At 40.8% G+C, this 144,179-nt stretch overlaps 3 protein-coding genes across 11 annotated transcripts; 2 read left to right on the top strand and 1 right to left on the bottom strand.

The window, feature by feature from the left end:
- The first annotated feature begins 3,550 nt into the window (after positions 1 to 3,550).
- FAM124A (family with sequence similarity 124 member A) lies at positions 3,551 to 52,459 on the top strand. Of its 5 annotated transcripts, none has more exons than XR_010470418.1 (5): positions 3,552 to 4,250; positions 15,516 to 15,547; positions 34,237 to 34,976; positions 48,662 to 50,073; positions 51,655 to 52,459. XR_010470418.1 is itself a non-coding variant. In XM_065053049.1 (4 exons), the coding sequence occupies exons 1-4, from the start codon at positions 4,192 to 4,194 to the stop codon at positions 49,262 to 49,264; spliced, it is 1,437 nt and encodes a 478-aa protein (XP_064909121.1). In that variant the 5' UTR covers positions 3,551 to 4,191; the 3' UTR covers positions 49,265 to 52,459. The 5 variants fall into 5 exon arrangements, 3 of the variants coding, with proteins under 3 accessions (XP_064909121.1, XP_064909128.1, XP_064909110.1); XR_010470412.1 differs by having other exon boundaries at positions 3,563 to 4,250; positions 48,461 to 50,073; XM_065053049.1 differs by having other exon boundaries at positions 3,551 to 4,250; positions 48,659 to 52,459.
- Positions 52,460 to 75,318: 22,859 nt separating this feature from the next.
- SERPINE3 (serpin family E member 3) lies at positions 75,319 to 98,251 on the top strand. 4 transcript variants are annotated; one of them, XM_021286837.2, is made up of 9 exons: positions 75,319 to 75,575; positions 76,384 to 76,681; positions 80,956 to 81,189; positions 82,474 to 82,671; positions 87,841 to 88,039; positions 89,582 to 89,682; positions 93,004 to 93,090; positions 95,678 to 95,761; positions 98,187 to 98,251. In XM_021286837.2, the coding sequence occupies exons 1-9, from the start codon at positions 75,450 to 75,452 to the stop codon at positions 98,225 to 98,227; spliced, it is 1,368 nt and encodes a 455-aa protein (XP_021142512.2). In that variant the 5' UTR covers positions 75,319 to 75,449; the 3' UTR covers positions 98,228 to 98,251. The 4 variants fall into 4 exon arrangements, with proteins under 4 accessions (XP_021142512.2, XP_064909098.1, XP_021142511.2 ...); XM_065053026.1 differs by lacking the exon at positions 82,474 to 82,671; XM_021286836.2 differs by lacking the exon at positions 98,187 to 98,251 and having other exon boundaries at positions 95,678 to 95,944.
- Positions 98,252 to 99,544: 1,293 nt separating this feature from the next.
- On the bottom strand, positions 99,545 to 143,876 carry INTS6 (integrator complex subunit 6). Of its 2 annotated transcripts, XM_065052995.1 has the most exons (18): positions 143,310 to 143,876; positions 142,998 to 143,075; positions 142,051 to 142,200; positions 123,580 to 123,669; positions 118,080 to 118,263; positions 116,989 to 117,114; positions 115,976 to 116,130; positions 113,030 to 113,182; positions 112,766 to 112,898; positions 112,155 to 112,249; positions 111,622 to 111,732; positions 109,762 to 109,977; positions 109,527 to 109,653; positions 108,170 to 108,312; positions 106,647 to 106,881; positions 105,541 to 105,912; positions 104,988 to 105,081; positions 99,545 to 100,124 (listed from the first exon to the last, which is right to left on the bottom strand). In XM_065052995.1, the coding sequence occupies exons 1-18, from the start codon at positions 143,418 to 143,420 to the stop codon at positions 100,031 to 100,033; spliced, it is 2,667 nt and encodes an 888-aa protein (XP_064909067.1). In that variant the 5' UTR covers positions 143,421 to 143,876; the 3' UTR covers positions 99,545 to 100,030. The 2 variants fall into 2 exon arrangements, with proteins under 2 accessions (XP_064909067.1, XP_064909076.1); XM_065053004.1 differs by lacking the exon at positions 109,762 to 109,977 and having other exon boundaries at positions 143,310 to 143,865.
- Between the last annotated feature and the right edge of the window lie 303 nt (positions 143,877 to 144,179).

Raw genomic sequence — 144,179 nt, 5'->3', positions numbered from 1 at the left:
AGAAACATAGGGGAGAAGGTAGAAATATCCCATAAGTGATACCAGAGTCGGTAGAATATTCACACGGGAAATGAAGAAAACAGCCACTTCTTTTTGCTCACTTCTCTTTGGGCTGGAGAGCCAGACTCACACTCTTCTGCTTGCTCTCCATCCTCACAGTGGGAGCAGGAAAGCTGATATCCCAGCAGGCAGAACTCAGGGAGCATAAAGGAGTTTGAAATCTCAATCCAGGTGTGGATTCATCAGGGAAATTGATGCTTTTGCTTCCTCTTCTGGTTTAGCACGCATATGATCTGATGCAGTTCATCTTTCAGCTTTCCACTCTGCCTTTCTTCAGCTCGAGGCTGCAGCTCTCGTTCTCCTACACCATGTTCTCAGTTACTAAGACCATTATATGAGGGATGAGGAGGAGGAGGTTCTGCTGCCTGTGTTTGCTTCTGTGAGGACAGAGGTAAGAGCAGCTGGAGGTTGTAGTTAAGTGATGCTTAACTTTGCTGATATGAGCTGAAACAGTTAACCATGTACAGTCTAGACATACAGCACCAGCCACATGGAAAGTTTCCTTTGGAAGGCAGATACCTCCTAATTATCCACTGTATAGGACTTATTATGACAACAGATTTGAACACAGTCATAAAAATTCATTTTACATCCTTCTTTAAGTACCTTGAGTCCTATTTTAGATCTGGCCCTAGGCAACTAGAAGTAAGAGAACATTCTGCAGAACTAGCATTAATTTTACACCCTCAGTGTTTGGTTTTGACAATATACTGCTTTACTTTTTTGCATATTTGAAGATGTTTCCTGATACTTTTGTATCTGAGTTTTTGTGACCACTGCTATTAAATGCCATTTATTGAAAGGCTTGAAAATTGAGGAAATTTAACCTAGGAATATTTTTACTGTTATCCTTATTTTTAAACTGATATCACAGCCTCATAAGAAAGTAATTAAAACTTTTCTCTTTTCAACAAACCCTACAGAGAAGATAATGTGAAGCATAGGTAACAGAGAAAATCTAAGTAAAGGCCTGGACTTAACACCTCATTCATTAAAATCCCTGAAATGCTTGGAATTTAATGCAGAGAAGTCTCCTTTTCACCATAATTATGTGAAAGACCAGAATAAAACAGAGTTAAATGAGGCAAATATATAAATAAGAGAGCCTAGATTTTGCGGTAGCTTTACTTACTGTCTTAATTATATATTTCCTTCATATGTTTCTTTTTTCCTTTGCTGGGACAGATGGAATAAATTAATCTTAAATGCAGCATAAAATCTATTCCAGATCCTCTCATATGCCAGTGCTTAAACATAACTAACTAGAATAATAAAAGTCAGAGATGGAAAAGATCTATTAGCTGACCACCTAAAATTTTACATACAGAAATGTATCAACTTAACTAAACCTATTTCTAAATATTTAAGGAGGTTTGGTTACATCTTAAATCAGTTCAACAGTGGCTAGAGTCAATTTATTTCACTTCGAAATCACACTGAAAAGCAAATGGAAGTGACCTGCTCTTGAGCGCAGTTGCACTAACTAAACAAATGCACATGTGTAGACTAAGAATCGGAGGGCCAGCAAGGCCTGTCCAATTCTGGTAACACAGACGACTGAAACCTCCTTTGTGAGGCTCAGAGTCCTCCACTGCCATTGCAACTGATGAAGAATAAATATTTACCCATTCCCAAAACAGAGCCTGAAGCTGGGAATCAAGATATACTGAATTTATGTCTCAGGTTTTCCACTCTCTGGACTTGGATGAATCTCTCACATTGTGTCTGAAAACATGTTAATGTCTCTTACCAGAATATGATAATTCAAATATGAGCAAGCTGAGAACCTGCTTATGCCACTGTTACTTTCATAGCCAGGAACAGCATTTTGGTCCTGGTCCTAAAAGAAATCATATGCATTTAATTTAGTGAGTAAACTGGTTTAGATGGCAGTTTACCAGTCACAAGAGACAGAAAATTTTGTTTCCATACATTCTGAACTACTGTGTAGGTACCTGTACAGGACTGTTCTGTATGAGCAATTTCTATAGCATTCTGTCCAAACTACCGTTTAGCGACTTGCTGGGGAAACGATGGAAGAGGGATTGTAATTAAAGGGGCCTATTCCGTATCTAAAGCCTTATATTTATGGGAATATCTATGTGAAATCCTTCACATAAACTGAAAAATTTATACTGCTTTCAAAACAACATGCATGCAAACCTAGCCAGATATTCAAAACAGATTAAAGATCAGCTTTCCTATAGAATGATTTTTTTCGAACTCTTGATGAATAGTAGAGGTTGAAAGTTTCTTCTAAAGATCATTGGAGACACACAGCGGACTGAATTCCTGTGATGCTAAGAGGCCACATGACTGTGCACAAGCCCAGTGTCTCTCTCCATGACAGAGCAGATGGAACTCACCAGTTTCATAACAAGCATTTCTGGGTTTGGTGCCTGCTCACTGTTCCTACACTATGCTATGACCACCTTGACAGCTTTTCTCAAGCTGTTCTCCTTTCCATTGATTTTACAAGCATCCTACACACACCTAGATTAGAGAACCAGGGTCATACACTATTAGAGACAACAGTGGCATGAACTACACCCAGCATGAGCCTGTTAAACAATGCTAGATGTTACTATTAATTTGTGTTACTTTATACAGCCTGATTGACCACTGGCAAGTGTAATTAATCTTGAAATGAAGGACATCAATACCACGCAATGTAGACATAACTAAAAAAGTACTGGTGACAAACGAAACCAGTTCAGCGCTTCTTCAGCCAATGTAAGATTGTCTTGTGTAGAATATTTTTACATTTTGGTCCATTTTATTTTTCAAATACTGAGTTTTTCCACCTTTTTTTTATTTTTTATTTTTTTTACTTCTGATCGCTTTCTTCAAGTGGCCATCTCCTGCAGCTGATAGTAATTTGGTAGGTGGAACAATTTGAAGAGAAAATCTGAATTCATCAAACCTGATATTTTTTCCACAAAACATTAATAGAAGATGTTTGCCAGCTCCGGAGTAGATTTATTTTTTTCAGTTGTCTCACAATTTGTATCTAGATTGTGGGGAACACCGACCACCACCTCCCAGTTCCATATTTTAACTTGATCCAGAAGAGACACAAGTGCTGGTCTTCCAGTTTGGAGACACAAGCTGACAAATCAGTTCTGTCCCCTTCTCTTGTTTTCTGCTACAGTCTGAATAACTGAGGAGATTAAGGAAAGGCTGATTTTTTTTTTTGGCTGAGTGAGCTCTTGGTTCACACTTATATGGGTCAACACTTGTATTTGTGTGATGGAGAAACAGAGAGGTGTTCACCTCTGAAAACAAAACAGGCAGGTTCACATGACATGCACAGAATACAGGAGCTCACCCACAACTTTTCCCTGTACTCTCAGGTTGTTGAACACAACTGCCCTGCTACTGGTAGGCTTTCCTCCATCAGCATTTCTCCACAGGGAGCATTCAAAATGCGCCTTTTGCATCACATCATTTTTTTGCCATCATTACAGAAATTCTCATGGGCTTGGAAAACCATCCTCTGCCCACTTATCTGTGTAATTTCAAAATTATTGTATTGGATGTAATGAGCAAGTGCTGGGCAGCACTAAGGGAGATTGGAGAAAGCTCAGCACAGCAAAAGACTTCAAATAAAAGGCTGTAGACAGGATATACTCCAAAGACGGATAGTGATGACATCCATCCAACAGGCTCTCTTAACTTTCACTGGAAACGGGGTGTCGCACCTTTTAGCCCTTCTCCCAACTGGAAAAACAAAATGAAGGTGCTGAAGTAGTTTCTAAACTACAAGCCACCTAAACACAGTGGGCTGTCGGCAAGCGTGGATGGAAGGTTTCCTCTGCGGGACGGGAGCACTTGCAGAGACCCGGGCAAGGCGAGCAGTCCCCTTCCCTCCGCCCGGGCTCCCCCGCGGCAGGAGGGCGGTGGGAGAGGGGAAGGGGGGCTCGGCGCCCGCCACGGGCGGTGAGAAGGAGGCCGGGCCGGAGGAGCGGCTCCGAGCCCGGGGCAGGCGGGCCGGGGCGGGCCGGGCGGCGGAGCCGCTGCCTGTCGCACACGGCGGAGCGGCGGCGGCCGAGGCGGGTCGCGGCAGAGGCAGGTGGCGGCAGCGGCCGCTCCCCCGCGGGAGCGCGGGCGTGGAGCCCCACCGCCGCCGCCATGGAGAAGCAGCCCGGCGGCGAGGACGACTGCGTGGACTCGGGAGCCGAGACGGGCGGGTGAGTGGCGGGGGCCGGGCAGGGGGCTCTAACCTTTTTCCCCCGGGCCGTGGCTGGAGGGAGCTCCCTCCCGGGCCGCAGCGCCCGCCCGGCGGCTGCACTTGTTGCCGGCGGCCGCCGCCGAGCGCGTCCCGGCAGCGGCGGGGCTGGGACTGGGGCGGCGGGTGCGGCTGTGTCTCGAGCTGAGCCTTCTTCCCACAGATGGGACCGCACTCCGCCCAGACCAATAGTTCCTTCCCCCCGACTACCCCGGGGCCGGGGATCCTGTGCGATCCCCTGGGGAAACAGGGAACGCCTCTGCCGCGGGGCATCACCGTACTTGGAAAGCCCCAGGGAATTTACCTTCTCCTTCGGTTGAGTTGGGGAAAGCTCCCCATCATCATCCTTCTACACGTGGGGAGGAAGATACTAAGAGGTCGTGGCCATGGGCTTTAAGTTCAAGCCCCAAAGCACATGGTGCTGCCTCAGCAGTGGGGCCCAGCACAGTGCTTTATGGGCTGTAGACACATTGGTGAGGGCTTGGTGCTGCACCATCCCCATATGCCAGGATAACTTGTGTTGAGGATAGTCTGGAAGCATGCCCAGCTACCTGTGCTGTCCTTGTGGCAGTGACACCTGGACAACATCAAGCAGACAGAGCTGACTCCTTAGAAGGACCATCAGAGAGCCACAAAAGCAGGTTAGATTTGTAGGCATCCTGAAACCAGCTTGCTGTTGTCATGATACTCATTGTACCATTCTGTGAAGTGCTTTAATCTTTGCCAGTAGTTGTCCAACCTGTGTCATATCAGAGGCAAGGAGAATTACTTTTTTTCCTGACTTCGTGACCCAGCTGCCAGAGGTGTGCTGTGTTTGTTAACTGGATGACTTCTCCTGAAATCATGGAGCTGCAAGGGTGCTCCGTGGGATCCCCCATTCAGCTCCCACATTCAGCCCATCTCGTTGGGAGAGACTGGGAAGTGCTTTCCAGCCTGTCCCACATGCTGCTGCCATGTCATCTTGTCAGGAACAACACTGAGCCTTTGCTCCTTTTCTGATGCTGGAAGGACAAAAGGAGGTTGCCCACTCCTGTTAACACTGTTCTCTCCTAGGTGTTCCTCCTCCTCCATTCTTGTTTTCCCAACTGTATTTCTCCCCGCTCCTTGTCTGGCATGTCTCCTTTGGTCTCTAGTCTGGCTGCTGCGTGAGCATGAAGGTGTACACATACACAGATACTTCCCTTGGCAACAAGGTCAAACAGTGTTCCTGTTCTTTCTTTGACTTTTCCTTCCTACTGTGGCAGCACATGCTGAGGTTCAGGGAGAAAGGCGATACCTAAACTCAAACTGATACTGGTGAATAAGGGCACCTGCTGTTGCATCAGGGCACCACACCAGTGTATTGGACTGTGAGCATAACAAAACTGTAAACACAAAATTGTAAAGAGTTTTTTTTTTCTAAAAAACAGGTGGAAATGGAATATGGTGATATTTTTACACACCCAACTATTAATTAAATAATTTTAAAATCTCTTCTGTGGTCTGGGAAGTTAAGGACTTTTTCCATCACCTTATATAGTTTATATAGTTGTAGTATTGTGGACACACCTAATGGGGTGAGTTTTAAAGTGGTTTATGTGACATGAGCTTAAAGGAAAAAAATTCAGGCCTCTTTCCAGAAAATGGGATAACAGGGTGTTAATTCATTTTGGGGGAATGTGGGGAAAACAAAACAAAAACAACAACAAAACAACAACAACAAAAACCAGTGAATTCATGGCTGGTTCAAAGCTCAAAAAATCTTTGGTGAGTCAACTCACTCTTAGTTTGCGGTGTTTATCTGGACTAGAAAAGCTGGGGTTTCCTTGGGAGTGGCTCTTGGAAGGATGTGACCCAGCTGGTGACATTAGCTTTTAGACCGCAGTGACCAGCAGGACAGCTGCTTGTGTCTGGTGTTGAGGAGGTGCTAAAACTGATGATTTTATGAAGCATCCCTGTCCCAGGCTCAGCACTGGAAGGGGTAGGTTAGCAGAAGAGTCTGTCTGAGGAATTTGAACAATGACATATGGCAATTAATAACTGCAGTGCTTTGCACTGAAGTTTATTTTGAAAAGCAATGGATCTCTGCATTTCAATTATTATTTTTAGTTCTGTTTAGCAGCTATTTTAGTCTGATAAACATGTTGCGTATGTCTCTTTCACAATGTTTATATTTCAGCTTTCTCACCAAACCAACTGTTCACAGCACTTGCTTTTCCCTTTTACTAGATCTGCTTTTTGCTTTGTTTCAGTCCCATCATAGCTAGTGCTAAACTGAGCTGTTTCCCTTTTTCTCCAATTATTCAATGGTAAAAAAACAAACCAAACCAAAAAAAAAATAACAAACAACACAACAACAACAAAACCCAACCTATTTTGAAGTTCAGCCATGATCCTCTGAAAGTACAAGGAGAGACAACTGTCAGCATAATTAGGTAACAGTTCTACATGAAGTGGTCCCTTTCTGTCACTCCAGGAACAATAGTGGAAAGTGACTGTAGTAAATCCAGGGCTGCAAGCCCTTGTCATGTTGATGATCATATGTAATGATGTGTGAGCTCTTACGCGGAGCCCATACCTCTGAAGCTGCTTATAGCAGCTAACCAATCTAATACATCAAGTATTCCATGGGACATATGTTCCTTAAGGTTTTGCTGTGGCTTCCAGCTACAAGAGCAGGCAAAACTCTGTGCTACAGGCAAGCCTGGTTACAGTTTGAAGCCTTCATTTTCCTAATCTGTTGGAAAATACCTTCCTCTTACTGCATTTGCCTCGATAAATGGGTTTGGCAAAGAGGCTGCTGAACAAAAGTAGTGTATTATGCGTTCCTGAATCCAATAAGAATGGATTGAGCTGGTGTTGTCAAGTACCTAAATAAAGGGAGTAAAACATATAAGCCAATTAGTTTATATTGGCTGTTTATTAATGAGATTTGAAAGAGTTTGACCATCCTTGATCTTAAAGATTTTGCCTGTACAAACTGTGGCTTTTCGGGTATTGTGTTCTTGGGCTTTTTAGTCTAAAAACCTTACTTTATCTGCTACTGAAATATTTTAGCCCAGAAGAATGTGAGACAGAGAGCTTTCTATGGTAATAATTTTAGTAGTGGATTTGTACTATAAAACCTGACATTTTAGGAAGAAGTAAATGGTCTTTCTTTGGTCTTTGATTAGAAAGCAAACAGGGAAAAACAAGTGGAAGAAAGGAATTGAAGGGAGGATAAATATGTATATTTAAAGAATGGTAGATAAATTGTAAAGAAAAACAAAACAAAGCAAAACAAAGGCTAGAAAAAATAATACCAAGTTACCTAAAATGAGTTGTAGAAATATTCAAATTTTCTTGGTTATACAACCCATGCAAATGCCATTATTTCACTGTTCTTTACTCTGAATAGTAAAGTTTTTTGAGTCTGAAACTCCAAAGATAACAAACTAAAACAATTTTAGGAATCGTTAGGTATGTAATTTTGAAGCAATGAGAGAGATTCTTGCTATCACTAATGTCAAGGGCAAAGCATCAGCTGAATTCATTGTGTTCAGGACTGATAGCCCGAGTAACACATAGTGAATGTGGAAAATGCGGAGTTTCTCAGACCTAAAGTCTTAAATTTTTGATTCCTAAACTTTTATTTGGTCCTGTTAGCTGTGTTCAAGGACTACTTCTATAGGAATGCTCCCTCCTATTTATCGAGCGTGTATGCCTTAACTGAGCATAACACTTCAGTGAGATAATTGACATTAATGAAAATTTGAGTATATGTGACAATTCCCAGCAGAACTTCACTTGTTCCTTTAAACAGCTGTGAGAGCCTGTCTTAAAGGGTTCACACTTTAATCATTAGCTTACTAATAGTATCAAGGTTTGCCTAAACCCTTCATTTTCTCCTTGTTAGGAGTAATTTAAACTTTCAAGGAGTTTTAACTTTTTACTTAAATTATTTGAACTCGCAACATTTCCATTTATGTTTCAAATAATTTATTATGTTTTTAGAGAAAGTGGGAAGACATTATTGAAGTACAAGGGGTTTTGTTTGTTATTTTGTTTTGTTTTCTGTACAGTTAATTTAAAACCTAAATATTGATGATGCAAACTGAATTTGTCAGTAGTTAATTGCTGAGTATTTGATGAATTTTAAGAAGAAGGAAAATTATACTTGATATACCTTGATAGCAGGCAATGGCCAAGGAACAGTTCAATGAAATATAGAGAAGCCTATTGCAAAACAAACAAAAGATGCTTGAAGCTTAGAGCGCTGTACCATGCAGCAGATATTTTTATAATTTGCTTAGCAAAATCCATTACTGTTTGATTACAGTCATATTGACGGGGGGTGTTCCCTCCTTATCATTTTCTCCTGTGGTTCTATCCCTCAAATTAATTTTGCAGAGATTATGTTCATTTTTTTACTGTGCCATACTTGTTTATTGGTTTTCCTTGTAGCTGCATGTGTGACCCTGGGCAAATCACAAATTATTTGAGCCTCTGTTATCTGTTAGGTAGAGCGAATTTTTTTCTTTTTTGGTTGCAGTTCTGTAAAATGCATGAGACTTTAAAGCAGAAAATACAATTGCTAATAGGAGACAAGGCAGCCTATAAAAAAGGTGGTGTACCACACTTAAAATAGAAAGTATTGAGAAACTGTAATTCATGTGTGTCCTCAGAATGGGTTGCTTAAATTAACAAATGAGTAGTTGAGTGGTTTATTGGAGTGAGAGGTTGTTTTCATGTGACATGTTTCTAGCTTAAAGAGATTCAACATTTATGACTTTGTCATTTGTACGGTAGTCCTTCAATATGACATGTCAGTCTTTTGTCACATATTTAATCCATTTATGAGAAACTCTCAGGAATTTAAATCACTGCTGCTGAAATCTATTTTAAGGCCTGTTTTTACCTTGGAGTTTCTTCTTTTTTATTTTTTCTGAGGCTTTCACTTCCTATATATCCATCATTCCAGACATGCCAAGGTTAGACAACCTGTCTCTGATTTGGCATTTGAATACTATAAAGTTGAGCTATTTGTTGCAAATTGGTGGTGAGGCACTATTTCTAACCAGATCTAATCGGTGGAGCAAAGCTGTTTGGTTTAACCGCAGGGCAGGCAGATCTGCTAGCATGTGGCACTGGGACTAGGCACCAAAAGTGATGCTGAGACAGAGTTTAAATCATATTCTGGTGGCTAGGAGGTCTAGGCTGACACTGGTGATGGCTGGGTCCCAGCAGGCAGCGAGGTTCACCTCAGCTACCTGTTGCTGTGCAAATGTTAGGTGTTTGGTGTAAGGCTGCTTCTGTTGTTAGTTAAGAGTGATAGGACCCTGGGAGGGTGACACATCTGCTGGCTTTGGAAAGGCAGGTACGTGACACCTCAGTCCTGATGCTCACTAAAGTACAGTATGGTCCTGCCCCATCAGATGCGTCTTGAAAGATTACTCATTATATTATGATTATGATGATGTCTCTCACGTAGGGCCTCATGCACTGTTTTTTGTTAATAAGCTCCTGAGTGTGGTAGTTACAGCTGAGGGATGGGAACCCATCTTCTGACTTTACCCCTCGACTAGAAATCCAGAGCAGGGTGTTTTAAGACAAGATGCTCTGAGTTATTCCATTGCAGTTGTCTTGATTACAGAAGTAGAAATATCACAGAATCACAGAATCGCAGAATGTTAGGGATTGGAAGGGACCTCGAAAGTCCAATCCCCCTGCCAGAGGAGGATCACCTAGATGAGGCTACACAGGAAAGCATCCAGGTGGGTTTTGAATGTCTCCAGAGTAGGAGACTCCACAACTGACCTGGGCAGCCTGTCCCAGTGTTCTGTTACCCTCACCATGAAGAAGTTTCTTCTCAAATTTAAATGGAACCTCCTGTGTCCCAGTTTATACCCATTGCCCCTTGTCCTATCATTGGTTGTCACCGAGAAGAGCCTGGCTCTATCCTTGTGACACTCACCCTTTATATATTTATAAACATTAATGAGGTCACCCCTCAGTCTCCTCTTCTCCAAGCTAAAGAGACCCAGCTCCCTCAGCCTTTCTTCATAAGGGAAAGCAGTTCCCTGTCCTTCTTGACCTGAGGGGCCCAGAACTGGACACAATATTCCAGATGTGATAGATGTATGGTGAAGGTAACGGATTTGCATTGGACTGATATTAGTGGAGCAGATTGTAGTGTGACAGACAGGAATTTGGTGAGAAGAAATCCAAGACAGAGCTACAAAGCTAAATCTTCCGACTCACACATTGTGATTTAGCTGATATAAAATCTTCCCATGTGCCCTGTGGAGCACTTTATGAGGCAAAGAAGCTGTTAAATACAGCTCTTAATATGAAACAGTAAAATCTGAAGCAATGCTAGGTAGAAAAGGCAAAGGAAATGGGAATCCAGCACATGCTGTTGCATCAGTCCCACGTAAGTAAAGGGTGGAGACAGCAGAAGAGCTGGTAAACTTTCCACAGTTTCATTTTTTAGGTGGATTAAGGAGTCCTGGCACTTGAGACCTTGGGCATATCATGGTGTAGTACTGCATTAAAATAACCTGAGAGATGTGTGTTTTACACAGCGGACTGCCTTGTGGAGGTGCTGCCTGGCTGGGAAATGTAGTTACAGCCATGCCAGTGCATTAAACAGCATATGGGGGTGTCCCTGAGCACTGGACAGAGTTTTCCATATTGTTGAATACTTAAAATGATTGATGGCCTCAGTTTGGATTGGACCATCTAGCTCTCCCCCATGTGATTTTTGAGTGTGTTTTACTGTGGGCCAGGGACTTGTTTTATCACGTTCCCATGTCCCAGGGACTGTTCCTGGCAGACCACTTGCCAGTCTGTTTTGGAAGGCAAGAGGTTTTAATGGTACAGGTGCAGAGTGTTTCATGGAAGTTGGCCTCAGTCCCAGATGGTTCTCTTGAGCACGTTTGTTTATTAGAGTAGATGTCACCGCTGTAGCTGTGTTAAGGTGATGCTGTGCCATGGCTGGTCAGCATGCCAAAGTAACCCAAGCACAGTGTAGTGCTGGTGTATTTACATTGCTTGTGTGATGCAGAGATGGAACGCAATTGTGCTTCTTACCCAAAGAGTATTTTTGTATACCATACTCAGTAACTGCAAGTTGTGCTAGCAACTACTTACTTATTTCCCTTTCTTGGGTGTTTTGAGGCTCTGTATTACTAATCAACAATGATGAGTGCCCCCTGATCTCAGAGGATTGCTCAGGACCGACCATTTGTGCTCACATTTGTATCTTACACTCTCCGATAATGTACAGTCCTGATCCTTCAATGGCGCTAACGGGAATCGAGGTCCCACATTTATCTCAAGCTTCTACATTCCTGTTTTAATGTCTCTTGACATGTTCACAGCTCCTATTTGCTGGTGGCCTGGCTGTTGAGCTCAAATTCTTTACAGACTGATGTGTCTTTTGACTGAGCGATGAGCCCTCCTTTTCAGCACCTCCCACTGCTTCAGTACTCTTTTTGATCATTTTTTTTCCTCATTATGTGCCTATAAAGGGAACAGTCCTCCATTTGTTCAGCCTCTGTCCTGAATGTCTCTCTCCTTTTATCTATAATATCTATCAGAGGAAGTAGCTTGCTGCAAGACCATGTAATTGGCCTGGAACCTCTGAGGCCCAGTATGGCCCCAGTCTGTCACAATTAAAACCCATGAGTGCTTTACTCTTGAGGTATCCTAATGGGAAAATCCTCTTCCAGGGGAACTGATAGAAACTGATACTTGGGGTGTTTAAAACAGGGATGGAAAGAATAGGAAGGAACAAAGTTGCTTGATGTCCAGAGACTCTATATGACCAAGGAGATTTTTATCTTGTTACTTAATTTTTCTAATACATGATCTTGTCAAAGGGAATATTTACTGTGTATAGTAGTCTAAAAAGATTAAAAGACTTACAGAAACTTCAGAATTTAGTATCCTAAATAGCTGAGTATAAGAAAAAAAAATGTATTTTGTAAGCCACTTACCAATGCACATCATGAATCTGAATGGTTTGTGCCAATGTTTGAAATTATTATGGATATTACTAACACTGTTATTTTTGTTCTTAAGGACTAGATTTAAGACAAATAAATTCTAGGACAGAAAGAAGTTGAAGAGAGGACAAAAGGAATTCGGTTTGGCCCTGAGAGCACACAGAGAGACTCATAGTCATCCCATTTAGTTTTAGGCATGTAGCCGAGGGTCCTGCATTAGGGAAGTGGTTTCTGTAGGCTTCGTCTCTAGACAACATCCAGGGAGAGACACACTTCACACCTCCACTTTATTGACTATAGAGGGAGCTTAGGGAGGGTACAATCCTCATTTCAGCATCTGAGGTTGACATAAGCCTTTGAGCTTAATTACCCTTTTTCTTTAATTCTGTGTATGTCAGTTATGCAACAAACATGAATTAAATATTAGCTTGAACCATATTAGAATTACAAAAAAACCCCAATACAATTCTAAAGCCGATTAAAATGTGTCTGTGCAATTAGTCTCCAAGCACACTGTTGTCTCTTCCTTTCTCACTCCCCATCTTTTTATTTTTCCTCTTGTCTCATTTTTCATGTCCTGCCTGTATGCAAACTGCCACTTCCTCGATTCAGGACTCGTTAATTCTCCATGTCCTATAATATGCCTGCAGCACTTTGGGATAATAAAATAACAGTGTGAAGTAATAGAAAGCTGCTTCTACTTGCAGTAAGCAAAAGGCAAAATGTTGTTTCCCTTCTATCCGAAACACAAGCAGTGCAGATTCATATTGAATTAGCCACCAACTGCTGAATACATATACATTGATGGACAGCCGCGGGCTGTTTTCATACAGAAGTGCAGACTAAATGAATCCTTGCTTGGGGTGCTTGGAGGCAACTGGATGTATATTGCTTGCCTCTGGGCTTGTGAAGAGTGACATGTTACACAGTTTTCAAACCCTTCCAAATATACATGCTGCCAAATGATACCAACGTGACTTGCTGCTGAAAAATACCATGCAGCTTTATGGCCCTCACAGCACTACTTAGCCAGCCCCAAGGATCAACCCCTGCTGGCCCCCACCCAGAGCCAGACCAGTGGTGTGTGCGTGGCCCAGCAACAGGAAGAAGAAGGTCTCCTTCTCTGCTAATGTCATTCCTGCCTTTGCCTTTCCCAGCTACACAAAGGTCCTGTGGGAGGTTGGCTGAGGGGTAGCATTCTGTTTGTGGAGGAGATGCTATATAGCAGGTGTATATGGGGCAACTGAGAGGGGCTACTAAAGACCATTAGGGGGGAAGCTGTATGAGGAGCAGCTGAAGTGACTTTGTTTGTTCAGCCTGGGGGAGGCTGAGGGGAGACCTCATGGCAGCTACAGCTTCCTCACAAGGGGAGGAGGAGGAGCAGGCGCTGATCTCTTCTCTTTAGTGACAGCCTGAGGGAATGGCAGGAAGATGTGCCAGGGGAGGTTCAGTTTGGATATTAGGAAAAGGTTCTTCACCCAGAGGATGGTGGAGCACTGGAACAGGCTCCCCAGGGAGGTGTCACGGCCCCAAACCTGACAGTGTTCAAGAAGAGACTGAACAATGCCCTCAGACACATGGTGTGAACTGTGGGGTTGTCCTGTGCAGGGACAGGATTTTGACTGGATGATCCTTGTGGGTCCCTTCCAATTCAGGACATTCTATGATTCTATGGCCTGGAGTCTCTGCCATATGTGACAAAGATGTTTCCTTGCTCTCTGGCATTATCAAAGTGGCTGGGAGTGCAGGATTTAGCAAAGGAGAGAGAGTGAGCAAGAGCTGCAAGCCCCCATCATCAGCTCTCTACCCAGCATTACACAGACCTTTTTCAAAAGCTACAATAATTTGATGGTATTGGTGGATTTTCTTTTCATTAATATTGTGAAAATTCAGATTGTGTCATCTTTCAGCAATCCAGCAGGACTGGGAAGAAGAGTCTAGGGTAGTTCTTCATGGTCTTTCTCATCTAAACTGCAGTCTTTGGATCTGATCTGCCAAATAATGAGTGCTAAGCATGGGGCTAGGAAACAGGGGCTGTAATTGCTTCATTTCTTCTGCAGAGATATGTCCATATTAAAGCAGCCACTATAGTTATATGAGACTGATGTTCTTTATTCCCTTGGATGTCTGAGAGCATAGAGTATGAAGGTATCCTGAGAACATGCTTAGATAGTATCTATTTCCAGGCAAATATCTTAGGAGTCAAGGCTCACACGTTTTTTTAATTTAAAGCAATATTGCAAACTTGTTGCAATTATTTGTATAAAACAAGCATTTAGGTTTGAATCCAAGAACTGTGTTAGGGCTCCCCAAACACTTTGCCTGTTATGTTCAGGGCACTGCAGGGCATGTGAGCAATATGTTAGTTGTGGCAGAGAGCTCTGGTGAGTGGGGTCTGTTTTGGGGACCCAGAGACGAGGGTAGTGGAAGCTGTGTGATTGTGAACTCCAAAACTAAGCACTCAGAAGCCATAAGTAGGAATTCAGAAGTGGAATATGATTTTTGTTTTTAATACCCAGTGATGGTATATTTGTTTTACCTGAGTATTTCTGAATCTTTAGGACATAAATGGGCCATGTTTTGATCAGCCCAGAATGGGTTTTTGAGGAGTCTGGGCTTATATGCAGCCGCAGATTTAATTGCATTTTTCCTCTAAATACTCAACTACTCTGACTTTCTCATGGGTAAGCTGTATGCACTGAAGTAGAACCAATGGATGTATGGTTTTACTGGTCTTAAAGAGGAAAAGGGTTTCCTGAAGCAAAAAGCTTTTTCATCTAAATGTTTATATTTTGGTACTCATTTTGTGTCTTTCCTGCCAGTTGTGACCAAATAACAATAAAAATTTTGCTCTTTGAATCGAATTATTTTTAAAAAAGAAAAAAATCTGCAAAGCAGCATTTAGAGGATATAAAGTGGGGAAGATGAGGAGCAGAGTCAAAGTCTAGTAGACTGTCTGAAGCAGCCTATTTTTTCCTTATAGAGAGCCTTCTGAGCTTTAATTTTTATGCCTAAAATTAGGTAGCGTGAATAGCCCCTAGATAAATCCCTAGTTGCTTTACACACTCCACATACGTGATTTCTAAATACATGTGGGATGCTAGTTTTTCTGAGGCCATGTTCAAAACCTGTTCCACAAAATATCACAAAAATAATGCTAAATGGGCATAAACTACTTTAATATGCAATGTGAGTTAGATTTGGTGCGTTTTTCATTATCTTTTTTAGATTTAATATGGTCTAAAATCTTTTTCTTGCAGGTCTGAATACAGCCGTATGTCATCTACCAGCAGTGAGTATAACTTTAAGAATTTTCTTGAAAAGGATTCTCATATTTTCTTTTTTCTGTTTACTAATATTTATTAACGTCAACCTAGTGTTATGATGGAGTTCACTTTGACAGAGTAAAGCCCCTGTGCCTTCTCTCCTTTGATCTGTGTCTAGAAACAGTATAGAAGTTTAAACTGATTGGATGTTTATGACCAAAATAGGAGCCATGTGTAAAGTCATAAATATTGGAGGTCACAAGAATGCAAGGCAAAATGAGAACAAAATCTATAGACACAGTGTGGCCAGTGCCAATGGGCCCTCCAGCCAAATGAGTCTGCAGTGATTAATGTCATTAGAGCTGGGGGATGCAGGAATAATTGAATGCTTATTGTAAGCTGATGCCAAGGAAGCATTTGAGAGCAAATTCTGTGAAGCATTTCTTTGATTTCAAAGATGATAGACACTCCAGTCAGTGTCACAGTCTTTCTATAGGTTTACAACAGTCAGTTGAATTTCGGGTTATCCAGCTGATAAAAGACGAATCCAGACGCTGCATTATTTTTTCTCTCTTTTTGACCAGTGCAAAATGGCATTATTTTAATGAACAAGGAACGCTTTTTCAGTCCTCTGTCTACCCACTCCAACCATTTTGTTAGTTGTAGTACATACGGTATTCACAGAACTTTGAAATGCAATAATGCTTATTCATGCACAGCTACTGGTATCTCTCTCTTGTCAAAGTGCAAGGTGATGCCTGTCTCTCCCATTCACACATAGACGTGAGCTTTATTTATGCCAAGCAAGCAGATAAAAAATTCACAGATGACAAATTGTGTTTTATAATCTGGATGTTTAAGCACCATGAAAATCAGAGGGGAAGAAAGCTGTCAGTTTTTTCTCATTCACACATTCTGGCTGCAGCGTGGAGAGGGTTATTTTCCATCTCCCGTGGTCTTCAGCAGAGGGCTTTTATTGATTTCAACACGAGCTGGATCAGACAATGTTTGTAATGTCTGGCTCCAGAGCTGATGTGACTAGAAGGGAGCTCGCTGTCTTTCCTCCATCTGCTCAGTGTGAGTGTGTGTGTGTCTGAGAGAGAATTTAGTGCAGCTTCTTCCTAAATTCTCTTGTTTAAATAGATTTCTGGATTTCCTCTATCCAACATAGTTTTTGAAATGATTGGGAGGCAAATTTCAGGCAATGAACTTTTCTGTGATAGTAAAAGCATATTGGATTTGACTGGTTACACAAGATGTGTGCCCCACCGCGTCCTCAGCTCACAATTTTGGGTGATGTCTTGGGGAATATGCTGCCATCTTCCTACACTTTTTGGGTGGTGACTCATAATTATTTGCCTCATAGAAGTGCTTATTTGGCAGACAAGTTCAGAAGACAAGGTGTAAGTAAAGTATTTCTCATCTAAAAATGTGGGTTTGATCCTTCACAACTTAGCATAATTGCTGCGTGTTCTACAAAAAAGGTAACAAATTACATTTGTAAGTCTTTGTTTTTATCAAATGAACTGTTTCTAATGGTAATTTTTGGTTGTGTGGCAGCTACAGTGTGACCTGTTAACTGTGGTCACCTCAGTGTCTTGCTGGCCACAACTGTCCAGAATATGTGGGCATTACAGTTGCATTTTAGCATCAGTAATTTGTCAGTACAAGGAGGTATTATCATTCCAGCAAAACCGCAAAAGCTCAGGAGGCAGGACAGTCTCTTTCTTTCTCTTTTCTGCTTCCAAGGCAAATTATATTGATACAGCTACACAAGTAGCAGTGTTTAACTTTGCATTTTGTGAGGTTTGTGTGGTCGGTTTGATGAGGCAGTGAAAGAGTAACAGGAACAGCTACATAAAAGAATTTCAATAAAATAGAAATGCTTTCATGTTGGAGGCTGGCAGTCAGGGGCTGCACAGTGCATTTGAAGAAAAGATTATTGGGGAAGAGATATTAGGAAAAAAGGTGATTTGGCCATTCTAATTTCTTTGGGGAAAAGATTCAGTAAGTGGTATCATTTGTAGTACAGAAAGCAGTCTAATCAATGATACTGTTAGGCCGTAATATAATACAAAGTAAGTAATTGTAAATTAAAAAGTGAAGAATCTCTATTAACTACAGCTGCTTCGCCTGGAGCTCCTGTTGTAATGAAGTGGAATTTATCTAAACCAGAAGGATTACAAGCTAATTTGGTTTTACAGGGGTCTTATTCAGTGGTACCAATGAGCGTCCAATTTCATTGTTTAATAAATGAATGGTCTTCTAAATTTCAGAATGAACTCCACTGGACAAAATTGTTCCACCAACATGCCAAGAAAAGGACAAGAAAGATTTAGCAGGTGAATTAACTCCAGCTGCCTATGTCACTTGCATCAGTGACAGCAGCTGAACAATCTGCAGAACTTTGCACCAATGCAGAAGTATACGGGAGCCCTAGACCCCCCACATCAGAAGTAAAATCTCATCAGCTGCTATCTGGCAAGGGAAGGATCATTCTGCACATGTGTTATTTCTAGAAGGTTTTTCCCTAAGCATATGGCAGCATTTATTGTGGATGACGTACTCCTGCAGCAGCTCAGAGCCCTGCCTGGTGGGTTGGTTGGACCGTGGGTCTTGTGCAGCATCTCAATTCTTTTCTCCTTTTCCCTTGTGTCCTGGCTTCGGGTAACCCCAGAATGCTTTTTACTGGCACCGTTCATCTAACATTTGTGGTTTTGTACAGCAAGTACTTTAGGGAAGATTACCAAAGTTTGCAGGGTGTGTTTATTTCTGCAGGAAAATGCAGCAGTTATCTGCCGTGCAGGCTCTGGCTGTTGTCAGGGTGACTGAGTGTCATTTTGCCTTTTCTCATTGAGCAGAGTAAATAGGCCATGCAAACCTGTCTGCTGGATGCTGGATTTTGAGGTATTACAGCTTTGAAAGGATCAGCAGTATGATTTGAAGAAAGAGATGTGCTAAATTAATTTTGGCCCTTTTTTTGTTTTTTTTTCCCTGAATTCTGGTGTGTATCCACTTTTCCCGTTGTTCTTTAGCAGGAGGTGTGCTTTGTCTTATTAGGATGTTTTTCCCATTGATATGCTCTTCATTAATCTAGAAAAAGTATTAAGCTTCTCTCTGCTCATATTTTCAATTACCTTTTCAATTACAGTTCTCAGTTACCATTAGGGATCCCTGATCATATATGAGAGGGAATTGTGCTAGGCAGTTTACACACACAGAAGAGATCTTTACCTAAAATACATAATACCAAAATATGAAGACCATAAGCGGCATATCAATACAGACAGTTGGAATAACAAAGAAATAATTAATTAGTGTTGGTCAACACAATAAGCAACGGTCTCTGCACATCACTGTTTTAATTATCTGCAAATTGCTTTGAGCTATGTGTTTCAGGGATGATTTTCGGCTAGGGAGGAGGAGTTTTGATGTGGGCTGCTTATTTCCTCCTCTGCATAATCTTTGCGTTTATGATAATGGCTCTTCAGAAAGACTCAAAGCAGAAGTGGGCATTTGGAGGCAAGACTTTTGTGATTTGTAATATTTGAAATATTCCATAACTAGCTAGCTCTGGAGCCAGTTTAACCAGGTTGTCTGAAAAATAATTGTGGAAGTGAGTGGTTTTTTTTCCCCTGACATTTTCAGCTAGGCAGTCAGTAGGGAGCTGCCTGGATGCATGTTTGTGCTCTTCGAGCTAAGTCGGTAAATGAAACATAAAACTGGCCCTATGGGATAAGATACAAGTTTGTGGCAGATTTTAGAGCATTTGTGATAGTAAAACTCTGTAGCATCTGGTGGTTCATGCTGTGCTTCTCAGTGAGGCAAAGGGCTTGTCGTTTGCTTTGTAGTTGAAAAGCTGGTAATTCACCTTCCCCTGCTCCCCCGCCCTTCATTTAGTAGCTGGGAAATGACTGAGTCCTTTTGGTGTGTTTTTAGGTTGTTCATATTCTTCCATGGTAAACCTCAGAGCTGGGATATTTAAATTTTATTTCTGTGTTGCACATACTTTCTAACCCATGGAATTTTACCTACTTGCTGGTTCTAAAAATTAAGCACAGGAGATTTTTGGCAGATTTACAAATAGGTGGGTTACTGAGCAGGTTTCCTTTCAGTAATTTTTTTTCTGTTTGTTATTCTGGTTTTATGCTAGTATAAATTCAGATCTTTGGTTTGGGATTTGGTCAATGTTTTGTCAGTGTTATCTGCATCAGCTCCCCAGGTTGATTTTGGACCTCGTTTTTTCTACAAGTGGCAAGAGTCCTCATGTGCAACACTTGCAGTCTTTATGGAGGGCTAGTAGGGGCAAAATTGCCCTTGTTCTTGATTTCAGAAGCAGGGTGAATTGCTAAGACTGTGTCTTACCTCCATGCACCAGCTGCGTATTGAAACAGGCTGTCCCAATGGCACTTTGGATAGTAGATTTTGTTTCCTGAGAAGTGTTTGCTCTTTGTGCTGAATCTGGCCATGGGGAATAGGAAATCACCAGCACTGCAGTACCTGCTATTTATGAAAAGCCCACTGAAACCTTGTGTTTGTGTATGCACCTTGAACTAGTCCAATGACATACCCTAATCAACATCCTTTTTCTTTCAGACTTATTCCCAGCCTTTTTTTAGACACCTAGCAATTCTCATTAAAGACAATTAGGATAGATGAATGGCATGTAGTCAAGTGACAATGTCCAAATAAGAGAAAAATGGTTGCCCAAAAGATAGTGCTGTCCTGAATTTGAGGTGAAAGTTTGTTTTTCCAAAGCTGCATTACCTTTCATTCCTGATTCGGTGCTGCATTTCTCTGCTCTTATTTGGAGTAACTGTTTACCTTGCAGCCAGCTGTGAAGCTAGGGCTTTGTTAGATGTAGAAATTACGTATTTGTATGCACTATCATTCTGATTTGTGCATTTGTGCATTTGATAGTGCATTTGTATGCACTATCATATCATCAAAAGCTACTCAGGTGCCTATGTAGTCCATCAGGTTGTAAGGGATCAGTGTTAGGGCACTTGTCCCATCCATGCTTGGAGCTTGCCAAGGCACCGTTACATGACAGTTTTCACGCTGCTTCCATACCATGTGTGTGTAACAATATGCTGCCTCTCTCTTTTGATCTTTGTCTTTTCTCTTCTCTCCCCCCTCCCCGTTTTTTTGTTTCGTCACAGCATCTCCTTCTTGATGTTACCTGGCAAGAACTTTCCTCTTCCCTTTCTCTTCAACTTGTTAGAACTTGTTAGAACACATAAGTGTTGCTGGAAGGAAATGTGAAGAGGAAAATGTATACATGAATAGCAGAAAGAGTCAGATCCAGCCTGAGCACTGGGGCCTTTATAGAGGAGAGAAAGTCAGTGTCTCCCGAAGTTCTCCCATTTCTCATTTTTAAGAATTTTTGTTACCAAACACTCCAGAGACCAAGGGTTCACATCTGTCAAAATGGGCACTAATGGAACTTTTGACAAAAATATGTAGCCTTCCTGGTTGCAGAGATAACAGGAGCTACAGGAACATGAGAATATGTAGTATTACGATGATAGTCCAGGTTTCAGCAGGGATAGAGTTGATTTTCTTCCTAGTACCTAGTATAGTACTGTGTTTTGGATATAGTATGAAAATAATGTTGATAACACACTGATGTTGTAGTTGTTGCTGAGCAGTCAAGGACTTTCCAGCTTCTCATACTGACCTGCCAATGAGAAGCTGGGGAGTGCACAAAGGTTGGGAGGGGACACAGCTGGGACAGCTGACTCCAACTGACCAAAGGGTTATGCCATGCCATATGACATCATGCTCAGCATATAAAGCTGGGGGAAGAAGAAGAAAGGAGGGGGTGGTTGGAGTGATGGCATTTGTCTTCCCAAGTCACCGTTATGTGTGATGGAGCCCAGCTTTCCTAGAGAAGGCTGAACACCTGCCTGCCCATGGGAAGTGGTGAAAGAATTCCTTGTTTCGCTTTGCTTGGAAAACGGCTTTTGCTTTACCTAGTAAACTGCCTTTATCTCAAATCATAAGTTCTCCAATTTTTTCCAATTCTCTCCCCCATCCCAGCAGGGGAAGTGAGTGAGCAGCTGTGTGGTGCTTGGTTACTGTCTGGGGTTAACCACGACACAGACGTGTAGGTACCTTGTGGCAATAGCATAGGGAGAAATGGCTTCCCATTACTTGTGTATCATTTCAAAATCTGGTTGCCTTCATTTAACTGTTAAAGGTGATGAAAACTAACCAGGAGCAAGAAGCATGCAGGGTTTGATTTGGGCTTTTAAAAATCTGTCACAAAGCTAAAATTTCGTAATATAGTTGCCTGCTTTAAGTTAGGTTAGTTAGAACCTATTGGTTCTGACACAGGTACTGGTGGACTGGGTGTCCCCTAAGTATATTTCTCCAAACAATGTAATTTAATAAGTGTAAGGATATAATTGTATTCTTTTAGTGCAACATGAAGATATACTGTAGCATATTGTTTCTTATTTCCATAGAGAACTGAGATGCTTTTACAATGGCTGGCAACGAGTTGTATTGAATACAATTGTAAAAACAATTTACAGTGGGCTTGCCAGCATCATGCTGCATTTCCAGAAGGTGGTATTACAAAAGGAAGACTAATTAAAGTATGAGGAAAAATGGAAGAGGAAATTGGACCCAAATCATGTAGAGCTCTTAGCCTGGAGCATCTGTCAATGTTGCATATTCAGGTGTTTTATATAGTAGTGAAATGCAAAGTGTCAGCTCCCGTGGAAAATATAGTAAGCATCTTCTGCATTTCTTACCCAGCCTGTGTTATGTTGCTAGAGGTAAAGAGCAGTGTTCTTTCCCACCGTGGGTGTGTGAAGAAGGTACATGTCACTGCTACATGACACCTAGCAGTCTTTGGCTATGCAAAACATGCTAATATAGCTGCTTGTCATCAAATTCCACCGCGGTGAAGAAGCAAATGCTTGTATACAGGATAGAAAAGTGTAGTACTGAACTACAGAATGCTGAGGTTGGAAGGCAGCTCTGGAGATCACCTAGTCCAGGCCCTTTGCTAAAACCAGGGGCAGTGAGAGCAAGTTGCTCAGGGCAATCCATTGTGTTTTGAATATTCCCCACAGCCCTTCTGGACAACCTCTTCCAATAAGTGGCCACCCTCACAGTAAAAAAGTTTTTTCTTATGTTTAAACAAAATTTCCTCTATCTCAGTTTGAATCATCAACCTGGAGCAACATCAGCAGGCCCTGTTGCTCCCCAGTCCCTGATTTTCCCTCTCAGTTGCATAATTTTAATAAACTTCTTCCTGTTTTATTATGGTATTTGATCACACAGCACCATGCCCCCTCCCAGCCCCACTGGCTTTCCTGTCTCATCCACAAGCATCCACAGATGATGCAACCTGATTTTCAGGAGCTGCTAATGGACCCTTGCCTGTGTCAGGAACGGCACAGAGTTATCACTGCTGCCAAGCACCATTGCCTAGAAACCGTGCTGGAAATGCTGATATTGAGTTAACATTGTTATTTGCACTTTTACCTTTCAAGAAATTGAGGTTAGGATGTTGTTCTAGCAAGGAAATAGCACACTGGGGTTTGTCTTAGTGCACATGGTTATTTAGAAGCGTAATGAGAGGGAATGTGTCCTTAAAGACATGACTAAAGACAGCCAGTGGCCAGAAAGAGGAAATAAAAAAGAAATGAGGCACAGTCATGTGTAAGGACACACACAAATGAACATTTGACTGTGCTTAAAATCAAATCTAGATTTGATTTTTGCAGGCCAAGTGTGGCATTTATCACAAGCATGCCCTTCCCTTTGTAAATACTGAAGTTCTTGTTTAAACGTATTTAGCTTAGAGTAACCCATGTATCTGTGTTCTTTGTCAAAATCAGAGTTTCACTCTTTGGGATCATTTAGCATACACCATACTGGCTTAGTGCCAGCTTGGGATTTCTCTGTCGAGGGGGTGTAAGTGCACCCTAAACAGTTACTGGACCAGAGCCATCAAAACTCTTGTTTTTGTTGTCTTCTACATTATTTTCTGACCACACCCAGTCAGGTTTTTTTTCTAGATACAGCAGATAAAAATTGTTATTAAAAAAAATAATAATTAATGTATGAATTACAATCTGAATGTTTTTCTAGCTCGTTTTTTATGCACACGTAGTCATATTCAAAACCCAATAGTGGCTCTTTTACCCCGAGCAATGGATTGCAGGAAAGATCTTGGCATTCCAAGTTCAGCTGGTACAGTGATGAGAATGATCTGGAAATTGTTGAGACATCTGTCTGAACTGTTAAAACCAAGAGGGAAGCTGAAAAAAATAAACATGTCCCATGGCAACTCCTGACTCAGAGGCACCAGTTGTGGTAGAACGGGAAAAGCCATCTGACTCACTGAGTCGAATGTCAAAGCACTTGTGAAGGCTGAAGCTATTAAGGCAGTTTCTACTAGATGTATGCTGTTTTGACAGTGCCAACAATTAGTTTCCTCATTTGATGGCTGCAGTACATTATCATGGTGTATTTTATTTAGTTTTAAAATAAATAAAATTTATTTATCCAAGCTGGATGGGGAACTGGAACATTTGGTAATTGGTGTGTGCAACATTCTAGAGCAGTAGATGTCCACTGTCTGCCTCATGTTTGCTGGCACCACATATTTGTTGATTAATAGTTTCAGAAAAAAATCTTGTATCTGTAATTTCTAAAAGATTCATGCAAAGTTGACCAGGTGACTCCTGGCTGCCACCATAATAGCATCAGTATGAAGCACCGATGACAAAGCATTCTTTCTATTACTGCTTCGCTTTTCCATCAGCTGGTCTGGGGTAGGCCTTTTGAATGGCACACTGCTGTCAGCTGAAAGGATTATGAGATTCAAAATAGTTTTCCACTACTGCCAAGTCCACATGGCTCCTTTGCTGCGATGCTAATGTTGTTGATTGTCTAGAGACACAAACGTGGCAGTGCTTGACCATGCCGCCCATCTGATCTGTCTCCTATGAGGACAGGCTGAGAGAGTTGTTTGGGCAGTGTTATTCAGCCTGGAGAAGAGAAGGTTCTGGGGAGACCTTATTGCAGCCTTTCAGTACTTAAAAGGGGCCTATAAGAAAGATGGAAACAGACTTTTTAGCAGGGCCTGTTATGACAGGACAAGGGGTAATGGACAAGGACAAGGACAGGACAAGAAGGGAGATTCAGGTTAGACATGAGGAAGAAATTTTTTGCAATGAGGATGGTAAAACACTGGCCCAGGTTGCCCAGAGAGGTGGTAGATGCCCCATCCCTGGAGACATCCCAGGGCCAGGCTGGACGGGGCTCTGAGCAACCTGATCTAGTTGAAGATGTCCCTGCTCATTGTGGGGGGTTGGACTAGGTGACCTTTGAAGGTACCTTCCAACCCAAAATGATTCTATGATTTCGTGATTCTACCATCACATATTTTCTCAAGTGTAGATGCTTTGTTGTGGGTTCTTCCTTCCCACTGGCTGGGTTTCCCTACTATTTCTTTGTGATACCAAGGGTTTGTAAAAAATTGCAAACTGATTAAAAGAAGAGGTCTTCCTGAAAATTATAATTTTTATCTAGATCAGTTCTCTGACAGCCACCAGAAGGCATAATCCTGGTTACTCCTTGTCTGAGGCCTTTTTAGTCTGTTCAACATTCTGCTTCAACTTGCACCTAGACCTGACACATGGGAAGCACTGGAAATGCTTAGCTGGGAATAGAAGGGGGAAGGCTGCCAGCAGTGAAGTCTTAAATTGTCTTAAGCCCATCATAAAATCACACTCTTTAACTAGAGTACATTGTGTGAGGTGTGGAGCTCATTGGTGGAGCAAATTTGTCAGCTGCTCAAATATACAGTGTTTCTTGGGTTTTTAAGGCAATGTTCTTTCTGCTCTTTTATGAAAGCCGTATTTTTGAGAGTCTCAGCTTTACATGTGAGTCAGATTTTGAGAAAATACAATGCTTGCACTCAAAGGGCTTTGAACAGTATGGTGTTCGATGCAGTTTGAATGTTGACATGCGTTGTACAGCTTTTGGTTTACTGGTGATTGCTGATAAGAGTTTTACTGAATTACTACTACAATTACAACTCTGTACAGAATCTAATATTAATACCAAAGATTTGTGACTGGGTTTTTGTGAAGTACAGCAATCCATATATTTCCCTAGGAAATGATTGGGAAGGACATGTAACTTTGCAAAGCTTAACTCTTCTAAAAGTGGGCATATGCAACCTCTTTGTTCCAGTTTCAGGCACTCTTCCCTTCCCTATACCCTTCCCCCCCCCCCAAAAAAAAAAATGATATTACTTTTTTTTTAATTCTACATACAATATAAAGTAACAATAAAACAAATTAATGTAATAGTTGAACACTAATAATTAATGCACCTTCCCTTTATTTCTCCACTGGACCGTATGTAGTGGCAATATAGGCTGTGACATAAAGTCCCATGTCTTACCCTGATGGCAGTAGCATCACCAAACTCACTGGGGCAAACCCTGCGAGCAGCAGCTCACCGTTGTGCTTCCGTTCCCCACACAGGGGTTTCTGATTGCTGTTTCTTCTTGTGTGTTCCTGAAAGACACAGAATGACAATTGCCATCTGTTTTCCACAGATTGGGAATACTTTTCAGGACATAAAAAAAAATCCTTACTGTTTCTCTTATGGGTGTTTGGGTATTGAGTCTCATGTGAGAATTAATCTCTGTGTGATGAAGTCAGTTGGGCTCCTAGATGCGCAAATTGAGATAGATTGTGGCTTTTGAGTGAAGACAGCTAAGACAGTGAAGACAGTTTAAAGCTGCCAAATCATGTGAATCTGTTTTGGGGCATGAACACATGCAGACTGAGACAGCAAGACAGCTCTAAAATTGTGGTGACCTTTGTGGAAGGAAAAAAGGGAAATAACAACAGTTGACACCCAGGAGAATATCCGGGAAGGTGTATGAGTATGCCAGCATTTTGGGGTTCTTGCTTTTCATCAAGTTAGTAGCTAAATCTGTAGTTGAGGACAGTATTGAAGTAAGAGTTTGGTGCTCTCCAGAGGATAAGTAGATGACAAGGATATTTTTTTTAATTGAAATTCTGATTATTTCTAACACTGCTGTTGCCAATGTAATGTATGGTGTCAGCAGCATATTTTGAGGGAGGAGAACACCAGGTTGCAAGAACACCATGCAGCAAGAGTAAGAAGGTTATGGAGAAGACCACAGCATTGGTGGAAAAATACTTAGCCTGAGGGGACTTTGTGAGGAATTGCCAAGCAGTTTGCTTGCTTGTAACTATGGTGTGAAAGCACTTACTGTGCATTCCTACAGTTTGTCTGCATGAAGATATGTGCCAAGAGAGGTTTAGGTTGGACATCAGGAATAGGTTCTTCACCCAGAGGATGGTGGAGCACTGGAACAGGCTCCCCAGGAACACGTCATGGCCCCATGCCTGGCACTGTTCAAGAAGAAACTGGACAATGCCCTTAGACACACAGTGTGAATTTTAGGGTTGTCTTATGCAGGAACAGGAGTTGGACTCAGTGATCCTTGTGGTTCTCTTCCAACTCAGGACATTCTGTGATTCTATGATTCTATTATCTTCATTAGAGAACATTTGTGTTGGGTTTGCATGGCAAGGGTTTGTTAGCAGGGGGTGCACAGGGGTGGCTTCTATGAGAAGCTGCTAGAATCTTTCCCTGTGTTAAATAGAGCCAACGCCAAACAGCTTCAAGATGGACCCATAGCTGGCCAAAGCCGAGCCCATCAGCAACAGGGGTAGCACCTCTGGGATAAGATATTAAAGAACAGGAAAAAGTTGCTGTGCAACAGGAACAACAGCCAGAGAGAAGAGTGAGAATATGTGAGAGAAACAACTCTGTAGACACACAGGCTGGTGAAGAAGGAGGTGCTCCAGGAACCGGAGCAGAGATTTCCTTGCAGCCCATGGTCAGGCAGGCTCTTCCCTTTCAGCCTATGAAGGTCCATATTGAAGCAAAGATCCACCTGCAGCCCATGGAGGACTCCACTCCAGAGCAGGTGGATGCCCAAAGAAGGCTCTGACCCTGTGGGAAGCCTGTGCTGGAACAGGCCCCTGGCAGGACCTATGGCCCCATGGAGAGAGGAGCCCACACTGTAGCAGGTTTGCTGGCAGGACTTGTGACCCCATGGGGAACACACTCTGTAACAGTCTGTTCCTGAAGGACTGCTCACACTCTTCTCATGCTCCAGCTCCTCATGTTCCTGAGGAGGAAGGAGTGGTAGAGACAATGTGTGATGAACTGACCACAACCCACATTCCCCGTCGTCTTGCACTGCTCAGGGGCAGTAGGCAGAGAATTTGGGAGTGAAGTCGAGCCCAGGAAGAAAGGAGGGCTGGAGGGAAGATGTTTAAAGTTTACTTTTTATTTCTCATTACCCTACTCTGATTTGATTGGTAATAAATTAAATTAATTTTCACCAAGTCCAGTCTGTTTTGCCCATTACAGTAATTGGTGAATGATCTCCCTGTCCTTATCTTGGCCCATGAGCCTTCTGTTATATTTTCTCTCACCTGTCCAGCTGAGGAGGGGAATGACAGAGCAGCTTGGGTGAGCACCTGACATCCAGCCACGGTCAACCCACCACAGCATCCAACTGCAGCTCCACAGGAAGACACTGCTTTGAAGGGAGTGTGAAAGAGGTTTCTCATCTTGTCACTGTGCTATGCAGAATATCCCCTTTCTTATGGCTTCTGAACAACCTTCATGAGTTTGAGGTGGTGTACGGAGCAGGGCATGCTGAGAAGCACATTATCCTGCAGCTCTGCATTTGTCGGATGCTATTAAACAGCGGGGAAAGAGAATGGAAGATCTGGTGAATCTGTCACATCCTGCTTGTTCAAAAGATTATTGATGCTGCATAATTCATCAAAGCATGACCTAGCAGTGGGTTCTGCTGCCAGAGGTGTCCAGTAATCACTTCTGTTGCAGCTGCCCGTAAACTGATGCTTCTTGTTTGTGAAAATAGCCTCTGTCTTTGTGTCTGCCCATGAGCCTTTTGATTAATATGCTTAAAAGGGTCAGTCTTGCCTTGGACTCATACAATATGAAGGTCCTGTTCAGTAAGAAATGCTGCCATTTCAGCATTTCTTTGTGTTTTGAAGTAGGACTGAAAGAGGAAAACACTGACATTTTCTGTGCAACAGAAATCTCTTGAGGTTTCAATTAGGAAACATTATAGTGGTTTTTTCTGACATTATTTGTGCAGTGATTTTTTTTTTTACATTCCCACAGTTGAAATATTTTGATTTGTTAACAATGAGTAAATATACTAATCTGTTGTGTTCAGGTTTGAATTATTTCATTACTTCCTGATGACAGCAATTATTTCCTGATAATGAAGTACTGCTCGATGGGAGCTGCAGTTCAGAAGCTTGGTATGTTCATTCTCATCCTCCCGATTTACATCTTCTGTAGTGCATCACACAGTTTGGTCAGAATGAAATGTGAGATCTTACTGCCTGATGTACCAATAAAGGAATCTAGTCTGTAATGTGTAAGAAAGGTTCAGGCTTTGGTTCCCAACAAGCAGCACAACACAACAGGAAAATATAATTTCATGTTCCAGTGTTCAGATTCTCAATGCAGCGTTGCAGGACAGCTCAAAAAATATTTTTGTCAAATATTTATAGGTTGAATACTTGCTCTGAGTTTCCTGGATAGAAGATTTATAATGTAGGTGCCTAGAAAATTGAAACTACCTGCCACAGTTTGTAAATGTACTTTCCCATGCACAAACTGGGGCTGGGATCCAGCCTACCTAAAATCTCTCTTTGCCATAGACTCCATCCTAGCTCATGTAGTTACCGGGTTTGCCTAACCCTGTAGGTAACTCCTCATTAAATATCTCCTGGTGAGACTGACTGACTGTCTGTAAGTCCATACCTTGATTCACCAACAGAGGGTTAGGAGAGATGTTTCAAGGGAGACGTGCTCACCTCTTTCCTAAGCTCTGCTATGGGCTGGGTTTAGGCAGGTGGTGGATTTCCAGCCACATCCACTGGAGAAGCCTGGAAAATCAGGTGCCATCAAGACTGCCAAACGTGGTGATTTGTGAAATAGAGAAACGGTTGGAGAACTACCCTGAGAAGGGACAGATCTTAGTGCAGGGCAGCTCTAAAGGAATGCAGCCTAGGCCTCTCTCAGTGTAAAAGAGGGACCAGACTGCCAGGTCATGGCCAGATAACCCAGTAAATATTCTACTGAAGCCAAGTGTGCAAAAGTCCTGTGGCCAAAAAGCAAATGCAAGAGGGAGACTTCTCTAACCCAGGGTTATTCAGCTGCCATGGGGGAAAACTCTGCTCATTTCTTCTAGGGACTTTTTGCCTCTTGTGTAGTTTAATGTAAAACGCGTACATGCTCCAGAGAGAAGGGGTTGTAGCTCCAGTTCCCTGTACCTCCAGCTGAGCCAAGCTTCTTCCCAGCTGCTGGGGTTGCTGACCTGAAGTTACACCCATTCATGCCTGCTTTGGGCCAGGAGCCCTGCCCTCCTGGCCAGCTGCAGCAAGGGTGGTGTTACCAGGTACCAGAGTCTTTATGGCACCTCTGAGGCTGTCCCCCACCCTCTGTCCCAAGGGAGCAGAGCACTTAGAGTCATAGAATTAGAGAGTGTCCTTAGTTGGAAGGGACCCACAAGGATCATTGAGTCCAACTCCTGTCCCTACACAGGACAACCCCAAAATTCACACCATGTGTCTGAGGGCATTGTCCAAATGCTTCTTGAACACTGTCAGGCTTGGGGCCGTGACACCTCCCTGGGGAGCCTGTTCCAGTGCTCCACCACCCTCTGGGTGAAGAACCTTTTCCTAATGTCCAGCCTGAACCTCCCCTGGCACATCTTCCTGCCATTCCCTCAGGTTGTGTCATTGGTCACCAGAGAGAAGAGATCAGCACCTGCTCCTCCTCCTCCTCTTGTGAGGAAGCTGTAGACTTAACCCATTGAGTCCCACTTCGCCCATGGATGTTTGTGTCACTAGATGACCACTGTTGTCATAGCCATCCCAAGAGGTAACTCTGGCCAGGGGAGGGCTGGGCAGCTCAGGATACCAGCAGGGTTGTCTTCTGCAGGTGCTGCTGTTCCCTACAGTGTACGGGATGTGAGAGAAATTAGGAAGGCAGGATCATCCTCCACAAGTTTTCCAGTGAATGTAGGCAACTGGGCTAGACAGACAGGTAGCTGTCCCCTCTGTCCCCAAGATGAGGCAGCTTGAATTTCAGTGAAGTCATATCAAAATGAGGCAGCTGGCACTGAGAGATGTGACAGCACCCACTGCTTTCTGTCAGATCATCTTTCTGATGAAGATTCTGGTTTCTGGGCAGGGAAAGGAAGGCAGAAGGAACCACAGGGCAAGGCTGCCGTTCTGCTTTGCAGGTCTTTCTTTTTCTCTGCTCAGCAAAACTGCATCAGCCACAAAATAAAAAATAATACGTAGAGAAGGACCCATCCAAAGCTCAATCATAAAATATCAAGCCACCTTCAGGTCCCAGCTTCAGGACATCAAGTGTGACAGTGCCTCAGCATTTTGGCTGACTGTTTGCTTTAACCTCTCATGGGTGTTTAATACTACCTAACAGAGGAGTAAAAAGTTTAGAATTGTAAAATGCTCTTTCAATCCTGGTAGTAATTACCTCTTAGCAATGTTAGTGCTTTGCCAACTCAAAGAGAACTAATCCCCTTCTGTCATAAGAGAGAAAAAAAAAATGTAGTAGCTGTGAGAACTGTGCAGCTTATTTTCAAATAGATGCCTCAGCAGTTTGATATTTTCTGTGGGATTAACTAGTAACACAGGAAGGCTAATACATATGCAGAGCTTTCATTTGCCTCTGTGACCATTTGCCGGGGGCAAAGTGAACTGTGACAGGAGAAATGGTGTCATGTCCCCCCCTTCCTTGTCAGTCGAAGCAAAAATACTTGTTAGTAACATAGAAATGATTTGCAACTTATCATCAGTTCAGATGAAGTTTCTCTTAGTTCCTTGCCTCATACTTCTGCGTTTCTTATGCTTTTCTTTTTTCTGACTAAAATAGAAAGAGCTGCCATTTTACAAGCACAGAAGCCACATAATGAAAGGTGTAAAAGTGTTGCAGTAAAAGCGTCTTTGCTACCATGCAATAGATACGGAAGGTCTTTCTGTACTGATTTGTTACACTTTTCCCCCTTCAGCATAGTTGCTTCCTGCTCAAAAAAAGATGATTTGCTCTGCTGTATGTATAACCCTAGCTCCTAATGATGGCTTTGTGCCATGCTTTGGAGCTCTTTGGAGGCTGGTTCTGTGAGCATCTGCTGCTGATGGGCACAGGCAGCGATGGCTGCAGAATACTAATGCTGAAACTGGCTCCCACAAGGCTCCACTTCTGAAAAATGCTTTAGCCATTCAGTGTCTGTGCACCATGCTGAGCAACAGGAGGGCAGAAAAGCCGTGCTCGGGGATTTTTTTTTTTCCAGTGCAGAGCAAGAAGCCAAGAGGGACAATGACTCTTTGCTTCACATTGTTGTGCCCAGGCTTCTTTCAGAGCTGCAGTCATTTATACAGATAAATATCAAGCTTGTCACTTATTGCAGGCCTTGATAGCATTTTTGTAACAAAGGAAACAGAGGGAGAAAAGAGCTGAATGTCTTCTATTCCAGTCTTCGAAAATGAATGACTGGGTAGCTATAGTGATTACTTTCTTTCTGGTTTTCTTATATCGCTGTTCTCTGAAATTTGTTTTCCTTGCTGTCCTGTGTGAAGGACCACGAGAGGACCTCCCCCCACAACTCGTTTGTCTTTTTCCCATACTGTGACTATCCACAGGGTATATCTCAAATAATTACCTACCAGTAACAATTGCCACAGCAAAGCCTCTTGCCATGTACTGACATATACTGCTTCAGCTTTTTTCATCCATTAACCAAAGTCACTTCGCATTACCCATTTCATTCATAGATGCAAGAACTCTGCTGTAATTGTATTTTTGATTATTTACTTGATTTCTTTATATCCCTGTGGGCAAAATGCATGCTTGCTATTTGCTCTGCATACCATATCTTTCTGCAGCTTCTACAATTGAGGCTGATGGTATACTTACCAATCACCTCTGGAAAGCTATGCAGTTGCATCTAGCTTTTCTCTAGGTATTGCAGCTATTCTGTATTCAAAGACAACTAAAATGCACTACTTGTATAATACTTCTTTTCCATTAAAACAATTGCTGAAGTATCACAGGAATGTTGTTCTGATGCCAGGAGGGTGGAGGGAGAGGTTCGTACTGATTGCCAATAGGAGGGGAAACAGCCTGTGAGACAATCCCCCTATTAAATGTGGTCTGCACAATGAAAAGCTTGGGAAGCTTTTCTAAGGCTTCACACATTTAGGCTTTGTGCCCAGGCTCAGGGTCTCAGACATGGAGGTGGTTTCAGAAAACAACACGGGGAGCCATTTCAGGAAAATGTCCAGATTGCCTGCATAATTTATTAAACTGTCTTGGATCTGCATTTGCATACACCTTTATTGGCTTGCAACTCCAGCAGGACAGAAGTGACAATTCCTCCCTTGCCGTCCAACCAGCCATTACTCTGCTTCTGAGCTATCAAAGATGTTTCAGGGGCAACAAAAGATAAAGCCCCTGTGAACATTCACGTGGATAACTAGAGGTTTCTTTTTTCCCCTAAGTGTAATTTTTTGTGCTTCTTACTTTTACCAGTCTTCCCTAATCTTATAAAAACCTTGAGGCAGTAGTATTATAGTCTTGATGGTCTGAAGATATAAACAGTGCCGGATTTGTAGGGACAAGTAATGTCTTTTCCTGAAGAAGGACTTGTGTGCCTGAAGGCTTGTCTGTTTTTTTTTTTCCCAACTATATTGGTTGGTCTAATAAAAGATATTACCTTTCCCTACAAACTTTACCTTACTTATTAAAACAGTTGCCTCCAGGACACAGAACACTCTTAACTGGGTGAAAAACTCCAACGTCAAGGTGATAGAGTGGAGTTCAGTGGTGTGATTTCCATGCCCCAAGCCAGCTGGCACAAATTAAAACAAGGTGGGATGAACACTGAGCACTGTCACACTGAACACTGTACCCTGCTAATTCTGCACATCATTAATGTCCCTTTCTCACCCACTCTATGTCAGTATTTTTGCCTTACCTACCTCTCAGCTATATGGGGCAGCTCTTTTCTCAGACAGAAATACACATCGGGTAATGTCTTTTGGATGCTACCTCAGTAGAATCAGCAAGTCTTACAGTATGCTTGATGAAACTTCTCTGTCTTCTGATTACTTTTTTGGTTGCTATATCTCTGTGCATTAGTTTATTGCAGGTGAGCTTGACAGAGATGAAAAAAAAGCCTAGTGTGTGACTGAGTAGACTGTTTCTCCTTTAAGGATCATAGAATCCTAGAATCATTTTGGTTGGAAGAGACCCTCAAGACCATCAAGTCCAACCATTAACCTGACACTGACACTAAACCGTGTCCCTAAGAACCTCATCTATGCATCTTTTAAACACCTCCAGGGATGGTGACTCAACCGCTTCCCTGGGCAGCCTGTTCCAATGCCTGACAACCCTTTCTATGAAAATTTTTTTCCTAATATCCAATCTAAACCTCCCCTGGCACAACTTGAGAGCATTTCCTTTCATCCTGTTGCTTGCTGTTTGGGAGAAGAGATTACCTACATGTTGTCAGCTTGATTACAAATTTTAAAGGATATTTTTCTTTTTATACTCTCAGGTGAACTTTCTGTGGAAGGCATACAAGACCCATTCCTTGTTAGTGTACATATTATCACAGACCCAGGTGAATCCAAGACTCTTCAGCAAGCCATCGATAAGCTTCTAGCCTGGATCCATCCAGACCTCCAGCTGTTTCGAGTCTCAGAAAGACGAGTGCCCAAGAAGCGCAGGAGGCCATGTAAGGCTGGTGTTTCTCAGCCAGCCCTGGCTGTCATTCTCTTTCTGCAGGAGGAATATGGAGAAGAACCAATCTTGCAGCTCCACGAAACCTTTCAGCGGCCACCTTGGCGTTACCACCACACAGAAAAAGTGCATGGGAAGTTCCTCCCTTACATGCCATGCAGCCAGGACTTCTACACTTTGGCTCCAGAGACTCCTCTGTGGGCCATTCGCCCAGTGCACTACGGGAAAGAAATTATCCGCTTCACTATATACTGCAGGAGTGAAAACTTTGTTGACATTTTGAAATTGTACGAGTTAATACTGAAAAGACCAGTGTGTCAGAAAAAAATGGACTTTTGTGTTTTTCCTGTCTATTCTAACATGGAAATAGACATTCAGTTTTCTTTAAAAAAACTTCCAAAGGGCCAGGTGCCAATACCGACAGAGTCAGCGGTGCTGGAGTTCAGAGTAAAAGATGTGGGGCAGCTTGTGCCTCTCTTGCCCAACCCTTGCAGCCCCATCAGTGAAGGCAGGTGGCAGACAGAAGACCACGATGGAAATAGAATCCTTTTGCAGGTAAGTACTTACACAGGTAAACAGAAGCACATTTCTTTGTTTGGTGCAAGAAGCTTAGCCTGCAATGGCAGCCAGAAAAGCAGAGGGGTTTTTTGCTCTGTCCTAGGAGAAAGAACCAAGACGGTACCACTAAAGAAAGAACTTGAAACCCCTTGCTGTGTGTGACTAAACAGTAAGGCAGCGGATGATACTATTCCAATATCAGTCAGCCTTAGTTTATGCAAAGAGTGATGTGAGATGAGGTAGCTGTTTAAAAGAAAGAGGAGGGAAGGAATTATGAGCCCGAGTGGAGAAATGATGGCTGATGGGTGTAGTTTTATAAGAAATACAGGCACAGAACTGACAGGGGGTTATAAAACAGCTTGCAGTTATGAGATTTTTATGGAAGACAAGCAGAATTCCTGATCGCACTCATTATTTTCTAGCATCATAGAGTAACAAACTGCATCTTCTTTTGCACAGTGGTTGTCAGGATGAGGAGAGAGGTGGTGAAGGAAAATAAATGCACTCTGAAGTGCATTTCTCTAAGAGAGACATTCCCACAGACCCTTTTTCAACTAATCTCAAGTGGTCGTAACCAAGTCCTGAAAGAGAATTTATTCATTAGGACATCTGTAGGCACCATATCTGGGCAATGTATCAGCATGCTCTGCTTCACGATGCCACATCCAAGGGAGATAAAGGGAATAACAAGCAGCAAGCTTTTAATAGCTCCCTGCCCTGCAGAGAGGGTGTCTGTGGCAATCCAGACCCCAGTTAACATGCATTCCTGCACTGCAGAGTTATTTATTGCTGCTTAGCATTTGGATCAAGGAGCACAGACCCTCACCTTTGGAAAAATGTTGTTCAGATTTTGAAGCAGGATTTTTCAGAGTGAATTGCGTTCATGAAGCTTGTCAAATTGTCTGACCTTGTTTCTGTGGAAGAGGCATTGTAGATACCATCCTTCCACTGTACGGACCTCCCAGCATGCAGAGAGGTGCAGACACCCTCCCTGCAGCATAGCACCCCTGGGTGCGTAGCTCCTGGGACTAAAAATCCAGATACTCGGGGCATCTGTGCTCTGGTGAGTCACATCCAGCTGGTGGTGACACCTTTCAATGCCTGCTGGCAGACGCTGCCCACAGAGACACCCCATGCCAGGGCCGAACAGCACATGTGTAGGGTTCAGGAGGCAATTCAGCTTTTGCCGGTCTGCTAAGACAATCACCAGTTTGTCAGGGTTACTGTTTTCACTGGAGGCGTATCTGTGTTGGGCTGAGATAACTTGTAAACTTAAGCTACCATGAGCCATCACAAAACTTTTACACAGCAACCACATGCACCTTTGTCCCCTTTTTCCTATTCTTTTTCAGGAGATTTCTGCTATGCGATATAATCTTGGTTTATGTGATCTTGCACTGGTTTCAAGTAAATTGAAAGGAAGGGGGAAAAAAACAACAGAGCTTCTAAATAAGGGTTTCAATTTCAGAAAAGCAAACTTTCAGAAATAACAGGCATCAGGCAGTACAGAGGTAAAGTGAGACTTGCCAAACAGCAGGCTGAGGTAAACCCTGCAAAGAAAATTAAAACAAGATTTTAACCATATGCTCCAAAAGAGAAGGGTGAAAGCCTGCTAAGCATGGCCTCCAAGTGCAATTAATTTTCATTTCTATTTTCAGTGAGGACGATGATGCTGAACAGGAGGGTAAAATGGCAAATGGGAATGAAGTTATAGAAATGGATATCACATTACAAGTGTGGTGAAGCAAAATGAGTTTAATATACATAAAATGAGCAGAAAAGAGAGACTTTGGGTCTAACTTACATGACTGTAAAGTCATGAGGTCTAGGTCCCAATGTGCAGGTTTTTAACAATTCTGTACAGTCAGAAGTGGAGCTCTATGACTAAACCCAAGGGAAAATGTCCTGTTTGTACTCAGGTGACTACAAGCCACCGGTACAACACAGCCATGGAAAGAGAAGTGCAGTCTCCAGTGTGTACCAGAGTTAGTGTCCCCTAAGTCTCCTTCTCTGGAGACATTCAAAACCCACCTGGACACAGTACTGTGCAATCTACTCTAGGTGTACCTGCTTTAGCATGTGGGTTGGACTAAATGATCTCCAGTGGTCCCTTCCAACTCTAACCATTCTGTGATTCTGTAAGGAGCGTGGGAAGTGCTTGTGCCATTGCATAAGGTCCCACGGGCCCCACCTGTATTCAGCCCTGGGCTCCTGAAAGGTGGCTACAGGTAGGTGCAGGTATGGGTAAGGGCTCTTACTCCATACAGAGGAGAGGAGATACTGTCTTACAAATGGAAACTGGAAGAGCAGGTTCACCTGAGCCTGGCCAGAATACATCTGAAGGCAGCTCTGAAAATATACCAGAGAGTGAATGGCAGGAATGGGAAAAGGCTGTTTCACTGGATGACTCTCCTAGCACAGGAACAAAACAATGTCAATAAATAGGTTTAAGTTGGCAGTTTTCAATATTGATGGCCAACTACATAACAGCCACCCAGCAGGTGCAAACAGATTTCTACCCTAATTCAAGACAGGGTGGCCAGTTAAGGAAAAGAGATTGTATGAGGGAGGACAAGTTATAGGAAACACAGGATTGGGTGATCCATGGACTCCTCATGTTCTTTTAACTCTTTCTGAGTTCAAAGAAAAATATCTACCTTTTAAAGTAACAGGGATACTTTTTGATTTCTCTTGGAGTGCTGCTGTTACAGTATTATCAATGCCACAGGATTGGTAATAACTTTCACTTCTTCCCAATTATGTGAACCCAAACAAGGGCATAGTGCTATTTTTCAGTCTGCACATCAGTTGGTACTTAGTAATCAATATATTTTTATTTCCTTCATATTGATACTGTACCTTTTTACAGACTAAAATTACCAGTTATACCCAAAATGACAAATTGACATCCCTGTTAACAACAAGCACTATTTAGTGTTTGAAGTTTGAATAAACCTCCATGATTAGACTAATAAGATGTGACCTCTGTGTTTTTCTCGGTGTGCTTACAGGGACTTGGATACTTGCCAGCCAGATTGATCCGTGCTCTTAACCCATTTTACAAATGCAATTACCAAAGGGCTTAAATAAAGTCAGTGCAAGAGAAAAACAAAACAAAATAAAACAAAACAAAACCAGAAACATTATTCATGGGCAACATGTTTAATACCACAGAAACTATTCCTTCATTTGTAAGGAAACCCTTCAGAATTACTTTGTCGCAGTTGCTTTTCCACATCGGCAAGTTAGCTCCAAGGGTACACCTAAATAGCAACTGACTCAAAGGATAAGCTTCAGTTGGCTTTAGCAGGAGCGTGGCTTAAAAGCATGTTTGCATCCTGTGGGAAGACACCCATGCTGCTTCCTCAGTGCTAAACCCAGAAGGAGGAGTTCTGGGGAGCTCTTGGCAGAGCAGTGAGAAGAATATGTAAATAATGTAGCTAAGAATATAGCATATATTGGTATACTGAACATACTGCCAGTTTTATAGGTCTTGTCCAAATTCCTGTCTGCCTCTGGGCATAATCTCTGCAGAGACAGCTGAAGTGTTAATGAACTTGAATGGCTGGCAGTGACACGTGGGAAGCAGGAAAGGTTAATAACTGATGGGCTGGCTTGGCCATGCATGTTTGGGAACCATAGATAGTGAGCAAAGAGAAGAAAGTGCAGAGAAGGCTTCTTTAAATGGCAAGAATGTCTTTGGATAGGATAGAAGGGTACATTAAACTTAGCATTTTGGCAGAATTTCCTATCTGCTTTGCATGAGGGGGGCATGCAGACACTCTTGTGAGGAAGGTGGGCGACAGCAAATGAGTATCTCAGCCGGGTAGTGACTCAGCACTTAAGTGTAAGATCTGCTGTTTTAACATGCCAAAGTGTACCCAAGACACCCTGAAGAGTTCTCCTGGCAGATTAGACTCAGGACCTACAGGAGGGCTGTGCCCCTCTGGAATTCCAGGCAGGCACCCTAAGAAATGCCAAAATGGAACATACACCTATGTTCAGGCACCAGATTCACCTTGTAATAATAAATTTCTCGCTGAAATTCCTCCCCCTCCACCATCTCTAGCACCAAGAAAGAAATGGATAACGTTGCCAGAGAGCCAAGATAAATAAAAATCCCAAGAAAAGTGTGGTTTATGACCAGTGTTTGCTAATCTTGCCTGAAACAAAGTAGTGAGATCTGGCATTTTAAGGCTCTTATGGCAATTATTGTGCTAATGACTCTATACTGTTTATGGGGTGGCTATTTTCTGCCTAGTGCTGCTTTACAGAATGTTTCTGAAATAATAGTGCAAATGTTAACTGATCACAGCTTTTAGTTAGAGATATTTTTCAGACTATTTGCTGACGTAATCAGGCAGGCTTCTTCTTACCTACACTGTGCAGCCACAATCTTGAGTTCAGAAGCAGAATAATCATATTTAGGAAGCATGGTTTATTACCTGCATCTTTGGTTGTGAGAAAAGATTGCCTGTAGACCCAACTGTTAAGTCTTGTTAACCTTCTGCTGTGCCACCTTAGAGATTCCTCCATCGCTTGGTGTACAAAATATGTACTCTAGATCTATGGTCAGGCAGTACTCATCCCCTAATGTTTTCATGAGGTCAGCTGCAGTCATTTACATACCAGATCACTATGTTACTGTTGAATATGTCCTTGGAGTTGCCAGAAGTCAATCTGGGAGCGCAGATGTCTGCCAGCTGCATGTATAAAGGAATTCTGTGCCAGGCATTTGCAGCACAAAATACTTGGTGATGGGAAGCAGCAGGAAGGTTACATGTCTACACAGACACAGGCAAATACGTTATACAGAAAAAAAATAGAATCAAAAGCTTATAGCTGAAAATCTCATTTTGTATTCAGTGTAGTATATACAGGTGTCTGTGAGACTCCTGAACTCATCTCTTCATCTCCTTTTGTCTGGGGCCAAGAGGAGAACAAAAGTGTCTTCATTTCCCTCAGTTTACTTACAACACGTGTGTATCTGCATGAAAAGTATGGGTGTAGTCAAACCTCACACTCAAGATAGCCGAATACAGAAATTAGATTGTTTTCCATGATGCACAGCTGATCCAATGTGTTTTAGGCTGAGAGGTGGGAGCAGAGACTATGCCTTCTTACAGAGTGCTGGAGATTGGCCATAACTGAAGCAAGGAACTGAGACAAAAGAGGCGTGGGAAATGCAGAAAGTAACCAGTCTAAGATATGTGGACAGCAGGGGTGGGTATTACTGACCTGCTGATGTCAAAATAATTACAAGGTCTGAGGTTAGGACACAACTTTTACTTTTTCTCTCCCAGTCCAAATAGAGACCAAGAGAAACATTCTACTCCCCTCTTCAGCACAAGGAATACTTTGTCTCTCAATCTTATCTTGGCCAAGGAGAGGTAAATCTTGGAGGCTCAGGGTCCACTCCCATTTCTGTTGAGAGGTTTAGGGCAGAGATCAGTGTGGTCATGGTTGCATTTACTTCAGCTGACCCACCAAACCCTGCCAGGAATTTCCTCTCTCCAACACGCTGCAGCCTTCCCTCTCCTTCCCCTGATTTCCAGTTTGGGTGCCTTGATAGTCATCCAACATTCATATGATCTTGATAAAACATGTAAATAGTCTAGGAGCATTAGTCAATCTGCTACCATTTTAGAGGCCTTGGAGTTTTTTGGCACCTCTGTCTTATGCCCCTGTGTGAAGCATACAGCAATGCACTCTCCTGTAAGCTGAAATGCTTTCATCTGCCTAAGGTGTCAGCAGGCTCAATAAAGAAATTGCTTAATGATTTATGAAATGATCAACACAAGGTCAGACTGGATGATATAATGTACCCCTGTAGTCTTAAACACAGTGAAACCATCTTATCCCTGTTTCTTAAACTATTACCAGCTACAAACTATGGGTGACAGCAGTCTTGAGTCACTACAGTTAAGCACAAGAGAGAAAGATGAGCAAGTGAACCAGGAAGCAGAGAAGGTAAAAAGGAAAGACAAAAACAGGTGAAGAGAGGGAACTTTTGCAGAGAACAGTTGGGTCTGTAAGAAGAAAAATGGAGGTGAGAAAAGAGTTTCAAGCTTGTTTGAATTAGTGGTGCGGCTAGTGCAGATCTGAACACAAAGAGGAAGAAAAGCAAGAAAAGCATCAAGGACAAGCAAGGATGTATAAATGTCACCTTTACAAAAATTGCCTTTACTTTCTGCTTAAAGTAGTGAAAATAACAGACATTTGGAGTAAAAATTGGCCCAGTTAAGGGAGGTGCCTTAAGCTGATTTAATTAATCTATAAGTCTATTAGTAGCCTCCTGTTTTATAAAATATTCCATCTATTTTTCCTTTCCTTTTAGTGCCTAAGGTGTTTAGTTTTTCTTAGTGCTAACAGTTGGCTTTGGGGGCGACACAGCTGAATCAGTCACTAAATCAAATAGGAGGTGATTTTTTACTTGTTTTTCTTAATCCCAAGGTACTTTGTATTGTCTGTAAATGCAGTTATCTTTTGTGGCATAGTAAAATCTCTGATGATAGTACATACAGCAAAAACTCCACAGAGTAAATATATTTAGCATTGCAAGACACCTACCTGTTCTAGTTTTACAAACACAGTATCTGCCACTTTTCAAATATATTCAACTCAATTTTAAACCTAATTTTTGTATTTTGCCTTTTAACATTGTGCCGTTCTGAATACAGTTTGCGTTTCAAGTAAGACTTATTGTGGTGATACCGAGGACTAATCTCTGCCACTTTATTCTCAAGCTGATTCTTTTTTATTATTATTTCTGGTTCAATCTCACTGGTTTTAATACAATTAAAGAAACACCATCACACTCCTTTTAAGCAAGGTGGGCAAAATCTGGGCTCGAGATGATGTCATTGCCATACTGGCTGTTTGGCTGGGTTCTGGCCTCAATGGAGCCCTGCGAGCAGTGCTTAATACAGATAATGTGTAATGAGATGGCTATCTGATTTTTTAAAAAGCAGGTAACTTTAAATAGACTTCAGGAGCACGTGTGGATTTTTTTGTGTTAGGTATAGGCAGCCCAACTAAAGTTGAAAGTACATTTCTGTGAGGTTTGCTCCAACTTGTTTATGGCATTCCCGGATATTTGTCATGAAATTCTTCTGCAGTCCATTGTAGTACACAAAGACTCTAAATCCCTCCAGGCTTCACAAAGATTTGTGCAGAGATTATAAATGAGCAGCAGATTAGCGCCACATGAAAAAAAAAAATCTGTTCTGCTAGAGAGCTAATCTGTTCAGTCAATGGCTGGTTTTGTTGTGCATCCTTATAGTGAAGTCTGATGCCTCTCTTTCCCTGTATTTGGAATTTCAGTCAAAATCAATGTGTCGGTTTGGATCAAGCCTTTGTCCTCTCCGACAGCAGTTTCCCTCTCCAGCATCTCTGCCACGCTTGTGCCTGACACAGGCAGCGTGACTGTACTGGGCAGGGCTCTGCTGGGCTGCAGCCAGGTATCAGGCGATGCAGAATACGAGCTGTGAGAGTGCTGAAGATAAGGACTTAAAAAGGAAAATAATTCAGAGAAATTTAAGCAGATGCAACAGCTTCAAAAGCCAAAGGAATTTTAGGGATGCAGGGGAAGGCTGTTCTGCTGCAGGGTAGCTGCCTGTGCATCACACTGTCTTCAAAACAGATCTTGATGTTCTCAGCTTCTCTCTCTCCTGCTTGCTTATTGTGGTTTCACAGAATCACAGAATGTCAGGGGTTGGAAGGGACCTCAAAAGATCATCTAGTCCAATCCCCCTGCCGGAGCAGGAACGCCCAGATGAGGTTACACAGGAAAGTGTCCAGGTGGGTTTGAATCTCTCCAGAGTAGAAGAGTCCACAACCCCCCTGGGCAGCCTGTTCCAGTGTTCTATCACCCTCACCATGAAGAAGTTTCTTCTCAAATTTAAATGGGACCTCCTGTGTCCCAGTTTATACCCATTGTCCCTTGTTCTATCATTGGTTGTCACTGAGAAGAGCCTGGCTTCATCCTTGTGTTTGTATTTACAAACATTAATGAGGTCACCCCTCAGTCTCCTCTTCTCCAAGCTCCAGAGCCCCAGCTCCCTCAGCCTTTCCTCATAAGGGAGATGCTCCACTCCCTTAATCATCTTCGTTGCCTTACGCTGGACCCTCTCCAGCAGTTCCCTGTCCTTCTGGAACTGAGGAGCCCAGAACTGGACACGATATTCCAGGTGTGGTCTCACCAGGGCAGAGTAGAGAGGAAGGAGGACCTCTCTCGACCTACTAACTACTCCCCTTCTAATACACCCCAGGATGCCATTGGCCTTCCTGGCCACAAGGGCACAGTGCTGGCTCATGGTCATCCTGTTGTCCACCAGGACCCCCAGGTCCCTTTCCCCTGCACTGCTCTCTAAGAGGTCATTCCACAACTTAAACTGGAACCTGGGGTTGTTCCTGCCCAGATGCAAGACTCTACACTTGCCCTCGTTACATTTCATTAAATTTTTCCCCACCCAACTCTCCAGCCTGTCCAGGTCCCTGGATGGCAGCACAGCCTTCTGGCATGTCAGCCACTCCTCCCAGCTTAGTGTCACCAGCAAACTTGCTGATAGTGCACTCTAGTCCCTGATCCAAGTCATTGATTAATATATTGAATAGTACTGGTCCCAGTAGTGACCCTTGAGGCACTCCACTAGATACAGGCCTCCAACTAGACTCTGTCGCATTGACCACAACTCTCTGGCTTACTTCCTTAAGCCAGTTCACAGCTTCCCCTGAGAGCAGTCACACCTGGAAATCCAGATTGAACTCTGTGGGACTGTCAGGCCCTGTAAGGTTTAAATGAAGAGGAGCAATCACGTGAACGCACAGGCTGCATGTAGTGCTCTGTGTGCCGTGTCAGGGTGGTACAGGGGAGCACCATCAATGGCCTTGGCACAGGAGTAGGAGCTAGTTTTGCCTGAGTTTTAATCTTGCCTAAATCATCGAATCTTCTGTGTGATCTCTGACAAGCTACAGAATGTAGATATAGAGGAGTCTTATTAGTCCATGTAATCCAGTTGTCTACAATACAGGATTAGCCTTTAATCTTTATTCACTAGTATTTCATGAGATGGAGCTTCTGATACTCTACCTGTAGTACAGTTTGTAGTCCAGTATTCTCACAGTCAGGAAAGTTTTTGGTTACATTGCTTTAATATAAAGGTATTTTTAAAATCTCTACCTATTGTTTTTCTATTCTGCCCCTATCACGAAGAACAGCATTGGAAAATCAGTCTTCTAAATCATAACACATCCAACTAAAAGAAAATCAAGGTAAACAATTCTTCCTATAAACAGAGCTGTTCAGAAATAAGCTGTGTTAGTGATGCTTCTCGGCCTGGCCTGCAGGCAGCCATCCTAAGGGCAGGCTGTACTTGTCCCCTTCTCCACACTGATCCACCAGTACCTTCTGCCAGGCCAACTAAGCTTGACCAGGAGCTGTGACCCAGCAGCAGGAATAGCAGCAAAGACCTCGTATAAAATGAAATGCTTTTATCTGTCCATGGGAACACTGAAAGAGCTAGGAAAAAAAAAAAAAAAAAAGTTTAAAATAACAAAACCTTAAAACTAGTATCTAACATAAAGTAGATTTTTCTTGTTAGTGTAATTATGTTCCTGTTAGACCAGGAATTTAAAACTGTTTGGCTGTGTGGCAGCAGGTTGCCCCTTCCAAGTGCTCATATTTAGGGGAGCATTTCCACTTTCTTTTGAGTCTCTACTTTTTATATGCATTTTGGTTAGAAAATTGCTACACGAGAGCCCCTGGGGTTTCTGGCAGAGGTGTTTCATCTCACCTCATCCATTTAACCTGGCGTTGCCCTCTGTTCCCTCATAGGCAATACCTTGGGTAAACATCCATTTGAGTACTGGTAATTTGGTTGCACCACTAGTCATTGTGTGTTGCATATCTATAGTCCAAAACTAACACAAGGTGATTTAAACTGGAGAGTTTTTAAATATTAGGAATATCTTAGGACAGCTATTCTTGAGTCTGTGCTTTATTCCCAAAATGCTTAAGACTTTACCTGTATTAATAAATTCAGTGTGCCCAGGAGCATTCCCAGGCAGTGAAATCTCAGAGATGGAGTGGCCCTGGGTGTGCTGGCAGGCCAGGCAGGGCATGGCAAATACCTACAGTTAGACAACTGGATCAGATGCAGTATCTCTCACAAATGGTGATCGGAAAGACCTTTTCTTTGGAACGTGTCAAAAGTTAATGTCAATAAATAAGAATAACAAATTATTACCTTCATATAAATGCATGAGACATTTACTAGTGTTCAAAATATCTCCTCTGTACACCAAATTAAAGTGAACACATGGGAGTTATCTCTGCAGGACTCAGTTCAACTCCAGATTGTAAACACCTAAAACTGGTGTCTAACTGCAGATATTTTTTGTGTGAGCAGCAGTCTGTGTTCTCACTGTAGCAAATGGCCATGTACTCAGAACAGCCCAAGGACCTAAACAGCAATTCAGCTAACCAGACACAGGAATTTTTCTTCAGGGGAAACGAAATTGCTCTCCAGACTCCACTGGCTGTATTAACTCGACAACTAAGTCCTACATGTGGTATCTGTAGGCTGTATCTTATATACATATAAACAGATGGTGTGGTCTGTGCAAGATAAAGCAAAGGCTTTTGTACTGCTTGCGGAACTCTCCCCAATGCAATCTGTTCCCAAAAGCCTTGTGTTTTCACGTGCAGTTTTGTCCAATCTGTTGCCAGACGTAGTGGTCCCAAAGGCCTCCTTACCTTTTCACAAACAAGAAGACTGCACTTGCTTGGTCTCTTCTCCCAAGTAACAAGCAATAGGACAAGAGGAAGTGGCCTCAGGTTGTACCAGGGGAGGTTTAGATTGGATATTAAGAAAAAATTCTTCACAGAAAGAGTTACCAGGCATTGGAACAGCCTGCCCAGGGAAGTGGTTGTTTAAAAGATGTGTAGATTAAGTTCTTAGGGACATGGTTAGAGGTGGACTTTGCAGTGTTTAACAGTTGGAGTCAATCTTAAAAATCTTTTCCAACCAAAATGATTCTCTGAAAATAGGCTTGGATCCTTGATTTCTTTGGATGCTTGGTCTGCCAGATTATCAACCAGGTACAAAAACACAAGAACATAGCATCAAAACAAGCCATGGTCAGGCAGACCATGCTAGGTTAACAGTTGGACTCTAGGATCTTATAGGTCTTTTTCAACCAAAAATTCTATGATTCTGTGATTGTCTCACTGAGGGACAACAGAAGTGTTCTGCAGGTGCTTATGTTCATTCACCAAGCAGGGTGGTTGAGTCCAGGTAGTGTATCTGATATCAGAGCTACTACAGAGAAAAAAATAGTACCTTTGGTTAATGCAAACAAAATATAATTAATGTTTTCTTGGACAAACCCATCAAAAGACTGCAGTGATTTGGTTGTGTATGTCATACTGTAATTGCTGGGTTACCCAAAAACATCCAGTTAAGAAACAGCTGGCATTTCCTTCATGGACACAAGCCTTTCATCTTCCTGAGTAATTTTTTAAACAAATTAACTCATGTATTGCATAAATAAAATAATGTTGCACGTAGAGATCTAAAGTGATTTCTAATTAATGTTTTGTTGACAATTTGACTCATGTTATTTGACTCTCTTGTGCTCAGTTTCTTATCAGTTAATGAAACTGCTGCACTACTGTGGTTGATTTCCCCATTAATTCCTTTAATTCTTTATGGTATTAAGGAAAGCAGCTTATTATATTATGCAGAAATAGGTTATGAATTAACATACCTCATTTCCTCATACATATTGGTATATGTGTTCATCTGCAACGCCTAAGTGAAATATGTTTTGGCTGTCCTATAAATCACCTCTAGCTGGGTAATCATGAATGAACAAAACATTTTTTGCAGATGTGAAAATCCTTTTTTGCCTATAAAATCAATGCAAAAGAAAACAGAATATGGTTATGACATATCTGGGTCACTAAGACAATGTGATGTGCATTCGGAAGATGTTAGAAGCAGCAATGTATGGAGTTCTTTTAGAGGAGGGGGAGACAAAGGACCTTCTTGGTTGCCAGGTCTCATCCATTTTTGTCATGTCATATAATCTCTTTGCTAAGATCAAGCTCCATCTTTATCCATTACTTGCCCCAGAAGACTCTTAAACATCTGTTGTGATTAGAAACCTTTTATTAGTTTGTGGTTCAGGTTTTATAATGGATAGTAATTTATTTTTTTTTTTCTTGTGGCTGAATCTTTTCCAGTGTGAATTTATTCTTTTTCACATTGGCATGATTTGAGTCATACGCAGCATCGTGGGTGAGGTGTTAGCAGTGTTGTCCCCAGCGCATTAATAATCTTTTAACTCCCTTGAGATTGCCCAGGATTGTGTTTGTCACCGCCTTGTCACTTTAATAGCACATAGTGACCAAGATATCTGGTTCTTTCTCCTCTGTTGTTTCCAGCTGACAAGTCCCATAGCTGAGATTATTTTTTATTCTCAAGGGTATGATCTTGTACTTTATCCCACTGTCCCTTTTGGGACAGAAATCTAGCATTTTGTATTATGTGAGAAAATCCAGTAAGAAGATTTTAAATTTAACTTCTTAAAACCTGAACTTCTAAAAGTCAATAACTTTATGATTGCTCAGACACTGTGGCCTCAGTTCAGTTACCCACACATCAGTGTCTAATCCCATAGGAAGCCTGGCCTCCAGCTGCTTCTTGAGAAGGACATCAGCTCCCCATTTGTCACAGCTGCTGTTCCTGTGCAAATGCTCAAGTATCTGGCAGGTAATTAATTCCGTCCTGGGGATGAGGTTCAGGTCCAGATTCAGATCATAACCATCAAGTTAGGTCTTCAGTCTAGGTGTCTACAAGCACATTCGGTGTCTAAAGCTGTCCTTAAAGTCATAACAAGCTAGAGAATAGAGCAAGTGGGTTCTGGGGTGCACTGTTCAACTAACCAGATGTGAAAGTGAAAACATGAAAAGGTTGGAAGAAGTAGTAAATTCCCATTGAGATGACAGAGTATGAGGTTGCTTGCTAAAGGTTTTTGATGTTTCAGTGGAAAAAGTAAAAACATTTATACCACAGTAAGGAAGAAACTAGAAATAATAAAGATGGTAACACACTTCTCCCATTTCTTCATTTTTGTTCTTTTGCTGTCCACTAAGGCAGTAATGTTGGATAACAAAATATGAATGAATCTGAACAAGTCAATAGTAAGCGAGAATTTCAAGCTAGTGTAATTCAACCCACAAGGCCAGTCTCCTCTACCATTTATTCTTGTTGTCTTCAAGGCTCCTTATGTAAATATTTGGGATTTTGGCAGGGTGCTTTCTCTTTGTTATTGAAGGGAAACATTTGCTGCAAGCATACTGAATGAAGTCTGCTTCGTAATTATTTGCAGTAACAACTTTACAATGGAGACTTCTGGTTGTAAGACTGCCAATTCTGTATTAATGTGATCTTCTTTTCTGCCTCTCCTGGCTGCAGCAAGCACGCAGTTGGTGTAGGAAGTCTGAAAAGCAGAACAAGCAACCATATCCATCTGTGTCAACAGATTCCCACTTCACCACTCTGCCAACCTTTCTTCCTCAGAGCCACAAGTCTGTCCCTGAACAACCAAAAGAAATGGGTCAAAACAAGGTACATCACGCAAACAGCCTTGGTCATTATCTTGGTTTCTCCCAGCAGGACTTGAGACACAGTGATCAAGGAGATTTCACACGCAGATCCAGCAGTGCTTCCAGCATTTCATGGTCATTTCAACGAAGCAAGTCTCTATTCTGCTTGCCCACAGTGAACTCCTCCTCAGCCGCAGAGACCTTTCATTTCAGTGAACCATTTAACTTTTTAAGTACTGGGTCATCTGCAACCAGGTTGAAAACATGGAAATGCAGCCCCAGGCTTAACATTGATGACTTGGAGGGTGCCCAGGAGACTGATGTAGACACGGGAATGAAGCTGTCCTTCTCAGACCTGTCTGTGGTCTCTGCATACTCTGCCCTTAATGGATTTTGCAATGACTTGGAAGCCTCTCTTCCCCCACAGAAACAAACTGTCAGTAAGGCTAAACAGGCAGCCACCAGTAGAAGGCCTGTATCAGCCATGTGCAATACCTTTGAGTCAGTTGATGGTTCACTGCCTTCTCTTTCTGAATGGTCTTCCAGCTCATTCACGTTAGCATCGTACTCCAAGCAACCCAAACAGTCCTTGAGACCAGCTCCCTGTTCTCTGGATGATCGTGCTACTGTTTGTCCACCTTCACCAGCTAATGAAGAAGAATTTTACATCTGAAGTTTCTTTATCTTACAACTTCCAGGGAAAACATGTTCTACTTGTGAATGACAGCAGTGGGCACACATTGAGCTTGCTCCTTACTGAGGAGAGGTGATGCAGCACAGCATGCTAAATATTTGGAGAATGCACTGGGATCCCTCAAACATGTGTGTCCCCAGACAATTTATAGTACAGCAGTCTGAACTTGTGCCATACAGCTTTGTACTGGAGGGAACAACCAGCACAGAGGCTTGTCCATGGCAGTGCAAAGTGGATGGTTTATTTGACTGGCCCTTGGACTGGTGGTGAAGGAAATACCAGAAGAGGCAACTTTCTTTGGCAGAAAATGAAGAGTAATTTGTGACACCAAACTACTTTAGCTTTTCTGAGAAATTCCCTTAACTCAGGAAGGATGGGAGGAGGAAGGAGTCTTCTTTCCCTTTCACAAGTTCCAAATGCAGCTCTGAGCACAGCAGGTCCCAGTAGCACATCTCCTGTAGAGTCAGGCAAGACATTTCCTGTGGGGACACACATGGTGCCTTCTAACTTCTGAGAATTGACAGTGCTGAGGTGGGGAGAAGCTTCACTCCTTCCCCAGGGAAGAGAAAGCTCCGCTGTATTTCTTCGACAGTCCGGGATGCAAAAAGTGCCAAAAGGGAAACCTTACAGAACATTTTCAAAAAGCCCATCCTTTGCAGCTGGAAGCGAGCCATTGGGGCTGTTGTCTGACCTGCTTGTGGAGACAGTGGTAATCCAAGTAAACAATGTTTGCTACTTCCAACTCAGGCAGTGAAGAGCTTACATTTTTGGAATACAAATCAAGGAAAGTAAAGCAGTGTTTTTATATATTTCTACACCACTAGTCCCAAATATATGGCAGCTCCCTATTTTTTAAAGGATTACCATTTTTCTGTTAAAAATAATTAATACAAGAACTTATTTTTTATTCTTCCAGTGTAAGCATACTTCTTTCTGGGTAAAACACACTTCTTCTCAAATACCTGTATCCAAAGGGAAAACAAGTCACATTTTACTGGCTTTTCAAGTGATAATTTTAAATATGCATTCTTGTTGACCTATTTTGCTCCAATTAATCTGGTATTAAAAAAAAAAAAGTAAGTAGAAAGCTGTTAATATGACAGCTAAGTACCTCCACCGGGATTTAAGTTCTATATACAGATTGTATCATGCATGTTCTGAAAAGTTACATTTTTGAGAGAGAAGTGGCACTGATTGCAGCTCTGGTCTATGAAGTGAGAAAATGACCATGTTAAAAGGTGTATGTGTAATACTGTATGCAACCTACATACAGGTACAGATGCGGAAGACCTACCATGGTGGCATTGTGGTAGATGGAATAAAAATGCCTTTATGGAGAAAAATATTTGTTATATTACCAAGGAGTTTTGCTCAGAAGAATTGCTGCTGTGGGAAAAGGAAAAAAGAAAAAAAAAAAAGCACACACATACTCTAAATAACATTTACAAAAAGTAGAACAGCTCCCCTGGCCCATTTAAGTAAATGCACAGTTTGTACAAACAATTCTGGAATAAAACCTGGGGGAAATTGAGTACAGGTTTATAGGAGAGTGGGGGGGATTACATTAAACCTGCACCCCTAATCCAGAAGAGGCCAGAGGGACAGTCAAGAGTCAGGATGCTGCTCCTCAAGTCTTCTTCCTTTTACTGTCATTTTTCTCCACACAGGGAAAGAGGCTAAAGTCCAAGTCTCGTCTTTGTGAGATGCTATCATAGCATGTACCAGAGGTAGACCTTGTCTTTCGTGCTAAACATGATGTATAAATAGAAAAATAAGAGCACAGGAGATTATCAGCCTCCTCCTGCCCTCCAAACTGTTTAGGCTTACTGCAATTTTGGGTAAACTGTTCTCTTAAGAAATGTCTGGGACCAGAAATAGCACAAATGAAGGATTTGTCATGGTGTGCGTGTGTTTACCTGCTCTACACTCCTTGAGAGTCCATGCAGTCTTTGTGCTGACGTTTGTGGCCTTTAGATCAAACCCTCTCCGAACACAGCAGACCCGATTTAGCGAGAGTTGTGCTCCATGTTGTTGTTTGTACCCTGTCAAAATACTTGTAAAGCACTGTGAGGTCAGACCAGCAGTTTTTCCATCAGCTTGCAATTCACCATGTGGGCAGCAATGCTTGGGACAGTCAGGCTCCACAGGTTTAAACTTATGGTCCATTATTTTCTGTCATATTCGTTTTAGTACGAAACTAAACGATGAAATAGTATTGTATATTTATGGGACAGGCATTTCATCAACACTACCCACTTCCAGATATGACAACTACCAGGATAAATTTGGTTCAAATCTGTTAAAAAATTTAGTATTTCATTATTTGCAACAGAAAAAGACTTTTAAAAATCTCTTTCTCAATATTTTAGTAATACAGATAACATTTGATGTGAACATGGAATCAAAAACTGATTTGAGCTGATGTGTCTGTCTGATCCTGGAATGATGCCAACATCCAGACTCCTGACAAAAGCTGACTGGGGCTTTTAACAAAGAGGAGTCTTTGAAACATCATTCTGCCTAGGATGTGCCTCTGCAAGGAGTTCAGCACATCCAGGGGTCCTATCCTGTCGCGGCAGGAACCACTGGAGGTCTGGTACTGGAGGTCTGCAGACAAGCACAGGACTGCTCAAGTGTCAATCGTGAGGCTCATGTGTGGCATTAACCAGCAGCTCCAAAAATAATCTCAGCTCTGGATTTTACCACGTTAATCCTAATGGGAAGAAAGCCAAATGAGCTTCCACAGACTCTGAATTTATGCTGTCTCCAAGTATTTCTGTTCTGTTTACTGATACTTAACTAGAAGTGAAAGTTTTCATTGTTTACATTCACGGTGCTTGTAACCAAATTTTTTAATAACTGAGTATCCTACTGTCAGGAAAAACAGAGATGATAGTGTACATAAAACATTTTGTCTATAATAAAGAAAGCCAGATTTTGAAGAGTGTTTCACTGAAGGTAAGCTTCATTAATTCTCTTCACATTATTTAAGCAGGGGTTGATTTCTTCAGAGACTCTAACATGTACAAGTTTCATGATATTTCTTATGTATCATATTGTTTTGGTTAAATTATGAACAATGTCATTTGAGAACTTGAAATTTTCCCTGAAATTTCTCTCCTTCGCACCCCAGAATGCATTGCTCCTTTGAAATAAAATAGAGATGAAAAGTCAGTTGTGCTTAACCTTCTGTGTGTTCATTTATGACGTACTGAAGACTCACTGACTATTTTAACAAGGCTTCAAAATGAATGCAGTGACGCAAGCTCTCCAGCTCTTGGCAGTGCATGTCAGTGGGCTAATTACAAAATAAACACAGCAAAAATATTGTTATGTTGTACTCAGCATTGCCTCTGCAGACCAGATCTTTTGTTTCTCACTGTGTTATTGTAAATCATTTGGTCCAGTAAAACTGCGTGATAAAATAGGAGCTGTGACATATATTGGTAATCTTGCATGCCTAAATCCCATCTTGATTTGTTTCATGTACACTGGTCTTCATAATAGTCCTTCCCTCTTATTTTTATCAGTGTGTGGTGTTATCTATTACACATTTCTTTATTCCCTTCTTGGGATGTTTCTGCACATCAACTTTAGATTGTATATACAAAGCTATGTAGGCTTGGCTTTGTTTAGTTTTTACAGTTTGACATTTTGGGTTTTATATATATTTATATGGCAATTATAGGGTCGTAGAAACATCAGGAGTTGGAAGAGGCCTCCAGAGGTTGTCTAGTCCCAAGTGTCTGCTGAAAGCAGGCACAAAGCTGCTCAAACCTCAAAGCTTTGAAGTTAAATCAGGTTGTTCAGGACCTTGTCCAGTCAGGTTTGAAAATATCCAAAGGTGGCAATTTCACAGTGTCTCTGGGCAATATGTGCCAGTGGCTAACCGCTGGCATGGTGAAGAATTACTTCCAAATCTGCAGTCAGAATTTCCCATGTTTGCACTCGTTATCTTTCTGTCTTGTTGTTTCGCTGTGTACCTCTGAGAAACTCTGGCTCTGTCTTCTCTATAATCTCCCTTTAGGTCCTGGAAGCATCATATGCTCTAGCTCCCACAGCATCATATGCTCTAGCTCTCTGACCATCTGAACTCTCTCCAGTTTGTCAATACCTCTCTTGTACTGAGGAGCCCAAACCTGTACACAGCCCTCTGGATGTGATTTGAGGAGTGCTCAGTAGGCAGAAAGAATAATTTCCGTCAACCCGATGACAACTCCCTTGCTTATACCACCCAGTATGCTGCTGGCCTTCTCACTGCAAGGGAGCACAGCTTAATCATGCTCAACTTACTGTTTGGTGGGACCCCAAGATCCTTTTCTGCGAAGCTGCTCCCTGGCCAGTAGGTGCTTAGCTTCTGCTGTCATACCAGGTTAGTCCACGCCAGGTGCAGGACTTGCAATTTTCTTTACTGAACTTTGTGAGGTTCTTGTCAGCACCTTCCTCCAGCTAATGAAGGTGTCTGTGAATGGTAACCCTTGTCTTCTGTGTATCAATCACTCCCCTGAGTTGGGGGTCATCTGCAAACTTGCTGAGGGTATATTTCATCCCCTTATGCTAGACATAGATGAAAACACTGAACAGCAGTGGACCTAGTGTTGACCTTAGAAGAATGCCACTTGCAACTGGCTACCAGTTAGACTTTATGCTGTTGTCCAGTACCCTTTGAGCCTGACAATCCAGTCAGTTATTCACCTGTGTTGTAGTCCACCCATCTAGTCCATGTTTCCTTGATTGGGATACAAGGATACTGTGGGAGACCATGTTGAAAGCCTCACTGAAGTCAAGGAAAATGACATTCATTGTTCTTTCACCATCCACCAAGGAAATAATGTCACCAAAGGTGGCAATCAGGTTAGTCAGGCATGATTTACTGTTGGTAAATAAATGCTGGCTGTTGCAAATCACCTGCTTGTCCATCCTAAGCATGGAAATATCTTTGAGGATTTCTTGAAAATCTTCAAGTGGTCTGAGGTTAGACTGATCTACCTGTAGTTCCACAGATCATCCTCTTGCCCTTCTTGGGTTATGGGTTATGACATTTTGTTTCTTCTAGCCCTCTGGATCTTCACCAATCACCACAACCTTTCAAAACTGATAGCAGTTTCACAATGACATTGGCAAGTTCCTTTAGCACTGTCAGATGTTGCCTATCCAACCCCATGGACATGTGCATGTCCAGCTTATTGCATTCCTGACTCAGTCCTCTAGTATGATTAGTAATTTTCTCCTCCAAACTTTACTACTAGGTACAGACACATGGCAGGCATGACAGCAGACCTTGAGGTTGAAGATCTTGGGATTGAAGACAGAGTTTTTTCCAATTGGCAAGTTTTTCCAGTTACAGAAGACAGGAATTGTTCTAGTCTGTTTTGAACCAGTTTCCAGTTGTTCAGAGAAGGCTTTGTCTGTCTTCTCTTCTTGATCAAGTGAGTTGTAAGAGATACCTACAACAATATGCCTTTTGTTGGCTTGTCCTGACCCATGAGCTCTTGACTGTCTTATCCTCTGTTCTCTTGCAAATGTGCATGCATTCATGCCACCCAGTTGCCTAGAAGACAAACCCCACCACCAACCTTTCCTAAAGAACCTGTATCTAGATATGGCAGCTCTAGTTATACAACCCTGTAATCATCTGGTATTACATCCTGAGAGTGTTAAGGTCCTTCAGGAGTGATTTCTAGGTTCAGCAGCCTGAGTGTTGGCATTGGCCGTCCCATCTGTCCAGCACAATGGAGCTACCCTGTTATTGGTAAGACAGTTCCATCCCACAAAGGCCTTTGGCAGCAGAGTAAAACTGTGGATGTGTTAACTATTGAGGAATCAGAATATTGGAACGTGTTGGTGTTGTCAGTGGGTGGTATTAGCAAGGACATGGGCATTTCGGGCCTGCAGTTTCATGCCTGAGTAGCAAAGCACTGCAGTGGTCTAGCTTGAACATCTAAGCTGCCTTCATAAGAATGTACCCAAATTGTGTGGCTCAGGAAGACTTAGGGTGCTACAGACAGCAATTTTGCAAATGTTTTCCTTTCTTGAATTTGCCCTTTATCATCTGCAGTATCCTGTGGCTACATGTGGAACGGCAATATGTTGTACAGGAAGGGTTATCTGCCAAATCAGCCACCTGCTAACTCCGTTTGGTACCCCCTAGGTTTGCTCTAGGGAGAGACAGTCAAGAACCATTTCTCATTCATAATTTTTCAGACCAGTCATGGGTTTATAGATTTCTATAAAACCTTCCTTTCTTTTCTCTTTTCAACCTGAGAAGTCCTAATCTGGTTAACTGTTCTTCATAGGAAAATTGTGCCATGCTTTTGTTCATTCTTAATAACATTTTGCGTTTTTTTTTTATTCTGCTAGGTGCTTTTTTGAGCTAGGGTGTCCATAACCACACATAGTTTTGGAGATGTAGATGCAGATGCACTGTGGATTTACAGAATGACTTGAAGATGTTTTCCATTTTATTCTCTGTTCCTTTCCTAGTAATGTGACTACTGTTTGACTGTGGCTGAGCACTAAGTTATCCTTTTCATAGATCTTTATATAGCCCCAAGGTCCAATTCCCAAGCACTAAAAGTCAGTTCAGAGCCTACTATTATATATGCAAAATCAGGTTTATTTTTTGGATGTAATTAATTTTAGAATTATCTACATTGAATGCCATCTGCCTTTTTATTGCTCAGTTGCTGGGTATTGTGAGACTCTTCCACAACTTCCCCAGTGGTCCATCATCTTTGCTATCTTGGATGCTTAATAACCTCAGCAAATTCTTATCTCAAGAAACCACCCTTTTTTCCAGGTTTAAGTCATGCTGAACAATACAAGCTTGAGTACAAATCCCTGCACGACTCCACTGCCAACCTCCTTCCACTGTCAGAACTGGCTATTTATTTCTGCCTTCTGTTTCCTGCCTTTTAATCAGTCCTTTATTCACATAACCTTACCTCCTAAACCACCACAGCATGGTTTCTTTAAGAGGCTTTGATGAAGGACTTTAAAAAACCATTCTTAGCTGTACACCTATTTGTTGATGCCTTCTGAAGCCTCCACAGATTTATGAGGTATGATTTCCCTTTATAAAACCATGTTGATCCTTCCCCAAACTAGCTAAAAATTATTTCTGTTCAAATAATGAATTCTCTCTGATCTGAGTGTCATTTGAGTACCGAGCAATCCTCCCTGTGGCATCCTTCTCCAGCTTTCAGGGTTCAGCATAGTGTAAATTGCTAAATTTACACAGAATCCAGACTTCCTGAGCCAAAACCTGTGTTCAGATCACTGTGTGACCAACTGCTACCTTTTGCTACCAATGGGTTTATCCTCCAAGAATTTGTCAAATTTCCTGTTGGATCTTTTTTTAATTAATCAGGTTTCCACAGCAGTTTGTGGCAATGAATGACACTGAATTCATGCCCTGCATGAGAAGATAGTCACATTTTTTTGCAGCCTTCATCCAGATAATTTAATTGACTGCTTCCTCTTCCAGAAGTCAATGCAGAGTGCACAGCAATGTTACTTCAGTACCTGGGAAGTATCCTACAACCCTGAGCCCAGGAACAAATGGCTTGTGAGATAACTGGGAGGAAATGTATTGCATGTGTGCAGGTGGGGGAGGAATTCCACTGCTCCATGTAGAAAGCCCTGCAAGGCATTGTAAATCCTGCGATGGGAAATGTCTACAGTGGTAAATGGAAGAGGGACAGGATACTGGATCACGTGGCTGTTTGTTGGCTCTGTTTTGAACCTGCTCAAGCAGCTTTCTTCAAGACACTACGTGCTGCCCTTCACCCCAAGGACTGTTCCCACTATGGAAGAGGCTACATCAAGCCTGGGTCCCTCTGTCTCCAACACTGTCCTACCAGGCTTTGCATCTTCCTGTCCTCCCACATGCCTTTGGGCATCCCACAGGGCGTGAAACACAGCCCCTTAGGGTCGTGCTGTAAAAACACCTCTTAGCTGGGCTGCAACTTTATTTTGGATGACAGCTTCCCCTGCAAAATGGGATAATTGTGTCCTAGAGCCATAAGGATCCCGCAGCAGTCCGGGAGGGAAGCCAGGGCAGCTACTCTGTGGGATGACTGTGACCAATGGATGGGACGGCTCTGAAGGGCGTGGACACAGGTCAAACAGTACTGGGCTGGCCTTGGAGCTGGAGATCAGTATTCAGCCTGCTTTTATTTAGCACTTTGCAGATAGACAGTGTTGCTTCAATTTGGCCACAGAAAGGACATCTGGAGTCTTGGAGAGCTTCACAACTGAACAGGCGCACCCTGTCTCTGCTTTGACTCAGCCTTTTGCATTAAGTACGGTTTACTTTAGAATCAGTTGTCCTTTTTAATCCCTTTTCTCCTTAATGCGTGAGGCATAAAATGCAAAATAGCGTGGTAGGTGGAAGCCATTAATCCAACCTGCCCATAGTAAATGAAAACTGCTGACCATCAGTACATAATGACATGGCAATGGAAATGGATTTAGCCAAAGCTGATCAGTCAGTAGGAGAAATATCCTGTTCACATCTCCGTGACTGCACAATACCTGTATTTTTTGATGGAATCACGGCAATGCAGCATGCTGTTTATTTTGTGTACCTTGCTGGGAAGCCACCAGCCTGCAAAAGTTGCTAGTGCCATCTCGTGGTTTTCATGCACACGAGTTCCAGCACAAGGACCTGCCAGCCCAGGCAGGTGACACCCCCGGGCACTCAGCGGGGGACCCTACGAGCCCTGTCACGGTGCCCTCCACGCCTGCAGCAGTGCCTGGCCGGCTTGAGACATGTCCCTGCCCCCAAAGTCTGCCAGGTGCCTTGCAGCAAGCATCCCCAAAGAGCATGGGGTAACTGCAGTGACGTTCACTTCACAGCATGGTAGAAAGCAAGCCTTGCTCCAGCCTCTCCTCCAATGTGACCTGCCAGCCCTCACACCCTCTGTGCCTTGCAGTTCACCATTAGCTGCTGATAGTGCCTGTGCTGGTCTTCCACCTCCGTGCTGTGCTTTATCGCCCTCCCTTTTGTCACAAATCTGGTCAGCAGAATAACCCAATGGCTTGATGACCCAAACAGCTCTGCCGTGCCCTTTTGCTACACCAGAGCCGCGGGCAAGGAAGCCACTACAGCCCACAGGGCAACCGCTCGGAGCTGTGCTCAGGATGGAGCTGAGCATCTGCTGCAAACAAGCCCTCAAGCACAACACGGTAAGCTGCCTGCCTGTCACAAATTCCCCTATTTACTTTTATGGAAATTTTAGCCCTCCTGGTATGGAGATAATCTGCTAAGTATGACCTAACTCCTGCCAAGACAATGCTTCTTGTTAGGTTAGCAGTGCCACCACAGTGCTCCTGCTCCTTAGGTGTAATGCACTTGGTGACAGGACCTCCCGAAACTGATACAGCTTAAGAATGCAGTATTTAATACCAATTTTATAATCCCTCTTGTTTCAGTCAATTAACAGCTATATTTTTGTAGCTCACGTGTGCTATTGCATGGACAGATTTTTTCTGGGCAGGATTGTGATTAGGACCGAGTGAGTTTTTTTATGTGTTTTGTCATGGTATGGCTATGACTCCCACTTTTTCCTGCTCTGGGTTGGGGTTTTTTTGATCACAAGAAAGCAAAGCTTGAATTAATTACTTGGTAACTTTCATGGATTTTGACTAGCTGCCAGCATTCCCTTGTTATGCCATGTAAATCCATAGAAATGCAACCTCTGCCCTTAAGTTTCTCTCTGAGCACTTTGCTGCATTGCTTTCTTTGAAGAGCTGTTTGCTCTGTGGTTTTCCCACAGGAGAGGTGAGGATGCTCGTTCCCACCCTGCTATGTTTGTAAAGACTGTGCAGAAATTTGGAAGAAAGGAGGTTTGGGGCTGCCTGTGGCAGCAATAGGCACAGCCACTGCTGTGCCTGGGACTGCTGCCTGGCTGGGTGGGAGATGGGGAGTAAAGAGCTGGAGATGAGGTTCAGGGGAGTGCTGGGACAAGACAAAGGATGGGAGGAAGATGGGAGCCAGCTGTGACTTCCCTCTCTTTTTCTAGACCCTAATGGTGCACGTGGTCCAGGCACATGAGTCTGTGCAAGACCTTGTTCTTCAAGGCATGGGGGTGAGATATGGGGATGGTGGAGGAGAGCCATCAACCCAGGGACTAAGGATGCTGAAGCTGTCAGGTTGCCAACAGGGCCCAAGTGCACAGAGTGTTTTCCAGGTTTCCAGGACAACCTTTGCTCGGAGCTGACGGGCTGGTTTGCATTTCAACCCCTTCCTTCACAAAGGAATTCCCTTGGGTTTTTGCTGCCTGTCCCCACAGACCCTCCTTTTCCCTGTCTTTCTTTTCTTTCCCTTTATCTTCCCTCTTCTTTGTCTTCCCATCCAGCTCAGTCCTCTCCTTCACAAAACCCCAGGCCCATAAAAATCACACTCGGTACAGCACTAACCCCTCCTTAACCAACACGACCCTAGAGATGCTCCCACTCTTCCCATTCCCCGGTTCCCTCACACATCCCCTGTCTCATCTCTTCAGATAGGACCCAAGTTTGGGGCTGTGCCTGCAGCTCCATGTCAAGAACCGAGCAGCACAGGCCCCAGGCTCCTGTTGTCCTGTCCACTCCTCTCCTTAGCATCTGCTTATTGAACCAATGCAATTTGGTACTTACCTTCTCTCTAGCATGCTGCAAGGTACGAAACTCTGCCTTCAGCATCATAACGAACCATTCAGCGACACCTCTGAGGATGCAGCTGCAGGTATGCCCTGCTCTTCTCTGCGTATGGAGGCTTGTTGTCTGTTGGACGTACCAGGTCACCAGAACGTGCCGTTTCTGATGCTGCAGTTTTTGGTAGATTTTCCAAAGAAAACCTGGCTGCTCTCTGGAGTGACAGCTAGCTTGCAGCCTGACGCAAAAGGACGGCAAGATGGAACAGATTTTTGCCCCAGGCCTTCTCTGCTGATGTGTTAAGTTTGGCAGCATCATTTGGAAGAGAAGTGAATTAATCTTACTGGAGTTGTGTATGAAAGAGACGGTGGGAAAAAAATGGAAGAAAAAAAAAGGATGTGTGAACCCGTGTTGATTATTTTGAAGCCATAAACAAGTGGCATCAGAAAAGAATTTGACAACCATATGGACTTTCAGAAGTGTGAAGTCTTCTGAAAATGATAGGCAATCATATAAAGAGTGGCATGGAAAAAAAAAAGGAAGACTTGAGATATAGATGGATGAGAAGTATAGACAGAGGACTGCAATCTGTGATACAGGAGTTAAGATTCTGAGTACATGACAAGAATGCTATATAGAAAAATGTATATAAATTAAATCAAGTTACAGAAAATAATTCTCCCAAAGGTGATAGGAATGACAGGCAGTCCTGTTCCTTATTGCTGGTTCTTAGAACTTGACTCTTTGGGCAACTGTAGTGTCAGGGACTGAGGAACAACTTTTCCATGAAAATAATCATTGTTTTCCTGGCAAGCTTCACTGAAAATGCCACATGCAATCTGGATTTTACACAGAGCAAAATCTACAGGTACAAGTGCACAGGTCCTGCTGAAGGACATCAACTGCTTCCCCTGAGTTCAGTAACTAACGTGACAGTGCTAGGTTTGTCCTCTGATGTTCACTAAGGGGACACTTCTTATGCCAGAGCTTGGGAGCTGCTGGCATTGTTCCTGAGAGGTATGTAGGATGATAAGAAAGCAGATTTGCAAATTTTGTAACTTCGCTGTGGCACATTTCCATACATGCTATATATGCACATCACAGGGACATCTCCATGGGCCACAGGGCCTGACAGATACACATGCATTATATGAATTTACTCACACACCAGGAAAGGAAATAAGTGCTGCTCTGCCATCTTGGGGAAACAGGGGCTATTGGCAGGGGGAACTCAACAGATCTGGACAAAGGCCATCATGCTGCATGAGGTCTTACCTGCAATGAGGAGAGAAACCTGGGAAGTTTGGATTCTGTCTGCGGGACTAAGTTTAAATGCTGACACTCTGAGCCTCTTTAGACCCTAACTGTTTGATGCCTTTCCCCTTCAAGTTATCACAGTGCACAATACTGTGAGACACAAACTGCAGCAAAATTCTGTTTGGATTTGATTTATAAATGGCTCTGATTTGCCTCTGATTTCAGCCTCCCCTTTGGCAGCTGTCCAGGTCCAGGAATTGGTCTCTAATGCTCATCACACCGTGATGGAATGTGAAAAGAAGATGAAAGGTGAAAAACTGGAAGTGGAAAACAAACCAGATGTGCCATCCTAAAGAATGAGGAAAATAAAGTAGGCTGGATGCTCAGAGGAGAAAAGATCTATCATTGGAAAACAGAGACCAGGGCAAAAGCTGGCTTTCATCTATTGATAGAGAAGTATGATGGAAAGAAATTACTGAGGTACATGAAATGCATCTATTGGCATAGTTTGGACATTGGATCTGATGCATCAGTGAAACTTTAGGTGTGAAGTTGCTGTAGTTTGGGAAGAGGAAGATGAAGTCACCTGAGCATCCTGTAAGGCACATTACTGCAGCTCACCAAAGCACTGGGGTTTTGACCCCAAAAAATGCAAAGGTGTCCGATATAGGGGAGCCCAGAATCAACTGAAAGATCCTAGCTGTCTCTCAAAGGAGCACTTGTGGGATTCAGGAAGCCCTGTAAAATGCATGGTTGTTTAGCTCAGCGAAGGTCTGTGAAAGTTAGTAACGATCATCTCTTCCTCCTTCAAACTGACAATTGCTTCTTACCTGCAAGACAGTGGCTCCTCCTCCAACAATAACAAATATTCCCTGAGGCACAGAGAAAGCAAAAGTCCCCTGTGAGATGTAGTGTATAACCAGGCTCTTGTATGGCAGCTCCATGATGCAGATCTCTAAGAAGCAGTTAATAGTTTCTTATGTGCTTGGTCCATTACTGCAACGACAGCAGTTTGAAAAGGGCTGATGTGCCCAGCAGCTTCTCTCATCTACATCCATCAACAGAGATCTTGCCTCCCTACAGACTTCTTTGGTCTTATACAAAATGGAAAGTTTCATCAAGAGAACTTCAGAGCAGCTTGTCTCAGCTGCCTGGGGAAGGTGGTGGGAGGAAGGCAAGGAGGAGCTCCTGGGAGATCCAGGCTTTACAACTGCACAGCAGATCAGACAGGGAAGGATGTGTATGTGTTCCACTCATAGCCCAACTGTGGTGGCCCCTCACTGAGGCATCACATGAAACCTCCCCTGGCAGCAGATAAAGGGAGGTGCATGTGGTTCCTGTTGAGGAGACCACATGGATCACACCAAGCACTGAGAGAGCAGCTGGGACATGGGAGGATGGATAAGTTGTTCTACAGTGAGCACCAGTAATTACATTTCTGCGGGAATATCTTCACTTTTTTTGGCCTTTGAGTCATTTCCTCTCTTACCTGTAATGTCCAAAGGCGTTTTCTGCTTTTCTCTGGTGTTTGTGGGTCAGCAGGATACATGCTACAGTATTGCCTCCTTCTGTCCTGCTTTGCACCCAGAATGAAGAAAGCACAAAAACTGGGACATATACAATCCTACTGTCTGGTATTTTGGGTCTCTTCTTCCTTGATTCAATATGCCCATTAGACCACAATGTCTTTAAGAATGCAGTACACATACAGAAATCTTCACATGTATCTTCTGTATGTGCCTCCTAAATACATCCTTTCTCTCTTTCCCTTTGCTTTTCATTAGCCCATTGCAACACCCAACAATCTTTTGTTCCTTTATGGCATTAGCACCCTCACCAGTAAATTTAATTTCCCATGGTCTTCTTCCACCACAGAAGGTGGTACTTGAAGGTAGTCCTTAGAGGGACCAGCAAGAAAGTGACATTGAGGAGAATGTGATTAAATGCATAGAGAGACATAAATCTCTTCTGCTATTTAAAAATTAAACTCCTGCAACTAGTTTAAGATGCCATGATCTGTATTTTCAGACTGTGGAGTGACAGGCTAAAGAAAAGCATATCAAGACCCTCCTTATTTCTTTCTTTAATGAGGTACAGGGTTTAGCTGGTTTAGCTTAGATGATTGACTGAGAAGTATTTGGAATTTTTGAGGGTCGTAAAGATCAAGGCAAATGGATCAATCAAAAAATAATTAATTTTGACACTGTGACAACTGCTGGCTGTTTTTTTTCCCCAAAACATACTATGAATACTTTTTCTCTTCTTGAAGTGCTGAAGTAAAAGGATTGTCTTATTTTCCAAGGAACTGTAATATTAGATGTCCCCATACTTGACACAAGCACTTATGGACAGATGTAGCTTTTCTATCTCTAAAAGAAAGAAAACATTGAAAACCAGCAGTTCCTTAATTTCATGATTCATTCATTCATCAGCTGGTCCTTTGACACTTTTTCTTAATTAATTGAGTTGTTAGGAAACAAAGCAGCAAGACAGACACACTAAGCAAGGAAAAAAAATCCATTGAGAAATGCTTTATATTTAATTACAACAGTCATACAGTGAGCATATGTGCTATGCCACATCTCAGGCAGAATCAGCGTATCATTGTGTCCTTGAAGTGACCTTCAGAAAGAGCAATTAGCTTTTTAACACTTTATTTTCTATTACTACTACATTTTTTGATGAAACAAGATAGATTAACAGTTTAATTTTGTCTTCTTCTGGAACACAGATTTGCCATGTGTATATTTTCAAACATACAACCTCAGGGGCTGGGAAAATAGCAGTGCTGAGGGTCTAGCTGGAAATGCTGCTCAGGACAAATGTGCACAGAGAACAACTGCAGATGAAACGCCAGCAGCCATCACATCGTGTAGCTAATGGCACAGGCCTTCTGCATGGCTTCATACGAGACCCCCAACCACATTGTGCCTCGGTCTCCCCAGAGTAAAACTGAGGGTAACAACATAGTGTTACCGAACCTAGGTCTAATGCAGAGCTGCTTACTAGACTTTAGTTTAAAGGAGGAGAAGGCAGTGCATGTTTTCTGTAAGAGCTGAGACCGCATTTGAGCCCTGAAGTTCAGCTTGGAGCTCTTCTCCTGCCAGCCTCCAGCTGTGTCGAAAAGAGCTCATGGCTGGGTATGAAGCTGGCTGCATGCTGGCAGGAGGGAGGGCAGCTTCCAAAAATCACTGCTACTCTGGATATTATTTTCACTCTCTTAATCTCCAAGAACTGCTGTGGCTCAGGCATGATGCTTTGGAGTTAAGGGGAGGGGAAAAAAAAAAAAAAAAGAAAAGAAAAAGAAGGGTGTAGCAAGCAAAGAAACTTCATGCTGGAAACCAGCACTGGTTCATGCAAGTACTTGCTCACCTACTTCTAAGGCTTGAGCTGGTTTTGGGCTCTCCTGTTTGGGGTTGTCTGAACAAAGGTAAACCCCGGGCAGTGAAACACGCTGTGCTCAGAGGATTGGAGGTGCCCCAGTCACCACGGTATCTGAAAAACTGCCACCTGGCTCCTTGGTGAATTTACCTAACATTGGCCACTTCAGGATCACCAAGTTACTTTTCAGGATCCCATTGCTGGCAGATTCTTCTCTTTTGACCTTTGTTCTGCTACTTTCTCCATTTTTCCCCCTGTAGGAACATCTGTGGCAATATAGAAAAAAAAAAAATAATCCAATTTTAAAGCTGTTTCTCTGAGCTGTAAGGGTGACCCTATCAACCTGCCTTCATCTGATGTAGAAGTCTTGAGTGATGATCCCAAATGAGGCAGCAGTCCAGCTGGGTTGAGGTGCGTGAGGAGCCGGCAGGCAGCAGGGCAATAGGGCTCTGTTGTGTCCAGGATCCACCCTTCTAAGAAAAGTTTCATTTTAACATATAGGGTCCCTATTCAAGTGCTGATCTGGCCCTTGCCACTGTCACAAAGATCAAGGGCCAGAGCTGCTAACATCCAGAATTAACACTGGGTAGGGCTTATTTTGACTCTGTAACAAGCTTTTCTTGCCACCTCATGTATCCAGTTTTCTGTTGCCTTAGCAGATTGTAGACCAAGCCTGGTAGAGCCAAGCACCATCATCTCCTGACACCAATGGGCAGGAGGGTGCAACCACAAATTTCCACTTGATCCTGTGGAAATGAAATCCATGAATCATCCCCAGCTCTAACACTGCATTGCACCTTTATCCTTGCATGCTCTTTCATAGCTAGGAGGAGAGAAATGCAGCTGCCATGGGTAAGACCCTGGTGTCAGAGCCCAAGTGAGCTGCCCAAGTCCCCAGGTTGTGATGGAGATGGGAGGGAGAGGGCTGGGAAACAACCAGCAGGCAGTGCTGGGCCATCACAGGGGAGGGGACATTGGTGACACAGGACCAGCCGCTGCGAGGGGAATCAGGTGGATGATTTCCTGAGCTCTTCCATGAAGAGTAAAGATGTCTGCTTTGCCTCCTAGTGAAAAAAGCCCCTGGCTTATTAGTAGCTATCTGTCTCTGAAGCACAGTGGAGACACACAGGAGCCTTCCAGGAGACCAATAGTAACCTCAGATACTCCACTGGGAGAGAAAGGACTCTCTAGCCTCAGTTGCTGCGTCTCCTTGTTCAGGAACTGAATGCCTGCTCCAGGTTTGAGTTGGTAGAGACCAGTCCAGGCCTGTGAAGCATATGTGCTAGGGCAGTTGCCTTGCTGGTAAAATGAAAAAAAAAATGCTATAAATGCATTATTTTTTTCAGAAAACTGTCAGCAGTGTAACTGGGGAGAACATGCTCATGAAGAGTGTGATCCATTCCTCAGCCACATCAACCAAGTCACATTAAATTGCACACCAGCAGGAGGTGCAACCCCTCCACCCTGCTGTAAATCAACCCCTTAATGCACTCTCCTGCACTGACTGATTAAATTCAATTGCCAGAGGCATATTTCCTCTTGAAAGAGGATCCCAATGCCATTGTGAATGTATTTATTGATCCACCTTTGGATCTCCTGCTTTCTCCCTGCCTTTATCCTTATGGCTGTAAACTAACCTTGATTTTTCTGCAGCAGGATTCTTTGTCCCATTGCATGGCTGTCCCTTCAGGTATGCTCAGCTATCACAGTGGTCACAGGGACAGGCTGAACCCATTTCCTGGACCACTGGGTAGAAATACTGGACATCACAGTTCCTCTGTGGAGAGAGTAAGCCAAAGGTTTTGCCTTGCCTGGTGCATGGCACCATGGTCTACCATTGATCTCACATCAGGAGGGAGAGGAGAGCAGGAGTCTGGTCTCAGGGAGGCTGTTCAGGGCTTTGGGGTTGCACTGAGACACCTGGACTGTGGCAGCCTGAGAGCTTTGCTGTTATCTCTGTGCTTCACACAGGTCTCCTTTGTGCCTTGAGCAGACGTACCTCCCAGATGCTCTTGCTGTCTGCGGTGCCACAGCAGTGCAAGGCTCTCATAGCCTCCTCTCCCCACCACCAGCGAAGACTCTTCTTGTACCCACCTTGCTCACTTTGCGGCATGTTGTTTGATTTATGGGCTACTATGAGGCTGGGGAAGACCTTCAGCATTCTGTGTCACATGAGGAGGGCAGAGCTTGGCTGCTTGGTAAGGGAAGATGAGAGCCGTGGTGGGCAGCGTGAAAGTAAAGATACATGCTCTCTTGCCCCTTCCTGAGGCTCCATCAGACATGCTGTTTGTATACAGGAAAGAAAAAGAGAGAGGACTTGTGTCTACAGAGTTGTGCTCCTTTACTGCTGAAAAAGAGGAAGAAACTGTTATTTTATTTGGATTTCCATGCTTTTCACTTTCTACCCTGCTGCAGAGCAGCACTGACAAAACAAACAAACAAACAAAACCTAAAAAACCCACCAACAAACAAAAAATAGAAAGATATTAGGAAAAGGCCTTCCAGTTAGTGCTTTCCACTTTCCTTACAACTCCAGCGTCATACAGTGGTCTCCCCGTGCTGTGTTTAAAGCCATATCTGCCTGTAAATCACCCACAACATGGAGCAATAGACCTCCCTCCACAAAGCACATGCACCAGCAGATAATCCAGATCAGTTTACCTCTGTGTACCTGGCAGCACGCTACTGTGCAGTGACCAAATATCAGAAGAGTTTGTGGTTAATGAGGATCAGATTAATCCCTGCTGACTGCCTGTCTCTGTGTAAAAAGGGCACTAGAGGTTAGAAAGTATTAAGTACCTTAACCATCTACTTGCATAATGTAAAAACCTACTGAAGATCCAGAGTTTGGGCTTGAAAGTGTTGATGTGAAATTGCTTACTCCTAGATGCATTTAAAGGTGCATCATATCAAACCAAGAAAATCCATTCAAAAGTTTTCAAGAGGAAACGTAACAAATATTTGGCCAAGGAAAACAATAAAACAGCAGCACAATGGAGATAAGACATCTACGAAGAAAAGGCCTTAGAGATTCTGAACGTTATTTCCAGCTTCTAAGAATTTACTTCAGCATATGAAACATAATTTTTGTGGCTGCAATAAAGCTTTTTCTGGGAAAAAAATTGTACTTAGTTTTCATTTTAATAGTTCCTATTTATCATAAACATACAAGAGGTGATAATTAGATAGTTTATCTACACCCAGTCTATGGCACATCCCATGAAGCACAGGGGGCTTCACAGAAAAGGCACATTTCCTTGCTCTTACATGTTTGAATTATTCAATGCATTCCTGACACTAAAATGTAGATTTTACTTTCTTGAGATGCATAGCTATCCCTAAGCATGTAAGTCATTACTGGACATATCAAACAACAGACATCATTGTTCTCTTCTCTTCTCTTCTCTTAATTTTAAATGTAGTGGTATATTTAAATGAGGAAGGATCCTGGGGTTGATTTTAAAAGCTGAGCAGCTATATAAGTGGAGATAACAGTAAAAAGATTTTCAGAGCTGAGAGAGACTAACAAAGGATCTACAGATCTATGGAAAAATGGCAAGCTTGCACACATCTTCAACTATGCTGATAGACCATTGGCCCATACTTCTTTCTTATTTTTTTGTTACTGGCACATTTATATAAGTATTAGGGACATTTATATAATAACCGGATATTAGCGCCTTTTGTGGTCATCTGTTCTTGTGACTTATTCCCCATTTACAGTCATAAGCTTCTCATTGTGACATCACCTTGGCGGTCACAGCATTACCTGTGATGTCACCACAAGCGATTATGGCCTGAAGTGGGGAGTAAGCTGCAAGAACAGATCAGCTCCTAAAGAATGAAGGTTTTGTTCTGCCCTGCTAGCAGAGGAAGAAGGAATCACCCACCTACCCTTTCTCCTCTGCCTGTCATGGTGGAGCAGGACCATTTTTCCACACAGTGTGGGCTGGTAGTGCAAGGCCCCCTGGGTGCTGCCTCCAAAACCCACCAAAGCTCTGTTGTGAGCTCTGGTGGAGCAAGACTGGCAGATGTACCAGACCCTCCAGAGCTGGACCCAAAACCGCACTGCTGCTCTTCGGTGTTGCTGAGCCAGTGTTGGGGTGGCACAAATACAGAAATCTGCCTGGAAAGAGACAACCAGGATTTTCAGAAATGCTTGACATATAGGGACATCTGTGAACTACAGCTGAACTTTCCCACAATGATTAATGTGTGGTGTGCTCTGGTAAAGCAGCACTGAACATCAGCGAGAAAACTCCTCCAGGGAGGAAGATTTGAGCTGGCTGGGTAGGAGGGTCTGGTTAGTTTAGGTCAACTGTGGTGCACCAAAGTGGGTGCATGACAAAATATGTGCAACATGTACAGATACGTATATCCTTGCTTCTCTGCCCAGCTCAGGAACACATCACAAGCTGGGCTGAAAGAGTAGGACAACTGCAGTTTCGCAGTGAGCATAGCAAGGCACACTCAAAAGCCATGATGGGACACACACAGATGTGCTGTTCCTGCTGCGTGAGCCCAGCAGCATCAGAGCACCATCAAATGTTGCTCGCTTGGGTCCAGTTGGTTTTCTGACCTTTTCCTTAGGCCAAAGAGAGGGTATCTGTGGGATGACAGGCAGGATATAAAAGCTGTGGCTCAGAACTAAGTTTGGAATTGTAGATCCACCTGGGAGCCCATGGGAGAGGCAAAACCACAACTGATGAATTGGCCTATGCAGAGCTGCCCTGTAAATAACGTTTTTCCACATTATTCACTCTGGAAGTTGTCGTTTGGTCTCACCCCTCTTGCCTACTCAATTAAATGACTCTTTCTGAAAACCAGGCTTCTTATGGGATGTCAGCTCTGCAACTTCATAAACATCTTCATGTTTTCATCTTCTCTTTGGTTCCCTGTCATTTCAGCCAGATCAGTAGCAGAAATTGCAGCTGGCAACATGTTCATATGAGGACCTCTTCCAATGCCATTTACTTGGCACCATTTATTTGGCACTGTAGGAGACTGTGATAGTCAGTTAGATAAGCATTTGGGGGACATCTGAATTAAAATCAGCTTTTAACATACTTCATATTCCCTGTCAACAGTAAATGTATTTAAATTGTCAGTTTATGTAGTCATCTGGAAGGAAAATGTGCTGCCACAGTGCTGCTCCCCACCCCTGCTTTTAGCTCACCAGTCTGTCTGAGTAAGAATTTCTACCAGGCCCCATGTCAGGTACTGACTCTCTCCCAGAAGCATTTTAAATTTGCAGATACCAAACAGGTGACATTTGGGGGCAGAGGTGGCATATCATAGACTGGCAAGTCAACTCTGAACGTGCTGATGCAACACCTCTGAGCCACTGCAGACAGCAAAGTATCTGACCTGTGACAGCAGCCATCACAGGTCAGCTGTGCACTGGGAAAGGCTCTTATCATACGTTCAGAGGCCACAGAGAAGAGGCTTTAGTGCTCTTCGTATAGCACTACAGGAAATATATACACAGCTGAGATTATCTCTTTGGCGCTCATGTGCTGGTTTTTCCAGAGTTTCTTAAGCCATCATCCCCTGTGAGACACATTTAGGAGAACTATTGGATTACAATAAGGATGTACAAAATCTTTAGTCTCACCTCAATCAGCTTTTTTTACTTTTTTTATAATTATTATTCAAATAAGTTTAATGATTAAAAAAAAGAAAGTGATCTTGTCATTGTGGTTTCTCAGCCCTTTTGAATTCTGTCTATTGAAAACCATATAATGAGAATAGCCACCATCAGTTAGAAGACTGACCTGATTTAGGCTCTTATTCAGCCTACGCTTCTGTATGTGGAAATGCATCACTTCATCAGGGTTATGATGTTAACCTCATTCAGTGACAGACAAACTCCTGCTTGCTTTGCTTTCCACCAGAGAAAGGCACTGCAGAAGATATCACACAACACATTAGAAATATTAATACCTACCCTGCAACTTGACAAAAGAGTTGACTCCAACACCGATAGCTCACACCGCTTGTTAACTTACTGCCTAAGTTTTGGGTTGCACCCACCACCTGTCTCCAAAACTGCCCCCAGGTACATTTCAGGGCCCTTTTATTCCAAGACTCATCCCAAAAGCCCCCATGGCAGATCCTGACCCATACCTGGCTTCTCCGATGCCAGTCCATCAGCCCTTGCATCCACAAGGGTGCCCTTGGGTGTCTCACAGGGCAGGAAACACCAGTTCCTGGTGTGATGCTGTAAAATCACCGCTCCTTTATTCCACTTGCAGTATTAGAGATAAAGGAATATGAACCCACAAAAGTGTTGTATTCATGTTCTAGAAAGGGACTGAAAACCAAGTCCTATGCAGTTTGGTCACAGCCCACCTGTGCCACTGCCTTTCTGCTACTTAGACTGCAGCTATGGGCAGGGTGGCTACCTCCAGGTGTGTGAGCTGCCAAAATCCTTTATCACTGCTTACAGTGCTCCTTTCCACCTGGAGCTGGGCAAGAGGGTGTGAGGGCAGTGGTCTGGGGGCTCCTGCAGGCTGAAGCTCCTCTGTGCAACTCTGCACTGTGTGTCCTGCCCAGCAGGTCACAGCTGACCAGGCGCTGGCACCAAGCCCATCTGTTCAGTAAGGCCGTGCCCTGTGGAGGAGTATTTTGCCACACCAGTGAATGGAGTTTGGTCTGAGATGCCATCACAGGGTCAGGTGGATGGTTTTTCCTTTAATAAAGCTCCACAGAAACTATTCACTTCACTGGACTTCTCCTTTGCAGGCAATCCTCTACAGTGACCATCCTTCGAAGAGCCAGATTGCGTCCTCAGGCTTCAGCAGGAGGCAGAGGCAGTGGTGGTTTTTACATGGCACATACATAGCAGTAAGCAAATTCACTTGAACTTGCTTGGCTGGGTGTTTCACAGCTCCACAGGCAACCACCTCCCTGCAGAATAAGCTCTGCATGAAATGATGAGGCGAAATTTTTCTCATCCTGATATTCAGCAGAACCTTCTCCCTGATTGAGCAAATGTGTTGCTATCTTGCAGTGTGGGGTCCCTCCTGAAAGGGAGATGTAAGCAAGAAGGAAGCTGGTTTGGATTCAATTTCATTTCCCCAGGGTTATATCTCTTAAAGAGAACAAGCACACAAAAAACAGTTGCAGATAGAAGGATAAATTCTATTCTCATTTAAGAAGGGGTACGTGTATAGTAATTCTGCTGATAACAGGGTTGTTGCAGAGCAAAAGGACTGTTGCTGGGGACTGACCTGACACAGGAAAGCAAACAAGAGGGTTTTGAAGAGGAAAACCTGTTTCTCACCTGGTCTTCTCACCTTTTTCTCTTTCAGCCTTTCCCTGGGATAAATTCTGTTCTGGATTCCTGTGTAAAGTCTGTGCAGTAAGAACCCAATCTGGCTAGAGCCCAAAAGCAGAACTGCTCCCCATTTTCTCTCAGCAGCCACACCAAAACAGGGCTCAGTTTTATTAGAACACAGATTAATAAATCAGATAAAGTTCTAGTCTCCTGGAAGAAACATTTTGGGGAAAAAAAGGCTTCCAAAGAAATCTTCCTCTGCCCACAGTGCTCATGCAGGCTGTGCCTTTTCCTCTAGTTTCTCTTTTCAGTCTTGTGACTTCTATCTCCTTCCAAGCCTGAGCAAGCTCCTCACCTTTTTCCCCAATGCTACTTCCACGGAGGCTTGACCGTGAGTCTTTTTTCCATGGTCAGGGAGCACCCTGTCCCCTGGAAAAGCCTCTCAGCCCATACTTCCCCAGCAGATCCACATTTTCTTTAGGACCCAAGTTGGTGATGGAGGTTTGCATCACATTCCTGTACCCGTGAGCAGAATCTGGCCCATGAAGACTCTGAAGATGAAGTTCTAGAGAACAACTGTCTCTGACCATCTCTCTTTCCCTCGTCTCTCCTTTTGCATATTTTTCACACCAGACATTGCAGAGCCACCTATGATAGCACCTGTCAGTGCTGAGCAGTGGGGGATACTTCAACAGTCTGTCCCCTTGCCCACCACAATGGTCACACAGGGGGACATTGAGGGCCCATACAGTAACAGCACTGGCACTCTGCAGAGGCAGACAGGCTATAACCCATCAGTGAAAGCAGACACCACCTACCCCTTTTATCCAGCACTTTTCACCAGTTTTGTTCCCGGTTTGGGGGTTTGCTCACACATCAGGAAGCTCTTTGCTGTTTTTCTTCTCAAAGAGTGATGGTTTTCTCTGCTCAGTGAGAAGACAGGGAGGATGGGCCCCTCTGAAGCCCTTAGACCTGCCCCTGTAGATGCCCAGAGGAACTCCACAGAGACGCAGCATCACGTGCTGCAGCCTCCTGCCCACACACATATTTTCTCTAGACCATATTTCTCCTGGTCTGTGCCTTTTCTCACTTCTCTCACAGGCAGTCTAAGTTATCTCAATGTCAAGAAGCATTTCTCAAAATACAGCTTCTACTTCTGCCCTTTTCTGTCTTTGAAGAGTTATCTTGGGGACAAATCAACTGCATTCCTTTTGAAATGTGTTTCCAACTTCTTAAAAATAAAATTGCAAGCAAATTTATTGGTACTTTCCCCAGTACCTTGTGATGCATATCCAGATTAAGACCCAAAGAAGGATGGGATGCCTAAACTAGGACAAAGACAAGTTTAAAGACTCTAAAAATAAATTCCTCAAAAAGAGCCAGAAACTCCCTTTCTCCACAGCAGCCCAATCCTCACACTTCTATAGGTGCAAGGCACCCTTCTTTTTGACCTGGAATTTCTGCAATTGGCCTGTTTGGTTTGCAGCCCCCAGGTTACGCACCAAACTACCCTCTCTTGGAGAGGTCAGGTCCTGGCTACCTGGGCTCATTTGGCAAGCTCAGTTTTCACTTTCATCCCCAAGTGACACCAGATTTTCCATGGACATCCAGTTTTCAGCTTTGGATCCTAGTTTGGGGAAGAGGAACTTAAAACTGAGGCTGCTAAACTGAAGGGCAATGAGATTTTTTAATTTGGCCTGGATCATGATAAATGATTTTGTCACTTGGTTTTTAGCCACAGCTAGTTTTACTGACTCTTCCTTCTTTCTTACTCTGCTGCCTTTTGTCTTTCTAATCATTCACTAATGGATTTTCTTTTTTATTCATTGTACGTAAAGCACATTTCTTATTCCCCATGGCTGCTTTGAACAGAATTGATTCATTTCTAGTTTTCATAAGTCCTCTGTCCTTGTCTGCAAACACTGCTTTTACTGCTAAGATTCCTCCACATACTTTCCTAAATAAGTTGCAGAGAGGGAGAGTTTGAAACAAAGACCCCAATTTCTAAGCCCTCTCTGTGATGTGACATGAGCCAGAATGTTGGGTTTTTTTCATTCCCACAGAAACTATGCTGTCCTACACCACATTTATATTGGGTCTAATTTTCAATTAGATCTACCAAATCTGAACAGCAACAATTTTGCCAGGTGGGAATTGAATGTCTATTTTTGACAGTAATGCCTAAAACGTTCACAGGCTCCCTGTCTTTCTTCCAAGTCTTAATAAATCCACAGGAGAGTATCAAGTAGGGCACAGAGAAAATGTCTTATCAGGTCTGGAACCTCTAGAAATGTCACATCAAATCCAGCTGTACAGTCTTCACTGGTGACCAGAGCTAATTTATCTATCGACAGCTCTGAGACCTTGAGAAATCACTTGGTGGCTTCTGTTTCACTCCCTCTGAATACATCTCCAGTCAAATGGACGCTGTTAATGATAACTTCAGCAGACAGGTCCCCATTCGGCAAAATTCTGAAGCCCAAATGTAGTTTGCAGCATGAGGATACTGCCATTGACATCCATCACAATTGCTACATCCCAGCCTGTTGTACTAGACAGGGACTGGTCAAGCTCTCATCCTTCATCTAGCCTAGCAGAAATGTGGTCTAAATCCCAGGATGCTGAGGCAGACCTCAGTGTTGGTGTCGATTCCATCATCTTCTCCAAACAGCAGAGAGAGAAGAACAGCACCAGTGCAGGTGAAGGGAGGCCCATTGCTTCATTCTCATTTGGGCTCTATTTCAATTGTGTGGCTGCTCCTTCCCTAAACTAAACACTATTGCTTGATTGTAAAGATCTTTTTCCCCATGTCTTCTTTCCCAGTTGTAACAGGAATGTATACTGTAAAACAGCTAAGTGGATATATAGTGTCAAACTCTATATAAACTGAAGTTTTATACTCATTTTAAAGCTAAAACCTTGCTTTCCTCAGGTGTCATTGTGAAGCTGCAAGGCTGAACCTGTGAATATGATGGGGGAGATTTGATCCTGTCACAGGGAGAAAGACATGAACAGCTGCGATTGCTTTTAAAGCAGTCACAACCACAGGTCTTCTGGTTCTGGTTAATTCAAAGTGTCCCCTGCCTCATTTGATCTCCCTCGAGTGCACTGCTTTGTTGTTTCTTTCCTCCTAGAAACTAAAGAGTGAATGAAAATCTTGCTATTTGGGATGGCATTTAAAAAAAAAAAAAAAAAAAAAAAAAAAGAATGGCAAATAAAGACATTTTAATTGCATGGGATTTCTGAATAAGGTTTCAAAGTGGGGGGAAAAATAGCTGTGTGCCTGGTACACAGAGAACCCTTTCTCTTCCCCTTTGTGGCAGAGGAATCACTGGAATTCATATAAAAGGAGGGGGGGTGTGGGAAGAGAGATAGGAGATGCCTTGCTCCGTACCAGCAGGTCACAAGTCTCATGAGGCTCGAGCAGGGCTTGTAAGGAAGTTGCTGACTCCATCTCCATGTGTACCTTTTTGTTCCTTGCCTTGGATTTGCTGGTCAGTGGCATGCTGCTTTGCCTGGCTCTCCATAGAGCTTGTAGCCTACAGGAATTTGGACAGAGTGGTACAGACATCGCCGACAAGAGACTCTGATCACTGACTATCCCTTTAAATGCAGTCTCATGACTTAGTCTTTGCTCCACCACCTATTAAAGAAGGATACAAGACGTACATAGACAGCTTCCATTCAGACACCCAGAAGGACACAGAAAGGCAAGACAATTTAACAGAGCTAACTGTGAGTAAATACGAGGCATTAGAGGTGCTCTCTAGAGCAAAGGGCATGGAGAAAGATTTGTAGGAAATCCTGAAGTGAAAGAAGGCGCAGTATTTCTTAATAGATACTTGTATACATGTTCAAAAGGCAAAGTTCTGTAAAGAAAGCTATTCTGCCATTTTAGCATTATTCCTTTAAATTTCAATCTAAGTGTTTTAATATAATGTTGACCAATACTTAATTTCCTATAAAAATCGGAAGCAGTGATTTTGTGCTGCAAGCACTGGAGCCTTTTGCAAATGCAACCTTTATTCACTGGGATAAATTTCATAGAAGGAATATCTGGGGTGGGAATTCAAAATCAGCCTTTTGAAAACTTGGATCTAAAGATCATCCTGGAGCCTCCAATTAGATACCTGCACCTCCCAAGGAGCAGTCTTCCTTCTGGGAGTGCTGGATGTGACCCTCTTTCTGTTGGGGACGGAAAGGAGCTGTGGGTGCTCAGCAACATGGAGACTGCACTAAAGTGCCTCATCATGGAGGCAGGTAACTAACTTTTTAACAAAGGGGCTCTGTGTCTCCAAGCACTGTAGGGGCCAACTATCCTATACAAGTAGGGCATTCTGGAAAACTTGGTTCTTGTTAGTCAACAGAGTCATCAGCATGCCCCTACTTCTTTATTCTTTTGGTAGCTTCTGGTTAGACCTGGACAAGTATTTTAACAGTGGTCATTACTATTGCAAGTGAGGTCTTAACATTGACAGAAAAAGAAAGTTCCTCTGTCAGCTCAGCGTATTGCTTTTCTAAATATATCTGTTATTAATTGCAGGTATGGTTATCTGGTGAAGAGTGTTCTCAACTTGCCTTCATGTTGACCATTTCCTTCTCTGCATTTATCCTGTCCGCTTGCTGCTTAGCCAAAGGAAACTGCATCTCCTATGATGAGCTGAAAGAGCTGAAGACTGAATTTGCCATCAGTCTCTACCATCATGTATCTGAAGCAGGGAACAGAACCAACCTGGTAGTCTCTCCAGCAAGCGTGGCTGTTTCTTTAGAGCTGCTGCAGTTTGGAGCTCAGGGAAACACCTTCACGGAGCTGCAGGAATCCCTAGGATACAACATTCATGGTAATGTACTGCTTAAAAAAAATGGTTCCTTGCTTACATTTTGCAATAAATTCACAGCTTTACTAAGGAGACAGCAATTCCACACATCATACTAAACTTCTGTCTTCTGTCTCACTGCTAGATGTAGGTTTGGAGTGTTTTGTCTATCTTTGATAGCCAGAAATCAGCTGGACAAAGAAAACTCAAGGGAGTAGTTTATACATGTTATTCCTCTTTCTATTGATCAGTGCTTCCTCTTTCACTGTACCAAAATACGACTACATCTAGAAAAGCTGCTTCCATGGACAGCAGAATTGCTCCTGTTTCCCAGGGGCTCATCATGTCTGTTGAGTCCTGGCCTCCCCTGCATCCCCTGTGAGGAGGTGCCAGGCACAGGACAGCTGTCTTCTCTCCTATCCTATTAACAAATTTTATGAAGCCTATAGAAACTGAACTATCTTTAAGACTGTGCACCTTTTTCTAGTGTTATTACCACCGGCCAAAAAGATGAAAAGTTGTTAGAAGGAGGCTGGCAGAGAAGGATATACATTAGCAGATGGATGGTGCAATTGCATTTTTCCCTGAAAGCAGGCTAAAATAAAACTCACTGGGAATCTGGAAGGGATATAGAAAAGGCAGATGTCTTAAAATCCAGCATTAAGTCAGCTGAATTTAAGGATGCTGTTTTCATTTTAGGTCTGGATTATCCTACCATCTCACATCACACGTCAAAAGCTATTTTACATTATGGGCACAATGTTTATGAAAAGCAGATGACTGCCACATCTTCAAAATTTGCAGCTTACATACCAGACTTATGTATAGAGATGACACTGCTGTTTCTCAGCATAAAATTTACTTTCAATATATGAAGACTAAAGATAAAACCTGCAGCAATTTCACTGTCCGGTGCTGTCACCTGCCTTAGTCACCATTACCATTCTGTACAGCATTGACATTCAAAACCGACACGGCAGTAAGAGCTAACTCTGGCTGATATTAACATATACAGATACAGCTGCATGTACTGACAAAAGGACAGTGCATCTGTATTGTGAGCAGCTGATATAATGAAGTCTTGCCTGTAAGAATCCTGTTTCTGTAAATTCAGTAGGGTAATTCTAAACAACATTAATTCATACAAGTATTACATCTTTCTTGACACTTCTGGTCATTAGGAGCACAGTTATTAAGAAAGAACTTTAACAATAATATTACAGAGTGAAATTCAGGCACAAATCTCCACACAAAATGTAACAAAAAGAAGTGCAGAGGCTGTTAATGACCTGTGAGCTCTTTTGTGCTGCCTTACTTCTCATGTGGCACATCATATCAAGCAGACACTTTATCTCCATTTTATTTGTCTGTGGCACAAGCCACATGAGCTTTGGCTTTCAGTGATATTGATGCATGAATGCGAAAATAAAGTAGGATAGGATCTATTGCTATTGGTTATAACAGCACATTTCTAGTGATGGAGAAGGAAACCCCTTCTTCAAATGGTATGAATCAAATACTTAAATCAAATTTCCTATCGGATGATTAAAAGCAAATCACATACATATGCATATCTGATAAAATTAATTTCTTCCATTATACGTTTGCATTAATGTTTCCATTGGCCTGTCAAACAATAATGAAGAATGTGGTTAAAATCTTAGCAGGCTGAAAGCAATGAAAACAGTGATATTTCATTCACTATTCATGGATATTGTGCTCTTACATGCACTTGTAATCTTCTTTTAATATTTGGAAGACTTGTTCTCCTTTATTCTAGAACTAAGAAAAACAATGTATAAAGGGATGTCTCTCTAGACAGCACAGACAAAATTACATGCTTTCAAATGCTTTCTCCTTGCTGATTTATTTTATCCAAGGTAGACTATTTTAAAGCAATTTTGAACTGTTTTCTGAGTAAGAATTCAGGACTTTGGTTAGATAAGCACTTTGATATGACTGAAATTACAAGCTGAGGATACCACACCTCACATTAACATCTGCTTCCAATTTACCATCTTTGATTTCTCACAATCTCCAGAGAGCTTGCCAAATGCTCCTGCACTAATGCAAAACACATGAGAAAAGCACTTTACACTTCAGACTGTGTGAGTTTTCTTGACATCTGTTCGAGGAGTTCAATATTTTATCCCTTAAAGAGTAATAGATCTAAATTCTAATACCAAAGTTCCCACAGGTGATTAGTCTCCTTGCAGGTTGTTAAAGGAGCACTGTTAGGCCAGAAAACACAAACTGGGTTCTCAGGTGGTAGAAGTTGGTAGATGTGACACTCTCCCTTTACCCCACCAAGAATCTATGCAGTAAAAGTCTCCTGATGACCTGGCTGGCAGCTGGAGATTCAAGAGGATCCTGCCCTCAGCCTGGGACAGGTCAGTCTAGGCAGGATGGACTTCCCCATTAGCCGCCTCAAACCACTCATGTCCCAGCTGGCAGCCCAGCCTGATGTCCCTCTAGCACTGCCTACACCCACAGTTGTCTGGAGAAACTGGGTGATTCTTCCCTTTGCCTGAGGCCTCCCCTGAGTCAAAACAAAGGTTTCCAGCCAGCCCATAACAGTGAGACCAGCCATGCCTGTGGGAAGTCAGATACCTGTGAGCTGCCCAGGGCACCCCAGGGTTTCAGGCCAAGGCAGAGAAGCACCTGAGCTAAGTACAGCAACCTGGAGAAGCAAGAGGCACAATATTGACCCCCCCGCTTTGAGACAGTAGTTAGCAATTCATATACAACAGTGAGCTGCTGAGATTTCATGCAGAAATTGGGACACTTGGTGGTGAAATAATGAAAGTCCTGGTGGTCCCACAGAGCCAAGAGGCACTGATGTCTTGTTGAAGAAGAAAAATGCCTCAGACATTTCCCAGTCCTCATGGAATACTTACTTATAGAAGCAGGAACATGCTGAAAATGTCTTGCAGGCTGCTCAACCTCAATAAGACTTTTGTTGGCTGGGCACAGGCAAGTCTTCTCCAAAGCACAAGAAGAGATGGGAAAGGGGCTGAACCATGAACATGGGAAGCTTGAGGAGATTTGACACAGAGCCCATAAACATTGTTCAAACTGGGTTGGAGTCCCAGGCCTCAGGAGGTCACCTTGGCATGAACCATCCCGTCACAAACCATTTTATTTGCTGTAGCAAGTAAAATAATGACAGGTAGAAATCTCTGCTTAATCACCCTTCAGAGGAACCTACTAGAAACCCTGTCATTTTAAGAATACGAGATCCTCTAAGTTTGCAGGACTCATGCTCCTGTTGGGTCCATACCTCAACCTTGTATCTGTCACAGAAAACACCACCATTGAACTACCACAGGCTCCCCAGGAACAGGAGATCGGGGCACTGTTCAAGTATTTTCATTAGTAGACAACAAACCAAGAGTACACATTACTGAATTTCATAGTTGCTTTAAGAAATTTGAAGGACCAGAACAGAGTTTGAAAGGATCCTGGAAACCAGAGAAATGTGTGAAGTGAGTAAGACACGGTTCAATAAGGACAAGTGCAAGATTCTACATTTAGAAGGGACAATCGGCTGTTTAAATCAGGTGAAAATGAGCAAAATAATAGATGTTTTAGGAAAGGATCTGAGGGCTCTCAGGAATTAAAAATATTGACTAGGAAATATAATTATACTAAAGAAAAAGCAGACACTCTTGTGGGTTGTATAAAAAGAAGAGTTGCCTGTGACACACATGAAGCAACCTATCAGCTCTATTTAGCATTGCCAGGGCTCATCTGCAATACTCGACCAGTTTGGGGCACCATCCTTCAAGAAACAAAACAACACATGGGGGCCAAGGGTCGCAGTGACAGACCTGGGGCAGTCAGGAAGATGCCTTTCCTGGGGTAGGTGGCATCAGAGATGGCAGGAGGAGGAGATGACTGTACTGCACCATCAGCAGCTCAGCCAGTCATGGCCAGAGGCACAAATGGGAACCCAGAGTGTCCCCAAATGTTCTTTATGAACTGTAGGAGTTGTGTGTGCATAGAGGTGTGAGCCTGATGTGAAGTCAGCCACTTGACGTATCAGCACTAGGTGATTTCTACAGCAACATGAAGAATGCTGAGAGCTTTCCCGTGCCCAGTGCGTCACCGTCCTTGACAGTAGTACTTGACAATAATACCCCATAAAGTCAAGAGTGCTTCAGTTGCTATAGTGTCTCAACTTTCAGGTGACATCAGTGTCGGCAATGGAGTTGAGAGCTGCTGAGTGCTTGTGCAATCTTTGCTGTCCTTAGCCTAAGGTTGATAACTGCAGTTTTCCCCTCCCTCTTGCCTGGCAGATCAAAGCGTGCAGGACTTCTTGCAGACACTGTATGAAGAAGTGACGGACTCCAGCCAAGGCACAGCACTGCAGCTGGCCTGTTCCTTCTTCGTGGATGCCGGGGTGCAGCTCTCGCCCCGCTTCGCTGCACGTGCTGCGCGCTGGGCAAACAGCAGCCTGCAGCAAACCAACCTCACGGACCCCAAGAGAACCACAGCCCAAATACAGGAATGGATCACCGGTCACCTTGGAGGTAACGTTACAACCCATGAGAATGGTTGCACATGGATGAAATGTATAATAAAAGTAGCGAGAGAAATTACATTTAACCAAGTATAAAGTTTTTTGTCCCACCCAACGTTGTCCAAATCAAGGCTGAGAGACAAGAAATCTAATCCCTGTGCTGATGCTCACTTTCTAATGTGAGGAAAGAGCTGGAATAGGTCTGAATCTGTGAGTATAAGTTTGCGTTATCAAGCTGGTAACTGCTTGGCCTGGTTCCTCTAATTTTTAACATGTCAATCCTTTGCAGTATTTTCAGTTTTAATGAGGAGCAGACTAATTCCCCAGGGACAAATTTTGCTGCGTTGAGTGTTTCCATGCTGCTGTGGGGGACATGCAGGAGCTCAGCAGTCAGATTCTGAGTTTAAAAAGTCAAAACGGGAAATGAAAAGAATTTACTTTCCAGATAAGCAAGAAAAGTAATGAAACTAAATTCTGTGTTAATGAAAAAATAATTGAAAAAGCAAGTCCTTAGAAGCATCAGAGCAAATCAATCCAATCAGCTTAAGTTGCATGAGTATTAATTTGGCCATCAACATGTGAGGTGAAGTTAAACACACACATTAAAGCTACTATTGAAAAAAACAATTCTATCCCTCTCAAATGAACTGTAATAAGTAGTCTTGCTTCAATATAGAAAAGTATTGCTCTAGAACTAGATATTAAATGGGAGTTTTATGTGGTGCTCACATGCATATCGATGAATTAAAAGTGGCTTACACTTCCAAGAATCTTTGAGATACCCAAAGCAAGATCAATTCAACTGCTAACAGGAGAGAGAGAGAATTAGGATTTGAGCTTCAGTTGACTTAGTTACTTCGTAAAAGGGTCAGTAACCATGAATCCATTTCATGAGGGATTTCTAGTGCTAACAATGAACCACTCCAAGATACATGTGAGCACATTTGATCTAGAAAACCAGTTAGGGCCAGAACACGATGCTGAGCACTGGGCTGCTGTCACCCATGTTGTTCAGCCAGTAGCATACTCCTGGCACAATTAGGACCCTCAACACTGACCAGCTTGAGCTCCATTCTGGGGAGATCATGGATCAACAGGCAATCCTGATGAGGTCCAGGTGCAAGTGGTGAGGGGGATGTAGAGGTTTTAACAGTGTCTTGTGAGTTGTGCCTCTTGCCCTTAGGGATGGAGAGCAGTCACAACTTGCTTTATTTACTCACACGGACCTGGCTTTTAGGCCTGGGTGAGTAGGATTGTGTGTGTGTGTGCGGGTCCCTGCTTCTTTTCCATGCAGATGGGGACGTACGTGGCATGCCATTGGAGAGCGCTGGGTCGCCGCTCAGCCAGGTTGCCCTGGTGACCACCATGTATTTCAAATGCACGTGGCAAAAGAAGTTTTCCTTTATGGATACCCAGATGTTGCCTTTTACCACAGCAGAGGGCTCAACACTGAACGTGCCCACAATGCATCACACAGCCGAAGTTAACTACGGTAACTGTCCTTGATCCAGATTTGCTCTATTGTACAACATGGAACAGCTTTATTTATTTAATTGCTGCAGATAACACACTAAGATGAGTTATTTTCTCAGCCTGGAGAAGTCTCAGAAGAAATTCCATCAAACAAAGAGACCACTTGGGTCACCAAATCGACACCTTATAATCGCAGGCAATCACAAAACAGATCCTGTGTTCAAAATGGTTCCTAAAATATCTACAGTCCATGCCCCATCCCTCACAGACTGTAGGCTTAATTTTCTGCCATGAGGAATTCTTCCATTTAGCTCTACAATCTCTTCCAAAATATAAGAAGCCCATTTCCTTTCTATCCTAAATTTCTAAATTTCACTTAGGTAAAAACCTTTCTAATTCCAAGTCTACGTTTTTTCAAGACCAACTTATATCTCTCACCATTGTGACAGCTTTATCCTTTAACTTAAATAATTTCTCCTTAGCTTTGATATTTACTCCCAGATGTATTTGCCAGCCACCAAGCTGCCTCTCAATTTCCTGTTAGCTAAGCTGAAGATGCCAGGCTCTCCTAATCTATTAAAAAAACGGATAATCCAATTCTCCAGTAGTCCTTTTCTGCACTTTTCCAATTTAAATTAATCTTTATTGAAAATAAGTGGCCAGGAATGTACATGATACTTTTAATGAGGCCATATACATGCGCAGTAAAGTGCTCTTGATATTTCTATGACTGGCTAAAATACCTTGCATATTGCACCACAGAATCATCTCTGGGTTGTTACTTAAGGTTGATTCCAACTGGGCCTTTTTTTCTTTCTCCATTTTTTTCCTGTCACTGAGTCCTAGGTGAATCAGAGGGAAATCTCCACAGGTACATACTTTTTGTCATGTTTTTGAACCATCATTTGGTTTCCGTCACTGCAGTCAGCACGGTAACCCCACTGTTTGTCATTGATGAAAGTCTTGAGTGTTGGAAGTACTTTAGAAAGCCACTGGTAAGCTCTTTTCAAGCTAGGAACCCCACTTCTTACTTAGCTGACTGTAGTTTCCCTTTCAAGTATCTGTTTTCTGCCTTTCATTTCTTGCTCTCATTGCCATCACTTCTATCTGTAAATAGTGCCACAGTAAAACTATATGTTAATGTTTTATTTAAAACTAGATGCCTAGATCCAAGTCTTTCTTTCAAATTATTCATCAAGACAAAAATTCTTATAGATTTATTTGCTAGGGTCTACCTATGTTGCAATTAATCTCATTTTCTATTTCCCTCTGTGACTTGATTATTCTTTTCTCCAGTGTATGTTCTGAAACTTCTCAAAGAAAGACACAAAATTGCCCAGATCACTTTATTTTCTTTATAAATATACTCCTGTTTCCCAGTCATGGGACACAAATGAATCTACAGGTCTATTAAAAATCTTTGCTAACACATTTGTGATAGCACATCCAAGTTGTTTTTGTTTTCTAGGGTGGTGATCATCCAGGCCCCAGATTATTATTTGTCTCTCTCAAGTAGTTTAAACTTTGTTTCTGTCACTGGTGTTGTAATAACTCCTGTTATTTCCTCATTTCCTTTAGGAACCTCACCATTACCCTTTGCTGTATCACCAGACTGTTTCTTTCCCATCAGTTCTAGCAATTAATAGGGATGAAGGTAAAAAAAAAATTCTGAGTGTTCAGCAGCACCATTCATCTTTCCCTTTTCTCTTGTTTATATAACTAAAACATTTTCCTTTCCTGTGCAACAGTCACATCAGGCAAGCTGTTGGCCATTCATTATTTCTGTGCCTGTTTATCTCTGAACCATAATTCACCCAGTTGAGGAAACACTTTTTCCTCTCTTTGTGAGCTTGTCCCTACTGTTACATCTTCCTTTGTGGTATTTCTTCTTCTGGGACATCCACGGTGTGTCCACCAGAGTTCTTCCTCCTGCTGGGACTGCCAGCTCCTCAGTGCATTCACACTTCTGACTTGGAAAATTCTCATCTTCTTTGCATCCAAACCTGTTATAAGTTAATTTGCTTTACTCAGGAATGCAGAGTTTCCCCTTCTAAAACCCTACACCTTATTATCCTCACTGTTGAGTAACATAAACTACTACATCAACTCATGTCTTTCAGCCCTGGGTGATTTCCTATCACCAGCTCATTGAAGCAGCTTTGCTACTCGTGATATCTGGAATAGCCTCGCCTTTTGTTGCTTTGCGAGCTATTCAGGTAAACAAACAGGCTTCTTCGGAGTAACACACACCTATTAGCTCAGGAACAGAGCTTTTCTCTCACCTTTCTCTTTTAGTAAAGTGAGATAAAGAAGTTAGAAGCCTAAAATGACAGAAGGCAGAGGGCTGCCAGTGCTTATATAGGTGGAGATCTCAGGTAAAGACCAGTGACTAGAAATTCGTCAGTCAAGCTGCACTGACTGACCATATATTTCCTCCTGAGCTCTTGCAAACATGGTGTGAAATCATCAGTTGTGCATTTCTGACCATTTGCCTAAACACAAGAGCTCCATCCTGTCATCCTTAAGTAGGTAACTGGAGTGTTAAATATTTGCACAGCAAAGGAAAGTTTACCAAAATACTGGGATTATCTTCTCATCCGGCCTGAAATGTGTGAGTTCCCTGCAGCTGGAGAGACTTTTCAGAGAAGTCAAAATGAGAAGCAGAATTTAAAATTTGCTGATTGTCAGATTTTATAGGGCAAATTCAGTCTTTGTCACTAAAAATGCTATGAACACTTCTAACAAATCAGTTTGAAATTAGTACAAAAAACAGGCTCAGTATAACAAAACAGAGGCAGGAGATAACTTTCCTTCATTATTAAATTATAGCAGCTGTCTCCCATCATGATCCAAAACACAGTGAGAAAGATTAGCTGTGGCCTGTTATCGACCTCCGCTTTTATGACATTATTTATCATTTAACATGGCCACACAGAATAAATCAGCCTGGGGACAATTAACGCTGCTCTAAGAAAATGTCAACATTACAGTTTACAGATGCCTGTAATACACTGCAGCTATTTTACATATTCATTTTTCCAAGTAATTTGTTAACTATATTTGAATACTGATTTAAGCTATATATAAATCCTTACGGGATGCTTAATATAATTTCAAGTAAAGAACACTAAATGATATGACTCAATAAACTCAACTCTTTTATTTTCTTGCTAATTAATAAATAAGGACTGTATAACCTTTGTGCACAACGTGCTGACCTCAAAATATCAGCGTGCCCATAAATTAAACATGTCCAGTGCACTACAAATGTAAATCTTCCCTGGTTGTACCATGCAAACCAGAAGGTCTTTTCCCAGCACATGATCCAGGTGCTGGGAGGTGGTTTTAACAGCACAAATCCTTCTCCACATTGCATGGCAGGAGGTCTAATCTTAGAGCCTGACATTTAATGGCAGAATAATCAACGTTTTGTGAATCCTATCTAGTCCATATCTGCAAAGCTAAAAAATTATAGAATAGAATCATAGAACGTCCTGAGTTGGAAGGGACCCACACGGACCATCAAGTCCAACTCCTGTCCCTGCACAGGACAACTCCACAGTTCACACCATGTGTCTGAGGGTGTTGTCCAGTCTCTTCTTGAACACTGTCAGGCTTGGGGCTGTGACACCTCCCTGGGGAGCCTGTTCCAGTGCTCCACCACCCTCTGGGGGAAGAACCTTTTCCTAATGTCCAACCTGAACCTCCCCTGGCACATCTTCCTGCCATTCCCTCGGGAATGTTGTACACTAAACATTTGAGACATCCTATATCTATACATTTATTGGACAATATTATGAACATGAGCTACCTATATTCTGTTATTATAAACCCTGACTCAAAAAATGTGAGTGTATGCCCTTGAAGATACAACTACTACAGCTGGGTGAAGAAGGAATAGATTCAGTATTTTGGATGGCCTGCAGCAAAGGCCATCAGTTCTTTCCTTGTGACTTGTATTTATCTCCTGGACTGCTAGCTATTGCTGAGTGTTCCTGAAAGGATTATTTTATTGGATTTTTTTTTGTTTGTTTGTTTTTTGTTTATTATTTTATTATTTTATTTTTTGTTATTATTTTATTATTATTTTATTTTTGTTTTATTTTATTGTTTTATTTTTTGTTATTATTTTATTTTTTGTTTATTTTTTATTTATTGGATTAACAGATGAAAAAATAAGGAAGTAAAGTTGAATCTGTTCTGCTGTATAACAGTGACCATTAGAAACAACTGGATTAATTGCTCTTTGAAATATGGAACTGAAATTGTACTTTTAAATAGTTGTTATGAATTGTTGCATAACTAATCATAAGCTTGGAAGTCCACCAGCTTTTACTTTTGAGACTAGTTTTTATAACCATCTGATTTTGCTAGGTCTTTGTGCCTAGATTTTCAAAGGTAAGGAATTTGGTGCTTAAATAAGCAAAACCCTAACTACTTTATTGTTTAGTGTAACTATTTGTTTCTCAAAATAGGGTTAAAACTGATTTTTAAAGGCAGTAAAGATGCAAACATGCGGCAAAGTAGCTTTCAGTTAACTAAATAGGACATTCCATTTTGGTTTGTTTTAATTTCTATCAGTAGTGAAATTTTAGTCAAAGACATCCAAAAATTGTAAGTTTATCCAAAGAACAAGCATTGCAGGAAAGTTACTGTCGTTGCCTCAGTAACAGTTTTAAAAACTCTGAGCAAGAAGGACAGCTATGGTATGAGAAAGTAATAAAATATCCACGCTCTGTTCAGACAGTGCTTCAGGTACTATGACTATCCTTGGCATTTTTCTGCCAGGAGATAGATAGATATATACAGATACAGATACAGATATAGATATAGATGATATAGATATAGATATAGATGATGACATAGATATAGATATAGATATAGATGATATAGATATAGATATAGATGATGATATAGATATATAGATATAGATATAGATATAGATATAGATATAGATATAGATATAGATATAGATATATAGATATAGATATAGATATCTCACGCAATCAGCTCTGTTGTGAGTTAAGAGCACCCTGAGGTGGCTGCAAGAGTCCGCGCACCAGAGACAAGCCCCTATATCCCACCGCTGCTGTTCTGAACTGTCTGCTGACCCAGGCTTGGGTTGTGGGTTTGGGGTTTTATTCCCCATTTGAATGATGAAATAAGATCTATGTTTGCCCACCCACAGGCCAATTCCAGACTGCAGCTCTGGAGGCTTTCAGCGTGGTCGAGTTACCCTACCTGGGAGAGAAATTCAGCATGTTCCTGGTGCTTCCAAGCCACAGAAGAACATCTTTGTCACAAATTGAGTCTCACCTTTCTGCCAAAACCATAAGCCTTTGGGCCAACAGCTTAAAGAGAGCAAAGATGGACATTTTTCTACCGAGGTAAGTGATATTAATACTGCAAGGTGGCTTCACTACTTTGTCAGAATTCTGTGTGAAAGCACTGAAATGAGCAATGTGTGAGAAAAAAAATCTAATTATTAACAAATAGGGCAACAAAAGCAACAAAGGCAAAAGGCAACAAAGATGATGAAGGGAGTGGAGCATCTCCCTTATGAGGAAAGGCTGAGGGAGCTGGGTCTCTTTAGCCTGGAGAAGAGGAGACTGAGGGGTGACCTCATTAACGTTTATAAATGTATAAAGGGTGAGGGTCACGATGATTGAGCCAGACTCTTCTTGGTGACAACCAATGATAGGACAAGGGGTAATGGGTACAAACTGAAACATAAAAGGTTCCACTTAAATATGAGAAGAAACTTCTTCATGGTGAGGGTGCCAGAGCACTGGAACAGGCTGCCCATTGGGATTGTGGAGTCTCCTACTCTGGAGACATTCAAAACCCGCCTGGACACCTTCCTGCGAAACCTCATCTAGGTGTTCCTGCTCTGGCAGGGGGATTGAACCGGATGATCTTTCGAGGTCCCTTCCAATCCCTGACATTCTATGATTCTGTGAAATACTTTCAGTTTTGTCATTCATCACATGATCAGAAAAGCTCTAACCCTTTCTTAGGTCATGAAGATGTGAGCTGGGAATGCCAAAACTCCCTGATGTGCTCTGTACTGTTTAAAAACAACCCAGGTACTTCAGTCAGCCGAATAGCTTTTACTCTAAATTTGTTGGGGGCACAACAATATTTTAAAGAGCTAAAAAGAGAGAAATGCTCCTGGCCCTTTCCCACACTCTGTTTTTGTCTTTGCTTCAGGAAAGTAAATATATAACCTTTTAAAAAAATTCCATAGTTTATTTTTACAACTTGCTAGTGTACTACAGATGTACTTCACAAAGAACTTGGGGCCCTCCACCAGTCATACCCATCTTTCTGTGCACAAAGCAAGTTTCAGCCATCCGTTTTCCACTTCAGTCATTTGCTGTTGCTAAAAAACGCACACACCCTGCTGGAATTTTCTATCAGCTGTTCAAATGAAATGGCACAGCAGGACGAATCAGGTGCAGGAAGGCCTTTTGTGGCCACACCTGTTGTATGCATGAGCACAGAAAGGTTTTGTTACACATCTCTTCCACTACATTCCCCACATTAATGAAGTGCTGAAAAACAATGTTCATTAATACTCTGTTTCTCCAAGCTAATCTTTTGCAAATGTTTCAAAGAGCCCTTTGCTGCAGTCAAAAAGATTGTTAAAAAGAGGACACTTGGGGAAATGCAGAGTTAACGTGTCAAGAAGACGAAAGAGGTGGTTTGGTTGCAATAGATGTGGGCGAGGGATTCCTTCTGTCACTGTCTTCAGGTGAAGACAAGCTGCTTTTCTGCCAAGTACACTTAATCAGACAGAAGGCATTGGGCACACACAGAAATAAATGGATGAAATGCAAAGGCTTGAAATAGATTGCATCTGTTCCACCTTTTAGCTCTATTAAACTACAAATGCCACATTTGAATAAAATCTATCCTATTAATTCCAGGTTCAGTATTCAAAGCCTTTTTGACCTAAAGACAGTTTTTTCTGCCTTGGGAATCAGAGATGCATTTGATCCCATCACTGCTAATTTTAAAGGTATTTCAGGTAAGAGGTTTGACTGCATAAAAAATGATCACTGACCCAATAGTTGTAGACTCTCACATTTGAATGACTCAGTAGACCTGGGCCTTCTGAATTGATTATACTTCTCTCTCTTTGGAACTCTAAACCACAATTCATGCTCAACTGTTCTACTTTATTATTGGCACTTGTATTTTGAACTGTTATTTTGTAGGAAAGATGAATCTGAAAGGGACAGGGCTGGTTTTTTTATTACTTATATTTCTTTTTACTTTTCCTTCTTTCTATAAGATTAAACCTGACAAGACAGCACAGACCTAGAAAATGCTTAGTTGTTCAGATATTGAGGATGTTTTAATACAACTCTCATTCCTGTATTTGTTTTTAAATAGTCATTTAAGAGTTAGGGATGCTGGTCCAACAAGTCTGTATTCCAGCTCCTGACACCACAAACGATATCAATATATGCCCCTGCTATGTTGTCTTGCTGATCCAGTGACTGGTGTGACCAGTGGATTAAATTATACTTTTGCTTTGCTAAAATACTAGTGTTACAATTGTAAACTGTCTTGGTTTTGGAAGTCTGAATTTATCCCACTTCTTAGAAAATTTTTATCCCTACTTAATGTTATATACTAAAAGAACCCAAATTATCTATTTCCTTTTCTTTTTTTTCTTTCTTTTTGTTTTGTTTTGTTTGTTTACTACTACCAGCAACACAAATTATTTCATCTTAGTCATTTCTACTCATAGCAAAGACTCAGTGGTAGCTGCCCTGAAAGATGGAGAGTTCATGCAGTTCTTGTGCATGTGGGTGAGTAAACAGAGGTATGACAAGAAGAAATTCCTCCAATTTAGACAAAGCTGCTTTTACAGAAGAGTTGCTTTCCTGGAATAAACCTCAGAAGGGATGTTACTTATGAGGTTTTTTTAATAGGGCTTTTACTGCATTGTTTTATTGCAATACATATCTCAGACCGCAGAGAGAGGCACATTAAAATAGTTTGTCACTGCCCACTTATTTGTAAAAGCCTGCAGTTTTGTTTATTGCAAACAAATGTTAATATATGGATGAAGTGCACAAGGATGCATTTTATAAAGTTAACATCTATTTAAATAAGATAAATACTTTGAGGAAATGAACTCCATCATAAATGATCTCATTTAGCAGCTTCTTTTTTGTCTAAGCAACTCAGTGGCTTTCTGCTTCACATCATCCAGGGTAAGGCTTGTAGACATATTCGATCCAGCCTGTGGCAGGATTATACATTAAGGGATATGTTGAGGCCCTTCTCATTTCTACTCTTTAGCTACTCAGTTATGTATCATAATAGGAGGGTTATTTTGATGGTCCAAGAGTTACGTGAGACAGAGTTTATAAGGAAGGTTTATCTTTTATTTAACCAATAGATACAGTTCGAAAAAGAACACGTAACTTTTCAGTTCCTCTTCTATATGAAGGAGTAACCATAATCTTCAGAATCACATTTAGCAAACAAATGTGTTACTTCATTTCAGACCCGGAGTAGCTTCTTTATGCCCGAAGGCTTCTATTTTTTCTCCTCCAAATATGTTTGATGTATCTAATTTAAAAAAATCTGCCTCTCCACAGTTTTGTCTTGTTTCCATCCTGGATTTTTGACTGGTCAAAATTCAGATAGAAAGAGTTAAAATGGTGTTCTAGTATTTCCTTTTTTTTCATCTATACATCAGACTCAATCCTCAGATTCAGAGAAGAAAGGAAATACCTCTCAACCTTCCCCACTTTCTGCCCTCCGCAGTCAGCTGGGGAGCAGCAGACTTGTAACACTCTCCTTGCTGTCTTTCTGAAATTAACTTTTTCCACGTTCCATTTTATGTCACAGTCCCACTGTTTCTTCCTGAAGAGCAGTTTTTCTGCAATTGCCCTTCCAATGGTTCCTCAGTTCATTCATTGTCTCCACATGTTAATTAATTTCTATGCTCATCATGAAACCTTCCTTTTCACCACAACCTGGGAGACCTCTCAAACTAGGAATTTCCATTCAGCATTCAGTTGAGTGTTGTCTATCTAGTGGGACAACAACCATAAAGATGAAAGAACAAGTAAACATGGGCAGAAACAAGGGAGAAAAAGGTATTCACAATGGTGACTTGAGGCTCCCTGAAAAGTCCCTCCATAGTCAGAGGCAGCCAAAAGTGCCCATTCCTACTCACACTGGCAAGGGTCCTGCCTCCCTCTGTCAGTGATACACAGATCTTAGGAACAGGCTGCCCATGGAGGTTGTGGAGTTTCCTACTCTGGAGGCATCCAAGACCTGCATGGACGCATTCCTGTGTAACCTCATCTAGGTGCTCCTGCTCCGGCAGGGGGATTGGACTAGATGATCTTTTGAGGTCCCTTCCAATCCCTGACATTCTGTGATACTGTGACTCTTCTGTGATTCTTCCTAATCTTGCTTTCCTCACTTTCAAGATCTTCCTATATAGTGTCTAAGTGATGCTGTTCTGTAGCCAAAGCCCAGCTCCCACCACTGGGCACCAGTGGAAAGGGGCCAGATTGCAGCTGGCTCCATCAGCAGTAATGTGAGGGCACCTCACAGCTCTTCCAGGTGTACACCCATACAAACACAGTCAAAAATCTTGTTGTTCCTGCTCCCCTAGATTAGATAGCAGATCTGAATGATGAGAAGTCAATAAAAGAAATGCCTTTAAGCAGAAAAAATATTCCAACTTTGCATTCAGCCCAGTGATTCTTTCCTAAGAACTTCACTGCTTGTCTGAAAGTGGGATCTGTGTTTCATGCAGAAGTCAGAGGCACCTGGGCCATCAAGCAAGCTGTGCCCTGTGACAAAGGGCATGTTCAGGCAGATAGATTCAAGACACACATGAGTATTTCAGCTTATTCTCCAAGCTGCTGCACAGAAGGTCACACTAGTCCAAAAGCCACGTAGTCATACTATCTCAGCTACGTGCTAAAAGGTCCTTAATATCAAACCAGCTTAGATGTTCAAACTATCTGTGCTCACCCATATTAGGTACATGTACGAAAAATCAGTAGCCGAGTCAAAATTAGAACTGAGGATCTTCTGTGGAAGCCAGAAAAAGCAACTGAAAGGCAGGTTTATCCTGTGCTGTCTTTCTGAACGTGATGTGGTGAAGGAACCAGTGGAAGGAATTTGCAACAGAAGAAAACCTAATGATATTACACATAGTCAGTGTGTCCGGGTGAAATACCTAATGGTTATGTCATCCTTAGATTCTGCAGAAAAAAAAAAGGTAAAAGCATTCTGAATTAAGAAAAAATAAACCCGTGTTCACAATGGAATTCAGAAAATAACTATTAATTTCTGGGTTTTTTGGCAGAGCAAAGTAGTCTTTATATTTCAGAAGCTATTCACAAAGCAGAAATTGAAGTAACAGAAGATGGCACGAAGGCATCAGGAGCTACAGGTAAAGCAAATATACAAACTTCACTTTTCGCTCCTGAAAATTGTCACTGCAGAAACAACTCGTAGTCATTTATAAAAAAAAAAAAATCAAACAAACCAACCAAACAAAACCAGCACAGTAGCATTTAAATGTATGCCTAACCTAAAATTAAACTTTTATATTTAACATGCTTCCATTTTACCATTACAATTGCCCATAAGAACTCTTAAAACTCTTCCCTTCCCATGTTTGATCTTAGACTAACATATAAAGACTCAAGTGAGAACCAGCTTTACCAGCCCAGGGAATACCCAGTTTAAGAAGATAAACCACTTCTTTTTCTGTTGGTTAAATCTGCTTGCTCAGATCACAAAAACAAAGAAGGAAAATAATGTTTTGTCCATAGCTCCTGAACTGTTACAGGGTTTGTTTTAGGAAGATGATCCTTTTGGTATCATTGAAGGTCAGGATGGGAAAGTTTTGTCTTCACAAAGACAGGTTTGTTTCTTATGTACTTTGAAGTGTGACCTTCATGTGCATTAGTTTCTACAGATCACTTCCATGTGAGCAGCTGGGACTGGCTGTGTGGGGAGATTCAGAGTAAAATCTCAGCTGTGGACTACAGAGTCAATAAATAACCTTCATGAGCTGAATCACATCTCAGTAGAAATCCTCCATCACAATTAACATAAAACAGAACAACTGAAATTACTGAGCTGTGCAATCTTAATCTTTCTTTTTATTTCGGTCACATGAGCTTTATCAAAGACAACCCATGCTTGTTTGTTTCCCTTTTGGAAGCCTCAGATGCTGCAGAACAGCTCTTAAGTCAGCATGAAAAGCAGCAGCAGACCCAGACCACTGTGTGGATTATATGGGCATTGCTGCCATTGGCTTCTCAGAAGCTGAATGTGTCCTGAAGCTGTTCAAACACCAGCAAACCACATTTTGCCTCTGCTTCCCTGGGCTGTGCTGCCTTCAGGTGTGCTCCATGCACACATTGCAAACACTGGTGGTACTTGATGGCAAGATCTGGGTCTCCCCACTCCCTGCTGAATGGCTTCAAGTTGCACCAGGGAAGGTTCAGACTGGATATTAGGAAACATTTCTTCACAGAAAGGGTTGTGAAACATTGGAACAGGCTGCACAGGGAAGTGGTTGAGTCATCATCCCTGGAGGTGTTCAAAAGATATACAGATAAGATTCTTAGGGACATGGTTTAGTGTCAGTGTTAGGTTAACCATTGGACTTTATGATCTTCAGGGTGTCTTCCATCCAAAATGATTCCATTATTCTATGATCCTCCTTACTTCCAGGAGGAAATCCAGGAGCGACGTAGGGAGAGCACCACGGTGTATCTCGATGATGGGGTGGCTCTGCAAGGTGCACCCCCTCACGGCAGACATCCTGCAGTCACAATGCCAAAAGGCACCTGAGCACCCCTGCTCTGGTGCAGCACTTCTCCGACAACAGCTTCAGATAAGACACACGCTGTACATGTGTGGGCGCACAGTGACAATTTGACATAAGGAGGTTAACCTTCCTGCAGAGCTGTACAGTTTAATTTTATGAAAATTTTCATCTCTACTGGGGCATTAATATTTTAAGTAATTTTTCTGGTAATTCCCATTAAAAAATAAATGCTTATATGTTGCTTCAATTACATACCAAAGACTAAGGGTAAGAACAATCAGACATCAGATCTTTATCCCATTGAAAGCAATGCCAAAACTTCCCTTAACTCCAGTCAGACCAAGCTAAGAAGCTGATTTAAAAAGGTATGGTTATATTTATTATTTACTTTAAAAGCTCTGGATCTAGTCAACACAGTGGCTTGAAAGCTACAAGAGACACTTTTAGGAGCACTCAAATAATGCCACTCAAACTAGTTTTACTGAGCTTTACTTGAATTTTCAATTAAATTCCACTGTTAGCGGTGCTGACCAAAAAATAATCCAAATCTGGGGGTTTTAATATTGTGGTGGTTTTTTTTGTTTAACAATGTACTCTTAATACTATGTAGGCACAAGGAATAATTTATTTTAACAAGACGTGTTTTAATAATAGCTGAGCCATCATAATTGTTAAGGACTCTTTATTTAATCTAATAATTAACCCCCAACCAGAGAGGGGAAGGACAGTAATAAAACTGAGATCGAGGATACTCTAATGGAGAAATTCCAGGAGGACACAGATATATCTCTACTGCTTATCTCCCATTTAGAAAAGAGACTACATTTGTGCCTTGCTTATCTTTTTTTACCAGAAAAGCATAGCTAAGGATTGGCAAACAGGTTTGGCAATAGCATGTTATGATTTCAGCAGTTATGGCTGCGATAACAACAACAATTATATTACCTTTGAAATCCAAAGCCAGACAGGCTCACTTCAGCAACAAAATACACACCGATCCCCTGCATGTAGCCTCACAACGCTTGACTTGTTCATTCACCCAGACTGATTTTGCTGCTGGATAGAATTATTGTTTTAGTCTTAAAGCAGAGGAGCAACTCAAAACTCAGGTACTACAGATCAGAGCTTGAGGCCACTGTACAGAGGATGGAATGAAAATGCACACAGTTTACTAATGTTCTTTGTTGCATTACAGCAATGGTATTACTGAAAAGATCACGAACGCCTATTTTCAAAGCAGACAGACCTTTCACGTTTTTCCTGAGACAAACTAACACAGGTACGCACGCTCTCCATTTCCGTAGCAGAGTCCTTCATGAGTAGCACTGAAATCAGTAACAAGTTCTTTGTAAATAACGTGCCTTCCTTTGGACCAGGAAATTCAAACCACCAGGGAAACAGCGGGTTTAAGAGTTTTAAAGCACAAAGAACACAGTTGAGTTTCTTTAAAAATAATGCATGATAGTCATAGAATTCAGGGAAGCCAGATTAGCTTCTTGTACATTTATGCAGTACGTGCTGAAAAAGATTTCTACCCTAATTATAGGCAATTGAGGGTTCTTAAATGCCCAAAGATTAGGGACCAACCTCCACAGGGCAAACCAAAGTACAAATGGGCCGGATCAGATGGATTAATATCTGAACAAGTTAAAATAGAAATCTTTCCCTAAAAATGAAACTTTTTCAGGCCTCCACAGATGGCACACAGCAAACAGACTTCTGCCTCTAGGCACCAGGACTCCAGGGCCTGAAATTCCCTGTATTAATTCTACCTCAAGCAGTTTCTAGGGGGATATCTCATAAATTCTGAAGACCAACAATCTTTTGCCTGGCTACAGCTCAGAATATGCAGAAGCAAGTTTCTCTTGCCTTGTTATCTTGAACAGCAACACCTTGGAGGAGATAGTTTTACACACCTGGACCCTTCACTACTCAGCATCCTCATGAAACACTCAAGTTTATAAAAGCCACAGATATTCACTCTATGTAATCAAGTAACTTGCTCTGCAAAAAAAAAATCTAGCTTGCATCTTCACTTATGCAAGGAAGTGCCAAGAAATGCATCTTTCTTTTGTAACTGCCTTTTTTTTGGATAATGATAATGAACTCACCCCAAAATATACAAACAATGTATGAAAGAGGAAGTATCAAAGTGTTCCTCCAGCTCCAGTATTAGAATATATGTCTCATTTCAGATGTCCAGTCACATAAGTCACTCCAGAGCCTCTGCCAAAAGAAAACACCATATAGATCATGGGCAACAATGAAGAATCACATAATGCACCATTTAGCAGCATCAGGCCACCTCCAATAACTCATATCATTCTTAGCAATACAGTAAATTTGTACCTTAAATATGTTCTTAAAAAAGTCCTTCAAACCAACAAGTTTCTCTCATAACTGGAGTCATGTCTGTTTAGAGTTCCAGGGAGCATATAGCCGTTTATACAGTGCAGTAAAACAGGTGGCCTGGCAAGAAGACCAAAAAGAATAATTTTCCTTATCTGCTTCCAAGCAACACAACTCTGTTCTCTTAGTGAATATCTGGGCTTGTAACACTCTGCTTAAGAAAATCTGTATCTTATATTTTGACCAAAATGCAAACACAACTTTTTAAGAGAAATGCACTAACTTCATGGGGCTTTTGTTTTGACTATGCTTTGGCAATCATCATCATTCCAGCAATAAAAGTATTTTACTTGGTAAACGCAGAATTAACAAAAAAAAAAAAAGACTAAAAAAAGGTACTAAAAGATCACAACCTATGAAACCTGAGCCACAGACTCCTCAGAATTAAGAACAAACTGATTTCAGTGAATAAAATTGCTCAGTTTACAGTATATGATAGATCATATAAGCAGGAAGCAAACCAGATTGTAAAACATAATTTTTATATGAAGTTTAACAAAATACATACCTTCTAATAAATTCAAAATCAGTACACTTCTGCAATTTAAGCTTTTTAATGCAAGAAGTGAAAACTGAAGACATTCAGTCATTTTGTTTGCTCAGACTTAGTAGCTGAAGTTCAGGTGTGAAAAGGGGAAACCATAAAGAAGATCTGCTTTTAGTACATTTTATTCTCCTAGTGAGAGGTACTTAAATCTTACTATCCCCATGAAGTTCACAATGAATCTTTTATGCAGACCAAAAGTCTTCACCACATCAGGCTTGTAGTAATAGCAGAAATATATTATCGGAGACTTCAAACAGTATAGTTCTGCCCAAAATAACTGAAAAAGTTTGGGTTAATTTAATCTGAATTTCAGATTTGAACACATTCCCGTTGAAAGATGGGCAAAGTAACAGCAACACAATCAAACCTCTAATTCAATGAATCTGCAGCAGTGAATTCATTCAAGGGGTTGTAATAATCTCTTTCGTAACTACAGCATGAACACAAAGAAGTGATCTTAGGCTCTGTTTTGCTCAAGTTCAAAAATGACTCTTTAGCCCAATGGTTTCAGGTTTTGGTAAATTTCTAATTTGGGTTACCAACTATTTGGAAAGGCTTCTTTGCTTTTACTACAGAACTGTTCCAATCATTCTAAGAGAAGCATGCAATTGCAGTTGAACTTTCCATACATGCAATGAATGTTCACAAATCTGCTAGTTCAGTGCTTAATTTATGTATTTAAACTGTACTACACTTTGAAAAATGTCGTCCCAAACTGAAATAATATTAATATTGTTTTCATTTACAGGTTCAATACTCTTTATAGGAAGAGTTACAAATCCTTCATAATAAACACTAGACAAGTACACCGTCTTCTGTTCCTCTTGTGGTGAGCTTTCCTTCAATGAAATTAAAAGCTACATTATTTGTATTTATTAAAATAGTTTTAAACAGTATCACTTTTACAAGAATAATAGTGAGCAAGTCCTCCACTCCCTTCCTTTGTACACACTATTGAAAACATACAGCTCTCTAAGAATCATTAGCACCACAACTACCGCAAAGATAGTGAGTATATAAACATTTGAGGAAAAACTGAACAGATTTTGCTACCTAAATGTTTAACAATATGGACCAACAGCTTCTGCTTACCTTCATCATAGCTAACGTCAGTTTGACTGATGCTGCGTGTGTAGGTCATCTGCAAGATGTTGCTTTTCAAGCACGACTTTATTTCCCTGTCCTGAAGTAAAAAAACTTAAGAAAAAAATTTAAGTCCGGACTGGTCCCAGACTTAAATATAACCCAGCTAAGAAAGTAAGGTAAGCAAAGCAAGTAGCAAAATGCTGTGAAAAGGAAAGCAGGTTGAGAGGCTGTTTCAAAACTGACAAAACAGGTGGGAAGCAGAAATACCCACTCAATCCACAACCAAATATTATTGCCAAAAAATGTAGTAATACTACCTTTACTAGCTTTCATTCTACTTTTTTTTAATTAACACAGCATAGAATGCATATTCCTGAAGAACTCTGAATGAAGTTAAAAGCATCCCGACAAAAGTTGGGATAACAGCAAGTGTTTTAGTACAAGATTCTGCAACTCATGGCACAAGCATCAGAAACCCAGCCCCACTAAAATTTTTGGTGAAGTTTGTGAACTACTGTCTCCTAGCAAAAACATCAGAGAGGAGCTGCTCCCACTGAACCAAGCAAAGCTTTCCAGAACTTACGAGAGTTTAGTGCAGATGAAAAACATGGGCCAATAAAGCATTCAGTGATATTTTGTGTCCAGGAAGCAGCATCTTCTGGCTGCTCCCAAATTTGTAAACATGTAAAAACTTCTGACACACAAAACCTCTGTGCAGGATTCCTCAAAGGCCCCTGACTCCTGTTCTACAACAGTGTAACCTGATAAAACTGTGGGGTTTGTCATTGCTGTGGATGTGCATGCAGTGCATCGGTTTGTTATGCCAGTCACCAAACAGCAAAGTACACAAGGCCACAGGGTCTCATTCTACCATAGCTGCGATTCAGCCTTAGCTCCTTTTCACTTGTTCTCTGATTAAGAGCAGAATATCCAGCAATACAAAACTGCTCTTCATTCTTCAACACTGATACCAGAAAATGAACCATTCCAATAAAAACAGTACTCAATCCTACACAAAGATTAAAATAGAGTTTTTATTGATGGAATAACAAAAGTGCTTTTCTTAAATATTTTTCAAAATACATTTATACATCTTACAATAATATATCCAAAATAACTGTATATACAAAACATTACCTTGTTTAATGTATGTGCTTTTTTTTTAAATTACAAAGCAACTTTTTGGCAAAGTTCAACCTCAAGAGGTGATAATTTTGAAGGTTGGATTAAGAAAAATAGAACCTGAGGGAAAGTGACACTTAAGTCCATAACAAGCAAGAAGTTCTCTGTTTAGTTAAATAAAAATGTTTTTGTGATATTTTTCACATTACAAAAATAACAGAAGTGAAGGAAAAAAAAAAGATGATGGATACTTTTCTCATCACTTTATAAAGCAGCTTCTCATTCTTTTGGGTATAGGAACTTGAGATAAGAGCGCATGTCAAAAATGAATGCAAGTAAGGACAGCAGTGCCCTGCTGTGGCTTTCTCTTATGTGCAGTGTTTCTTAGCTGCTGTTGATATGGTTGACCTGATTGGATCTGCGATGGATTTCTTCCAGAAAACTCTCAAGCTGTTCGATCAGCATTCGTTTTTTAAACCTGTATTTAAAAGAAAGCATAACAATGGATGCACACAGCAATACATGAAACATCGTTCACAAAACTTTTACTGAACCCTGGAAACTTCAGTTACTATTTTAGGTCTAGTGGACAATGAGGTTATTATGTATCTCATATGTATATACACAGTCTCCTAAAGTTCTAACTTGATTTTCCATTTAATAAGAGAACACAAAACTATGCTTACTACAGTCTATTCTAGCACATTGCTAAACATCACTCAGCCCTCAGAAAGCCAGGAAAAAGAGTGTTTTATGCTTGCTGTTCCCAGAAGTAAAGTTCTGAAGTATAGAAATAAAATATATGCCAAAAGAACTATAATCCTGAAGCTGGCAACAGCTTTTAGGGATTGTTTGCATGCCTTCCTGGTACATTCACGAAAGTTAAGTGAAGTTGGTACTGATGAAGGAATACCCACTACATAGTGCAGAGCAGCTATTGTGACAAGAAAATACAAACGAAAAGTTTGAGAAAGAAGTTAAAAAAAATACAGACATAATCCATACCTGGAGCCTCTGAAATTCTGTTCTATACTGACTACAGAAATTCAAACAGCAGACCATTTTGTCACCTTTGCTATCACCTTCGCCTTGGTGCACACAACTCCTTGCTGCTTCCAGTGAACCACCCCCCCTTGCAACACTTCTGCATCTGAGAAGCAACTTCTGACCAGTACTTTGGCAGCTGAGTGCATACTCAGAAAGGCGGCCAAGCAAAGATCACACACTCTCAACTCAGTGCTACTCTGAACTATACAGCAAGTTCCTATGACTTTATTAAACAGTGGCAAGAGCCTCTAGTCTTGGCGAAGCCTCCCAGTCCATGTTCTTGGCTCACAGAAACACAACATCTGCCCTAATTCCCAGACCACATACCTCCCCACAATCCCAGCTTGGCTCTGGGGAAACAAGCTCCATTCCCAGTCACTTAGTATCCTGTTGGATAGCATCACAGAACGTCCTGAGTTGAAAGGGACCCAGAAGGATCATCAAGTCCAACTTCTGCCCCTGCAAAGGACAACCCCACAGTTCACACCATGTGTCTGAGGGTGTTGTCCAGTCTCTTCTTGAACATTGTCAGGCTTGGGGCTGTGACACCTCCCTGGGGAGCCTGTTCCAGTGCTCCACCACCCTCTGGGGGAAGAACCTTTTCCTAACGTCCAACCTGAACCTTCCCTGGCACATCTTCCTGCCATTCCCTCGGGTTTTGTCATTGGTCACAAGAGAGAAGAGATCAGTGCCTGCCCCTCCTCCTCCCCTTGTGAGGAAGCTGCAGCCACCATGGGGTCTCCCCTCAGTCTCCTCCAGGCTGAACAAACCAAGTGACTTTAGTCACTTCTCATATGGCTTCCTCTCCGAACCCTTCACCAACTTCATAGCCCTCCTCTGGACACTCTCCAGTAGCCTTATATCCTTTTTATCCCGTGGCACCCAGAACTGTACACAATGCTCCAGGTGAGGCCGCACCGGTGCAGAGCAGAACAGGACAATCAACTCCCTCCCTGGCTGGCAATGCTGTGCTGGATGCACCCAGGACATGGTTGTCTGCCAGGGACACTGTTGACTCATGTTCAACTTGCCATCAACCAGAATCCCCAGATCCCTCTCTGCAGAGCTGCCTTCCAGCATCTTGTCCCCCAGTCCGTATGTACAGACAGAGCTCTGGGCCCTTACCCATCCTCATCACAGTTCTCCTCAGGAACCCCAGAGAATCCCCATACTTCAAGTACTGCTTCCCCTCCGCTCTTCCTCATTGCTTTCACAACTGCTCCCTGCATGTTGAAAAGTATTAACGTGGGAAATTGATAATTATTCCTTCTCATTCCCTCTAGTAAAAGCCAAATGATTCAAGCTAATAGCAAAGTGCTCTACTATTATATATTCCAGTGAAAATTTAACATGCTCATATTCTGTGCAAGCGACTGGGCAATGTTACTTTCCAGAACGCATTCAAGCCTCTCTGAAGCAGCTGTTCAAGTTAACAGCAGATATTTCCTAGAAACTTAAAACCTGGTGGAAGGTGGGGAAAAAACACATTGCTAACTATTCTCATATCGCTGTTGGCACAAAAATTCAGGTTTACAGTGTACTATGTCCAGCCCTTCAACACATCTCACCGAAACTTCTTTTCTAAATGCTGAACCCTACAGATTAAAATTTTTTTCAAGGCAATAGAAAATTTACCTCATTAACTAATATTGTAATTAACAGAATGAAGCATGAACTCTAATTCAGCTGTTTGCTCTGCTAGGAAAATTAGTAGCCTTAATGATAAGACTTCCTTGAGTAATTCTAGCTATTGAGCATAACGTTTCATTTTACTTTGTATTAATTCTTGCCAGCACTAGTATCACAAATGGGTATTGCTCAGCATTTTGTGTAAGTACACATTTTAAGCTATTAATACACATAGGAAAGCCCAGAGCTCCTAGTTTGGAGAATAAATAAAAAGGAATTTAATTTCTAATACTGAAACATCAGTTAATTTGGGAGAATTTTGATCCATGTTTTGTCAGCTTTTGCTCTAGACTATTTAGCAGAGAACAAAAAAAAATCCACTTATTCTTAGTGCTAGGACCATAAAAGCATTGCTATGCCAATTCCAGAAACATTGAAGACATCTCCACTACACAGGCTAATTTCTTTTAGCCCTTTCCCAAATAATTCTTCAATTTGTGCATCCAAAGTCATAGCGATCTACTGGTAAGTCATGTCTCTTGTTTTCAGTAAGGGCTCCTTGTAAGCACTAATACCACCTGCCAGGCTGAGCCAAATGTGTATAACTAAGCACGAGCAAAATCTTTTCCAGAATAGAAATATCCAAGAATTTGAAACAGAGATGTGGTATCTCCTCATCTTTAATATTTTTGTGATCAACTATCTACTGCATCTTGATTTCTACCTTTCAAAAGTGATAGCTTTTCTGCTGTCACAAGAGGAACTGCGAGGCAGTTAGTTTCCAAAGAAAACTGAAAACTGTGGATTGTTTTAGAAACTTTCCTCTCCCCTCACAATTCTCTAGTGAATTAACGTCCAGAATTCAATGGGGACTGTTTTTAAACACACACTTTCTTGCTGAAATGCTCAAGAGCTTTCTTAACTCTGTGTTCAGAGTCAGAGCTCCTTAGAGCAGGGCAAGACAGCAGGCACCCCAAATCAGAATTGCATTCCACACCATTGCAAAGGTCAGCGATCAGTTAACAAAACAAGACTATGTTGACAACTCCAGAGAGTCCAGAGATGTTTCCCACAGGGAACCTTGGTTAAATGTGATAGTTTGCCTGGATAAAGAGAGAAGCAGAGAACTGCATAGGGATTGTTGGCAGTGTTATGCAGGTGGATAAAATGACCACATTATAAAAATCTAGCCTAGGAAAGAAGAGGAAGGAAAGAGATTAAGATGTCCCTACACTCAAACCAATAAAAATTAAACTTTAACAACAGTCAAGAGAAAACAGAATTGCCAACTTTTTCCACTAGTAGATACAGAAAACTGTTTGCTATGGTGAGAGACAAGATTTAATTCTGATGCATTCAACAGCAACACTCAACTGCTGCCAAATTTTGTAGGGAGTCAACTCAAGATAACTGGAATAGAGAGGCTATGCAACAGAAATAAGAATTACAGATGACCTAAAGAGCCTAATTCTAGAGGTGCAAATACTCCAACGCCTCTAAGGGCTGACACAGACTCCAGGAGCAACAGTATTGTTTCGGTGTGCTCAGACAGTGAAGAAGCATATATGATCTAAAGGCTGCGGAACAACTCTGACCAGGTGATATAACAATAGGCAAATCAAGCAAAAGCATAATATAGTAATTGTTGCTACAGGATGAGCATGATCTAGATATATCTACTTGCCCCACTGTGCTGGCAGCAGAAGGTTAGAGGTGCTGTATGAACACCCAGTGTTCAGTCTACCTTAAACTCTCAGCACGGTTTTATCAAAAAATTACTTTGACTTTTATTTAATCATAAATTTGTATAATAATGTCACAGGAAAAAAAAAATCTATAAAAAGCTGAATACTACAAAAACAGACTAGAGAAAAAAAAATCAACTATTCTTTGAGGCTTCTGAAAATAAGCCTTAAAGGTCCAGTTATACTCATGATGCAAGCAAGCTGATAGAATTATTAGTTCAGTTCACACACTGTTGGTTCCAATCAATTATATGTTATTCCTTTCTTTCCTCTTAGTAAAGATGTAGAAGGCTAAACAAGTATGGTCAGTCTAAGGATGCTGTAATGAACAGTTTCTACCTGGATTAACAACATTGGCTTTAAGTCCTCAGCAAGTCTCTCTGCTCCACTGGCAAACTATATCCCCGTTCCCACATCCTCAGAGAGAACTACAGTATCTCTAAAAAAATAAATCTGAAGAACAGAGAGGTGTCTTTACAGAGCATGCCTGGATCTCAAAACTGGCTTTAGGACAAGATTGAGTTGAGGCAGAATAATGAATTTCCACTGTTTCTGAAAGCCTAATTCACAGTAGTATGCAGTTCTGTCAGTTTTTCAAGTTAGCAGTATGCTCACACTTGAACTTTGGAACACAAATGATTTTCTACATTTATCTTCTCTTTCTAAACCACTGTCCATCTACATTTATGGTGATTTGGCAGTTACAGCTGCCAACATTTTCAGGACAAAATCTGAGGCAATAACACACATCAGAAAGTTCTTGTGTTTCTGTTTTTTTGGTTGGCTGTTTTTGTTTGTTTTCCAGGGAATTGTTTACTTGCATTGTGTTCCAAGTTCCACAGAACTGCACAGTTGTCAAGCAGTTACGTATGGAAGTATATGGTGTAGTTTTATAAGATTAACACAACTCAGTTACCTACCTTGAAGCTTCTTTAATAATATTTTGTAAAAATATCAGTCGCGTTTGTAAGTTTCCTTGCACATGCTTCAGTAAAAAGAAGATTCTTTCATACTCTTAAAGAGAAGAGCAAAATCACAGTTATGTAAGAAATGCCTATACAGATACCTGTTGTAATAGATCTGAGTGAAATCAACAGATTTTATCCTAAAAGCTTGCAAAAGCTGAATATCTCCTATCAACCAGGCCTGTAGTGATGACACACTGTTTAATGAAAACTAACATTAAAAAACACAGGGTAATGCAGGTTAGGATATTACTGGAACACCTAACAAGCTAATTGTGATACTGATAATATAAAAAACATGACTTTCATGAACATTAATAGGTATAACAATGTTTTAATCACTCACCCAGGAAATTTTTAGCAGAGGTTTTAAAATAAATCTTTTTCAGCTTTAAATTTATTTTGCTTCAGCCTCATGGTTGAGTATGTTTCTAAAACAGTGACCTAATATGAATTCTTTGTCTAGGTCTCATGCCAATCATCTGAAAGAGAGATTTGGTATACTTACTTCTTCCTGGTTTTCGGATCTCTTTCATAATTTGTGCTCTTAGCTCTATATTAATCTCTCTGGAACTTCTGCAATGCACTGGTTTTTTCCCTTTGCTGGGTGAAGACACTGGCAGGTTCTCTTCAGTACTCTGTTCTTTACTACCCGATTCCTCATGATTCTCCAAAAACCCATCAACATTCAAGTTATTTCCTAAATGTTCATGGCCTACATCCTCTGTGTGAGCTGCCGGTCGGTCCAGGGAATTGAACAGAGAAGAGGACATTGAAAACTCTGAATCCACAGTATTTGGGAAAACATCTGATGAAAGTGGGTCTGTAACGTGATTCTCAACCACATCATCCATTGTAACCTCATTATTTGTTTCTGATGCTGAAAGAAAAAAAAATTACATTTGTCACTTTCACATTATTATCTGATAGAAGCTGATAAGTTAGTTCAGTATTAAACTCTTGCAAAAAGCTAAGCTTCAACTTGCATAATCTACTGTACATGCCAGACGTAAGAAAACATGTATGTGGGTTATAACACTGAGCACATTACTATATCTCCTGGCAATTAATGGCTTAAAAAAAAAAAAAAATCACAGGTATATTCTTTATATGAAAAAGGAAATTGCTATATGGACTATCAACAAAAGAAAAAGCACCTGTAAAATGTGCTTTCACCATGTGTTTGTCTTTCCCCAGTAAACTGAACTCAACTTTAGTGCTCAACAGTGAACAAGACTGTTACACAGCACCTCAGCTCTAAACTAAGTGAAGTGAATTCACTTCACTACAGCAAAATTCAAATTAGCTTCATGTTGTGATACTTTTGGAAGGTCTGAATTCTCAGGCAAAAGAAGAAAGTGGTTCTGACTGTTTACGTTGTCTCCTCATTTAATACAGGAAATATGTTGTTTATACTATTAAAGAGACTTCTGTCTGAAGGACCATGTTAACTCTTTCTGTAATTAACCCCAGACACGCGCTCAAATATTTCCTTTTCAAAAATGAGGGATAAAATTGCCATGTCTGGGAAATCAGCCAATGGCATTTCTACATAAAATAGGTTTTGTATAAATTAAAAAGCAAACTCTCTAAAGATGAAGAAGATTCACTTACTTTTGTGAATAGGAATAGGTTTAACAAGGTCAGGCTGTGCTTGTGTGATCGGTGTCGGTGGCCCTTTTCCTCCAATGTGGTTATTCACAACCGGAGGAGTTTGCGGTCGACCTCTGAGCAGGGGGGACATACAACGTCGTCTTTTCGGAATCCCTTGCATATTTGGTTCTCCAGGTCTTTTATGTTTATTTTGAGGTCCTGACACAAATTCATCTGCTTCATCTATCATCATTCCCTGTAATTAATTTAATGAGAGGAATTCTTAAACTTTACACCAAAAACACATAATATAAAATATAATTAATGCTTTGAGGTTATGATGATGTTTACCATCTAAAAGGCAACTATGTACAACATGCTATTATTTACTGAATTCTCAAGCATCAACCAAAGTAACATGGAAAAGCCATATGAAAATCTTCCTTGACTAAAGACCTTTATCCAACAGTCTGCGAGGTAAGACAACTGAGTGGGCTGTCAAACTTCTTTTTCAGTAACTGCAAAATGACTCAAACATATAAAAGAAGAGCTCTGAATGATATTGGTAATTTGGTCAAGTTCAAGATATATTTGGACAAAAGACAGCGTCCACACTCTTGAAGTTATGGCAAGTTTTTTTATGGGGGAAGTTTGGTAAAGGAAACATGACTAGGTATTACCTATACTACAGTGACAAACGTATTTAACTTGTAATAGAATTCAGAGGCATAATACTGGTTTCCAATAAAGACTGCTCAATACTGTACAGTATTGATAGAAAAACATCCCAGATGCTTTTTTTATAAGCAGTACTTTTCCAAATACTTGTTTCTCTAATACATTGCTCGATGAATGGTTGTCCTGGTTTTGTTAAAAACAAGTTTCTCTTTTAGTGAATTTTCCTGTCAGCTTAAGTCGTCTTACTAACTGTGCTTTCCTGAAAGCCAAATACACGTTTTTGTAGACATAGCAATGGTATGCAAGGTCACTGGACTGATAGAATGGATGTACGTCCCACAAAAGGGGCAAGGAGAAGTAGTGACTGAAACTGACCAAACTGAGTATACCATCCCATTCACATGATACACTTCATATAAAAGTGGGAGATCACAAGGATCTCATAACTTCTTCCTTATGGCCGACATTAGGAGAGGACCTTGCTAGTCATCCCTGCAAGCTGAGGCCTAGTGACAGACTGAATCCAGCTCCAGTTGGCTGCAGAGTCCAGTCCAGGACTTTGGGTGCCAGAGCAGCTGCTGGGACTTTCAAGATTGGTTTTGTATATTTTGTATTATTTTCTCTATTTTTATTAGTAGCATTAGTAGCGCATTTTTCATTTTTCCAACTCTCTTCTCCCTGTCCTTCTTTCCCTCCCAATCACGTGTCCTTAATGGGAAGGGAGAAGAGGGAGGGGCTAAGTAGGGAGAGGGGAGGAAGAGGGGGTTAACAATACATCTGCCACAGTTTTATTGTCACCCCACAATCAAAATCTCAACAATGGTCTAATCAGTAGTGCACAGACAAAAGCTTTACAGAAAAGTCACCTTTTTGTCCAATTTGAATGGGTTGCCAAATGTATGAAGCCGTCGTGGTTGATCTGGATCAAGCTCTCGGAGTGGAGAAGGTATTTGTTTTAGATACTCCTGGTAGTTTCCCATTTGTGCTATAGGTACACTGTGAACTTGATCTATCACAACAAAAGGATTTATTAATATATAATACTGCTTGCCTTATAAGAATTTAGTCTATATCCACTTCACACCACCAGTTTTCACTCTTTTATCAAATGCATTAACAAAATAGATGTGTGAACCTCACCATTATTCTTGCCTAAATGGTATTTCTAGCATCATGTTTTGAGTGGAGGGAACTTGCTTAAGTGAATCCACATCTTGTGTATTCACCATTATGACAGGGAAATAAGCAGTAGTTGTCATGCATGGATGTCAGTTTTCCAATGTGTCCCATGACATTTCAACAGGGTAGATGGGTGAAAAAACTGAGACTGGGAACAAATTATAACAAAAACATTACTACAAACAAAAGCTGCATTAATGCAAAGTAGTAATGCCACGTTGCATACAGTTTTGACATAACTCTGCCCAGTTTTAGCCACTTAAAATTTAATTGTTTAGGCTAGCATTCTCCCAAAGCAACAGTAATTTTTGACCATTGGAATCAATAAATCTTTAAAATCCATAGGACAGGATTCTAAACTTGTTATAGATTTAAAGTTGCCACATCTTTGATCAAGCAAAATATATGTTAGCAGAAATATCCCCTCCCCGAAGAGCAACTTCACTTGAACACAGATGTAAATCTGACCTAAGTGGTGGCAGGACTAATCCAACACTCGCCCTTACACTGCCCTTCTCTTTTTCTCCACTTATTTAATTGTCTTCTGTTTGATGCCATAAAGCACTACTAGAAGACACAGCAGAAAGGTAAAGGAATAAATTAGTAGACCACTGAACTATTTGCTGCTGGCCTAAAGGGCAAAATAATCACACTGGCAGCACCCAGTGAGCAAGTTTACTTTTCAACTGCTCACAATCCGCTTCTATGGAGAGAGATTGTCACGTTCAGAACTGCCCTGTGGTTTTTTTCTCAGATATATCATGAAAGTAGGCAAAAAGCAGTAAACAAAGAATCTTATGTAAAAGCCCAAGTCTCCTCATACAGACTAAAGGACAGAGCCATGAATCCACATCTTCTCTGTCCTTGTCATTTTTTATTCCAATAAGTTATTTTAAGAAAAAAAAAAAAAATCTAAAAAAGCATGGTTTAATGGCAATATCAGACATCCACTAAGTTTTAAAGAACTACACTTTTTGTCACAGTCTTCATTGTTTTTAATACCTATCATATCACAGGTAGGCAAAAAATAAACTGTTATCTAACCTTCATCTTGTCCTTTGAGGAACTTGCGAGTACTCTTCAGTAAATTAGATCTCATTCGTGTTAACTGATCCAAAAGATTTCTTCTGGGTATGTCATAAGCATTTCTAAAAGTCTGAGGTTTCAAATCCTATGGTTCCAGTAAATAAAGTTCCAATTAATACCACATATGAAACAATATCCAGCATTTCAATGGAAGTATATTGAAAATAACAACATTACACACAGTGGTGCTTACCTTATTCAGCAAAGCTATTTGGAACCCAGCATACTCCTTCATATTGAGGTCTAGAGGTCTATGAGGAATTTCCCCAGTAATCCCCTGTAGCAGATGTTGAAAATCGTTCCTATGTGCCATAGACAGGTTGTGTGATCTGCTTCTGACCTTAATTCCAGTCTCTTGCGCTACCTTTTTGCCTACAGAGCCAATGACTCTATCGGACTCTATTTTGGCCTTAATTTGAAATAAATAAATAAATAAAATTGACAATATACTCTCAAAAGGATTAGTCAGACTTATTCATTTTAAATTCCTACCTAGAAGATTCAACAATGTGCTAATATATTATGACGACCATACCCAGGATGAGTGCTTAAGGAGTGCTTAATACATAACCACTTAATGCTTACTACAACTTTAAATATAGTGAACAGTTTGTGCCTACATCTTCTGCATATTTCTCCTCTGCTGCCCATTATAGTATCTAAGCACCAATATGCATGCAATGCTTTTATTTTCATAAAATGCCATAATTTGACTAGTAGTTCTCTGCAAATCTATCTGTGCTCCCATAAACTGTTTTCTACAGTAAAAGCTAAACATTAACTTTCAAAGGACCGATTCTCCCACAACTATAGTTGTGATCAGTCATATAATGGTATAAACTTTTTAAAAATTCAATATGAGTAGTCATAACACTAGTAAATATGAAATACATGATAATACCTGATTCTGACTAGACAGACCTAAAGCCCCAATATCACATTAGTTTTGTACCAAAATGAAACATGTTCATAAACTCTAGCTTTTTGGCAGAATACAGTTGAACAAAGAGCCAAAAGTAATTTAGTAGCACTTGCCAATGTTGGTTTTGCAGTTTCACAGAAATTTGTAGACTACTCAAAATCTGCATATGTACTTCTTAAGAATACTGAATCTCTACTGGCAGAGCCTTTTAGAAGTTAGAAAAGCTTTAAGTACAATTTGCAGTGCATGTCATTACATTTCAGGAGTCTAAGATGTCTAGGTTGAGAGATTAGTTCACTTCACAGAATACTGAGCAATATGACTATGACTTAACAGGATATACTGTAACCTTCAAGAGGAAAAATAATCATTTATATTAATCTTTTAAGAAAAAGGTGGTCCATAAGAACTCATTAGCTAAGTTACAATTACCTTCAGCACTGCCTCTTGAAGTTTCAAGCCTACTGCATTATCTTGAACAAGAAAACTTGACATGCACAGTTCAATAAAATAAAAGTGGAGGCAGTCAGGTAGAAACGCTTTAGCTGGTGCAGGAGACAATGAAAGATACGGGCACTATTCTGAACACAGTCAACAATTTCAAAAGGTCACTTTCTACTTCTACGTCTGCATCCTTATTTGAGATTCAGAATTATTTCAGTTTATTTTATATTAACTGAACACCTTCCATTTCATTTCACAAGCCAAAGAAAGGACACTTTGTTTGATTCAGATGTACAAAGTACAAATCTCTATTTTCTGAAAAAAATACTAGAACATCTTTAACATCTAATTTAAGACAACATGTTTTCTTTTGGACAAAAGTATGTTACTGTCTGTACAAGTAAAAAAGCTCCTTAAATACAAAAACAAAACAAAAAAACCCACAACCCAAAACAATCTCAATTTGTACCTCTATATATCTTTATAGTTCAGTCTATGAAGTCTATATTTAAATGTCAAGTTTTCTTTAAATCCAGAAAAACAAACTACTTTTTTGCTAATTACTTAGAGGAAGGTATTAAGCTTGATCTTTCTGCTCTTTTTTCCTTCAAAGCCATTGAACTTGAGTATTTTAAGACTACCCTGATATTATAATAAGTTTTTACTGCTCTTTTGCTTCAACATTACCTGCTGACTCAACTTTTTGAGATATGAAATGACACTGTAACTAAGTCCATATTCCACATTGTCAGCTATAAGGTTTGGTGCTCCCATCATTCTCACAGCTTTCTTCAAAGGCTGAAACAGGGAATATATTATATAGTCATATTTAACTTGATAAGTGCTGTATGTATATGTTCAAATAACTCTATCCATTTCAAATAGAACTTTAGGTCCTCAAAGTTAGAAAAGAAGAAAAACAGACTTCCATGGCAGCATCTTTTTTGTTGTTTTAAAGCATTGTTCTGTTCATACAAACTTAAATATTAACAGAGATATCATTTATGTACAAGGCACATCTGATGAAATTTTCATAACATTCAGGTCTCAAGCCTTCCACAGCACTCCAGTGAAACAGTAACTATCATTATGCATAATGTTTAGCTATTCTCTCTTAAATTAATATATATTCTACTTGAAATGGGCAATGCATCCATAGTGGAAAGGTACCTACTAGTTACATAACAAAACAGACATTTTAACACAGTAAGTCATCTTACCCCAAGATAATAAGGAGGCATTGTCTTCAAATAGCTTTCAAATGACTGTCGCCATTTCAATGTAGGCTTTGCCTTGTGTACTTTAAACAAGTCATCTGATGGTTATAAAAATAAAAGAGAAAAAAATGAAAGGCACGTCTAGACAGAATTGCACCTTTTTTTCTAACAAAAGAAACTCTCAAAGAAATGCCAATTTCTCAATGCTTAAATTAGTATATGTACTTTTACATATATAAAACTAAACTAAATATACACACACAAGATTAATGCTGCAGTCAGAAGATGGAACCTGATAAATTATTTATAAAATTGAATTGGTAACTGAGACAACACATTGGGAAAAATGGCTGCTAAAATAATGAAAGAAGTGAGACCAAAACATACCTGAAAGAACCATGATTAAGTAAATCTTACACATTGAGTCTGAGTCATGAAGGTCAGCCAACTGGTGACAACTGAAACAAGTTACTCATGACAAATTCATTGCTCAGCATTACACCTTTCTACAGATGTGTGATTAATACTGGCACTACTTGCAGTAATCTATTTAGATGAGATACAGTTTTAAATTGCCTACCACGTAAGAAAACTTTTTATGAAGTGGTATTTACCTAGCAGTGGAAGGAGGACTGGATAATTGTAAGGCATCACAAATAAATTCACACAATTCAGCGCTGTACTAGCTTTCAAGTAACCAAAAGGATGACCAAGTTCACTGTATTTTGCACTATTGCTCACGTACACCTGCAATAAAACACATTATATCATCTGTAAATTCAAATTACTGTGTTCTGAAATTTCACATCCCATCTTGACTATAAGAGTAAACTCCATGAAGAACAGCAATCTATAAATTCAGTATGCACTCTACTTGCCTGCCAGCAGGTCTGTGGGGATTTTCTTTCCAGGATAAACTGGGTCAGTGGTGAAGGTTCTAACTCGTATTTATCAAAAGGCAGTTTGTCAATGACCATCGGTTCACAGTCAGTGCAGGAGAATTTCACCACAGGATGAGATGTGCGAGGTGGCTAAACATAAGCATCCCATTGTTAGTAAGTCTGCACAATGATTAAAAAGTAGTTGTGCTACGTATGACAATTAAAGCAACACAGTTTCTTCAAAAACAGACATATTTAAGGAGCCTATTCAATACCAGATTAATATTTATTGTTAATGAGTCCTAAGCAGTTAATTTATGATGCTAGCACTGGTTTTAAATTTGAAGAAATCTTCTTTTCTCAATAAATGCCAGTTATTTTACCTAGTAAGTCCAGAACACTATTCAAGTAAAACTTCTTGCATATATACAAAATCTTTACTAATGGAAGTAAATCCCAGTGGGGACAAAAAACATCTTCACTGCTAGTCTGGGGCATGCCCCTTTCTATTGCCCACAGAAAAAGGTACTGTAATTTGCATGTACTGACTTTCTCCAGTGCTTTTCCTCCTTGGCTAACATTACAGTTACAAAATTCAGACTGAATTATAATGACTGAGAACAGCCAGAATTCTGAAAAAAAAAAGAAGCCTTAGAAAAACTTATATTTTAACTAGGCCTGTGAAAAAATATTTCAATTCAAACAATTTCAAGTAGTTCAGATTTTAATCTTTTTATTAATCATGGGGAAAAGGCCTTTGTACCTCACATTTCAAGTATAAATCAACATGATATTTGAAATTTCTTTTGCAGAAAGGGAAAGCTGATTTTTATGTGTGATGAAAATTAGAGCTGCACACCTTCCATTGAAGAGTTTTCAGGAAAGGAACATAAGCTCTTGTACTTACCCCCAAGCCTCCTCCAAAGGCCACTAGAATCTGGGGAAGAGCTCAACTGGGAAGCCTCCTTCCACTTACTCTCTTTACAAGAAGGTAACTAATAAATATATGACGAACTCAGGAAACACTGGGTTTCTTGGACCTTCCTACCACCTCACCTTGAAAGACATTTTTCTATGTCTATAAACTCTAGCCTCTTCCTTTTAGGATGACCCATTCAAAGGTTATCTGCCCACAGAACTGGTTGTGCCTGAAGTGTCTCCCCTCTGAGGAAAGTGACTGTCCAAGCACACACAAAACAGGAGGCCCAACCAACTGAAGGAACCACAGTTCTCTCCAAAAACAATGCCTCAAATAAATAGTTGTGGTGGAGTTTTTGACCAAGCCATGAAGCAATTATACTTGCAATAAAAATGCTGCAAAAAGCTGAACTTGAGAAGTCCAATAACCCTTGGCTGGACAACAGAATTATTTTTAGTTCAGAGCAGTGGGAGCATCCATTTATTTACATGGTGATCTGCCAACATAATTATTAGCAGACTTTCATTTACGAAAGCCTTGATCGTATCATCACCTACAATATGCAAAACAGTTATTGGGGTAGGACTGTTTGAGACAACTCCACTGTGGGTCAGGTAACAGGAAGGAAAATAAAAGTACCTAACTATGGACTCTTGAATAGACAGGAGTTACAACACATACTAAGTTTAAACACTATTTTTTCAGAATAGTAAGGAAATACACTATCAGCAAACGTAGCTCTCCAGCATTGCATAAGGGAAGTCCAACGTGGAATTCCAAATGACAACAGGAATCGAGCTGCACACATAATAGTCCAGTGCTTTATGCAGTTATGAGAGCTAGACATGCTACAATTGAGATAATTTTTTCTCATCTTCTCAACATTTGGGTAAGTCAAATCTCATGACTTTAGCAGATTAGTTTAATAACTCTTCACTTGGCAAGATCTATTATAGCAATCCAAATCATGATCTGCAGTGGCAGACACACTGCACTGACTCAATAGGGTGAATGGAGGCAGATGTGCCATTGATGGTGATTACAGGGAGTACACAGGAGTTTTCCTACAGAGCAGCTTTTTAATATTCAATACACAATGGCGTTTTGCTTTTTTAAACGACTACAGAAAATTTACTTTTATTCATATATGCTAGTTTACGTTGTAGTTCAGAAGGACATTCACATTGTTCAGTGAATGTGCCCACAGACCACATTCCAAAGTATTTCAAAGGACTTTATATTTTGTTAAACAGAGGAGGTAAAATTTTGGAAAAGTTCAACGAGTTTGCTAGTCAGCACACTAGTTTCAGTTGAAAAATAATTCTGTAAAAATAATCACAAAATGTAGGGAATAATTATACAACTGCATTAATTCTTCTTCAATCATTTTCAAAGATGAGTGGAAATACAAAAATATACTATAATAATAATTTCTCAAACAAAACAAAAGGCAGTCACATACATTTTTTATGAAAGAGAACAAATAAAATTAATTCTGTGGGTTGTATTTGAGAAAATGAAGTGAGTGTCTCCATTTAAGATAAATTGAAGGTATGGCGAAAGTGCACAACTGCAAATGAAATTACGTTTGCCTGCTAGAACAAACTATCATAAGGTTTCAAAATTGAGGAGATCATACTATCTTCTATTAATACCATCTGCAAGGCACTGGAATTTGATAGGCTATCAAAGGGCCACCTTATTTCTGGTTTGATACTTTAACAGAGTTCAAACAGAAACACGACATGCATGTACTAGGTCAAGAAATAAATCTGTTCCAGGCAGTTTCTTAATGCTTCAAAGTCACTAAAAAACAAACCCTATAATTTTATGTGCTCATTAGCAATTTATCTGAGATAACTGCAACACAAGTTTACGCGTGTCATTCCCTCTTGGGTCAACATTGTTTTTACATTTGGTACAATAAAGTATGTATCTCAAGATATTTTAAAAGAAGTGGACAGAAAATTCTGGAATATTCCCCCATGCACAAACCCTTAGCCTTATCTAACTTCATTACATACCAGTGTTGGAGAATTTTGATCTGGCCAAAAGGATTCAGGAACAGGCCAATGACCTATAGGAACCCCAGTTTTAGGGTTTGGTCTGACATAAATAAGTTTGTGACAGCTGTGCCAAGGTTGTGGTCCAAAGGGTCTAGATATATCCACCTGCCCATCTACAGAAGAAAAAGGCTTTATGAGTCAAAATAGTGTTAAAACTCAAAAAGAGTATTAAACAACTGTGAAAAGTTTAAGAACTATACCCCCAGGGAAGCTCTTCCTGCAGTTAATATTATTTCTAAGAATAGCAGATAGCTGTCAGTAGGCATTTCTGCAAAAACTCAGGAACTATGAGAAACCACATATGCATTGAACATTTACAGGATCAGAGCTGAGAAAGACAATTATCTGGAGCCCTTCACAATAATCACATTCTTTCTCCTCCCATTATTATTACCAGATAACCTTCAAATCTCCAAGCATTAAAAAAACAGATACACATGACTAATACTGCTGGACTAACTTTTATTGCAGAAAAGCAGGATCTGAAAAAAAAAAAAATTCACAAATACTTCCCAGTAACAGCCAGCTAAGCCATTTAGAATGAGAAGTTAAGGCTGCACAGTCATATTTGTTATTTTAACTCTTAATGCAGCCACTTTACTACACTAAACAAAAAACAATGAGTGTATAAACCCACAGTATTTTCATATTAAGCTATTTACATTTCTAGTTGCTTGAAAACTACTGCTTAAAACTCATGAACCCATGTAACTTGACATGAAAAACTGTGTTTAAGACTACCTGAGTACTATGACCAAACACAGAGGTTTTACACAGCATCTAGCAGCTACAGCCAGTATTTTGAAATAGCACAACAGAATTTCAGACACAGCAGGTACTTCATGTAGTAACGTCTTTTAAATTGAAACAGTTTTCCTTTTCTTTTGGCAACTATTACATTAAGTTAACTAAACTGTATTGATAGTCATCCCTGTCATTTGATATCACAGTGTAAAAAAAATCTCAAGTACCATCAATTGGTGAAGGATCTGGTCCAGCTTTTTCAAAATTTATTACCACTCCACTTTGCACTTTTTGCACCAATGACTCAAGACACTGATTCAGCATTCTTGGAGAGCACACACAATATGATCGACCTAAAAAAAACAGTCAAGGTTAAGGTGCCTCAGTGTTTCTGCCCTTATTTTAACTGGGATTATTCAAAACTTTACCCACCACACATATTAATTTATATATGGATCACTGATTCAAAGCTGTTACCAAACAGTCCTTCTTTGTTTAAGCAGCAAAGCAGCCTAGTGAAGCAGTGACAGTGTTACAGGCACCTCATTGGAAATCTTTGGGTTTTAGCCCCTTAATGACTTGAACTCAAATTCTTAGTTGCATTCACGGAAAATGGGCTCCCCCTTGTGACAGACATCAACACTTAACTGTCCATGACTTTCAGTCAAAGCACTGTTAGTATAGCCTACATTACAGTCAGAAAGCATCGGAATCAAATCCTTTTGGAATGCTTTTTAGATCACTGCTTGCTTTCTAACATACCCCCACCCCAATGTATCAGAAGAATCATCATGTTTTTAATACGGGATGTAATGAAAAACTTTTACAAAAAATTATAAAATTAATGCATGAGTTTAATCTGGAATATAATTTCTAAGAGATTAAGAATATAAATTATGATGGAGCAAGAAGTAACAATTTTGGAGAATTATTATGTATTCTACATTGCAGAAATTCCACATTGCAGAAATTCTACATGCTTTGGAGGGGAAAAAACAAAACAAAAAAACCCAAAACAAACAAACAAACCAACCAACCACAACCCAACAGGTTTCTTTCATTTTTGGTTTCTTTAGATCAGACTATACCATGAATTTAGCAAAACTATACTGCTGAACAGACTCAATTCTTACATTAAGTTGTCTGTAGCTTTAATGCAGTAAGTGTCTTTAGTTTTATTGTATCAGAGTTCCGAACTTTTACAATATAAGAACTTAGAAATACTTATTCCACCACATGTACATAATTAATAGAGCTAAATTGAATTAATTTTCATTTTCAAAAGCCCTGACTTTTCAAAAGAAACCAGGGCACCCACCTCCTGTGACTTCGCACATAGGTGTGATTGCGGAGTCATCCACTGGTACCCCCGTCATCTGCTCCGTTTCCGGTGCTGTAACACCAGGCAAACGGAGAACCAAAGCAAATAACCTCTGATCCCATCGAAAGGGTTCCTTAGTCAACTCACTTCCAGGTAGAGGGGAATTTAGAGGTAAATGGAGCTGTAAAGGAATTTAAATCTGTGAACATACTGCTTTGGAAAAAAAAAAAAAAAGTAAGGTTACAGATGACAAGTCACTCTATGTAAACACACTTATAACCCCTCTACAGATACTTATAATTTGATTCAGGTACAGTACATTACAAGCAAGACACCCATAATTTAATCCAACACTTTAAACATTTCAAGGCAACGTGATGCGTGAAGTTGAGAGTTCCAAACCAAGTGGGAACAACAACTTTTAAAAACTGGTCTAAAATTCAGAATCAATAGAATACTTTCTTTAGAATTTCAGCAGGAAGAACTCCTTCACTGCAGCGTTCTTTTGTTCAAACAATTTTCTGCAGAACAGGCCCATTCTCAGCTCAGTGTTTTCCTCAGTTCAAGATAAAAAGCACAACTGAATGAAAAGGTAATGTTAATCTAAGACTCCTACAGAAGAAATATAACTCAAAAAAATCTAGCTGCCAGGATCACCTACTCAAAATAATTGAGCTTCAATAAGTGAACTAATATGGTAGTTATGCTATAGAATTGGAATGCAGAGACTTTACATAACAGGTGTATCCACAATCATGCCTGTCCTGTAAGTGAAAACCAGAGATTAAGATTAAAATCAACACTGCAACGCACAATGAGTTCTCACTTCTGGGTAACAGATAACAGTAGCCACAGCTACCCATACAGGGAAGAGTTGCTTGCCATGTGCCATTGTATTGCCTCTGTCTGGGAAGAACTACACAGAAGTTTCAGTTCCAAATACCGAATATACCGTCCAGGGACATACATAAATGGGAGCATTTCTTTTTTGCTTTAATTCCCAAAAGAGACTGTAAATATATTCAAGTTTCAGTGCAGCAGGCTTGAAGCCTGAAAATACAGCAATGGTCAGGATATTATTTATTTACCAGCAACAGCCAACAGAACATCTAAAATGCCCAGGGCTAGTAGTAGTTTTAAACTACTTAACAAACAAACAAACAAAAAAAACAACCAACCAAAAACAACAACAACAAAAATCAATGCTTTAGCCTCTAAGAAACAGCACAAGGCATTCAAAAGACTCCAGCCTCTCCTTTTAAATCCAGATACCTCACACAGATTACTGGGAAGAAGAAACCTTACCAAAACATCCAACTACAGAAGCACTGAACAGATAGACTAGATTTACAACAATTAAAAATTCCAGAAAAATCTGATAGATCCCTGGCTGGTGATACCACTGTCAGTACAAGCAAAATTCTCATTTCATCTGGAGCCCTGTAGCTATAAAGTGGAAAAAAAAAAAGTCCCCAAAGCAATGACTCTAGTGGTGTAAACAGTTCCATTGCTTGACCAAATACAAGGGTTAAGCCCAAAAAATGAGGCAAACTCAACACTTTCCTTTTTGAGCAGCATCCAAAAAAATCCCAATTCTCAATCTCAACTTTATGTTAGGCCAGGAAACTACTGGTCTGTTTCAAAACTTGATGCAAATCCACAAAAGCACCCGTGACAAACTTGCTTCATTTCTTAGTTCATAGTGGTTAGTTAAGCAGTTTGCAACTAGCTGTTGAAAAAGTTTTTTTGCTTGCTTGTTTTTAAAGGATGAACATGAAAGCATTAAACCTGATTTCCAAACTGGAAACCTCAGCTATTTTTATTTACATAATCCCTAGCATCTCATATTGAGAAAAATACATGTATTTGTGTTTGAAAAACAGTCATTTTTTTTATACAATCTAAAAGGCAGGAGCAAACACAACAAATGCACTCTCATAAAATGTGAGCAAGAATCAGAACACTTTGGATTTTTCAGTGCACCTGATGCTTCCTCCTGAATTTCTGCTTTTGCTGAATAAAAGCATTAGAGAGCTCTGCAGTGGCAGGGTAGATGGTGAGAGCGCAATGTTCTTCTGGCAATGACTGCACATACAGGCTCACACATACATTACACTAGCACTGGTTAAGCTTTAGTACCCAGGTAATTACAGACAGCTTCATCTCGAGAAATCTCATAAAAGGTTGTTGCACGATTAGATACTCTCTCTAAAGAGACAGTCAACTTCTCTGTCTTCTTGTATCTAAAAAAAATCTTAAAAAAAAAAATCTATCTGCAAGTAACCTTCCTTGCAGGCTTTTCTGGTAACCATAAAAAGAAAAGACATCTAACATTCCAAGCAAATGCAGCATTTCATCCTCAGAGGACTGAAGGACTGAGGATGAATGACAATATTCAAGCCCAGCTGAGAAAACAAGCCCTTGATAGACTGAGAAACTCTACTTGGAATTAACAACAGCATTATGTTTTCTTATATTTTTCAATCCGATGGTGTGCAATTATAACACAGAGATAGAAATCCACAAATTGTTCTTCCATAGGAAATAATTTAAGATCACAGAGAGACATCAGGTCAACTGACATCACACCAACAGCACGCTGCACTTGGCCATTCTGATGCCAGCACTAACCGTGAGCAAGTGCACACTGAGCTGATAGTTCCACAGAATTCACAGATCACAAGCTCTGGGGCTCAGCGCTAAACACTACAATCCTGGCAACTCCTGCCAATGGCAATAACATGGATGAGGAAGGATGGGAACACACACCTAATGAGATCTGCCACAGATTTCCCGCAAAACTTGTTGAGAGATCAAGATTTTTAGCTAGAATAACTATGATTTAAAATATTATGGAGCATTTACAATTCATGATTACTTGTGAAAGTAACCAGGATCTTGCCACTTATTCGTTATTTTGGCAGGGATGTAAGATGATCAACTCTGGAAAGGATCAATGTGACAATGTGAAAGAGTTCTGCAACGAAAAGTCAAAAAAAATATAGAAATCACTGATTCCTCCTGTAAGAGTCTCTTATAACTAAAAGATCGGAAGAATGGCAACATGCAGAAGCCAAGCAGCATTGCTCATGCTTTTTGTTTGCATAATCTGGGTCAATAACTCAGTTTCAGTCTTGCAAAACAGGAGTTTAATGCTCCCTCTTAAAACAGAGGGTACGTAGAAGGAAGATAAGGGAAGATAACCCAGCAGCTGCAAAACCAAAGTATGCCATTTAATGGCATAATGTAAAGATGAATAAAATAAATCCCTTCAAGGAACTAAACACTTCTTAAGAAAGATCAGGAAAGGGCTAAGACCAAGTTTGAGGGATCAGGCCAGAAGTGAAAGTCACCCCAAGAAGAATCCATAGCATGAGATCAATAATTAATTATGGTATTCCAACAGTATGAACCCATTCACTCCTCAAGTTACAACTGGGACAAGTGAATCCAGGGAAGAATCTGGTCAACACGCCATGCTCAATGCAGAACTGATGCTGGCACTTTTTAGTACAGCAGCAGTGATGTGTTAGAAGTCAGTGCCAGAAGGGACAGGACTGAAAATCCCACTAACTTGTGCTCATGGAGAAGATATTTGCATAGACTGCATAATTTCCGTCCTTCGGTCTGAGGAACCACATCCATCAGAGACAAGATAGCACTGAAAGGGCTGTAAAACCCACATGAAATTCCACAAAGGAGCAGGACATCTGAAGATTTCAGCAAGAGCTCTGAAACAGGGTTTAAGCTTGACTGCTTCACACTAGGGCAAATGACAGTGTTCCCATAGTGATAAAGCTGATGTCATTGGTAAGAATGCAAATGTTCATCTGAATGACAAAGCTTTGAGAAAACTTGCCTCCAAGTTCCATGCTGGCTTCACAGGCTTTCCAAAAACAACTACTCCGTTGGTTCTCTTGTATGTAAGTTTTAAAAGAACTAAAAATGCACTGCCTTCGTCCACGATAAGAACTTTACACAGGAAGTAACAACACTTTTGTCATAGCCAGTGGGATATGATCACTTCTGAAAAGCCTCCCTAAAGTTAAACCCAAAGAACACATGAGACATTTGAAAGTGACTGAGAAGCTTTGTTACTGAACAGAAGAGCAACAACGGATTTCTGTATCTCCAGGGTGGTGTGACTGTATTAATTCTGCTTCATTTCTGCATGTCCAACTTGAGAGGTAGTTGCAAAGAACACTCAAGCTACACTAAGAAAAATTCTGATCAACAGAACACATGTTGACAAAAGCGAAAGATCATTCCTGAAAGACAGAAGCACTGTGGATGCTGTTCTACTCAGTATTTGAGACCACAGCCAATCACTGGATTAAGCTGAAAATATCTTATTGGATAAAAGAAAAAAGTGATGAAAGTGAGGTTTTGCAGACAACCTACTTGATATCACAGATCCAAGCATTCCGTTCCAGTTATTGGCTATCACTGCTTGTTAGCAGTCCACATAGAACCATCAGGTCATTTAACTATTTAAGTCAGATAAATTACAAAAACACTCAAATACTACTTTCTGTACAAGCAACTTCTTTAAGTGCTGTAAGAGTGTGATATAATACAGTATTAGGATAAATTCAAGTAAGTAATGAACAGCAATGTGTGACAAGTTAATCTGTATAGTCAAACGTGGGGTAACACACAGAGAAGTCTGAATTCTTCCCTTAAGTTTTAGGACAGATCTTTGGACACTAACCTTTTTACCAAAAAGGGAATGAGCTTAGGGATTTTTTGTTGTTGTTGTTGTTGATATTGTTTGGGTTTTTTACTACTGCATGGAATAGACACTGAGCTGGTCAGACCATCCCTATTCCCTAGTGATCTCTTTCGTCTTTTTAAGGAAAGAATCCAAAACAGCCAGTAAGTTGAAACAGTTCATGGGCCTCAGCATGTGCTACAGGGCTGAGTTTGCCAGATGTCTGAGCAACTACTCCAGTATATTAAGATCTGGGGTTTTACACTGCTCTACAGATTTAATTTGAAATACACTTATTCAGCTCTTATCTTGGATTATAAGAACACTACTGATTTGATTATAATCACTTTAAGAGCCCAGCGTGAAAGAAGTACATATTTCACATACTCCCTAGCAGCCACACCCTTTGGGAAATCACTACATTAATTTGAGTCTATGCATAAAGAATTTATATCTGGACCAATTAAACACATACATGCTTTACAGAAATCAATTTCTTCTGCTAACATATTTGAAAAGCCATGAACTCCCTGGTTAGAAATAGCAAACTGAGTCTACTAAACAGACCAATAGTTGTGCTATAGGCTTCTGTCACAAGTGGTAAGGAAAAAGAACTATTCAGATTTTTGTAGTAATATTGCACAATATTTCCTCAAATTAAAAGGAAAAAACATGCAAGTTTAAGATAGTATTGAGTATACTTTTGAGTAATTTTTGCTCCTACTGTAAACAGTATTTTAACATAACATTTACTACACACCCTTGTAAACAGAGGTCAGATCTTACCTCTTCCTGTATCCCGCTGGTAGTAGTTAATTTACTTCCATCAGTAACTGTTATAATTATTGCTGGCTCCAGAAAAAAGGGGTTTCGTCCCTAAGGGAAAAAAAGCCATTTCATTTAAAATACTGTAACAAATTCGCAAGCTTCTGTTCAGTCATTAAACGGCCACCGATACCCACTGACAAAACAAGGCCTGAGGTATTTAAATGCATGTATTATACAGTACAGAGCTATGGGTTTCTGAGTCTTGTTGCAGTTAGGCCACGTAAAGCTACACACTATTCAATAAATGCATACTAAAACATGGCAAAAATGGCTAATATTGAACTTGAAGAACAAAATCTACTGCACTATTCTGACAAACCAGCAGCTATTTAGAGGAGACACCATCTCTTCAAACAGAGGCACTTCCAATTGCTCCTATTCCAGGTTTGATTTTATGCACAATTTAATTACTGTATGACCAACCGAAGTATTTGCATAGTACCTTCTGATTATGATCCTTGGGTTAAGAGCTAATGATCTATATATTAAGGAAAACTGACATGATTAGTACCAGTTATATTTTGACCAAAGTGGTTCAACCATGCATGCAACACTTACTTCAGAAACAAATACATGAAACTTTCCATATGAATCATTTAAGATATAAACACATGCGAGGTAAGATATTCTGTGACCCCACCAAGACATTCAACTAGTTCAGCTGTAACAAAAACCCTTTGGTTTGCTGTTGGCCTTTCATCTTCTTACTACCAGTATGCTAGGAGCCTTCTGTCCCTCCTGAAAAAGTAAATCCAAAAGTAACCCATGCACATGTCAACTCCAAGCCCAAGGTAGCACATTCTACTCTAGTGAGGGTTAAAGGCAGACTGGATAAAGGACACCACAAGCTTTTGTTTTGTGAGCCTTAATGTCCTTCTACTGCCAAACTTAAGGCCTTGCTTTTCTTCTTCAGAATACAATAAAGAAAAACACAACTAAACACATACTTTCTGTTCATAAGCAGAACTAGGCTATCTTATGAATGCTTATAATTTACTCTGAAAATATGGAGAGAAAACTAATAGATTTAAAGACAAAGACCATTTAAACCGATTTTTTAAAACCCATTTGATAGAAAGGATCATTTACTGATTGTGTGCTTAGAACAGAAATATCACCTAATGATTTGGAATATATTTGGTAAGAGGTGTCCAGTTTGAAGTGGCATCACATTTACGGTGATCAATTTATTATATGTCAACAGAAAAATTAAGTTATTTGCTCAATATTTTCTCAATCCTTAGTGAAAATCCTAAAATTGTTTTAAAATAGCATATCATTACTACAGACAAAAAAAAATACACAAAACTAAAATTTAACAGAGAAAAATCAATCTCTCCCATGAAAGCTAAGCTAGTTCATAATTCAATTTAAACAATTATTCAAAAGAATTTAAGTACTCTCAAAATACACTCAATTTCAATTCAAATTATTTCCTAAGAATATTTGACCTTATTTAATTCTGAAGAACAGTTATGGTAATGGTATTCTGCCAACTAGTAGTTCACCACAACTGCAAAATAGCAGCTGGAAGCTAATTATATTGCACTGAAATAATACTGAAAGCAGGGTTTCTATCTAGAGGAAAAGAATATTGTTCTCATGAATACTGAATATAAAAATATTTAATCCTATTGTTAATAAATGACTGTAAAAATAAATTGTCAAATGATAAAAATCATAAGATTTTTGATTAAGAATGTCATAAGCAATGCTCTTCAGGTCAATATTCTAGTCCAACTTGAAATATGAGTATTAAAAATATAGTCTCTAACAATCCCTATTATTTGGATATCCTCATTATCTTAAACACTTTTGCGTAGCTCAGCTATAATCTTTCTCAATTTTACCCATCCAAAATTTAAGCCTTAAATTCAAACGCTTTGGTCTCAGAATTATTATAAAATTGTAAGGAAGGAAACAAGAGATTCTAAGCTTAAGTGCCACCAGGAAAAATGTCTGAGGGAGATATTACTTCATCCTCCATCCATCTTTTATAATTTCACAAGCATTTTACCCGTACAATGGATGATTACCTTAAGTCAAAAATCAACCCACACAGCCACATACTTAGAGAAGTAAGAAGCTCTTTCCACCAGAACAACATTGATTTGTAGCCAGAGTAACAACCCATTTGAGAATCTCTGACCCCAAAGACAAAGTAACTCACATCTCCACATGTATCATCTACAGGATAACTGTGGAAACACTAGCAGTGCACTGTTGCAGAACAATCCACACCTGTTCAAGTAATAAAGGAAAGTTTCCCCTTGAAATCTCTTCTTCATTAGTTAGATGTAAAAATACAGTCACATTGAGATTATCAACTCATCAATACAGCTATAAATATTACCCTTTCTCAAAAGAGTTTATTAAATCAAGTCACAGAGTATACAACCCACTACTGAATTAAAGACAAGTGAACAGAGCTGAGTTCACTTTGCTGCACTTAGGTTCACGGCTCCACGCAATTTAGAAACATTAGTATCTATGTTCCACTTAAAGTAGCAGAAACAGAATATATCAAAGAAGAATTTCTGATAAAGCGCCTATTATGGAGGTTTACTATTTTTGACTAAAAATTTCCATGTCATTAACATGGAAACACCACTGACTGTACTCCTCACCTTCGCTATATGAAGGCATACAAAACCAGTACTAAGTCAGGTATAAAAAAAAACACAAAAACAAACAAACAAAACAACAAAAACCACACACATGCACACACACAAAAAAACACACACAAAACAAACAAAAAACAAAAAACCAAAACCACACAATCTTATTTATATAAGTTCTCAAAACTTAGAGATGTTTTTGTACATCTGGCAAAATGAAATACCAGAAGACTTAACATTTTTTAAATAAATAGCAGGTTCGTCAATTACCATTTCAGAACTTCCTTTCAATGTAATAATTTTCTATTGCTCTTCCTTTAGAAATATACTATTAAAACAAAACAGTAAGAATTTACATATCTTAGAAATATCATTCTTCAAAATACATAGCAACACCATTGACTGTGAATACATATCAAATCAATTCAGCACAGCTCAACTATTTTAGTTACACAGCGAAACACCAAGTGACAGAGCACACAGCACCGGCCCCCTGGCTGGAAATCAGCTCAGCATAGCAAGGGGTAAATAACAAGCCTGTTTACAACTTACTCTGACAACTAACTAATCACCACCAGGTTTTTTTTCATTTCAAAACCAAAAATAATCCAGCAGCTAATTTTAGTATCATCTTACATACCCACGCATGAAAGTCAAAGATAGAAAGTGTGAAACCCTGAGTTCTTGAAGTAGGATAAAGAGCAACTGAGTACCAATATCTTGGGAAACATAAGGGCTTTGCTCACAATTTAAGCTGGCATTATATAGGTGTGTTCTAACAAGTATATAAGCAAAGACACTTCTGTTCTTGTGTTAACTGTTTTCAGACAGATTATAACCACTGATAGTGGATAAACATTTTGGGAGTCTAGAAACTCAACTGTTATATTTAAACTGTGGAAGTCTGAGTCCAAGTTTACTACTTAGGCTACAGTAAACTGAAAAGTATTTAAGTTTTATTTTAAACTCTCATTTTTAAATAGATTTGCTTATAAACAACTGTTTTGGAAAAACTAAATATTACTTATTTTTCTAGCTGAAAATTCAGTGGTCACTAGCTCCCACAGGGACTTCAGCTAATTGTGTCACATAGACGAACTGGCTCAATTGGTATCCTTTTCAGTCCAAGTAACTGCTAGAGTCAAAATTCTTTTCAATAACGTGCTCTTCCCTCTGAAGGTTCCTAGCAGTGGTGAAAAAAGTACTAAGAAAGAAGTACCTAAAGTCTTAATGGCAGATCATCCTGTTCAACCACCAAGCCTTGCGATGCACTACAAGAGGTTTTTTTCATTCTCCTACAATCTGCATTCTCAAGAACAGATATGTACCAAGGACACAAAAAAACCCCACATGCCTCTTTTTGGAAGAAAGTTATTTAAAAATAAGCATCAATGCCAGGGCAACCTTGCAAGCCTGCTGGGCTGAAATGCAGTAAGCAAAAGATTCAAAGCCTCAAAACTAACGTATCTGTTACACAACACACATTCTTTTGAACAATTTGACAGCTTCATGACTATTTGTTTCCCAATCACAGAGCAACTCGCTTACATCAATTGCCATTTTTTCAGTCTCCAGTTGAAGTAGTTCTGCGCTCAGATAATAGGAAACAAGCACAGAGCTGTGAGCAGCACTGAGCTCCACGTAGCTCCCTTGGATCACGAAAAAGGCAGAGCCAGCCCAGTCCAGCCTGCGATGTTCTCACAGGGGCCACAGATCCAGCCACACGTGTATCAAAATATCAAGCCACGTTACTGTCTGGTTAAAAACTCCCAAAACTAAGAATTCACTTTAATAGGCAACTAAGTTTAGCAACCAGCTTCAGCATAGCCAATTAATACATTTATGGATTTTTTTTTTTCCCCTTCTTCAAAGTATGCAGGTAAAGCAATTCCAGAGTTATTGTGACCTTTCGATGTGCAAGTATATCATATTATACATGCAGTAAGAGGAAACTGATTTAAGACTACTGTTACCTCAATGCACACATTTTAATGTTAATTCAGAGTCAGAAGTGTTGAAAAACTTAAGAAATAGCTGAGGTAGAAACATGACCAAAAAAATGCCAAGCCAGAGACTAAAAATGACATGATCAACAAGCAACTACTATAAAAAGAAGTGTTTGGTAGTACAAAAGCATCATGCCCAAGAAAGGCTAGAAGTGGAAAATAAATGTAAGCTGAAATAAAGTGCATATTTTTAACAGAATGCATTACTAATCACTGGAAAAAAAACCTCATTTTCAGATCACAATAAAATGTCTAAAGGTACCTTTTCATTTTGGTAAATCACAAAATTTAACAGAAGTTGCACTGCACATCCATCATACATTATATTACCTCAGCAGAGCCTTTTTATTTTCAGAAGTATCAACCCTAACTGCCAGTAAATTTAGTCACCTGACCAGGAAATGCAAAAGTGCCCTATCAGTTTTTTGATTCAATTGGATTTTTTAGAATTTAAAAGGTCAAGATTCTCATAAATGCTCATGAGAATCTGTGAGCAACCATTGTTCAAAAACAATAGTTTAAAATGAAATCTAAAAGCCAGAATGACAGCAAAATTAATAGCTTTAAAACTATTTTTTTAACTGATAACATCTTTAAAAATATCGAAACACTGAGCTTGAATTTCAACAAAATGAAGCAGTCCAAATCCATCATAGTTTTGACTTCTTCTATCTTAGGAACTTCAGTTACATTTTAGCAAAATCACAAAATGTCTAAAACATTAATTTAACATTTATTAGAGGCTTTCCCCTTCACTGCTCAAGGCAGAACACTATCAGTCCAATACACTGAGGTATTTAACAGCTGCTCTATGCTCTGACAGTCAGCTATATAGCAACCGTAGCATCTTGTGCAATTTCTTAATTGTCCCACTCATTTTCAGCAACTTTTACTATATTCTATTATCCCGGAAGAACCAGTCAACATAGCCGTGAAGACCTACGGAATCAATTGTATTTTATGCATTCACGCAATTGTTTCCCAAGTCACAAACTCAGCTGAATATACTGGCACCATAGTAGTATTTTAGTGAATTCACAATTGGCAGCATCTCTTCACGAAAACTACTTCGCCCTTTTTCAAATGTACGTAGACATGCACCATAACCACACATCTACATATAGACTATAGTACTCAGGAATGAATAAGCTTTCTGCTTCAGTAGATTAGTAAATTCTTTCCTATTACTTGATAAGAAGCAAAATGGCTTTAAATTTAACCTTTCCCAGGTGAAGCTGTCCTGCATTTCATCTAATTAATATTTAGCACAAACACACTATGAAACTCTGTGATCTATCAGAACGCAAGAAAGAATATGCTGGGGTGGGGGGTGGTAAAAAGCAAGGAGGACAGTCAGGTTCTGCTACAACACTAGCTTTGATAAATCTGACTTCTCACAGGATATGCCGTTAAGAGCTCCATGATTCTGTGGCCAGACTGAAAAGCACAGCATCACGGCGTCACCTAAGTCACTGAACCTGCAGGAGAAAACCAGCTTTGAAATCATATTTGAGTTTATCTGCTATGGCCATTTTAGAACAGAAACTGCCCCCAGAAACAGGAACCACTTAAGCGTCAGAGAGACTTCTGTGATTTCAGGCTGAATGAGGAAGAGCTGAAGAACATACAGGAATTCTGTACAGGATTAAGATCTGACAAGCCAGGCTTCATGCACAAAGAAAGCTGCTAACTCATTTCTGTTTTGCTGTCCATAAGATTTTGACACATTCCTTTGATGCTGTTGATTATTCAACAGATAATGCAGTTTTGCAGGAGTGGCAATTCTGTCCTTCTCGTAGATGGTTAGCTATTTATACAGCAAATGTATTTCAAGATCACTTTCAGAAGCCTCAGAAGAAAGTTCAGTGCAAGCTACACTAAACACAGGATATAAGCATTTTGAAGTATGTTATTAAGTCTTTAAGTCATAAAAGAAATTTTAATATGAAATGGAAATCTCCCTTGATGCCTGATCATAGCGAAGATAGATACCAGGTTGGTCACAGATTGGAATGTTATAAAACACCATTTCAGCAATTACATCACCACTAAGAAAAAACTCCCAGTGTTTTTCTGAAAGGGTTGAAGGACAGCAGGGAGGATTCTATACATCAATGTTTGACCAAAATAGCCTACCAGAGAGTGCCTCGACATATGTAAACTTGTATTTTTACTTTGTAATTAGAAAACTAGCCGGCAGAGGGGGCCCAAGTTAGTAAAATCTCTCTTTGCATGAGGTGATTGAGTGACAAGGAGATAAATGTGAGGCATGCTGTGTTTAAATACTATCTCAAAATACATACAAACAGGTAAATACTTTTCTAAAACTGCGTATACCTAAAACACGATAAATGATTGTATAAGTACAAATAAGTAATTAGTCACTGAACCCTAATCTCTCGATCTAACTCTATGTTTAATCCAACAGTTAGTTCATGGTTTCTGACATCAGGGACAGCCCATACTAATATCATTCTACTTCTCCCATTCTTTGCTGTTGATTGCTCATCTTTTGGAAGGCTCAGCCACAAACATTCTATGTATTACACACACACTCCCTTTTCTTCTAAAGCTAAAAGACAGAATACTCTCTCAAATGGAGAAGACTTTTTAAAAGAGTTTTAAGAAAGTATGCTAGAATGTAACAAGGTCTGGACTCCTGCTTCCATTAACTCACCATCTTTTCCCCCAAGGAAACAGAAAATGCTGTTCAAGCAGTCATCATTTCTCCTGCACTCATTCACACTCAAAGTCAGGGTATCAATGGCAACGACTTTGCAGTAAGAATGGCTACCACAGAAGACCCTTCCCCCATGAGGTGAGATTCCAAAACCTCAATTCAGCTGTGTACAGTTGTCCTTCCCTATAGGCTACAGCAAGGTTATTATAGGCAAAATAATTTTTCACATCCTAGACAATTCTTTAGTTAACTACATTACAAATACTTCAGAGTTACTCCGATGCCCTGGACACTAATCACAGTTTCTTATTTGGAACGTCTATGGAGTAGACTAACAAGGTAGATACATGCTTCTTGTTTCATCCCTTATTGGCACTACAGATTAGCAGTAATTAAAATTATTTCTGTACACATAGTTAGGGCATTGATTTGGTGGTATGACTGAAGCTTTCTGTATTTCAGTTGATTGGATCAAACGAGTTGCAGGTTCGGTTTAAATAAATTTAAGAAAAAAAAAAGAGAGAAAAAGGAAACTATTTTCAAAGCAGAACACAAGGGCAACAGCAGACTTCTCCTAAAGCCAAGCCAGCAATTAAACTCTGCAGCACGTCAGTTACACTATATCGCGGTGTCAAGCTAATTTTCACCAGGGGCCACATCAGCCTCATAGATACTTTCAAAGGGCTGAATGTAATTTTAGGACTGTATAAATGTAGGAGTAGTTACATTTTATACAGTCCTAAAACTACATTCTGCCCTTTGAAGGCAATCACAAGACTGATGTGGCTGCCGGTGAAAATGAGTTTGATACCCCTGGACTATATGAAGAGAGCATTCCTGAAACAACTGCTATCCTCATAACATAGGCTATGCAAGTTCCACTTAAAAAAATGAAATTTAAGATAACTAGGAAAAGCATTTTTAAAAATCTTTTTTAAAAATAACCATTTATAGCATCAATTAACTGTTGAAGCTTTAAACATATATGATCTTTTACTTTTCCTGCCCAATCTGGAAGCCCTACAGCAAAAATGAAAGATCCACTCAGATATCACTTACTACAAAGACAAACCAGCTATGTGAGTTGCATAAGAAAAGACACCAAACCCTTTGTCAAAAAAAAATAATTTCACAGAAATACATTTAAGCGTATCAGCTGTTTGCTTTGCCTGAGCTTGCAAGTTTGAGTTCTATAGGCAATTTCACTGCATAACCATCTTGAAACGTGTAACAACAAAATTCTGTGCTTAGTACCACTTACGCATTCTGAGTTCCCAAGTCTGGCATAGAATGTAGTGCAATTAAACAGTCTCTAAGCAGTACCTCAGTTATTTTGGAATTCCACTCAAAAAGTCTGTATTAAGAACAAAACTGAAACTAACAGAAAGGAAACCAAAAAAGCAACCCAAAGCAGCCTGAAAAGGAGACTCCCTGAAAGATATGATCATTTTGGAATACAAAGTCTCCATATTGAATACTGCACATGTGAAAACAGAAGGGATGTGTGTCAAGGAAGCATTTTTAGATTAAGTTCATACCGAACAATAAAGGAATGATGGTGGGATTTACTGAGACATCAAACAAAATCCCGAGATACACTGATGTCTTCAGGTGCCTAAATCACAGATTTCCCAACATTACTAAGTCACAGAGTTTCAAAAATGCCAGTTTAGTATAAAGGTTTGTCCTGTTTCCTTCATCTAAGAATAAATTTAATGGTGTTCTAAATAACATATTACGTAAGTGGTAACTTCTTGATTAACTTCTAAGTGCTCCAATTTAGATGAGGTCCTCGGTAAATTCCAAAACCAATTCAGTCCTTGAATCTTTCACAATTTTTGACAATTACTTATCATGTGACATTCTCAAATAAAAGCTCCACAACCCATAGAACAGACCTCATATATGGTGAATTCCAGCAAGCAACTAAACAGTGAAGAACAGCATTAAAACAGAGAACAAAAAGCCACTAACAGTTGAAACATGTAAGCGTTGATGTGACAGATTTATGATAATACCCAAAAGGGAAGAATTTTAACTTTTCTTTACATTAAATTAACTGAAATATCTACGCAGAAATGCAACCATGATCACAACTTGTACCTTATTTTTAAGATAATAGAAACTGTCGCTTAAAAAAGGATGCACCTTCTCAGTTAGTTACAGATTATTAAACTAGCCACTACTTGGATCATGTGAAATTGGATAAATCAACAAACAAAACCTGGTCATTATTTGACTGAATATAGTAAATGCAAGCTGTTAAAAACAGGTTATAATTGAACTTTTATAAACTTAAAAGAAAAAATTAAATAGTCATCCATACCAAACATAACTTTAAAGTCAGCCCCAAAGAATCTGGGTTTAGAGATGATTTTGGTCATATTTCCTAAAAATATTTCTGAGTGTTTTATTCCAAAAATAACTGACCTTGTCAAGTCCTGGATCGAGTCCCTAATTACTGCAGTCTTTCTGCTTCACAGCAACGACTTTACATAGCTGGTCCTGGCTCACTCAGTGTAATTCACAGTGCTGCTCAGGCAGGCCTCTGTTCTCCATATACTGGAGAAGGGTAATCAATTTCACAGTTGCCAACACACCAAGCAAGGAAAACACAAAGAAGGAAGAAAAAAAAAAAAAAAAAAAGAAGAAGAAAAATGCCAAACAACCACCAAACAAGGAGAAAAGCCAAAGAGAGTTGTATATAAATTTATCCCCACCGTTTTGGGGGTTATCAATCCAAAATACTGACAAGCTGAGTGAAAGCAGCTTATTGACTCACCAACATTGGGCAATTCTTTTCAATAACTGCCCTAAGACTCCCCCCCCAACTCCTTCCCTGAATTTATCATCACCTACAATACAAGCGACTTAGCTGTTTTAAAACAGATTCTCAACCACTACAATTCACAGTTCAGCTTATTAAGGCTCTGAATCAATCGCTGACTTATTTTACTCTGAGAAGTCACACTCACAACTTGCTTCAAGTTTGGCAGAACTATGTGCACACGAGAGGCTGTAAGTTCAGGAGCAGAGCAGGCAGCAAGGCTGGGTATGTCTTACATACAGTGATGCACACAATCAAGTCAGCATTCTGGGATTCAAAGCCCCAGGGCAGGCAATGTTATCAGTCAAAGAAAGAAATGGCCACTTTTTACTCATATTCTATATGATGAGCATCAAAAAAGAATGTCAGTGCCCTAAATTGATTCCAATGACAAATATTCTGGTTTTGTTCAATGTAGCTTTTGGGCTCAAGGAGATGCTGACAAAATGTACAGTGTATTCAGATATAATTTGTCCTCAAACATTATTGTTAGATGAAATCAGATTAACGCCCTGCTCTCCACAAGCAGCAGCAGTTATATGTAGATAGAAAACCCCATAAATTAAAGGAAATGGCCATGCTGAGCAGACACCAAATGTGATTATTCAGGTGAAAGTTTCATGGTCAACAACAGGACATTCAATATTATTTTCAATGTGTCTGTCCCTGAATCACTGTCAAAACCCCATACTAGACAACTCATCTGTAGCGCAGTTCCTGCTAGATCAGTCTTCTAAAAGACCTCCAATATCAATGGCATGGAACTATGTTACACGTAATCAACACTTGGTTATATCTGCTATTCTAGTTATCTGCTACTGCTGTTCTGCAAGATCCACACTTGCCACCTGTATTAGAATAGAGTAGGATCAGATTTTGACAAATCCCCTTGTCCTCTCATATAACCACAAGTCTTATCTATCCAGTGTCCCAGTAACAGTCATTCAAGGTTCCCGACTCAGGTTAGTATCGTATCTTGCAGCCAGCAACTTCTCACCTGTCTATTTTAATTTAGCTGTTGGCACTAACCTAGTTTCCCCACTGGAAAAATTTAGGCTTAAATCTATAGCGGACTGCAGATTTATATAAGCTAGGGCAAGTCAGTTAACTAAGGCAGAGACACCAGCTCCAGAACGAAAACAACAGGTGCTTAGATAACAGATACCTGAGTTCTCATTACTGTAAGACTGAAATTGCCTATACAATATATTTTTGAAAAATCAAGCCCATTAGGGGCCAACTTCATGGTACCAGAGCGACTAAATACACACCTTCCACCTTAGTTGGTATTGGTTTTGTTTGTTTGGGGTTTTTTTAACTAAAACATACAAGCAATAATAACCTGAAATACTATTTGCTGTCAATATTCAGAATTATAATAACACAAAATATGCTGATATATAGAAATTACTTCATGAACATCAGATAGCCTTTGCAGATATCACAGAAATATAGAACAGAATAATCAGAAATACCTGATGGCTCACAGGCTAGTCCACTTCATTAAAAAAAAAAAAAAAAAAATCAATGATACATACGGAAGATTTACCATAAATATACATATATAACCACTATCTCCTATCTAAAGAATTAGTTCTTCTTTAAATGAGACTAGTCTATACTATGAATATTTAAAATCAGAACCATAATCATGGACATTTAATATGAGTTCTGTATTTGTTAGATGCTAACACTCACAAATTACATTAAATTCCATGTTGCGTAAACAGCTGAAAACATCTCGAAAAAAGGGCCAGACAATATGATGGAGTAGAAACATTAATACATTCTTTAAGTGGAAGATGCAGATATAGCTATATTCTATAAGCTAAAAGACTCACTATATTGTTAAAGGTACAGAATGCACTACAAGAAAAAAGCAACACAATCATAGTTTCAACTGAGTCTCAGTTGAATTAAAATTCAGACACATTAACAAATAACAGCTCTTCCCTTCAAGCTCCAAAGATATAGACTGCCTACAACAGAAATCAGACTGAATATAACTATTCAGTAAGGAAACTGAAAACAAGCTTGAAGATAACAAACATCACGACAGAGACGCTGGGAAAAAAATGAATACTTGTGCTTCACAAGATAACCAAACTCCTGGCTCTATATCTGTATGTATTTGCTTTGCCTCCCTGACAATTGCCTGTGAAGAAGTGCAAGTACATTTCAAAAAGACAAGACTACTTCAGCTATGGGACACATACCTTTAAGCACCCAAGCAGAAAAGGTAGTATATCCAACAAGTCTATAATGACCTGAGGCAAATAAATTGTTCCAGATAGAAAGTCAAGCCAAGAGAGAAAATTTTGGACATTCTCTGGTGACTTTTTTGTGAATCCAAGAATATCAGCCAGAGACAGAAGCCTGTATCATCTGTTCGAGCTTTGGCAGCGTGACTGCACTCACCTGACCCCTAGAAGTGAAAGCCACAACAAACATGTTATGGCACTGCCCCTTCCAAACCAAACTTATTGAAATACTGAGCTCTTAAAGATGCAAAGCAGTCAAAGCATACTGGATATTCAGAACATGAGGAAGTATCTCCGTTCTTTCTGCTAGTGAAACAGATTTGATGAGATCATTTCCATTTGAAAAAAAAAAAAATAATACTTTGTGTAAGCTTGTTTTAACTTCTAAATTCTTTAAAAATATACTGGATTAGAAGTGGACAAGTGATTTTGAGAACACTTAAGTTTGATGTGATCATTGAGACTTTCAGTAGACTTTGTTGCTCTGGGAAGGCTGAAAGGCACACAGTTCCATCTTGCAACACGAGAAAACAGTTGCCACAATGCCTGCTGTCATTCTCATTAAAGGATACTATAAAACAAAATTAATTAAACATTACAAACAATTCGAGAGCGGACGAGATGGCATGTTCAAAGGCTACAGCCTAAAAAGTATAAATTGGAACCAATACGCCTAATTTCATCAGGTAGGAGGTGAGAAAGACTGACTTTCACCATCACATATAGATCTTCAACATTAACTGGCATAAAGGTTTATGTTAAGCCCATTTCCATTCCACAGAAGAGACTATGAGAAGTCCTTTCTTATATATATTTCTGCTATTACCATGCTTAAGCTTACAATGCTATTTTTCTACTGTCTGAAACTCTCTCATTTGGTTTTGTTGAGGAAGGGGAACAAACAGAACGGGAGAGCTGCTCTGTGAGCACAAAACTCTACCTCTACCAACAGAAGAAGCAAAGGGCCTGTGCAACCATGCTAGCATGACAAAGCAAGAAACACTAACCTCAACTTTGGTTCCAAATTTGGCTGCACATTCAACATAGGCCATTCCAGTGCAGTGTTTATGATCCCAGATTGCCAGGACAAAAGTCATGCTCCAAGGATTTTGAATTATGAAAGCAAGGAAGTCCAGTAACAATCTTCAAAAATCAAGTGGAAAGTAAAACTGCTCAACAACTTAAACAGAACAAATCACTGCAAAAGTATAATGTGTGCAATGTTATGGGACAAAATTTCATATGTGTGATTGTTGCGGGGTTTTTTTAAGCTCAGCAGATCTGAGACACAGATAAACAAATAAGCAAGGAGTCAGCCTACAATGTATGACTTGAAAACAAAGCTGTCATGCACCTACAAGCACAATTAGACTTTATCTCCTAGGTATGCTATTTAAATGTATTTGAAATACTAAGTATTTAAGCCATTATGGCAAAACATGCTGATCTCTAGAGACCAACACTAAGTTCTACTGTGTGAACACATTGGCAATACTGCTACTGTAGTTGCAAATGGGTCTAACCATATATTTAGAGAAAACTATAAAGTAGCAGTTAACCCAAGATTAGATTGTTTGATGGTCACACATGGTATCAATAGAAAACCTTGGAAGAAAAACTGTGGTGTCTAAAAACAATGCCATTTTATGTAGGACATCTTCCAACTTCCAGGTCAGAAAGAAACAGATCTTTCCAGCCCTTAGTACATTCTTAAGTTCCAAAAATATTCTCAACCAGTTGAATTCCATTTGGATTTTAGTTTGTTTCAAAATTTCTTAGTTACACTTTTGTACATATGTGAAACGCACTGCAGAAACAAAGGCTTCCACCAAGATGGCACACTGCCTGGTAAGTCATCAAAACAGTGTTTCTCATATGAGTCTAAATCCAGAGAGCACCTTATTCATTGCTGTGAATGAAAAAATACCTATCTCAAGTCCACGTGGTTTACAGAAGCATTATAATTGGCTTTTCTGCCAAAGTTATCATGTGCTTTTGTTACATCAAATTTGTTTAAAAGTCATCTCTAAGCCAAATTTACTGTACCACTAATAATTATGATGCTGAAAAGTATGTGCAACATACTCTAGCGAGATAAAAAGCTCATTAAAACCTTGTTATTGAAAAGCACTGTTTCTAGTCACAACATTACAACAAAATTTCAATCTGAAAAAATCTGGAGAAACACCTTGATACATCAACTCTCTGCCACTTAGAAATCCACTCAGATAAGCACATTTTATCCTCTCAAACCTCACTCTATGCAACACTGCTGGAAAAAAAATAGTAAGAGACCTTAATTACACAAATAACAAAAAACAAGGTGAAACACACCAGGTATGACAGAACCAGAGCTTTAGCAATTTTCAGATTCAAGTTTTGGTAGTGCTGTGCTAGTGTTTTGCATGCGAGAATGAAAACACCATTGATACATAGTTTACCTACCTTAGACTCAGAGCTCAATCTTAGAAACATCACTACGAACTGCAAATAACTGATGTACATAAATGGTTCAACTCCACCATTTGTCTACATTTTTACTATATTATAATAACATCTACATTTTTCACATTTTCTGTTTCCACAGAAATGACGCATATTAGTGTTTAACCCTTTCATCAACTATAACAAGCTGCATGTTTGCCTCACTCAAAACTATTCAGTTAAATTGTGACTACACACCCACTGCTGAACAAGCCACATGAGTAAGAATCAGGAGTGTATTCCAAGAAGAGAGAAAATCTGCTAGTAAAAGGCGTGGTATTTCAGACTACCTGAAACAAGGGAGAATCTAAACTGGGGAAAGTATGGTAAAGAGAAGTCAATTAGCTAAGTGCAAACTAGGCTAAGGGAGTACAATGTCTTGTGTGACACAACAGTGAGCCCTTAAGTGAACTTAATGTCTTTAAATTACTTTCTTCCTGAAAACAGCTACATCCTGTATTTTTCCTAATATTTCTATAAAAATGCAAGATTAAGAGGACCATTACTTTTAGCAAGCGCTAAAAGCTGACACCCCATTTGAAGCTTCATTCTTCTGCGAACATGGTCAGCACAAAGCATACTACGATGGAAAAAACTATAATTACTATTAGACTCAAGCAATATAATACAGAATTTATCAATGTGAAAGTGCTGTAAAAATTAAAGGAATAGTCACCTTAAAATACGTGTACTTTCCAAAATCTTTTGTTGTTAACAAAAGCCTCCACAAAAACATTAATCTAACAACCCCAGATAAGACCAAGGGTTTATAAAGCCATACCATAGCACTAATATCAGAAACAGTTCATGAAAAAAAATCTCCTAGGTTCTTTACAATCTAAATGTGTTGACAGTGTCCCTTTAAGATCTGAATGTGAGATACTGTGATCAGCTAATACAGCTGTACACTTGGTAACTCAATCTTCATATGCAACTGAGTCAGTACTTATGTACTGAAAAAGTAATATGATAAATACTCATATTAAAAATCCAAACATGAATGTTGCAAGAAAATATGAAGCAGGAGATTTTCCTCAATTTCAGAATGACCGTTCAGCCATCACTCTTGTTCAGGATGTCAGCTGATGGAGAACTCTGGTCTACTTTGAGAGAAATCAAACATAGTGAGTCGCAGTGCCATTTAAACACACAGTTCATACTCAGCAGGGAGACAAGACATCATGCTGTTGGATGACATAACCAGACAATCCCACCAAGCTTGTGTCATGTCTTGTAATTTGTATGTATAATAAAAATCTGTTTTACAATTCATACATGTGAAACAAAAGTGGATCTTAGCAAACATCTTAGAAGCTTGTCATACACCAAAAAAACCCAAGTGTGATAGTCAGAAGATGTTAAGCCAGAGGAATTTTTCAGATAAAATCTTAATAGAAGTTTAGATTTATTACTTCACGCAATAGTACACCTAAGATCATCTAAATTATGCATTTTTGAAAAATAATCTTCTCTTCCCACTCTAAGATAACAATTCTTCAAACATCTACCTTCTATATTTTGGTTAAATAAACTACTCAAATATTTTATGTTCTTAATATTTGTAACTGCTTTTTAAAAAAAAGTGAATTAGCACTATGTTCTGAGCGAAAACCATTTCAAATGCAAGTGAGCATCCTGATCACTTTTATTATCCTGAATTTGTAAGTTTCTCATACCACATACATTTAAATACCCTTTTATCATGAGTAAATTTTAGGTAGTAAACATAAACAACATGAAGTTGACAAGATAACATGACAGTGCTCAAAGGTCAATGTGAAGCTGAGGAAAGTTAACTGCCCTGGATCTCATCACTTGCAAGTGCTGAAAGACCAGTTAACTGCTCCCCAATTTGATCTATGAAAAACTGCTACTTTGATAAGTAAAGCCAAAATTGGAACCTGTGACTTCAGCAGCAGATGACCTGGCTCTTGCAATATATGCATCTATTTTTGCAGACACTAAAAAGATTTAGAATTTCTCTTTCATCACCTGACAGCACATGTGAACACCTCTTCAACAGTCAACTCCACATGTGGAACAGGGCAAAAAACTTGCATAAGCAAGGCTGGGTTCAAGCCCAGATAGAGACTTGTAACCGAAACAGATCACTCATTGCTCCATAGACAAAAGAGCAGCTACTTGCAATAGTGAACACTACTAGTGAGTCAAAAGAGTCATGACAGGTCAACTGCCCACTTGATTGAGTAGTTGAGCAGAGCTGGTTCACTCAGAACAAATTATTGGATGCAGGTTCAATCAGAATAAGTATCAGTAGCAATGGGAAAGAGCAAGTGTTTCTCTTGTGAGCTTACAGTGGAAAGTGTTCAAAAAAGCTTTGTATAGCTCATATAACTAAACAAAAACATCAGAAAATGGGAAAGATTAGCACACACGTATAAGAGGACAGCAGTTGGCAAGAGAAAAAAAAAATAACCACATGCAGAACTAGTTGGGGTTTTGGTTGATTTTGGTTTTGGTTTGTTTTGGACTTTTTTTTTTATTAAGTTTCATCACTAAACTGGCATTTTAAAAGTGTTTAGGCTCACTTGATCACCTAGTGGCAAAGCCACACAATGCAACATGAGACAAATTTCCTTCCCAAACAAACATGGCACGTTATCACATAGACTCTGCTCAGAGTGGAAAGGGGAGGGGGAGAAAGGGGACTTACTTTCACAACCATATTCCCATGTTAAGCAGTGAGTAATCCTCGGAGAGTAAAGGGAGCATTACACGTGAACAACAAATGAAAAGAGGACATTCGAGTTCGTATGTCCCACGTGAAAAATACACGATATACTTCGCCCAATACTTTATGCAAAACAAATCCAGGGTTTGATCCAGTGCCAGAAAGAACTAGGTATGCTTCCTCAAGCACGTGTTTAACCTAGAGTTACTGTCGTTTAGCAAACTCATACTACTGAGCAACAGAATGCTGACCCACCACACAAAGATGTCCTGCTTTAAAGGCATAGCTGCAATATAGACATTCGAGATGCAGGGCTTCTCAAGGCTCTGATACAAGTGACAGGCTTATAAAAATACTGGTATGCAGAGAAATGTTGCAGTAAACTCATTGGGGAAAAAAAAAGGTTTTGAAAAAGTTGTGCTCCATTCAAGTACGGTACTTTTGGACATGCAGTGTTGTTAGAAAAACAGCTAATCTCCCAACTTTACTTAATTGATTATACAGCACTGTATAGACAAAGCAGTTTTCAGGACCCCACCAGGCTCACCAGCTAAGGTTCTGAAATATAGACTTGATTTAAAAAAAAAAAGGAAAAAAAAGGACAAAGTTTAACTGAGAAGGTCAATTTGGAGGCTACATCAGAGTCTAAAAACAGGAATAACTGAAGTTAAAAAAAAAAAAAAAAAGAAAAGTTGGGGGTGAAACTGTAGCCAGCAACTGCAATTCTTTAACCTATCTGAGCTCTGTTTACTTTTGAAGAAGCGCCCATACTGTGCATTTCATGAATATGCCACTTTGGACAACGTCACCTCTGTGAAGTTTGTGGTTTACAATTTTTCTGTCTATTAATAGCCAACCTACCTGCCCATAGTTGTCTATGCCAGTTACTAATCTATTTAAATTTAATAAATCAAAAGCTGTCCTTAGAGACTGGCCAAGAGTCGTCAGTCCTTCAGCTTGAAGGTTTTTCAGCTCATTCATAAACGTTGCATGGTTTTCCTTCCAGCCAGCCTGAAAAGAGAAATGTCAGAAGCCTTATTCTCCAGATATGAGATTTGCTTTCCTATTAGGCTACAAAGTGCCTTCTGTGCCCCATGCAGCTCACTACAAATGCTAACAGAGTATCTCAGAAGTTACTAATATTTAGTGTCACTCTGTAAAGCCTGAAAACACGTAGTTCTCTTAAAGCTTAGAGCTCCTCATGGATCGAATGAAGATTTTTTGGTTTTTATTTGTTCCGCGGGACAGATTTCTGTGAAGTCACCGATGCACAAACCTTGCAGCTACAGACACCGCTCTCCCACAGCCTCTTCTAGATGGAAGCCGCCTGCACTGCAAGGCGACCTCCAACAGGTTCACCGCCCTGTGTCGTGTGGACCCACCGCCCCTTCCTCCGTGGTACGTGCCCCTCGGCCCCTCCCCACCCCAGTGGGCCGAGGGAAGTCCCGTCCCCTTCCGAGTCCGGACTCTCCAGGCTGCAGTCACTCCTTTCCCTCGCTCGCCCCCTCCAAGCCGAACTCTCCTTGGAGTTGCTGTCACTTCTCCCAACTTGAATAAATATCCCCCACAGTTCATTGCTGCTCACACACGCCACACAGGGGAAAAAAATGTCGGCCATGTTGATGTCAGCGCTGCTGCCGCCGCCGCCGGAGCCCGTGTGTGCCGAGCTCCCCCGGACCGCCGCCAGCGCGGGCGAGGCGGGCGGGGGGGCGGCGGCCGGCAGCGGCCCGCGGCGGCGCGGAGAGGCCGGAAGGAGGCCGCGGGGGAGCGGCGAGAAGGGGGAGGGTGGGAGGGTTAGCGGAGGTTACCTTGATAGCGTAAGGAGGCTCCTCGAAAGTGACCAGCATGTACCTGTCTCCCCTGCTGGCCGGGTCCCGGGCTCGGAGCTGCGGCGCAGGGGACAAAGCAGAGGGTGAGCCGAGAGGCGGCAGCGCCGCCGGAGCCCCCCGGCTCGGCTCGGCACGGCCCTGCCCTCCCTGCCCGCACACACACGCACTCCCTCCCTCTCTCCCGCCCTCGCCCCGCGCCCCCGGCCCAGGCAGCCCCCCGCGCCCTGCCTCCCCCTCCCCTCCCCGCGCAGCCACTCTCGCTCTCCTTCTCTCGCAAGGCAGAGCCGGTACCTTCATGAAAGTCTCTACAGCGCCTTTGGCTATGTCCAGATAGGTGGTGCCCAGATGGGTGCGCTGGTTCATGGAGGCGGACGTGTCTATCAGGAAGAGTAAGATGGGCATAGTGCGGAGGGGCCGGCGGCCGGGCGGCTACATGGACAGCGGGCGGGGGGCTGAGGGGAGAACCGCGGGGTGGGAGGAGGAGGAGGGGGGGAAAGAAAAGAAGACGGCGGGGGACAGGAGAGGAGTAAGTGGCTGTGAGTGCTCTGCACGGAGAAGGGCGCCTCCCCGCTGCCCCTCTGCCGAGGCGGGGGGGAAGGGGGGCAGCCCTGCCTGCCCTGCCCTCCTTTGTGTGAGGGGCCTGCTCAGCCCAACACAGGCTGGTTTATGAGGGAGAGGCGGATAGGGCTGCGCTGCTGCTAGCCTTCCCCCCCACCACCTTCCTCTACCGCCGCCCGCCCTCCCCTCCCCCTGTTGATGTTACTCAGAAGTTTCAGGCGGAGCAGCCGCAGCCCCACCACCCCAGCACTTTCTCTCTCTGACTGAGGCGCTTCCTCGCTCGCCGCCTGCTTTTAAGGCAGGCTGGGCAGGTCGGGGCCCGCCTCTGAAGGACACGTCCCCGCCCCACGTGACCGCGTCGCAGCCCCACTATAGGCCTCTCCGTAACCACCTAATTAGCATATTCAAATCGCCCGGGGAGGGCTGGGGGGGTGGCTGGAGCCACTGGAGGGAGAGGGCGGTGGTAGAGCGTGGCCGCCGCGCAGGCGCAGTGGCGGGGGGACCCGGGGCAGGGAGGGGGCGCCGCTTCTCGGATGAACGTTCTCGGGGCAGGAGGCGTGGGGAGGGGCGGGGGGAGCGCTGCGGCGCAGGCGGGAGGGTCCT

Source organism: Columba livia, chromosome 1 (assembly GCF_036013475.1).
Source record: "Columba livia isolate bColLiv1 breed racing homer chromosome 1, bColLiv1.pat.W.v2, whole genome shotgun sequence".
In the NCBI taxonomy this organism is placed as follows: Eukaryota; Metazoa; Chordata; class Aves; order Columbiformes; family Columbidae; genus Columba; species Columba livia.
This window is presented reverse-complemented; position numbering and strand designations above follow the sequence as displayed.

What these genes read in the sequence shown, in the direction of transcription:
- INTS6 (XM_065052995.1), bottom strand. Translation starts at nt 143,420, where the DNA reads ATGCCCATCTTACTCTTCCTGATAGACACGTCCGCCTCCATGAACCAG. An exon ending in TGCCTCCTTATTATCTTGGG is followed by an intron (nt 111,733 to 112,154) that starts GTAAGATGACTT and finishes TCCCTGTTTCAG; the next exon opens with CCTTTGAAGAAAGCTGTGAG. An exon ending in ATTATTAAAGAAGCTTCAAG is followed by an intron (nt 100,125 to 104,987) that starts GTAGGTAACTGA and finishes TTTTAAATACAG; the next exon opens with GTTTAAAAAACGAATGCTGA.
- FAM124A (XM_065053038.1), top strand. Translation starts at nt 4,192, where the DNA reads ATGGAGAAGCAGCCCGGCGGCGAGGACGACTGCGTGGACTCGGGAGCC. An exon ending in TCGGGAGCCGAGACGGGCGG is followed by an intron (nt 4,251 to 15,515) that starts GTGAGTGGCGGG and finishes TTTTTCTTGCAG; the next exon opens with GTCTGAATACAGCCGTATGT. An exon ending in GAAATAGAATCCTTTTGCAG is followed by an intron (nt 34,977 to 48,460) that starts GTAAGTACTTAC and finishes TCCTGGCTGCAG; the next exon opens with CAAGCACGCAGTTGGTGTAG.
- SERPINE3 (XM_021286836.2), top strand. Translation starts at nt 75,450, where the DNA reads ATGCAGTCTCATGACTTAGTCTTTGCTCCACCACCTATTAAAGAAGGA. An exon ending in CACAGCCGAAGTTAACTACG is followed by an intron (nt 82,672 to 87,840) that starts GTAACTGTCCTT and finishes GCCCACCCACAG; the next exon opens with GCCAATTCCAGACTGCAGCT. An exon ending in TAATTTTAAAGGTATTTCAG is followed by an intron (nt 89,683 to 93,003) that starts GTAAGAGGTTTG and finishes GTTTTTTGGCAG; the next exon opens with AGCAAAGTAGTCTTTATATT.